This window comes from Pelecanus crispus, chromosome Z (assembly GCF_030463565.1).
Source record: "Pelecanus crispus isolate bPelCri1 chromosome Z, bPelCri1.pri, whole genome shotgun sequence".
NCBI classification, from domain to species: Eukaryota; Metazoa; Chordata; class Aves; order Pelecaniformes; family Pelecanidae; genus Pelecanus; species Pelecanus crispus.
In genome coordinates this window covers 57,202,976-57,347,154 of record NC_134676.1, presented here as the reverse complement: position 1 = coordinate 57,347,154, position 144,179 = coordinate 57,202,976, and the positions used below count along the sequence as shown (strand labels likewise).

General features: G+C 43.0%; 1 protein-coding gene across 1 annotated transcript; it reads left to right on the top strand.

The window, feature by feature from the left end:
* Positions 1–46,815: 46,815 nt before the first annotated feature.
* Positions 46,816–98,000, top strand: CPLX1 (complexin 1). The gene is made up of 3 exons (XM_075727104.1): positions 46,816–46,834; positions 47,967–48,142; positions 97,803–98,000. Exons 1-3 carry the CDS (start codon positions 46,816–46,818, stop codon positions 97,998–98,000), a joined length of 393 nt encoding a protein of 130 aa, XP_075583219.1.
* Positions 98,001–144,179: the final 46,179 nt, after the last annotated feature.

Below are 144,179 nucleotides of genomic sequence, written 5' to 3'. Positions count from 1 at the left end.
CATAGAGTTTCTTCCTATGAAGGATGAGCAACAGGTGAGAAAACAATCCATCAGATAAAGTGATGCAGAAACAGCTTCCTAGTCATGATAGGAAGTTGGAGGGTGTGATTTCTTTGGGATCGCTCCAGCCCTATTTCCAATGGTTGTTTTTCCCTGATAAAATTCTACTGAATTACTGCTTTAATGAGGAGCAAAGATTCCTCATTTTAGGTTGTGATAAATTATTACAGTATTAATTAAAACTTGCATAGCCAATTTAATTTTTCAGAGGTTTTAAAAAATGTTAATTACTTTATTAGTAATAATTAACATGTTTCTTGGGAATTACGGTACTTCTTTTTTCCAGTTGTTTGTTTGCCAATAATTTTTTTCCTTCAGATGTGTTTCTTGTTCTCACTGTGCAATTTGGATGATGCATTTTAGCCTGGTATGTTCAAGTTACACAGAATCATAGAATCATAGAATTGTTTAGGTTGGAAAAGACCTTTAAGATCATCAAGTCCAACCATTAACCTAACACTGCCAAGTCCATCAATAAACCATGTCCCTAAGCACCACATCTACATGACTTTTAAATACCTCCAGGGATGGTCACTCAACCACTTCCCTGGGCAACCTGTTCCAGTGCTTGACACCCTTTTCTGTGAAGAAGTTTTGCCTAATATGAAGTCTAAATCTTCCCTGGTGCAACTTGAGGCCATTTCCCCTCATCCTACCACTTGTTACTTGGGAAAAGAGACTGACACCCACCTCACTACAATCTCCTGTTACGTAGTTGTAGAGAGCAATAAAGTCTCCCCTCAGCCTCCTCTTCTCCAGACTAAACAACCCCAGTTCCCTCAGCCGCACCTCATAAGACTTGTGCTCCAGACCCTTCACCAGCTTCCTTGCTCTTCTTTGGCCACTCTCCAGCACCTCAACATCTTTCTTGTACTGAGGGCCCAAAACTGGACACAATATTTGAGGTGCAGCCTCACCAGTGCTGAGTACAAGGGGATGATCACTTCCCTAGTCCTGCTGGCCACATTATTCCTGCTACAAACTAGGATGCTATTGGCCTTCTTGGCCACCTGGGCACACTGCTGGCTGATATTCAGCCGGCTGTTGACCAACACCCCCAGGTCTTTTTCTACCAGACAGCTTTCCAGCCACTCTTCCCCGAGCCTGTAGCATTGCATGGGTTTGTTGTGACCCAGGTTCAGGACCTGACACTCAGCCTTGTTGAACCTCATACAATTGGCCTTGGCCCATTGATCCAGCCTGTCCAGATCCCTCTGCAGGGCCATCCTACCCTCGAGCAGATCAACACTCCCACCCAACTTGGTGTCATCTGCAAATTTACTGAGGGCGCACTCAATCCCCTCATCCAGGTCATTGATAAAGAAATTAAACAGAATTGGCCCAAATACCAGACCCTGGGAAACAACACTTGAATTTTGTTTTTTTTCGATCATGGGGAGGTTTACACGGCACCGGGCCTGCTGGCAGCTGATGGAGAATGGCTGTCTCCAAAGGGGACAAGGATTCTCGCCCATGAGTTGGCGGGACTCACTGAGAGGGCTTTAAACTAGGTTCAAAGGGGAAGGGGATCTAAACGGGCTGGCTAGTGAGGAGCCCAGGGGCGGCATGGCAACACTGGGGGCAAAATCGATAACCCATCTCAAGTGTATGTACACCATAGCATGTAGCATGGACAACAAACAGGAGGAGCTGAAAGCCCTTGTGCAGCAGGATAGCTGTGACATAGTTGCCATCACAGAAACATGGTGGGATGACTCTCATGACTGGAGTGCTGCACTGGATGTCTATAAGCTCTTCAGAAGGGATAGGCAGGGAAGGAGAGGCGGTGGGGTGGCTCTGTATGGTAGGGAGTGTTTTGACTGTATAGAGCTTGACAGTGGTGATGATAAGGTCGAGTGCTTATGAGTAAGGATGAGGGGGAAGGCCAACAAGGCAGATGTCCTGTTGGGAGTCTGCTATAGACCACCCAACCAGGATGTAGAGATAGATGAAGCGTTCTACAAGCGGCTGGCAGAAGTCTTGCAATCGCCAGCCCTTGTTCTTGTTGGGGACCTCAGCTTGCCAGACATCTGCTGGAAATACAACACAGCAGAGAGGCAACAGTCCCAAAAATTCTTGGAGTGTGTGGAGGATAACTTTCTGACACAGCTGGTAAGCGAGTCTACCAGGGGAAGTGCCTCACTTGACCTGCTGTTTACAAACAGAGAAGGGCTTGTGGGAGATGTCGTGGTCGGAGGCCGTCTTGGGCTTAGCGACCATGAGATGATAGAGTTCTCGATTCTTGGCAATGTAAAGAGGAGGGGCAGCAAAACTGTTACCATGGACTTCTGGAGGGCAGACTTTGGCCTGTTCAGGATATTAGTTGGGAAAGTCCCTTGGGAGACAGTCCTGAAGGGCAAAGGGGTCCAGGAAGGCTGGGCCTTCTTCAAGAAGGAAGTCTTAATGGCGCAGGAGCGGGCTGTCCCCATGTGCCGTAAGACCAACCAGCGGGGAAGACGACCAGCCTGGCTGAATAGGGAGCTTTTGGTGGGACTCAGGGAAAAAAGGAGAGTCTACCGCCTTTGGAAGAAGGGGTGGGCAACTCAGGAAGAGTACAGGGATCTTGTTAGGTCATGCAGGGAGGAAATTAGAGAAGCAAAAGCCCAGCAAGAACTCAATCTGGCCACTGTTGTAAAAGATAGTAAAAAATGTTTTTACAAGTACATCAGCAACCAAAAGAGAGTCAAGGAGAATCTCCATCCTTTGCTGGATGCAGGGGCGGCGAACATTGTCACCGAGGACAAGGAAAAGGCTGAGGTACTTAACGCCTTTTTGCCTCTGTCTTTAATAGCCAGACCAGTTATCCCCAAGTTACTCAGCCCCCTGAGCTGGAAGACAGGGACAGGGCGCAGAACGGAGCCCTCATAATCCACGAGGAAGCAGTTAACGACCTGCTATGCCACCTGGATGCTCACAAGTCTATGGGGCCAGATGGGATCCACCCGAGAGTACTGAGGGAGCTGGCAGAGGAGCTCACCAAGCCACTCTCCATCATCTATCAGCAGTCCTGGTTAACAGGGGAGGTCCCTGATGACTGGAGGCTTGCCAATGTGATGCCCATCTACAAGAAGGGCCGTAAGGAGGACCCAGGGAACTACAGGCCTGTCAGCCTGACCTCGGTGCCAGGGAAGATTATGGAGAGGTTCATACTGAGTTAACAGGCAAATGCAGATCAGCCAGGGGATCAGGCCCAGCCAGCACAGGTTCATGAAAGGCAGGTCCTGCTTGACCAGCCTGATCTCCTTTTATGACCTGGTGACCTGCCTGGTGGATGAAGGAAAGGCTGTGGACGTCATTTACATGGACTTTAGTAAAGCCTTTGAGACAGTCTCCCATAGCATTCTCCTTAGGAAGCTGGCAGCTCATGGCTTGGATGGGCGTACTCTTCCCTATGTAAAAAACTGCCTGGCTGGCCGAGCCCAGAGAGTAGTGGTGAATGGAGTTAAGTCCAGTTGGCGACCGGTCACAAGCAGTGTTCCCCAGGGCTCTGTTCTGGGGCCAGCCTTGTTTAATATCTTTATCGATGATCTGGATGTGGGGATTGAGTGCACCCTCAGTAAGTTTGCAGATGACACCAAGTTGGGTGGGAGTGTCGATCTGCTGGAGGGTAGGATGGCCCTGCAGAGAGACCTGGACAGGCTGGACCAATGGGCCGAGGCCAGCTGTATGAGGTTTAACAAGGCCAAGTGCCGGGTCCTGCACTTCGGTCACAAGAACCCCATGAAATGCTACCGGCTTGGGGAAGAGTGGCTGGAAAGCTGCGTGGCCAAAAAGGACCTGGAGGTGCTGGTTGACAGCCGGCTGAACATGAGCCAGCAGTGTGCCCAGGTGGCCAAGAAGGCCAACAGCTTCCTGGCTTGTATCAGGAATAGTGTGGCCAGCAGGAGCAGCAGGAGCAGGCAGGTGATTGTGCCCCTGTACTTGGCGATGGTGAGGCCGCACCTGGCATACTGTGTCCAGTTTTGGGCCCCTCAATACAAGAAAGACATTGAGGTGCTGGAGTGTGTTCAGAGAAGGGCAAGGAAGCTGGTGAAGGGTCTGGAGCACAGGTCTTATGAGGAGCGGCTGAGTCAACTGGGATTGTTTAGCCTAGAGAAGAGGAGGCTGAGGGGAGACCTTATTGCTCTCTACAACTACCTGAAAGGAGGTTGTAGCGAGGTGGGTGTTGGTCTCTTCTCCCAAGTAGTTAGCGATAGGATGAGAAGAAATGGGCTCAAGCTGTGCCAGGGGAGGTTTAGATAGGATATTAGGAAAAATTTCTTCATAGAAAGAGTAGTGAAGCATTGGAATGGGCTGCCCAGAGATGTGGTGGAGTCACCATCCCTGGAAGCGTTCAAAAAACGGGTAGATGTGGCACTTTGGGACATGGTTTAGTGGGCATGGTGGTGGTGGTGGAATCTTAAAGTTTCTTAGTATTTACTTTAATTATAAATGATCCAGCCACCAAGCCAGGAGGCATGGGGTTGATACTCTCCCCTTAACTGGTTTAGTGGTGGACTTGGTAATGTTAGGTTAATGGTTGGACTGGATGATCTTAAAGGTCTTTTCCAACCTAAATGATTCTATGATTCTATTCTATGATCCTAATGAATCATAGATATGATGCATATTCTTATGATTCTATGATTCATATTCATATGATTCTATCATTCTATTATTCTATGATTCTATGATTCATATTCATATGATTCTATGGTTCTATGATTCATATTCATATGATTCTATGATTCTATGATTCTATTATTCATATTCATATGATTCTATGATTCATATTTATATGATTCTATGATTCTATGATTCATATTCATATGATTCTATGGTTCTATGATTCATATTCATATGATTCTATGATTCTATGATTCTATTATTCATATTCATATGATTCTATGATTCATATTTATATGATTCTATGATTCTATGATTCATTAGGATCATAGAATAGAATCATAGAATCGTTTAGGTTGGAAAGAGCTTTAAGATCATCCAGTCCAACCATTAACCTAACATTACCAAGTCCACGCTGAACCAATTAAGGGTAGACTAGACTAAACCATGTCCCCAAGTGCCACATCTACCCGTTTTTTGAACGCTTCCAGGGATAGGGACTCCACCACCTCTCTGGGCAGCCTGTTCCAATGCTTGACTACCCTTTCCGAGAATAAATTTTTCCTAATATCCAATCTAAACCTCCCCTGATGCAGCTTGAGCCCATTTCCTATCCTATTCCTATTTCCTATCCATTTCCTAGTCCTATCGCTAACTACATGGATACATGAATATTTATTTCTGCTAGTAATATAAGGGTACAAGCAACATATTTACTCAGGGAAAGCATTGGGGAGATAATATCCCCAAAGCCAAATAGAGCCATTATACAAGTTCACACAATTGTGTTTTCCTTTGGCAATTAACACTTTGTCTTTCTCTGCTACATGAGGAATGTGCTTTTATCAAACTAGGAGCTTTGAAATAACTAGATCACCTAGATATCCAAGTATGCTTCAGGCTTTTGGAGTTCAGTACACAGACTAACACTGCACTTCAGTGTAAAATTGAAGGTCACAATAGAAATTAAAAATGCCATCAAACTTTGCAGCAGGACAAGGATATCCTTCTAATCCCACCATCAAACACTTTCTTTATCCATAAATAGAGACTTTATACTTGAACAGAAAAAGATAAGTTGCTTATTCATTATAAGGTCATTCTTTTCCAAGAACATAAATGTATACTGTTTAATCCCAAGTAGTCCAAAGTTTGAAAACAGTTCAATTTCAAAAAAATATTCTCATAATGTAAGCTTACTCTTTGGATACGCTACATTTTGTTTTGCTTCATCAGTATTTTCCATTAGCAGTTGTCACACTTCAGCTGTGAGGGTTCATCTGTGATGTGCAATGTGCTGTCTTTATGAAATAAAGCAAGCAATAATCTTTCATCTCCCCGTCTGCTCAGCAACAGAATTACAGGGCACCCCACTGGTCATGCATTGTCAGACACTGACACAAGTACTTTTCATTTGAATTGCAAATTTTGTGGAGCTATTTATCTAATACAAATTGTCTTCAAAGAGGCATTTACAGCTAGTGGACTCTTCCTTTGAGAAGGAAGAAGGGAAATATATATACTCAGGAATTTTATATTGTATTTAGCCACCTCCTTAAGTCCCAGGTTCTGTCCTAGTACATGTGTGGAACACTTGACTGCAGATCATGCTGTTGTACTGAATGCACGCACTGCAGTGTAGCTGAGATATATGGATGCAGAAGCACTTGCCGGGGCCTGGTGCCTGGAACCTTCATTCTGTTCTGGGAGCAGGTAAAGAGTCTCTTGTCAGACTAAAAATTTCTGCTATTACTCATCAAATTATACACATCAGCTGAGATTTTGCCCTCCATCAGGGTTGGATTAAGTCTTTCCATCCTCCCACTTCATCCCTCTTACTCTGTCCTCACGCTGTAACCCCAAATGTCCCTGTGCAAATCTTTGCAGGGCTTCTCTGAAAACGGATGGGAACCTATGACAAAAGGAATTGCTATGTTGAGGACTGCCACCATCTACCATTCCTGGAACCACAGCTTGCACTATTTGCTTCACAACATGTGAGGCTGAACATAAAACCAGACCCTTTTTCAAAAGTCTCAGGAATCCCACAGCCAATTAGCCCTTGATATCTTTTCAAAAAGCAAGCCTCTTTGCTGGATACAGACAACATACATGTTGCTAGGACTCATTATGTTCAGCCATTCATTCCTGCTCCTTCTTTTTCCTACCAGAAATTATCTTCCTCAGCTCTTCAATTCCAGCCATGTGGCTGTGATCCAAGGTGAATTTGTGAAACCAAACTGGCCAATTTGGTTGGTCTGGGATGCCCCAAGTGGCAACGAAGCAGCCGGAGCAACACTTTCCTGAACCTTCAATACATTCAGCTGTCCAAGGAATCTCACTATGAAACATACAGTAGTATAAAGGTGTTTCCAATCCACTGTTGCTCACTCCCAGGCCAGGAAAAGACCAGGTTGAAAGAGTATAAGGCACTTTTATACAAAGGCTGATTGTGTCTTTGAGTGTATTCAGAATATCAGCACAACTGTGTAAACATATAATTAGGTAATTATACTGGTATCCTCCCATACTCCTCAACCAATTTTTATTTGACGCCACACTGCCAAGAGTACCCTGCATTGTCAGCTTTCTTTTTCTCCCTCTGTCATACAAGTATGAACTTTTCTTGTGCATAATGTAGAACATGAACAGCATTTCAGAGTGAATTGACAGTAGCTTTATTTACAGTGCAGGTAAGACTTGTATGCAGCCATCAGAGAAATCTGCTCTGAATATTAATCTGATGTTGCTAAAAACTATTGGTACAGCAGCTTTTAAAGCTGTGGTACATATTATGCTTAAAAATCCATGCTATGAACTTGTCAACATTTATTACTGTAAATTAACTGTCAGAATAGTTCTAAATGTAATCCTCTTCCTGGGTTTTAGGCTGCATTCAAGGCATCAATCAATGAACTACAGTGACCTGGCACAGCCTGGTCTACCATTAGCCAGGCTGTAGCTCACTATGTGCAAAGGCCCAACTTCTTTTCACGGAGTCCCTAGCTTCCACCAATATTACTAGCCTTTCTTGTATACTCTTTCCAGTACCTTGAAAAATAGCAGTCAGCAATGCCGGTCTGAGTTTAATGTTGATTGTTATATAAGTATCCAGGATAAGCAAGGAAAGGAGATCCCTTCTTACACACTTGCATGGGCTCTCCCATCTTACTGCTAGCTCCAAGAATAGGAAGCTGCTAATATTTACTGTGATACTGGTCAAGAACATATTTTCATCCTAATGTTACACAGAGGTGAGCAAGGAGGTAGAGAGGGATGCTTACCTGCTGTCATATCCTGAACATGCTGAAAGTACAGTCTAAGTCTAAATGAGGAGGTTCATTAAATTCTTGGCTTAAATCTGAGTACAGAATTCGTTTCCACCACAAAGCACAGGCAGGCCCTTGGCTACAGTTCTAACCTTGGGAAGAATGCTAGGCCTGTTTAAGATGTCATTATCAAGCACATAGAATCATAGAATCATAGAAGCACTTAGGTTGGAAAAGACCTTTAAGATCATCCAGTCCAACCACTAACCTAACACTACCAATTCCACCACTAAACCAGTTAAAGGTAGAGCAGTAATTTCATGTTTCCTGGCTTGGTGGCTGCATAATTTTTTAATGGAAGTAAAAACTAGGAATCATTAAGGTTGGAAAGGACCTCTAAGATCATCAGTCCAACCATCAACCCAACACCACCATGTCCACTAAACCATGTCCCAAATTGCCACGTCTACCCATTTTTTTAACACATAGTCCATCCTGAACCATCCCTAGAGAGTCATCATTTTGCTGCCTTTCCCAAATCTCAAAGCAGCCATTGGGAGGTACAGAACAGGTCCCCCTTCTTTCCTAGGCTGGGCAAACAGTCCACTTCACCAACAGAAATGATGAACACATGAATATGGACACAGAATCTGAGCCTTCTATTATGGACTCCACTATACACCACTCCCAAGCTGTGTGCCTTTGTACCTCCAACACCCTAGCAAAGCTGCACAAACTTTCCTGACTAAATCACTCATTGAAAACGGTGGTTAAAAAACAATTGGGTGTCATGCATGTGGAAAGGATATTGCCCATAACATGGGCAGGGTCTTGGCAAATCTGCATATAAAGCAGCCTTAATTCTCTATGAAAGCTGTTAGTCAGTACCTGGCATCAATGTGCCACCAGAATAATGCAAATTTCCTTGTGGTCTCTGTGGCACTTTGCTGGGCCAGCTGGACACCCAGCAGCACAGTGATCTGTACCACAGTGTCTGCTTCCCATCAGTTCAGCACAGGCTCACCAGCCCTTGCCTTGCTGGCTGCATAACAGTGCACATTGTAAGCCCATGTTTTCTGTTTAAAAGGACATTCAGAGACTGACCTAGGATTCAGCTTTAACCCATTCAGTATGCTGTTTGTTGATATACTAATGTGTCCAATGATAGCATGCAGTGTCTAGCTTCTTTTAAGAAAATGTATATTGACTGGCATCAATTAAATCACACACACTGAAGTATGCACTTACCTTCCTTGTGTCAGACATTGTCTTGATTTTTTCAACATACAGATGAAGTTGGGTCATCCCCTTGCTCTTTCAATGTTGAACTGTTGAAGAAACATCAGCTTTCTTCCAGACTTTCCATGGTATTCAAACAACTTACTGGGAAAACACAGTCTTACTTTTTCAGAGAGTTCCCTGGGCACCAATTTTAAAATTGTGCAAAAGGTCTCATCCTCTTGGGATGGAAAGATTTCACCAGTTTTATACATCATGGCTGTATCATTTGTCCCAGTAGAAATACTTACTGAATGCAACTCTTCCTGTGCAGAACACCGCAAGCTCAGCTGTCGTTAAAGAAACTAGGTCTAAGCCTTTGGCCACTTGCTAATTCTTCATGCCTCCCTTGGCATCTGAGTTGAGTTTTCCTTTCTATGCCAGCTTGCTCCATTTTGCTCATACACCCACATAATTCACCCTAATTTATTGCCAGACAAATATTTCTTCATTGGAAGTTTTTGCTCAAGGATACTGAAAGCACACACATACCATTTTTTAAAGTAAGGGTGAACCGTAATCAGGCTAGAAATGTGAAGCTTACAATAAGATGAGTACTTGTTTTCCAAGATAAAATATTTGCTGAACTGCTTTGCAAGGCTGTTTTTACAGTTTTATAAATATTTAGATAGTTCTTTGCACAGGGAGCACTTTTAAATGCACACACATTATCACACTTCCATCACTAACAAGGACTGGTTCTATTAAAACAAAAAACCAAAAACCCATAGTGGCAAAATTTATTACCTTCATTTTCAACAGCTGATCCTGGTAACAGCCAGGGACAGTTCTTCTTTTAACCACTGGTAAGAATTGTGTGCTAGTATGGTCAACAGTCCTACAAAATGCAACTCACTGTGTGGGATATTTTACCCACAACTTCCTTCAGGTTAAGGGAAATGGAATGTTTCAAGTGGAACATCTTTAAAAAGGAATTAAGCTACTCTGGTCTCCACATCATTCTAGAACAGACATGTCCAGACACACAGATATTCCCAGATGAGCTGTTCTTGAAAAAGGAACATGCAGATAAATCTTAAGAGAAGATGCATTTGATTGTATTTCTTTCTCATAATTTGTATAGTTGCTTTAAGACAGAGTCACCTGAATGCTAACACCTACTGAAAATATTAGTGGAGCTGCAAATCCCAGGTCTAAATGTCCAGAAGTAAAAGCACAACAATTCTAAACAATGCCAGGAGCTGGAAACAAAAAGGACTTGTAGGTCTGCGGTCTTACAAATACAAGCTTAAGATTGCCTGGAAATACAAGGCTATGCCAAGTCTATTCTACAGAAATACTTCATCACAGATTGATAGCGTATGTCCACCTGAACATTTGAATCAAAAATTAAAAGCTTACCCCCAAAAGAAGAAAGACTGGGGCCTTTACAGTCCCTGCTCCTATTGTGACACCCTTGAAAATAAATCAACAGAAAGTCTTCTGGGTGATCTTTTAGAAGTAGACAGGGACCATCACAATACACTGACCAAAAGAAGAATAAGACTTGGGACTGGGTGAGGAGGGCTGACAAGGACAGATGAAAATGAAGCCTGCAAGACTGATGTAAAATATGCATTGAAACAGTGCCAGCCCTTGCTGTTTGAAGATGATTTTTGTCTATTATTTTTCATCTTCCTTCCTTTCTCTCCTTCCTTTTCCCCCATAGACAAGGAGGAAAAGGGCAGCAGGCTACTGGAAAACATCTGACATGAAAGTACGATTTTGGTGACAAGGGTTTTAGTAGTAATTCCAGAACCAGCTTTCCCATGAACACTGCCTGCTCAGGATTCATTTCTGATCTTTCCTACCTTTGCGTTATACTCATAATGTACAGGGTGGGCTGGTAAAGCTCAGGTCTGGATCACTAGCTCAGGGAATTAAGTCTGAAACGCTTAAAGTATTAGTCTAGCATCTTTTGGGTGCGGCTACAGTCTGTTGTGCTGAACATTCGGGAGCTCTAGAGGGGATTATGCTGCATGCATGGCCAGAGTCACACTGCAAAAGGTCTTGATGGGCCCCCAGAACTGCTTTTAATTGCACTGTTTCTCATCTATATCCCAGCTCAACCAGAAATGTGTTTCTTCACACATCTCAAGAACAGACAGAGGCTGAGATCTCACAGTCAATACAGAGCAGGAGGTAATACAGAAGACATTAGCAGAAATCACCATGTCCCAGAACTTTTTAATGCATTAGGGCTTTTGGAAAGCTCAGTTAAAGACTGATACCTCCACTTTATATGTCCAAGCATCCAGCCTCTGACAGATCAGACCATCAAGGTTTTTCAGTTTGGTACTGATAAACCTCTGCAGTCCCTTGACTTTCTGCTGCCTTTTGAGAAGTGAATGTTTCTCAAAATGTAAATCCAAATCCATGTTCTATGTCTCTGCCTTCCTTACCTGGTAACATGTTGATGACAGCTCACTAAATGTAGACCTTTCTTCTCAGACAATCCAGCTTTACTTGTTTGGTGTGAGGTACTCTAGGCACTCTAGACAGCCCATATAACTTTGAATTTTGGGGTTGCAAGGAGGAAAGTGCATGCAGTGTCTCTGCACACTAGATCCACAAGACCGTGTCCCTGGGATCCTCCCCAGGATCATCTAAAAAAGGAAGGTAGTGTCTAGTTTGTAGGATGATATAAGAAGATGGAAATACAACCACATGCAACCAATCTGTGCAGTGAGAGAAACATTTTTGCAAGGAGGAAGGGAAAGTGTAAAATATTTTCAGCCATATAGCAGAAATTGAGTTAGATTGAAACCCAGGCTTGACAGACAACACATCTCAACAGGACAGAGGCAGGGAAAAGGTATTTATAATGGCTTTTATTATCTATTCATTCTAAGTAGTGTTTTTAAAAGTTATTCAAGAGAAGGAAGCCATCTATTCTTAAGTCTTGTAGTCCACATCCGAAATGAAAAAAACACACATGTTTTCCACCCTGTATTCAAAGTCACCATGCCAACCCTGTAGGACTGAAAAATATCCTCCAAAGGAGAATTTAAGCTTCGATCTCCTGCTTTTATGGTTAATAAACCACCTGAGAGTGATCTCAGTTCCTGCTGAATTCAAGACTGTGTTTCCACCAGAATAAAATAGCATCTATCCAGTGTTTACAGTCAGAAGAGTAAATGACTGACAAAATCAGGACTCTAGAAAAATAAAAATAAAAATGTTTCTCGTTCATGTTTTCAACTATAGAGCAATATTCACGACCTACAATATACATAGCTTTTGCTCTCTCCAAAATGCTTTACATTTTAGAAGCCTCCTATGCCCAGTTCATTAAGCAGGAGATAACACTCTAATTTAAAATCATTAGAAGCAATGATTCAACACAATCTGTTTCTCTGACAACCCTGTTTTAGCAGAAGTAAATCACTGATGTGCTTAACAATTTAGTTTTCTGTGTTAGCCTTGTAATTACCTCTGAACATGGACCTTGCTACCCCATACCCTCAGAGCATCAGCTTTCCACCAAAGATAAAGTTATAGTTTGTACAATGAACCCCAGTGTCCTGCAACCTGCTTCTTTTCTCTGTGTTGAATATTTCAGACCAGTTGTGGTGTGAACTGCCCTTCAGTATTCCCCTATTGCACTTTGGTATCTTCGCAACGCATTCTTCTGCAGTCCCAGTGGTTCATTCTTTTTTAAAATTTGAGAAAGATATCCATGAGAAAGCCAGGGGCTTCCAAGCATGGCATATAGGAGTAAGAGACACAGGAAAAAGTCCAGAATACCTTCCAATGGCTCTGACCAACACCCCTCTTAACTGGCTAAATCACGGAATGCTTTAAGCTGGAAGGGATCTCTGGAGGTCTTTAGCAAAACCTTCTTCTCTAAGCAAGGCTAGCTACAAAGTTAAATCAAGCTGCTCAGAGTCTTGTCCACTCACAGTTTGGAAATCTACAAGCAGAGGGATACCACAGCCTCTACATTTAAAGACATTTTCTAACTGAAGAAGAGCAAGAATCATAAAAGACTTCAGAGGGTGCTGGCCCACCCAGAACACCTGGGGGCAAGGACTTTTCCTCATCCAGATGTCTGGTATTCTCCAGCCTCAAGGGATTCCATGACCAAAACACAGAATCACGGCAAGATCCTCAATGTTTTGAGATGCTCAGATCTGCCAGCTATGTATCATGTCCCCTGGAACCTTGCACATCTTTGACTCACTTTGGGGAAGAAGTGTGAAGCTCTGTTTTGAAATTATGACCAGCTGGCTGACTCTTAATCTTGGTTTATTTCCAGGTCTTCACGATTCTGTGGAGCACTGTGCTGGTGCTCTCTCCCATAATTTAATGACATTACCTGCCTCCAGTTTGCTTTCATGCTATTTAGCTGTATATCATACTTAAGAAACTGCTATCATCCAACATGCCCCCCCAACTCTGCCTCTGATGCTGTTGGTTGTTTCTCTTTATGCTTTGTACATAAGTCAAGGACTTCAAAGAGAAAAGCTAAGAAAGGGATGGGTGTCTTTCTTTTCAGTTTTCCCTCCTTTTCCAGTCAGGCCTGGTTTGATGCTGGCACATGTATTCTGCCATCCCCGAAACATAATAAATAACAGCACATCACCAGCAGCACTGTGTTACTCACAAAGTCACTTAACTACTTAATGCCTCATGGGCAATATTTTTTTGGGAACTGACAAAAAGTCTCAGCCCTGCAAGAGAGCTTCCCACTCCTTCTCCAGGATCCTGGCTTCTTTGTAGGCTTTTCCTTTCATCGTTGCATAAGTACTGCTAGTCCACTAATATAAACTCTACCTGACCTCCAATTTCATGTTGAAGTATCATTCTGCCTAAGCAGAAGAGCTTTTATCTCAAGTCATTCATGTTCAGATATTTTCCTTCTGCTACTCTCATTTCTTCTTTATCTTGCACGTTCCTGGGTCATGACATCAGGCTATGCAGACTTTGCTACATAAATAATGACAGAACAACCTTCAGCAGGGAGAAAATGCAATGGTTAAGGCAAAGGTGAGGATATCTGAGGTCCGAGCTTCAGCATCCAGTCTGCAAGCTGGGTCTGTGTCAATGTCTCATATACTTATCCATTAAGTAAGCTGGGTGGATCACTCAGGCCTCCACATGGCTTAAGGTGTAAGTCAGCACAATGGACTTAACCATACTTGCACCACTTAGCCTTCTAAATACATGGAATTTACATCTGAGCTGTGAAATGCAGGGTCAGAATGGACAACAAGCTGCTTTTTTATCAATAGGAGATCTGATGGGAGGTTTGATTCAGAAAAAATCCTTTTTCTAAAGCCTGCCTTTGGAGTGCCCTGTGCTGATCAAAAAGATGGCAAGAGAAGCTGGGCATTGCACTAGCATTTTGCAGCAAGAGCCTATGTGTTCCCTTGGCTGCCAAGCAAGCAGGCTCATAATAGCTCTGTTCTCACTCAGCACACCTCCCTTCAAAATCAGAAGGAAGGCTCCCTGTATTTTCCAAAAGGGTAGGAAATGGTGGGAAGGTATGACTCATTTGAGTCCTCAGCGTTGGCAGAGGTCACCTAGACTCTGGAGAGCAGCATAAGGGAGTGAGAAGAGCAGTGCCCATAGTGGTGTGAGTACAAATGAATGCAGATACACTTCTACCCCACAGAAAAGTCCAGACTGCCAATTCCTTCTAGTTCAAAACAACATAAAGTGACCTGGGTATGACACTGTGTCTGTTTGACTTCAGGTCTTATGGCTCATTGCAGAAACCAGCCTTAAGAGTTTGAGCCAGTGCTGTCTCTGGAGGTTGCAACAAACACATTCTGCAAGTTTTCCCAGCACAGGAGGCTGATAAGGGTTCACAAAGTAAATTGCTATTCTATATATGTAAAGAAATACACATACAAAACAAAGACAGAAGTGGAAGGCAGTCTACTATTTTTGTAGAATCTCGTTTGTTCATTAGTGCAGAAAAAGCAGACTTCAATGCTGTTTTGACATGCAAGTGGATAACCAGGCAGCCTACAGCTCATCTGTTTCCACCCCACCTGGCTTCATACCTGCCAGTCCTGTTCTCTGGTTTATTAGCTGGGCAACAGACCTGACACTTTCTTTTCTTCTGCCTCCACTTGACAGAAGTCACACATGCCTCTCAAATGAGGCATCCATTCTCCCCACCTTCTACACCTCAAGCACAACAGTGTGCTCAAGTGGCTGTTTTTCTAGTGGCTTGTGTTAATCTTCAACAGCAAGCAAGTACATTTTAGGCAGAAGACCTTCTCTTTCCCACCATTAGATAAATGAACTTCAGCCCAGGTCTTCAGAGGATTTGGGAGTAAAACCCATTTCATAGCAGTGGAAGGATTCATCTACCCAAGCGGCTTTTTGTGCCCCTGGAAGGGACCAGGAGGACAAGAGCACAGCATCATGCACAATGACAAATCCAGTCCTCTTTTGGGACCTCATTTTTCCACAGTCATTTTTCTCTTAACTTTTATGTCAAAAAACCAAACCATTGAGAAGATGAACTCTGCAAATTTTATGACTGGCAAAAATTACTCTTTATTTCCCTGACCATGCAGGCTGGGAAGCTGGGCTTTGCATAAAATGTAGTCTGTCTTTGAGCTTTGGAAAGAAAGAAATGATAGCCTGGAATAGTCCTTAAATTTCTCCATGGCAGGAAGGCTAAGATTCAGTGAACCTACTGACCAAGCTTGAATTTTTGAGCAAGCTCTGTTGATTTCCTGGTTAGGCCCTGAGCCTCTGAAGCCTTTTCTTCATTATCTGCCCACTTTGATTTCAGTCTCTACCACTATGGAAATCAGATCTGAGCAGCCCAGAAAAAAAAAAGCTAACTTCATTCAAACTATCAGGGACAGTTAATCTCCGCTTAAACTGAGAAAAAGTTGGAAAGAGAGCAGCAAGGCAAATAAAGAAAACTTTGCAATCGAATCATAAAATATTTCTCCATATCCACATGTTCAAAGAACGGTGGCAAGGGCCATGGTTACCAAAATCCAACAACCCCCTGCAAAAAATAATAATATTTCAATCACTGTTCCTTGACAAGATATTCACAAATCAACGGGTTTATTCACCTAAAGGCTTTTTCCTACATCTTCAAGTGATTACTCACTACAACAGCTACACTTTCTTGGGGAATCCTGAGAAGCATATATTCAGTAAAAATCTCTGGAATAGTTGGAGCATTGCCAAAATTCTCTGAAAGATCTCCCTTGGCAAGGCTGGATAGCACATCTTCATCTCCTTGGAAAAATACCAACTATATTATCTACTGCATCTTTTGTTTTGTTTTGGTTTGGTTTTTTTTTTCCTGATTTTTAAGCTTGCTTCCTTGGAAGATTATTTTTATGCATATATAAATATGCCACACCAACCCTCTCTCTGTTCTCCCACTGACAGGGGGACATGCACAGTTTCATCCCTGCTTTCCAGTTGCAAACAGATTAGATGGAGCAGGCCAGCTTGAAAGCTCTTGACATTTTATATAAAAAGCAGAAGATAGGGAAAGACTGATGAACTGAAATTAGCATGCAGAGAGACAGAGATGATGACCTTCCCTATCCCAAGAAGCAGTGATCAGAAATCAGTCAACATTTCTTCAGCCACAAACACTGGTCAAACAGATGGGCAGTATAGGAAAGAACAAAGAAAACTGTGGAGTGGGAGCAAAGAGGTAGCTGGGGTACCGTTAGAAAGCTAGTGTCCAAGGTGGTGAACCTCAGTTCACCACGGATTGCAAGGGAGCAGAGCTAGGTTAGCTATAAAATGAGAGACAAAAACATGAGTTCACAGGAGGTGAGGCTTTATTCTCCTGATTCCCAAGCCATTTTGATGATCACACACACTCAAAAGGCACTGGACTTTGCATATTGTTTAATTAGTTTTGTATCCCTTCAGAATGACCAACAGGTCTTGGGAACGCCACTGGTTTTCCTGAAGTGGACAGAGGCCCCCCCAAACCTACAAGTAATGATTGATTCTAGCATTGCAGACCTTGCTGGGGTAGGGGTGACAGTATGTGGAGAAAAGTCTTTTCAATATCCAGTCTTCAGTGTTTTGTAAGTGCAAGGAAGGAAAAGAAAATCACTGAAGATGAATTGAAGTCAATTATTCCCCCTAGTAACATTTACATCACACTTATCTGGGGATATTTTTTCACTCCAGCAAGCAAATTGCTTGATTATTGAAATAAGTAGAACATGCTCCCCTTACTTTTTCAGAGAGATAATACAGGTGACCAAGATCCTCTTGTCTCTGCAAGCTCCAGTGTGGCTATCTTTTAGTCTCTGTTATAGCAAGGAGCTGGGGCATAACATAAACCTGAAAACAAGCCAAAGCAGATAGGAAAGTTTTTCCAGGCAAGTCAGACTGCCCAATACCTGGATGCAGTCTTGCTCAGGCAGCCTTTGTGTCCTGGCTATAGCTTTACCTTCCATAGAAAGCCACAGACCTGCTATACACAGTTTTAAGTGCAAGGGAAAGATTTACACCAGAATTTCAGATTGTGCATCCCTAGCAATGCTTTCAAAAGAAGGAACGATCCCTCAATCATTTACCAATCAATACTCCTCCACAATCTGCTTCAAGTAGAAAGTGTTTGCAGCCCAACTCACTCCCTCGCAAATTTCTGCAGGGACCTGAAATATTCTTGAAGATGCAAGTAGTTACACACCCATTGCTTTCCTCAGTGCTCACTGATGGCTCATGCTCCCTTGCAATTGGTTCAGACAGCAAAGATCTGAGGGGTAACTCATGTTACATCTTCTAAACTTAACAATGATATAATTGAGCAGTATTACTATAATACGTGAAGGCCTTGTTTTGAAGAATTTTACTTCATCAGCAACTACTTCTTAAGAATGTCAATGAATTATGTGCCAGGTATTACCTTCCAGTCTGGGCATAAGGCTATGTGAAATCTATACAGCAATGGAGCCAGGAAATACTTCCACTCTCCTCATAATCAGCCGAGCTATGCACCTGGTGCTGACTTCAGTCACTGCCACAGAAACAGCTATGGTAGGAACCAAGCTGCATTCCTAATTACATATCATGACAACTTACCAAACTTCACTGAATAACCCTGGCCATGCATCTATATGCTGGGCACTCAAGAGCCTTGGAGACAACATGACAAATCAATTCACAGAACACCACAACAATTCCAACAGAGTAGCAGCCTACTGGGGAAAGAAACCCCACTACCACTATCCCCACCCCCCCCCAAAACCCTAAACCACTCCTTAAACACATTTAAAGACAATAAAAAACATGCAACATGAGGTGCATAGTATGGCAGGACTCAGAATAACTCTACACTCAAGGTGAGAGGTCTCCTATTCACAAGGCTCTTAAAACAATGTTTGGAAGTCATTCCTCATTTTTACAGTCAGTCCATCATAAATCCTTACTCCTTCTTGCACCCATGACATTTCTTATCAGGAAAAAAAGAGATCAGGGGAAAGAAACTGAGTGTTTCTCAAACAGCTGGTGAGCAAGCCAACTCGGGAAGGCACCCTGTTGGACCTGTTGTCTGTGAACAGAGAAGGTCTTGTGGGTGATGTGATGGTTGGAGGCTGTATTAATAGAATGGAATCATAGAATCGTTTAGGTTGGAAAAGACCTTTAAGATCATCCAGTCCAACCATTAACCTAACATTACCAAGTCTACCACTAAACCAATTAAGGGTAGACTAGACTAAACCATGTCCCAAAGTGCCACATCTACCCGTTTTTTGAACGCTTCCAGGGATGGTGACTCCACCACATCTCTGGGCAGCCCATTCCAATGCTTCACTACTCTTTCTATGAAGAAATTTTTCCTAATATCCTATCTAAACCTCCCCTGGCACAGCTTGAGCCCATTTCTTCTCATCCTATCGCTAACTACTTGGGAGAAGAGACCAACACCCACCTCGCTACAACCTCCTTTCAGGTAGTTGTAGAGAGCAATAAGGTCTCCCCTCAGCCTCCTCTTCTCTAGGCTAAACAATCCCAGTTGACTCAGCCGCTCCTCATAAGACCTGTGCTCCAGACCCTTCACCAGCTTCCTTGCCCTTCTCTGAACACACTCCAGCACCTCAATGTCTTTCTTGTATTGAGGGGCCCAAAACTGGACACAGTATGCCAGGTGCGGCCTCACCATCGCCAAGTACAGGGGCACAATCACCTGCCTGCTCCTGCTGCTCCTGCTGGCCACACTATTCCTGATACAAGCCAGGAAGCTGTTGGCCTTCTTGGCCACCTGGGCACACTGCTGGCTCATGTTCAGCCAGCTGTCAACCAGCACCTCCAGGTCCTTTTTGGCCACGCAGCTTTCCAGCCACTCTTCCCCAAGCCGGTAGCATTTCATGGGGTTCTTGTGACCGAAGTGCAGGACCCGGCACTTGGCCTTGTTAAACCTCATACAGCTGGCCTCGGCCCATTGGTCCAGCCTGTCCAGGTCTCTCTGCAGGGCCATCCTACCCTCCAGCAGATCGACACTCCCACCCAACTTGGTGTCATCTGCAAACTTACTGAGGGTGCACTCAATCCCCACATCCAGATCATCGATAAAGATATTAAACAAGGCTGGCCCCAGAACAGAGCCCTGGGGAACACTGCTTGTGACCGGTCGCCAACTGGACTTAACTCCATTCACCACTACTCTCTGGGCTCGGCCAGCCAGGCAGTTTTTTACATAGGGAAGAGTACGCCCATCCAAGCCATGAGCTGCCAGCTTCCTAAGGAGAATGCTATGGGAGACTGTCTCAAAGGCTTTACTAAAGTCCATGTAAATGACGTCCACAGCCTTTCCTTCATCCACCAGGCAGGTCACCAGGTCATAAAAGGAGATCAGGCTGGTCAAGCAGGACCTGCCTTTCATGAACCTGTGCTGGCTGGGCCTGATCCCCTGGCTGATCTGCATTTGCCTGTTAACTCAGTATGAACCTCTCCATAATCTTCCCTGGCACCGAGGTCAGGCTGACAGGCCTGTAGTTCCCTGGGTCCTCCTTACGGCCCTTCTTGTAGATGGGCATCACATTGGCAAGCCTCCAGTCATCAGGGACCTCCCCTGTTAACCAGGACTGCTGATAGATGATGGAGAGTGGCTTGGTGAGCTCCTCTGCCAGCTCCCTCAGTACTCTCGGGTGGATCCCATCTGGCCCCATAGACTTGTGAGCATCCAGGTGGCATAGCAGGTCGTTAACTGCTTCCTCGTGGATTATGAGGGCTCCGTTCTGCGCCCTGTCCCTGTCTTCCAGCTCAGGGGGCTGAGTACCCTGGGGTGACTGGTCTGGCTATTAAAGACAGAGGCAAAAAGGCGTTAAGTACCTCAGCCTTTTCCTTGTCCTCGGTGACAATGTTCGCCGCCCCTGCATCCAGCAAAGGATGGAGATTCTCCTTGACTCTCTTTTGGTTGCTGATGTACTTGTAAAAACATTTTTTACTATCTTTTACAACAGTGGCCAGATTGAGTTCTTGCTGGGCTTTTGCTTCTCTAATTTCCTCCCTGCATGACCTAACAAGATCCCTGTACTCTTCCTGAGTTGCCCACCCCTTCTTCCAAAGGCGGTAGACTCTCCTTTTTTCCCTGAGTCCCACCAAAAGCTCCCTATTCAGCCAGGCTGGTCATCTTCCCCGCTGGTTGGTCTTACGGCACATGGGGACAGCCCGCTCCTGCGCCATTAAGACTTCCTTCTTGAAGAAGGCCCAGCCTTCCTGGACCCCTTTGCCCTTCAGGACTGTCTCCCAAGGGACTTTCCCAACTAATATCCTGAACAGGCCAAAGTCTGCCCTCCAGAAGTCCATGGTAACAGTTTTGCTGCCCCTCCTCTTTACATTGCCAAGAATCGAGAACTCTATCATCTCATGGTCGCTAAGCCCAAGACGGCCTCCGACCACGACATCTCCCACAAGCCCTTCTCTGTTTGTAAACAGCAGGTCAAGTGAGGCACTTCCCCTGGTAGACTCGCTTACCAGCTGTGTCAGAAAGTTATCCTCCACACACTCCAAGAACTTTCGAGACTGTTGCCTCTGCTCTGGTAGACTCGCTTACCAGCTGTGTCAGAAAGTTATCCTCCACACACTCCAAGAATTTTTGGGACTGTTGCCTCTCTGCTGTGTTGTATTTCCAGCAGATGTCTGGCAAGCTGAGGTCCCCAACAAGAACAAGGGCTGGCGATTGCAAGACTTCTGCCAGCCGCTTGTAGAACGCTTCATCTATCTCTACATCCTGGTTGGGTGGTCTATAGCAGACTCCCAACAGGACATCTGCCTTGTTGGCCTTCCCCCTCATCCTTACTCATAAGCACTCGACCTTATCATCACCACTGTCAAGCTCTATACAGTCAAAACACTCCCTACCATACAGAGCCACCCCACCGCCTCTCCTTCCCTGCCTATCCCTTCTGAAGAGCTTATAGACATCCAGTGCAGCACTCCAGTCATGAGAGTCATCCCACCATGTTTCTGTGATGGCAACTATGTCACAGCTATCCTGCTGCACAAAGGCAGCAAATTAAGCAAATGCTTAATTTGAATGTCTGTAACCAAACAGCTGTTGATGTTGAGCAATATGCTGTATCTTGTAAACTCATAAACCAATACTCAGACATGCTCCACCTGGTAAAGGACAACACTCTTTTCGGTCTAGCTCTGTTTTCTCCTTCACTAACAGTTATATGACTATTACATGGTTTACAGCCCATTTCTCTACTTAGTCTTCCACACATGCTGTCCATTTATGTGACAGAGAAAAAAGAAAGCTGGAAGATTATTCTCATCATGCTGAAATGAGGAAGGTCCATCTCAGCTAAGTAAAGTCAGGCTGTCAATATATCTTCCTCACATTGCATCCTTAGTGCTGGTTTAGTTGCTTCCTGAACAGGAAGCACAAAATAATTCCATTGAAGTGGGTGTATTTGGGAGGGCAAGGAGGGCTAGTTCAACTTTTAGCTAGAGACTTTTGTCACAGCACTCAGTTGTTCTGTGAAAGTGATGTCAGCATGAGCTCAGGCATCCTTCCCTTGACAGAGTCCATTCCTCTGGCTTGAAGGAATTCTTCCCTAGCTAGTCAAGGAATGGAAAGAAGTGCTGTAATTTAGTATGTTATATCTAGTCATATCTCATTCTACTTACTAAAGGATCTTGCTGGTGGACTAGACCTGGTGTGTCTAAATCTTCTAGTCGTAGCAGCCTTTTTTAAACTTCCAAACACCAAAGAATTTATCCACACCATGTAGTAATGTTGTAAAATACACACACAAATACCCACATGCTGCTTTCACTGTGGGGAATAAAAGGCAACAAAGGAAATCATGTCTTGATGGTACATCAGGGAAGATGAAGTGCCTCAGCTTCCAGAAATTGTAACAGAATTTGTAAAGTCACATTTTTTTTTCTTTCTTTAAAGGACTCTTGTACAAAGGCCTCAATTTCCATTCACTCCCCTGCCCCCAGCCTAGTGCTGAAACCTAATAATCTATGGGTATAAAATTCCAATTTTACCTTAATTCTACTCTAGGCTCAACATCATGCACTGCTGGAACAGCAATCCAACAGGGTAAAAGCAAAGGTCACTTGAGCTCCCCATCCTATTGTTGCTCATAGTGAAGGCTATAAGAACAGAGGAAGTTTAGAATCATATTTCCTCAGATATTTGCCCAGCTTCCAGCAATGCTGGTTCAGGAACTTCTTGAACAGAAAGTAATTTCTTTATATTTAGCAACCCTCTTTTTCTTCTTGGTCTTCTCTATTCTCCTCTCCATGCCGTGAAAATTTATAGGATTTGCAATATCCTGTAGTGAAGAGTTTCGCAGGTGTGGTGATTTGACCCTGGCTGGATGCCAAGTACCTACCAAAGCCGCTCTACCACTCCCCTTCTCAACTGGACAGGGGAGAGAAAATATAATGAAAAAGGTCATGGGTCAAGAGAAGGACAGGGAGATCACTCACCAATTACCATCATGGGCAAAACAGACTCAACTTGGGGAAAATTAGTTTAATTTATTACCAAGCAAAACTGAGTAGGAGAGAGGAGTGAGAACACATGCAGGGTAATGAGAAATAAAACCAAATCTTAAAACACCTTCCCCCCACCCCTCCCTTCTTCCTGGGCTTAACTCCACTCCTTATTTTCTCTACCTCCTCCCCCTGAGCAGTGCAGGGGGACAGGGAATGGGGGTTGCAGTCAGTTCATCATGCATTGTCTCTGCTGTTTCTTTCTTCTCAGGGGAGGACTCCTCACACTCTTCCTCTCCTCCAGTGTGGGGTCCCATCCACTGGAGACAGTTCTCCATGAACTTCTCCAACACGGGTCCTTCCCACGGGCTACAGTTCTTCACAAACTGCTCCAGCGTGGGTCCCTTCCATGGGGCGCAGTCCTTCAGGAGCAGGCTGCTCCAGTGTGGGTCCCTCACAGGGTCACAAGTCCTGCCAGCAAACCTGCTCTGGCATGGGCTCCTCTCTCTCCATGGGTCCATGGGTCCTGCCAGGAGTCTGCTCTAGCCAGGGCTTCCCACGGAGTCAAAGCCTCCTTTGGGCACATCCACCTGCTCCAGCGCAGGGTCCTCAATGGGCTGTAGGTGGATATCTGCTCCACTGTTAACCTCCATGGGCTGCAGGGGGACAGCCTGCCTCACCATGGTCTTCATCATGGGCTGCAGGGGAATCTCTGCCCAGGTGCCTGGAGCACCTCCTCCCACTCCTTCTTCACTGACCTTGGTGTCTGCATAGTTGTTCCTCTCACATATTCTCAGTCCTCACTCCAGCTGCAGTTTGTGTCCCAGTGTTTTGGTGTCATCGTGTCCCCCCCCCTTCTTAAATATGTTATCACAGAGATGCTACCACTGTTGTTGATTGGCTCAGCCTTGGCCAGCGGCGGGTCCATCTTGGACCCAGCTGGCATTGGCTCTGTTGGACATAGGGGAAGCTTCTAGCAGCTTCTCACAAAAGCTACCCCTGTAGCCCTCCCGCTACCGAAACATTGCCATGCAAACCCAATACATCAGGTCAGTTACTTGCTTTATGAATAACCACATGCTTCTGTTTCTCTGGAGTTTTCCTCAGACTAACTTTGTTTGAAACTTGCTTCCTTGTTAGTTCCTGCTTAGCTCTTATATTTAAAGAGACAGTGAAGAGTCATTCTTTCTCCCAGTCATTCCTGATTCTGTAGAGCTCCAGCAATGTATATTTTTCCTTGACTGGAAAGTTCCAATCTATTAATAGTTTCTTGGATTGAAGCTGTCCCATACCTATCACCTTTGATGACCTACTTTCATGTTATCTCACTTACCTTGACAAGCTGCACAGACCTTTCCTGCACTGCAAATGGAGTCTAAATTACACATTTGTGTGAATCTACACCAATTCATGACAGATGCTGACTGCATACAACACACCATAAAATGCACTATACTTCTCTGAAGGTTACCTTTTCAGACTATTTCTGTTAGTGGACATTGATAAACTTTGTTTCACTGCTAGAAGATCTTTGTAAACTTTGATCATTGAGTTCCATTTGACTTAATTTAAAAAGTGTTCACTTCCTATAGCTGAGAATATATTATCTTTAAGTCTTTTTCTATCCTTTTTTCCCCTTGCACAGAGTAATGGTGACCTCTCAGCTTTTCACAGGAAAAAATCATAGAATCATAGAATCATAGAATCGTTTAGGTTAGAAAAGACCTTTAAGATCATCCAGTCCAACCATTAACCTACACTACCAAGTCCACACTAAACCAATCAAGGGTAGACTAGACTAACCATGTCCCAAAGTGCCACATCTACCCGTTTTTTGAACGCTTCCAGGGATAGGGACTCCACCACATCTCTGGGCAGCCCATTCCAATGCTTGACCACCCTTTGCGTGAAGAAATATTTCCTAATTTCCAACTTAAACCTCCCCTGGTGCAGCTTAAGCCTATTTCCTCTCGTCGTATCGCTAACTACTTGGGAGAAGAGACTAACACCCACCTCCCTGCCCCCTCGTTTCAGGTAGTTGTAGAGAGCAATAAGGTCTCCCCTCAGCCTCGTCTTCTCTAGGCTAAACAATCCCAGTTGACTCAGCCGCTCCTCATAAGACCTGTGCTCCAGACCCTTCACCAGCTTCCTTGCCCTTCTCTGAACACGCTCCAGCACCTCAATGTCTGTCTTGTATTGAGGGGCCCAAAACTGGACACAGTATGCCAGGTGCGGCCTCACCATCGCCAAGTACAGGGGCACAATCACCTGCCTGCTCCTGCTGCTCCTGCTGGCCACACTATTCCTGATACAAGCCAGGAAGCTGTTGGCCTTCTTGGCCACCTGGGCACACTGCTGGCTCATGTTCAGCCGGCTGTCGACCAACACCCCCAGGTCCTTTTCCGCCACGCAGCTTTCCAGCCACGAATGGGCAGCTTCTCAGTACTGAACAGTATTTGTTTCTCTATGTAAAGCTTTTAACTGTGCTTTTCCCTCCTTTCCCCTCCATATGGTTTATGTGTACAACTACAACATTACAGGTCAGGAAGAACAGGGTCAAGTACAGCAGGCCATACATTGGATTATGTCCGTAACAGCAAGCAAGCAAGCTATAGCCTTGAAAGGAGGCTGTTTGTGCTGTCATGTCAGCCTTGATCCAGTGACTGTTGACTCCAGAGCAAGTACTAGGGGTACAAAAGACTTAGCCTGAAATAGTTTCCCCCATAGCAAATTATCTATGTGCTTGTTAGCACTGGGTTGCACTGCGGAAATGTGTCTTTACTGCACTGGTGACAGTGGAGTTAAAACCAGTCTCTTTCTCCAGTGCTAGCTTATCCCAGTTGAAGCTTGAGGGCTTGGGGTCTCTGTGTATCAGGTTTTCTTGTTTAGTACTGAAAGCCTTATATTTGGTCCTTGAGCTCCCTCGGGTCTCAAGGCTTGTAGGCTTGCAGAATAGCAAAGTGTTGTAATAACAGTAGTCCCTCCAGGGATAAAGGGTTTTTATGAGATGCTACTTCCATATTCTACCCTAGAAAGCAGGTAATAAAAAGCCAGTTATTTTCTCTCTTGGCCTGGGGTAGGGAAAGACAGCACTCTTAATGTAAACACTCTATTTCTGGATCCTGATGACCTTTTGTAAATAGTCATAGATGTGTTGAGATGTGCTTAGGATTTTCCCTTCTCTCTCTTGGATGGCTTGGGTGGCCAGAGGGCTCCCAGCTGGCTTGGAACTTTCTGGGTTCAGCAGCACTGCTAACATCACCAAGAGCTTAGAAAGCAGTGTGGTGGGGGACCTGCCTTGGATACCTCCCAGATGGGTTTATCCAGGTGCATCAGCTACTATTATGAGCACACATCTAGGCAGATATGGGAGCTCTGCTGCCACCAAACATACTGGCCTGGCATCTGACAACAGTATTCTCTGCTCTTACTTACTTCAAATACTGCAGTGCTCGGGTTCATGGCAAAGGGAGGTCAATGTAGCTGATGTGTGTGCGTTCTACTTGAGTCTGTAAGAGAGGAGACAGGAACACCAGGACCAAACTCAGAGATGCAGAATTTTCCATTCCTAGTCAGCTATTGCTGAGGTTTCATGTTGTCTTCCAATTAGTCCATTCTTAAGTCTGCATCAGGCTATTTCTGGTTCCATGTTGGCAGTTATGACATATTGAGTCATATTTGCATTCAGCATAGTCCACAGGGGACAGACTGTGAAAAAAAATGGAATAAGAGAATGTAATAGTCATCTTCCCTCTAGGTGAGAGACTCCATTGTCATGCTTCCATGACAGGATTAAGCTACTTGAACAAGCCATTGAATATTGCACACTTCTAATGTGAAACAATCTGTTAATAATACAGATGCAGAGCTGTGAATACAATGGTCCAATTAAAAGACTGTGCCTGCATAGAATATCTATTTACCACAAGAAAAAGATACAGCTTTTTAGCATGATACTGGAATCTCATATTATGATGTAGTCTTTTTATACACCAAGAGAAAGTGGTAGTCCTTTCTTCATGGCTATGAGGGATACTGCTCCCCCCACCTTAAAATGCTTAAAGAAGAGCAGGATGCAATCCCAGTTGACTGCTGGATTTGCTGCTATTTAGAACCATATGCTATACTCCTTTCCCAGGGCAAACCTGTACCGTAGTGTAGTAATCAAGCTTTTGGGCATGGCTGTCCTCTCAGAGTCTCTTTCAAGCCCTGACTTTTCAGTTGCTTAGATAAGACAACAGATGTGGTTATGGCTCTTAGAGAAAGACTTGTGGAGGGCTGCTTTCTACCCTCCTGCTGTACCTTCCATTCTGCAGGACAAGAAAGAGGGACAAAGTGTCTCTGCAGAACAGGCTTGGTAGACCTGCAACAATAGACAGCAGTTCCAAATGGAAAACATATGTTTCCATGAGGTATCGTTGGTGTCTGAGCAATCCTGACCACCCTTTGCTATACTTGCTCTAGAGCACAAGAGAAGGTAACATTCATACAAGTAACGAATGCAGGGTGAATGAAGCTGTGTTACTTAGATAGTAAGCTGTTCTCATGTAAATCCAGATTAATTCAAGGAGTCAGAGCAACAGCTTTACCCAACCATTTCCTTGTCTTTTTCACTAGATGGGCATTTATAAAAGTATGTTTTGCTTTAGCATTGCATTGTTGGCTCTTTCATTTATGTAATCTTTCTGTGAGTTGAGCTTTATCTAGAGCTGTGAGCCATTAAATTCTTGCTATCCTCATCTTGCATCCCTAAATGAGAATATGAAATCTCAAACTGGTCACCATTTAAAAATCTTCTAAAGAAAAGTTTCCAAGAAAAATTTTCTTCTGGTTCAAAAGTGTTCCATGCCCTTCAATTTTCTTTTGATTCTCCTGCAGTAAAAAGAAAGTACAGAAATGGCATCAATTATTTTTCTTGCCCAATTATCTCCTGATCCCTTGAGTTTTTCTGAGTAATTCTATAGACTGAGGTAATTCCATATCATGCTGAAAAATGCATGGATCAATAGCAGGCATGGCCTATATATTAAAAAGGGTGAGAGAAAGAGCTACTGATGGAAGACTGAAAATAGAATAAGCACAGATTGTACAATCAAGGCTGTAAGGTGACTTGCAAGAGGTCTTTGCTCCCTTGGTGCTTAACAGCACTGTGGGCCTTTTGTCTCCTGAAGTAAGTTACTATAAAATTCTGCAAGAAGCTTTACCTTTCTTCTTTTAAGAACATTTGTGCTGAGATCCACATGTTCTAGAAGGGTTGGGCAGGTTTCACTATGATGGAGCCTGAAGGAGACACCAGGGTATGAAAGAGGCACCAAGAACGAAGCTATTTAGACTCTTCTCATCTGTTCTCCATGTGTGTGGGTTCTCTTCTGAGTGATGCATGAAAAGTGCTGCTGAATCAGGATTTTATATGATTCAGGGTTATGCAGCCTGGCTACATTATACAAAACAGAGTTATGTAGCCTGTTCTTGATGGAAGGCCCACAGAAGTTGATGGCAGGCTGGCCAGCCATTATGGCCTCTCATCCTGATGGCCTTGCCTTGGGATATTTTAGTGAGTCCTTTGACGTTCTGCCTCACAGGAGGGAAATCCTGCATTGTTCTTGCTTTCAGATGAGATAAATTTTTAGATTAAATTATAAATGGAAGTTCTTCTGAATATAGTAATAGTGCTACTTTATTTCCCTTACCTTTCTTGTGCTGTTTGGACAGGAAAGGACTGTCTTTGGTATTGGGTTAGTGTGTGGCCAAGCTCTGGGTGGTACTTCAGGTAGCCATATGGGTCTATCTCATTCAAGCTACATTCATGACTTTTGCTTTGAAAAAGGGAAATGACTTCACTTTGGCATCCTCAGAACAGCCTATGGTACAAACTTCAGTACAGTCAGGTAGCTGGAGCATCTATCAGGAATATATGGCAAAGGTTTTTTGTTGAAGTGTTCAAAGGCCTGAGTCGCAGACTGTGGGATGCAATTCTTGAGAAGTCTTTGCAGACAGTGACAAAAGTGTAAAGTCATCTTACTAGAAGAGAAGATAGTGATGTGGAGTTCAGAGTTGTGTTAATCAACACAAAAGGCTAAACCAGTGTGTGGTGCATCTGAAAAGAGACAATAAACAGGCCAAATGCAGGAGCTGTGTTTACTGAGTAAGGAGGCATAAAGATCCAGATTCTGACATTCTCTAGCTACATGTTTGTGAAGGCAACTTCTTCAGGTCTCTCTTCTATGGATACAGACTTCAAAGGACTTTCAGATCAAACATTTCATACCTAATCTGCTTGTTGCCAGGACAAAGATTTTAAGGTTTCTAACCCAACAATGACAGTTTTGAAAATAACCTCACACATCTTACCTAATCATCAGATTTGAAGCATGAACAACAGTTCAGCGAAGTTTTCCTTCAAGTTACACATTAAGAGAATTATTTCTCTTATTTTTTTATTCTCTAGTTTTTTTTAAAATGTATTTTCAGCCTTCCATTTGCACTTCCAATCTCTTAGAATATGAAACAATGTAATATGTTAGTAACTACCTTGCCATTGTGATTTTTTAAAATTTTTTTACAGATAAAGCCATATGTCTCAGGCTGAAAGAGCCTTCAGTTCTTTGTTTCTCATGACAGAGTTTTGGCATCTCAGATCTCTTGAAAGCTTTGAACTCAACAGGGTCCAACTGCTCCAGCACTGCTTCCTCTCCACCTTTTGGGGAACTTTTTCATTTCTGCAGCTTTCTGAAAATAGTCCATTTAGTGACCTTGCATGGAATCCTTGAAAATGTCAGGCAACCATCATGCTAAGTTCTATAGTAGCAACCAGACCCAAGGCCGTTGGACAAGCAACAGTGTTTAGAAAGCACTGGGCAGAATGTGCTAGTTCTTTCATGAAGTGATTCTGTGTATAGTTGCTAATAGCTCTAAATTATGGCGGCAGGTGGCCAGAAAAGCAAGTTTATCTATTGCATGTCTGTTTCAGCAGTTTGGGATACTCAGTGCTGCATTCTAACTTTGGCTGCACATTGTCAGCACATTGTCAACTTGTTTCAGGAAACCCTTGTCCTAAAGTTTCACTGTTGCCCCAGTGGAAAGGCTACAAGGTGTGTGTGTAAATGGGGTGAGAGGAGACAGTTCATGCTGTTCAACCTTTGTATGAATCAAAGGTGTTGGTACCAAGGGAAGCAGGAGGTGAGAATGGGCTGGGAGCATCTGCAGGGCTTCTTTGCCAGGACAGCATAGGCTAATGGTAGAATGGAGGTAGGGCAAGCCCAGGGATGAGTGGCAAGGAAGGGTCAGACTGGGCACGGCTGCTGGAGGGATGCAGGCAGGACTGCCTCGTCAAGTGACCCCCAGAGGAGTGAATGGCCTAGGGCTCAGCAGCAGGTGACACAGAGAATCCTGGGCGAGGAGTCACTCATTGCAGGTACAAGGCTTTGAAACACCTCTCGTGAAGCTGAAAACACGCTCCTCTGCCTCCATTTCACCAAGGAAGCCCTTGCAGCCTGGGACTCCTCACTTGCACCTCCATGGAAAAGACTTTGCAAATTGCATTGTTCCTGTTCTGCAGGGGTATATGTGTGTACCCCTTTGCTAACTCTGGGCCAGCTTTGGCAGTGCTCTGCAAGGATGGGGATTGTGAAAGGTGCCACACAACTGTCTTTGTCAAGGAAACTTTTCAGTTTCCTGTCACCTCAAATGATGTCTAATCTGTTAATAAGCCTGTTGGGGTTATGACATGGATGATTTCAGAAGGAGTCACATCTCTGAAGTAATTTTTTCTTTTCTTTTTTTTTTTTTTAATTGAGGGAAGGTAATGGCTTTTGATAGCTTCTGTTCTGAAAATCCTGGAGGCACACTTTGCCTTTTACTGTCTGAATTATTCCTTCCAGATAGATTTGTCTGTTTGGGGTTTTATTTATGTTCCAGCAGTGCTGCATCCTAGATGAAACTCCCACATAGAACTGAAATAGCCCAAGCTGCAGAGAGAAGAGCGAGCTAGTCTGGCTAGCAGATACAATGTTTGTGTGTGTGTATGAGTGTATATGATATGCTTCTGTCTGTGGGTGTATGAAGAAACTGCTGACAGCAAACCAAATTAAAGAGTTTCTTTCTGGGCAGGGTGTGTCTGCAATCACTAGTTATTTCTTGACTATGGAAGTTCCACAGCTTCTCATGAAAACTGTCTCCTCTGTTCACAGCCTACCTACTGACCCTCAGGCTTGAGAAAACACCACAAATCGCTGGCAGAAGACATGTTAACATTTCTTCAAGCAGAACTTTATTTTATGCAATAAGCTGAGGTTTACAAGTACCTAATTTGAGTAAATAGCCCATTCTGAAGAATATTTTTCTCTGTCTGGTACAGTACCACGACACTGATACCACTGTAGCTGCCAAGAAGTATCACAGCACCAGTATATTGCTATGTTGCTGCAACCAAGCATGCACATTTCTTGAAGTATATTAAGAAAATAAGTGAAGGTACATTAATTATTTCTAAAAAATAGAAATTTCTACCTTTTCTGATAGGTAAGTAATTTCACCAGTTAGTGTATTACAGCTGTTTAAACATCTCTTGTTGCTATGAAGAGGTTCACAATGATATCTCATCAGAACTCAACTGCGCGGGAAAAGAGCATAATGATTGTTGCAGATTTCACTGCAGTCCCTTTAAAACTTTGCTGTGAGAGGATACTGTTTTTCAGTGATGGTTTAACTCATGGCCAGTCCCAGTGCCCTTATGCAGTGTCATTTCTTCCTGCCAATAGGCTTCTACAGGGGTGTCCTTCAAAGAGACATTGCTTCCCAGGAAATCTGCTGGGCCGGGGGGAACAGTTTGCAATCTCCCACCCAGCCACTGCAGAAGCAACTGAGGCAGCCTGTCCTGCTTTCGGCTGGAATAGAGTTAATTTTCATCCTAGTACCAGGCACAGCACTGTGTTTTAGATTTAGTAGGAGAAGAATGTTGATAACACACTGATGTTTTTAGTTATTGCTAAGTACTGTTTATGCTAGTCAAGGACTTTTCAGCTTCCCGTGCTCTGCCAGGTACACAAGAAACTGGGAGGGGGCACAGACAGAAGAGTTGATCCAAACTGACCAAAGGGCTATTCCATACCATATGATGTCATGCTCAGTATATAAACTGGAGGGAGTTGGCCAGGGAGCAGCGATCGCTGCTCGGGAACTGTCTTGGGTATCGGTCGGCAGGTGGTGAGCCATTGCATTGTGCATCACTTGCTTTGTATATTGTTATCATTCTTATATTGTTATTATTATTGTTACTATTTGACTTTATTTCAATTATTAAACTGTTCTTATCTCAACCCAGGAGTGTTTCTTACTCTTACTCCTCTGAATCTCTCCCCCATCCCATTGGGGTAGGGGGAGTGAGCGAGTGGCTGTGTGGTGCTTAGTTGCTAGCTGGGGCTAAACCATGACACAGCCATAACATCTTGCTAAAATGTCCGGTGTTCTGGTTTTGTTTTGGTTTGGTTTGTTGTTTTTAAGTTAAAATTTTTTTTGTTGTTTTCTTGCTTTAATACTATTAAACAAATTCATCTGACTTTGGTGCTAGCATAATGTTTTGAAGCTAACTAGTATAATCTGAGTACCTTGCAACACAAAAGTCCACATATGGAACAGCATTTAGTGCCCTTCCATGGCAGCAGAGATAGGTGAATTGCCTCCCACCAGAGGGATAAGTCATGTTGTTCTGACTTCTTCGGTCCAACTGCTCTCTTTTGATGCATTTGAGCCTGCTGCCAATTGTGAAACACTGTATGTATATGTATTAAACATGTCACCAAAGTTACTGTTGTATTGTGTTGCTCCAGTATCTGTTAGCTTTTCTTTAAAAAAAACCAGGGAGATTCCAGTCAGCAGCATTGTCTGACAGGCTGATGTTGTCTGGGCTTCCTGGATAAGCTTATCATCCTCATTGGTCAGAAATCACAGGGATGACTGTCATTCTCCAAGGCAACAGCAAAGGTCTGGAATCTCTGACTAGCATGAATTTAGGAAATCTATTAGAGCATCAGGGATTTGCGCAGTTAGCAATTATTTTCTTTGATTCAGTTGTTCTTTCTGTGCCAAAGTGAATAATTTCTGTGAATCAGGGAAACAGGACTGAAACAATTGTAAAACCCAGGCAAATAAATATTGTGGCAAGCAGACCTGCTTTCAACTCCTTTTTTCTGTTGGAACTACAAGCTGCATATGACTAATGCCAGGATGCTGCAGTGCAGGTGGGCTCATGTGAACAAGGTGCCTAGGTCCTCTTCTCCATCAGTAGATATCCAGCCAGCAAGCCCAGAGGAGAATTCCCCTCCTAAAGCAGACGCTTCTACTTAGCCAGAAAAAACTCATCCCAAACTCTGTGACTATCTGGATTAGGAAGGGAACCTGGGCAGCTGGCTTGTGACATCTGGGCTAGCAGAGATTATTTAGCTGCACCCTTGCTGGGTCACAGGAGTCAGCAGGGCAAGACAAGGGGGGACTGCTGGTCAGAACAGGAGCAGAAGCCACTGCATTTATGGTATACAGGAAGTTGTCCCTTCTTTTTGATTGTGGGGTTGCATGGAGTGTCCCCCTGAGAATGAGACTGCACCTTTCCAGGTGTAGTTACAGAGATCTGGCTCAAAAATGCAGGCAGTGAAGGTGAACAAAACTCCTGAGAGGGACAAATGGGGGTACTGTGAAGCTCCCTCCCAAAGGTGCATACAGCAGCTAGGGAACAGAGGTGGCAACAGAACTTCCTGTTATCTTAATCTCTCTTAATTCTGTTAATCTCACCCTGCCTCTTTAACCCCTTGCCTAGCTGTAAAAAGCACTGTCTTTTCTTTTAGGGAAAAGAGTTGTATGATGTAATAGTTTAAAAGAACAGTTCATACAGTGAATGGCTTGTTATTTTTGTGTAATGCAGCTGAAACCATATTAATACAATGTGTCTGAAGGCAAGGCAGAGTGGTTTTTAACGAGGATTGCACACACTTCACAACATAAGTAAAAGTCTGTGGTCTTCCAGGTGTCACGGAGCAATAATGTCTCTCCAAAAGAGCAGTCAGGTTTGCACTTGTCAGCTGGCAGCTCAATCTGGTTACACCAGGATCATACTCCATCATGTCTGCATCATTTTCATTTCTGTTCCTGTGCAACCTGCTTGTACCCAGCAGGGCCACAGTGGTTGAATATCCTCTTAGTGCTGGGTGTTGAAGGCTGATGATTGTTTTCATTTCCAGCTTTTTGTTTTTTCCTCCTGCTGCCTTGCAGCATGATTTATCTGGCAGGAGTTAGGTAAAAGGAGGCTCAGAAACCTACCTGCTCTGTGTGTTGGTATCAGGAGCAAAGATGCCTCCTTCTGACAGCTCCTTGCACAGCTGTAGGACCTTGAAGGCTCATGACCTCGTGGTCTTCAGCAGTGGACACAGGCTTCAGTGTGGGATGGGGAAGGGAGAACGCTCCTGCAAGATATTTGTTTGTGAAAAAGTCTGCTTATAAGTATATGGGAGTGAGAGCTTAACTTTTACCTTTGGAGGGATCTGGGCCAGTAAGATGATGAGCTGAGTTAGTCTGATGGTGTGTCCCCAACCCAAGGCATCTTTTTGGGGCAGGCTGACCAGGACACATTGGCCCTGCTCACACTGAGCTTTGCATGTGCATCATCAGGTGTTCCCCTGTGTGCCAAGGTTGGATTTGCAGGTGTGTTACTTAAACACATACACACACTGCAGTAAAGCCTTTTGTAACAACACTGGAATATAAATTATGTTTGAAATATTACAGAAAAACTCTATTCTTTGAGCTGGTTTTCTGGTCTAATCTTCAATGGGAACTGCTTAGGTGAGCTCACCACTTTTCTGGTCTATTTACAATCAACAGGAGTATTACTTTTACTGGTGACTGAAGTAATAGTCAGCCTTTCCTAAGGGCCTGTGTGTCTACAAAGACAATGGTAGAAGTGTTTCCTTGTGGTTTGAGAGTTGCAGAGTGATGCACTCAGATGAAAACAAAACCAGTCTCCTGCAGAATGTGAGATGTGTGGAAATGAGACTTTTTTAACCTTTCAAAACCAAAGTGCAGAAGACTGTATCAAGACACCTCTACTAGTCTTAGGTTTCTTTCTGCTGCAAAAACTTACCCCCAGCTTAGAGGTAAATGACAACCTTCCCACAGCTTCTGTTTTCCCACAGAGAGTAGTGGGAAATGGAGTTAAGTCCAGTTGGCGGGCGATCACAAGCGGTGTTCCCCAGGGCTCTGTTCTGGGGCCAGCCTTGTTTAATATCTTTATCAATGATCTGGATGAGGGGATTGAGTGCACCCTCAGTAAGTTTGCAGATGACACCAAGTTGGGTGGGAGTGTCGATCTGCTGGAGGGTAGGATGGCCCTGCAGAGAGACCTGGACAGGCTGGACCAAAGGGCCGAGGCCAGCTGTATGAGGTTTAACAAGGCCAAGTGCCGGGTCCTGCACTTCAGTCACAACAACCCCATGCAACGCTACAGGCTTGGGGAACAGTGGCTGGAAAGCTGCGTGGCGGAAAAGGACCTGGGGGTGTTGGTCGACAGCCGGCTGAACATGAGCCAGCAGTGTGCCCAGGTGGCCAAGAAGGCCAACAGCTTCCTGGCTTGTATCAGGAATAGTGTGGCCAGCAGGAGCAGCAGGAGCAGGCAGGTGATTGTGCCCCTGTACTTGGCGATGGTGAGGCCGCACCTGGCATACTGTGTCCAGTTTTGGGCCCCTCAATACAAGACAGACATTGAGGTGCTGGAGCGTGTTCAGAGAAGGGCAAGGAAGCTGGTGAAGGGTCTGGAGCACAGGTCTTATGAGGAGCGGCTGAGTCAACTGGGATTGTTTAGCCTAGAGAAGAGGAGGCTGAGGGGAGACCTTATTGCTCTCTACAACTACCTGAAAGGAGGTTGTAGTGAGGTGGGTGTGGGTCTCTTCTCCCAAGTAGTTAGTGATAGGATGAGAGGAAATAGGCTCAAGCTGCGTCAGGGGAGGTTTAGGTTGGAAATTAGGAAAAATTTCTTTATGGAAAGGGTAGTGAAGCATTGGAATGGGCTGCCCAGAGATGTGGTGGAGTCACCATCCCTGGAAGCGTTCAAAAAACGGGTAGATGTGGCACTTTGGGACATGGTTTAGTCTAGTCTACCCTTAACTGGCTTAGTGTGGACTTGGTAGTGTTAGGTTAATGGTTGGACTGGATGATCTTAAAGGTCTTTTCCAACCTAAACGATTCTAATTTGCATTGTACATTCGTCTCAATCATCTCATCATATACCACCATCTTGGTACTTGCTGTGTATTTGTATTTGCTGACATGAAATGATGTCAACTTATGGTATTGACAGCTGTTTGCCAGAGAATATGCTCATGTATCAGCAAATAATTGTTCATGCTGCCTTGTAGGCTTCATGAGAGGTCACAGACCACAAAAAGAATGAATGAAAGACAATCAGGGAATATAAACTACTTTAACTAGGAAATGTACTTACTTTTTACAGCAGAGGAGGTTTGCAAGCTAATGAATCAACTGAAATGAACATCTCACAGAGATATTAATCAAATGTGCATGGCACAGTAACAGGTAAGAAGAACACTGACTCTGATGCATACAAATGAGATACCACTGACAGGCCATCAACAGTGACATCTTTCACAAACTGATTATAAAAAGCATACCTGCTTCAACCTGGAAAAAGCCCTATTGGGTCACTCTGAATAATAGTTATGTATTAGCCCAGTTGTTTCTAGTTTGTCGTGAAATGGAAATTGTGATTGGCAGTTTAAAATACCCAAACAAAACCAATAACAAACAGCAAGGCTAAGTGCTGGGTTCTGCACTTGGGTCACAACAACCCCATGCAACGCCACAGGCTTGGGGAAAAGTGGCTGGAAAGCTGTCTGGTGGAAAAAGACCTGGGGGTGTTGGTCAACAGCCGGCTGAATATCAGCCAGCAGTGTGCCCAGGTGGCCAAGAAGGCCAATAGCATCCTAGTTTGTAGCAGGAATAATGTGGCCAGCAGGACTAGGGAAGTGATCATCCCCTTGTACTCAGCACTGGTGAGGCTGCACCTCAAATATTGTGTCCAGTTTTGGGCCCTCAGTACAAGAAAGATGTTGAGGTGCTGGAGAGTGGCCAAAGAAGAGCAAGGAAGCTGGTGAAGGGTCTGGAGCACAAGTCTTATGAGGTGCGGCTGAGGGAACTGGGGTTGTTTAGTCTGGAGAAGAGGAGGCTGAGGGGAGACTTTATTGCTCTCTACAACTACGTAACAGGAGATTGTAGTGAGGTGGGTGTCAGTCTCTTTTCCCAAGTAACAAGTGGTAGGATGAGGGGAAATGGCCTCAAGTTGCACCAGGGAAGATTTAGACTTCATATTAGGCAAAACTTCTTCACAGAAAAGGGTGTCAAGCACTGGAACAGGTTGCCCAGGGAAGTGGTTGAGTGACCATCCCTGGAGGTATTTAAAAGTCATGTAGATGTGGTGCTTAGGGACATGGTTTATTGGTGGACTTGGTAATGTTAGGTTTGTCGTCTTTTCCAATGTAAATGATTGTATGATTCTATGATTCTATGAAAAAAGAAGAGAGAGCCCCACATGTCCACTATCCTGGGATAGTGTCAACGTGGGTCTGAGATCAAATCAGACTAATGTCACCTGAAAATGATTTCTCCACATACGCTGCATAGGCAACTGTATTGTTCTAGTTAAAGCAAGTATAAAAAGGACTTAGCACCAGTGCAAAGGAATAAATCATATACGAACTGAAGAATTCACTTAAATACATGAATTGATAGTTGTAAGCTTGAAAGAGAAAATAGAAGAGGGACTTATAACATCCATTTGTTGCACAAATGCACAAGTATCATTGACATCAGATGTTGGTTTCTGTGCAAGTACTGTACTGCTCTACAAAGCTAGAGAGAAACTGCCACTGTTCAGAGATGGAGACTTTGCAGAGGAAAAAACATAGAGACCAAGATTTTAGCCAAAGAAATTATGCTGATGGGGCTGGCAGGGTCTTGCTTTAAAAATAATACTTTCTTTTGTCTGCCAAAGGGGACTCTTCAGCAGCTTCTAAAGTAGGAAAATCATTATATTCTGTTAACATGGCTACCTACCTCATTCGATTTTGAGCTTCAATACCCATCTGCAGAGTGAAACATTGCTCTTGCACATGTTAGAACCTATTGCTATCTCAGAAAAATATGGGAAAAATTATTTCTGGAAAGTTCTATGTGCCTCCACATGGATTTGTACCAAGTTTGAAAAAGGTCCTTCAACCTCAATCTTTAAAGTCTGCCTTAGGGTGCGTAAGTGAAATGAAAACATAGTGGTGAGAAGAGGCATTTGTCTCCAAATAGCTGGAGTTCCAAATACCTCCAAATATCCTTAAATATTTCAAGTCCCTTTACACAGAGTTTGGTCAACATACCATCATTTTCCCAACAGGAAGGCCTCTGAGCAGTACAGTTTGTCTGGTTGGATAGAGAGGGAGAGGGAGACTAAAGTAAAACACCAGAGAAAGCTGAGTCTGGGGCGGGGAAATGATTGAAGCAAAGGTCCCCAGGGACAGCAAAATAAAGGCTTCTCTGTCTAAACATGGACAGTCAGAGCAAATGCTTGCTTGTTCAGGACCCTTTTCTGAAGAAGGTACATAGAATGGCAAGGCTTGAGAGGTTTTTGGTGTTACACTGTGAACACAGACAGAGGTGTGGTAAAACATCCCAGGATCTGGAAGAAGGAAAGCTGGATAATAGATGTTGTACTGATGATCAGCCTAATGTCTTGATCACCCAAATGATCACCTAGGGTCTTTTCACAGTGCTGATTCTGTGAATAACTTCTTAGTATTACCTCTGTCTATTTGTCTTGGTGCCTGTTGCATGGGACAGGTCTCAGTGAAGCCTTTGTTCTACGTGCTGGGTATCCTCAGACCATGTCTTTCCTGGTTAGCTGATGGTAGGGAATATTTTGGATCCCAGCAGGAGCACTCAGAGAACAGAAAGGACTGAGTCAGTCAATTCCACTAGGCTGAGGAATGTGAATTACCACAGATGATAAGAAAATGACAAGCAGACCAACAATCTGGAAAATGGAGGTAGAGAAAAAATGAAAAGACTAAAAGCAGACCAAGTCTGTATTTTGGTGTGGTGAGCACTGCAGTGAACAGCTAGCTGTTGACCACAGCCTTATTCACTGCTTTGACTTCAACTAGGCAGTCTTTTGAGAGCAGGTCAAAGGGCTGGCAGGAATAACATAAGGCTGATCCCTGGGGCAAGGGATAGACCAGACTGGTGTCTTGCATTCTCATTTGTTTGGAAGGTAATATAACCACTTTGTGTGTGGGGAAAAGGGACAAAATAAAAAAAACCAAATTCATACCTTCCTGTGTAGCTTTTTCTCAATAGTGTTCATTTATAAACACAGTAAACTGAAGCTTTGAGTGCTCCTTTTCTACTCCTTCCTCATGCCCATTTATGTTCTGCCACTATGAAACTTGCACAGTACCCATGATCCATGGCTCACCACTTGACATGTTCAGATAGACCTCACTGGGATCCTTCCAACCTATTTTTTCCGTGATATCTCAGAAAACTTAATTCTGAAATGTATAGGCATCTCATTGACCTGGAAATAAGCCTAAAACCATAGACTGGCCCAGGGAACAGAAATGCATATAAACAAGCTCCTTCTCAGTTGTGTAAGACACTTGTGCTGAGTGGATCTGGAAAAGTAAACAGAGAAAGAGTTCCATGTCTGCTTTGAGCGTTGAATTTCATTAAGAATTTCTTCATTTAGTACAATGTTAATGATCCTTATCCAAGTTCTCCACTGTACCAAAAAGACCAGAAAATGGCATTTTCAAAGATATTATGATTTCTCAAGTGAACTTGGCATCAGTTCTTTGTTTATGAAAGAGGAATCACTAATGCCTTTCAGCAGGTGTATTAGTTATAGTTAACTAATAAATCATGATGGTTCCTTTGGAGCTCTTGGTGCTAATGTATAAACACAGTATTTCGTTCATGGAAGTATCACTTTAGAATATCGTGCAATACCCTCCTGGAGGGTTGTTACATTTTTACTGAAACTTTAACAGGAGGAAGTTAGGTTTTTATTTCAGCTGAGAGAATCAGTGTGGCATTTACTTTCTGATGGAAAATAGTAATCTGGTCGCCAATAAAACTGCAGAAGGAAAAGACCCTGCACCTTTATCTCCCAGCTGAAGGAGTAGGAGGCAGAGAGTAGAGGCGTCTTTGTTCTTATCACTGAAGAAATGTGCAAATATTTGCAGGAAAACAGCTTTCTACAGCAAGCATGGAGCTGTACTCTTTTGTTTCCAAAACACTCCTAAAAGCATGAGGATGGATCCTAATGGATGAAGAGCAGAGGCCAGACTGCTTTTTGTACTTGCAAAGAGCAGCAGGTTTATGGGGACACAGGCAACAAAATCTTTAATGGCTATTGTCTTACTGTACTTATATAAGGAAGACTTTTGCTTCCAAAACAAGTGTGATGACCTCGATCCCTATGTGCCAGGCCCCTCTCTGCCCTTCCCTTTTTTGTCAATGGGACAGAAAGACCAGGAAGAAAACCAGGCTGCCCCTGTGGTGTGGAAAAGTCAGAGGCTTTATTCTGACCAGCTGATAGCATGTACTGGTTCTTTGTGCATGAGTTGTTTTGATGTCATCCTTGACAAGAAAAGAATTGTCCGTGCAGTTAAGGGTTCCTGAACTGGCCTTAGTGTGAATACAGTGATTTTGGATTGTGTAGTTTGTAACATTTTTTGCTCATGTCGAGTCCAATAACTTTCCATTGGGTTGTACCAAACTATGCATTGAAACAGGCATCGCCAGGTGAAAGCTGACTCAAAAAAAGCAAGAAATCAGGAGCTGCCTTACATTGTGTGCCTCTGCAGAACAGAAAGTCTTGGAGAAAGATTCACATCTAGATTCATTGCTGATTTACAGATGGGGAGACTGAAGAAAGGATATGCAGCTGGGTATGTCTGAAAAACTTACAATATTCAGACCATAAGTCTCAGAAGAGAACCCAGAAGGGAGCACAGGAGATATTACTGGGCAGAGATCCTGAAAAGCTCACTTGACTCATTTTTTCCCAGTCTCATTTTCAAAGAAGAGCAAGACAAAAAACTGGGAAACTGCAAGTCATCAAAACCATCTTGTGATATCAAGAACTCTCAGGCTGAAAGACAAAAATGAGGTTGTATATCTGATCCATCATCAACTGCTCTTTATTCCTTCCTGCTTGGCCCATCTGGTTGCTAAAAGTCCCAAGGCTGTTGTTTTGTTTTCATCCAGACCTAAGAGGGAAAATCTACATTCCTGCTGGGTTTAAACAAAGTTGCAGGAGTAATTTGTCTGCAAGGTAATCAGTTATGAGTAGTAAGTTTGGGGCTGTTTCATTTTAGGGAGTCAGAAAAACTCATGGATGATTCAGTTGATTTTGCAAGGCATTGTGGAATGGATGTGTGTTGCAGTAGCACTGAAAAATTCTAAACAACTTCTAGAGATCAGTGGGTTAGGATCTGGCTGTACTTTTTGTTTTATTTTAGACTGAACTTGCTTCTTCGTAAAATGCTGTTTAGTGACCATTTATCTATCACTTTGTTTTAGCTGCAGGGGAGGTTGGTCATATGCTGGAAACAACTCTTTCTTCTTTAAGGCTGAAAGGAAGTGCATTAAAATGGGATTGCTGTCCAAACATAACCCATCTGGGAGCCTGATGTTTCTTGGCTATATTTCATGCTATGGAGAAGCTATGCTCACACCCCACTCCCTATTATTCTCCTCCAGACTGTAGTTTTGGGTTTTCACTCTGTCTCCAGCTAAGATGTGTATATAAATCTGGATCTCAGCGTGCTGCTTAGCTGACTGTTTGCTATATCGGTATAGGTGGAGATGAATTCTTCTGTGTAAGACACATAGGTCAAGGAGTTTGCATGAGGTATTGACAAGGCAAAAAGGTATCTAAACTCGCCAAAGGTGGGAGTGTGCTTTACCTGAAGCTTGATGCAGCTTTGGTCTCCATTTGCTGGGCTGTGATTCAGGATTTGTAGGAAAACTCACTCTTAAGTGGTAGACAGAAGCTACTGAAGGTCACAGTGGGTTTCCATTTACTGTAACAGGAAGCCAGATACTCAGTACATATGGATACATCTCTAAGCAGAAACCCAAATCTAGCCATCGCTGTTAGGAACTGCATTTCACCCTGATGGTGAGAACTGCTCTCTCAGCCAGCCTAGTTCATTCAGGTGTAATCAGCAGATGTAGTGACTTTGCTGGAGGAAGGTAAATGGGTCAGAAATATAGCACCATATTTTGAGGGCAGGGGGGACAGAGGTTCAGTTTGTATTTTTTCTAAAAGAATCTCACCTGCTGGTGTGTATTTTGGCTGCAACAGAAGACAAAGTTTATGTCACAGCAGCCAGGGACAATAATTTGAAAGCATCTCTGTAACATCTAAGGGATTTGGGCAAAACCACTTGGACAAGATCTGATTCCTTTAGATATGATTCATGTTGGGGAAAAATGTGCATATGAAATCCCTTTGTTTAGTGAAGTTTCATATAAATGGCAGCCTAGCCTTTCTGTACAAATTAGTGATTAAGTATCTTGATTTCTGGACAGAGTCCCATAATGATTGCTATTTTTCTTAATGGCAAATTCACCTTCTTCATGAGCCTTAAAATGAGGAAAGGACTTCTTGTATATCAGACATAACCTTTGCCTAATGGCCTTGATGAAAAAGGTGTATCTCTAGTGATATCAATAAAACATTCTTAGTTCTGGTTCTGAAGTGATGCTGCAAATATGAGTGACCCATTCCTGCTCCAGGACAGTACTCGGTGATTAGCTCCAGATGTTTGGATGATGTGATAAAAATTGTGCTGTGATTTAGAAACTCTGAGACATCAGTTGTCCTATCAGTTTGGTCTAAAAATGGCTCAGCCACAAATAGTACTACCAAAAAACAACCTGCAAAATTTCCTCAGGGCATGCCTGTTTCAGGTAAACATCTCACTGCTTCCTCTAACACCTGTGATTGGGGGTGGGGGGGACTTCTGCAACATCCTCTGAGATCTAAGCACACACATACACATCCATCTTGAAAGACAGGTGTGGCTGCTTTTGTCTGCAATATGAAATGAGATTTGTGCAAAAGAAATTCTTCTGATTTCACTTAATTACCTTACCTGAAGCAATGGTGTGTGCAAATTTCCATCATCCTTCGCTTAATTAAGAATTCCCAAGATGTTCCTTCTTATTAATCTCTTTCTCTGTAAGTCATATTTAAAAATCCTAATCCTGTTCCATATAGCTTTTGCAGCAAATAACTTTGCATGTCAATATTTAGGAGAAAATTTTCTTTTTCTTTTTTTTTTTTTTAAACAAGTAACAAATTGAGCACTGTTCATGCAAGTTGAGTTTACTCAACCTGAGTAAACTCTTGTGAGTTTACGTTTTCTGTGTGAAAGCTGGATTGATGTCAGTGAGCTATTGAAGGGTTAGGTCATAGGAGGTGGTGCTCCTGTGACAGAGGTCTGGCAGTTTAAAATTTACTTTCCTTCAGTTCAGATGCAGGATCGGTTTGGGTATGTGCTCTTCATCCTTTCCCTTGCAAAATTCACTTCAGTCACTTTCAGTTGCCATTTAAACCACTTCTGATATCTCACAGGGTCACAGAATATCTGAGGTTGGCAGGGATCTACAGGGGTTGTCTAGTCCGATCCCTTTCTCAAACAGGGTGACCTACCGCAGGTTGCTCAGGGCTGTGGCCTATGAAGTTTTCAATATCTCCACAGATGGAGACCCCACAGCCTCTTTTTGCAAGCCCAAAACTTTTTTCTTATGTTTAAATGGGATTCCCTGTATTTCAGTTTGTACACATTATCTCTTCTCCTGTCACTGGGCACCAGTGAGAAGAGTCTGGCTTCCTCTTCTTCATTCCCTTTCATCAAGTATTTACACATACTACTGAGACCCGCCCTGAACCTTCTCTTGTCCAGACTAAACAGTCCCAGCTCTCTCAGCCTATCCTTGTAGGAGAGTGTCCTAATTGTCTTCTTGGCCCTTCGGTGGCTCACTCCAGTAGCTCCTTATCTCTCTTGTATCTGGGAGGCCAGTACTGGACACATTGCTCCAAGTTTGGTTTCACTGGGGCTGAGTAGAAGGGAAAGATCAGCTCTCTCAACCTGCTGGCAACCCTCCTTCTAATGCAGCCCAGGAGGTCGTTGACCCTCTTTGCTGCAAGAACTCATTGCTGGCTCGCGGTCAGCTTGTTGTCCACTAGGACCCCAAGGCCTTTACTGCAAAACTGCTTTCCAGACAGCTGACCTGCTTTCCAGCTGTTTCACTGGGCAATGTCTCCCACATGAATTACTGTTTTTTGGATGGCTGATGACAACTGAGCCAGCAAATCTCACATGAAAGTGTTTCTGAGAGTGCTCATAGTATTTGGCTTAACACCTGATTGCCTAGTTCTTTAGCCTGTGTGGATCAAGGGAATGACTATTAGTCTGGAATGCCTGCCATGCCACTTGTCTTCTAAACAAAGCACCTCTGAGATGTTTTCACTCATGGAAGTTTTTTATCCTTTGGTGGCATGGCTGTTTCTTATAGCCAGAAAGGTGACAGTTTGCACATGTTGTCCTGGAGCTTTAGCCATTTCTGTGTTCTTCCTGTGGCTTTACCTAGAGATGCTGGAAATAATGTTGATTGAAGCTCTTTACTAATTAGTGATTACTTTGGCATTCTCTGTCTTCTGTTTATTCCTCTCTGTTTCCTTGGAAGCTTCAAAAGGAGGCTTGAGGACAGAACTTCTGCCTTTCCTTCTGCTTGTGCCTGTAACTGCAGCAACTCAGTTGCATGCAAATGAATTCTCTGGAGCCTCCACTGCTGAACTGCTAAAAACAGAAGCTGTTATCCAGGGAATGTTAACAACAAAGCCTAAAGTTTAAGAGGAAGAACAAATGAGACAGAAAAAAGCTTTTCTATACCAAAAGTAACACAAGAGATCAGAATTAAAATGTAGTGTAAAATTTTGCTTCTCATAATAGATTTCTTTCCAATTAGTTAACAGTGATACCACAGCGCAGTATTCTGCACATTTAGAAGGTGACTTTGAAATCAGGGATGACTTAAGAGTCTGTGAGGATCCTGAAACTACATTCTTGTTCTTGTAGGTGTTCTGTGTGCTGAATAGCTGCAAAATCAAATGCCTGAAGTATTCAAAATCTTGTTCTGGTCTAAGAGATAAAAGAAAAAGAAGTCTGTGCAATTTGTTTCCTTACATGATGAGCTAAGAAGACATTATAACTTAATGATAGCCTAGAAGTAGCACTTAGAAGGAAAAAAATAATCTCTATCTGCTGCTGAATTCTGCTTCATAAGTAACTACTGTATTACACTGTCTGGGTAGCTCTAAGTGGAGAGAAGCTAAAATGAGATAAGTTTGATAGATAATTGAACACAAATCAGTTTGCTCATCAGTGGAAATATTTGTTGAGGGGAATCCAGAAATTAAGGGTGTTATTGGCATTGGTCATCAATGATTTATGCACAATAAAGCTGCTTAGGGAGGTCCCTGCAATAAGGATGTGTGACCCAACTAGTCTGCATAGCCTGTCCACTTGTTATGAAATTCTAGTTTGCTTGCAATTTCAGTTAGCCTTCCTTGCATCCCAGGAAAGAAATCACTGCATAGTCTGAGTAAATTTGCCCTCAAAATGCAAGAGTTCCTGTATTACTCTGGCTCTGCAGAAGAGGATGCATAATGACAGTGTAGAAAGGCTGACACTAGCTAGGAAACATGAATATTCCATCTGGGAATTGTTTGGGGTCCCTGGGTGTCTTTCTCTTTTTAGCCAGAGGTTTCCCAATAGGATGGAAATGTCAAGGGGCTTGTGGTTAGCTAGCTGAATGGAGACAGTCACGTTTACTGTTATTATTTCCACCTGGCAAAAAAAGTTCGTAACAACCAGATCTTGCCAGGCTTAGAATGATCAGTTTCCCCATGCTTCTGTATGGGAGGTTCAAAGGTGCTATTTCTCTGTCACATTTTGGGGAACTGGAGGGTTGCTTTTGATTCAAAGCTGCTTTAGATTTAGGGCTCTGGGAAAACACAACCAGGAAAAGAAATGTGGAGGGGAAAAGCTACAGGAACTGCTAACCTCTCAACAAATTCCTGGTGGTTATTAGGGCAGTAGTTAATCCAGTAACTGTCATGTCTGGGGCAATTCAGGAGGAATCATCCTGACACGTTGCAGATGTTTCTCCCTGTAAGAACCAAGGTTCCACCATTGCCATCCCAAGAACTGACATGGAAAGCAAGAGCAAACGGAATCCTCTGGTACTGCTCACACACTGAAGAGGTGATTTGTAAGGGAGAGGTAAGGGGCTATGAAAACCTCTTAGCTTCTAATAATGCCAACAAACAATTATTTGGAAGGAGTTTGATAGTGTCTCCTTCCAGCCTAAGCCTTTGAAAAGGCCAGATAACTTTGCCTTATGCAAGGCAAGAGATGTTAAATATGTATACATGTATGTGCATGTGAGTGCATGTTACAACAAGGCTATCTCAGATTAACTCAGTTAAGTCTCAGCTGGAAAAGAGCCAGTCTGGAGCTGTCCTTACCCAGGAACTAAGGACAGTAACCAGCCACCTACCATGTTCTTCCAGGGTGAAGGTACCTTTTTTAGTAAAAGATGCAGGGTGTGTTCGTGCTTCAGGGCAAGTCCGACACAACTCCAAAAGGATATGTGTCTTCACTTCATCCATGCAACCAGGCTTGATCCTGCTGCAGCCCTCCAGTGCCCTGATGATGAAGTATCACAATAAATACCCTCCCTCTTTCCCCAGCCCCTGCCTTCCTCTGCAGGTGGGTGATTGCCAGTCATTTGCCAATAAAAGTGCCTCTGAAATACAGGGTAAATGGCCTTTATGCAGCCCTGTGGGGACAGAGGGACATGCAAGAAGCCTCCCTATTTGCATGGCTGTGCAAAGACTTTGCACAATAACAAGAGCTGGCTCAGGAGCACACTGGGGCTGAAAATTTGAGACCAATGTGCATGCAGGGGTAGAAAGAGGACCAGGCAGAGCCAGCTTCCCACCTGCATACTAAGCATTAGAAGCAGTGGTGGCCTAGGCTAGATAAGAGACATGCAGAGATGCTGCTTCTTTTCAATCCATGGTAGGAGCCTAGAAACCATCAACAAGTCCGAATGCTTGCTAATGCTGTGTGCTTGTATTTGTCACAGGACATGTAATTTCTGGCAACAATTAAGACTGTGATCATTCCTGTAATCGAGATTTCAAATTCCTTTCCTAGCCCTTGTGTCATTTCTTTCTGGATGTATCACCTGCCTGTTCATTAAAGACCCTCCAAAATAAATTTTCAGTCACTTTACTGAGCTGATGAAGGCAAAACATTGAGTGGGTGGCAGCTTGCCCCCTTCAGGACTGCAAACCAATTGTGTTGCCATCATGCAAGTCTACAGATGTAGTCTCTTGCTGCCGTGCTTCTCCCACCAGTGCCAAGTAATCCACCTGGTTAGGCTGGGTGTTTCACCCACGTCCTGCCTCTGTGGGGAGTGTGCTTCCTCCTCAGTGAAGGAGAAACCTTTCCAGATGCAGAGGGAGTGGAAGTTCTTCCAGGGTGAAGGTACCTTTTTTAGTAAATGATGCAGGGTGTTTTTGTGCTTCAGAGCAAGTCCTTCAAGCCCCTTCAGGGCTTCCTGAGTGTGGGGAAGGAGAGAGCTGGCATCAAGGTAGTTTTCCCACATTCTTACATGGCTGACTTTCTCTTGTGCTTTCTCTAGGGGCTACCAAAGACATGGGGAAGATGCTGGGTGGGGATGAAGAGAAAGACCCAGATGCTGCCAAGAAAGAAGAGGAAAGACAGGAAGCCCTCAGGCAAGAAGAGGAAGAGAGGAAAGCCAAATATGCCAAGATGGAGGCTGAAAGAGAAGTTATGAGACAAGGGATTCGAGACAAGGTAGGGATCCGACTTGGCAACTCATAATGCTCGGTGGAGAACTACTGTTTTCAGCTGATTTGTCACCAGTTCCCTGAACACCTGGATAGAGCGAGGTAATTACTTTGCCTCACTGCACTTTCTAATCTTATGCACTGTCCTTCGAGCTCTGTCCCTTTTTAAAACAACACACCTCCCACATGGAAAAGCCCTGCAAAGTTGAAATAGAGAGTGAAGATGAGGGGAGAAAAAAGTCTATTTTTCTCATCATCTGTTAAATGCTCACATTATTTTAAATGTTAGAGGCTTCTCTGGCCCTGTGTGGGTGCTTTCCAAGCCTGAATTTGTGGTTTGTGAGAAGGGTCATAATTCAGTGTGTTTCTGAGAGATACAGTCTAAGTATCTTCTGTATTGCTTCCAAGGCTTTCTTTGTGTTGATAGGTGAAATGGGACAAATCTACTCTACTTTTCGTATTTAAGCTTCCACTACTTACAGGGGATTAATCTGAAAGAAAGAGAGTTTATTTATCTGTGGGACTTAACCATTGGGAAGCACTCTTTTACACTTAAGTTGATTCTTGTAATGGTACAATTTACCATGAGAATGGAACAAAAGATTCAGAATGAGATTGAAAAGAAATGTATGAAACAAACTTTTACTAGAGAAATGAGCTTAATTTAAGGTAGCTGAACACCATTGTTACTATACATTAGCTTTTAGGGTTTGATATGTGGATGGAGAAGGCAGTTTTGCTGCCTCACCCTCAAGATTGGGTCAAAATTGTCTCTTTGGAATAACTTAGTTTTATAGGAAGAGCTCAGATAACTGGAGCTCAGATAACTTGGAAAGAAATGTGGGTAATAGCTGGAGGATGGGTTTCTGATGATGAAGGCCTGTGTGTTGATTTACATCACATGCCAAAGAACAACAGAAAATACCTGTAGACAGAATGAGGAAGTCCTCTCAGTATAAGAGATGTTCCCTGTGCAGTGCCTACCTCTGTGCAAGTTACAGTGCCCTAAGAACAGGTCTGGGAAAAAGCTTCAAAATCTCATCACAGAGCTGAGAGTGGCTGTCCGTAAACAAAACCATGTCCACACTGGGCCGAACTGGCCCAGTTCTTATGATTCAGGAGGGAAGCACTGATAAGGATGAATTATTCTGGTGTTCCTTTACCTTGTAAAGAGGTATAGATAATTGTTGCAGAAAATAAAGAAATTTGGGATTATGTTTCTAAGAAAAGAAAGTATTTACAGGGAATTGTCTACCTGTGACGCTGCCAGAGAAAAGTATTCATATGATCATTTAAAAGACAGTATTAGTTACCAGACAGACAGATTCAGAATCCCCACCTGGTCAAAATTTGCTGGTTTTATAATGTATTTAATGAATATATATCTAGATAGTGTCATGTATTAATACAAATATGCCAATATGTGCAGTATGTTTAATGTATGTTTATAGGTGGAACTGTTTCTAAGCAATGACATAAGTCTGCATGAGACACAAGGAAAAGAAAGAGTAATGAATTCCTGAGTTGCAGGCAGATGGGCTAATGCCTTGTTTTCACTGATCACTGCCTCTTCTGCTAGACCACTGAAGTGTTCCCAGCAGTAGATGGTGGCTGCATTTTCTTGCTGTTGAGCAAACTGCTGTGAAAGCATTTAAGAAATCTGAGATTCCCTCTGTAACAAATCCAAGGTGATCTAGACTAGGATTCACACGTTCATGAGTAGGATGCATACAGCCTGAGTGTGGATGAAACATCAAGCCAACGGGGACTTCTCTGGGATATGGTCAGCTATTTAGACTTTGCTGAGTCAGGCTGAGTACTGGGTGGTGAAGTATTTTGGAAATGCATTGACTCCTGAGCAATATGGACAAAGGTTGGCTCTGCAGAGAGAGTAAACAGGGATACTTAGAGGAATGTTATTTGACCTCAGTCAAAGCTCTGGACTGCAGCTTTTCTAGTGATGTATCCGGTTACCTTTGAGATTAGCAACAGGAAGTCCTGCGTTGGGGAGTGCACCCTGTTTGTGAACAGGAGCTCAGTTCCCTGTGGTTTTCTTTCTCCAGGGGATAATCCCAGGTAGCATACATTTGAAAGATGAAGCTGTTTTCTGCAGAATCAGAAAAGGTGGATAAAGCTGTAGAAAGGAGCTGGTTTTTTTTTTTTTTTTTTTAAAGTTGGAGAGTTTCATGAAAGAGTGAGATTACTTTGTCCTGACAAAGAGATGGATTTGATGATATACAAGACTTTGTCTCCAAGTATTGTGAATTGGTGTCTGGAAATGTGAAACAAATGTTGAAAGAATAGAAAAAAGGGCTAGATTATTTCCTCCATTACTTCTTTATTTAGAAATTACCTTCATTTCTTCACCAACTCCAGTAAAAGCAGAAAACACAGAAGGAGAAAACTGAAACAGAGATTCTGTCTGGTATGTATACATGCACAAGTTGTTGTTAGCAGGTATGAATTAAATCCAAGAAGTTTTAAGTATTAGAGATCTCCCCAATGATATTTGCATTTATCACATAGAAGAGTGAGAAATGAGCACGTGAGTTGAGTGAGTGAGTAGGAACAGATTATTTATGCAGAATACAAGTTTGAAAGTGTGTGTCCTGGGTCATGAACCCACACTTGCAAAGTTACTCCCTTAGTGCAGCTGCAAGATGCCGGGGAAACAAGCCAGGGAGTAATGGCTTCATCAGTTTCTTAATGTGGCTCTATGTGAGGCCTACAGAAAGGGCACGTTCATCATGCTTGTTGTTTTGGACTTTTTGCCTTGGCTCTTCAATGAATACAACCTCTTGTTTAGGACTTCAGGAAACATGGGAGCTATGGCAGTGCTTGAAAGGAATGATGACAGATACCACAGATACGTTCCAGCCTGTGCTAACTTCAGGTTTTAAATCCAATCTGTTAAACTGAGATACCTATGCCCTCAGCCCAGCATGGCAGCTGGGCACAGAAATGACTTAGGGAAAGGGTAGAATGAATTATGCAGCAATCAAATATATTTTCACAAAAAATATGCAGCATGTTCATTTGGAAATGGATTTTTAAGGATGACATTTGGACATGGCATTTTGAAATAACTGGACCACCAGTTGTCTGTCAGCTCCTACCGAATATTAAAGTCTAGCATCTGATACTGAAAATTGATTGAAAGAATGTAAGGAATGTAACTGGGGTGTACTCCAGCTTCCTTCTACCCCAAGGTGCATGTATGCAGCTTGTTTTCTGACCTGATCTGGGCTTGATCTCACCACCACTGCATCACGGATCTTCTGGTCCCTACCCCACCCGTCTCTGGTGAGAGGTGCCACACCTGACCAACACAGGCAAGACTGCCAAGGGTCCTTCAGTGCCCCTGTGCCAGGTAGGTCAGGGTCCATGGCCAGCACCCTGGTGGTGAGTCTGTGTATAGCTAATATCCCTGTTATCTTGCTAACACCAAGTATGATCAGCTTGCTGTGCTAGAGCAGCCATCTTGTTTCCAGTGATCTTGGGTGGAATACTGCATTCTATAAGCAGATGACCTTATTTGTGTTATATACCTGCATACCTCAGCAGTGAAAGCTAATTACTTCCTTCATATAATGATCCATAACTACTTATTTACATAATTAATTATTTCCACCACTGCGGTAGAACCCAGGCCTGAGAGAGCCCTAATACATGCTCTGCAATTAACACTCTACCTGTCTTGTCTGCTAGTGAGACAATGCTTGCAGCCTGGCTTCCTGCAAATCTTACACGTGCTTTAGAGAGTCAGCATTGCTGAGCCCATGTTGAAAAGTAGCAAGAGCTCAAAGCTGTCTTTGCAATGGCAGGTTTCAAACAAAAAGGAAGTAAGCATGGTCCTCTGTTAAAATGTCTTGGCTTCAAGAGAGAATTTAGGTTTGAATTTAGGCCATGCTTGAGATGGAGTGTGAACTGCTTCAGTAGCTACTATATACTCAGTTCTCAGAGTGGCCCAGCTTGTCTTTGACCAGCCTCATGTGCTGTGGGGAATAAAGCAGAAGTTTAGTTGCATTAATAAGGATTCCTGCCCTCCAAATTGAGCATGAAATCTGCATGAGAAGTATAGAAAGGTGGCAAATGGAAAATTCAAATGCTGGAAGAATGAAGGTTGTCTCTACAGCTGTAATTGAGCCTGCTGGGTGCTCTGTAAAATTGTTGCACAGTGCTTAATTGCATGGTCCTATGTTTATGCTTCTAGGAACCTCAGCTCTCCTATTGCACAAGATGAGGTCAACTGTTTTCTTAATAAACAGATATTCAGTATTTCATCTCTGCCACGCCTTACAATGTGTGTTCTCAAGCTCATTTACTGTGCAGTATCCAAATTCTGATGGCAATATAATGAATTTCCTCATTTGAGGGTTTAATTTTTTGTTATTATTATTATTATATTTTCACTAACATAAACTGATGAGTTTATGCCAAGCGTGGTTTCTTCTGAGATTTATCTAGTTGGGGGACAAAGAGTTTTGTTGAGTTTTTTCTGTTTGCAAAGTACAAAAGCAGAAGGGTCATTATATGATTAAAGCCTTGGTGGCAAAAGAATGTTAACATCTTGTTGCATCAGTGAGCCTCTATGGCACAGTAAAAAATGCTCAAGACTTCCTTGTCCCTTTGCTGGCAACAGGGAAATGATGAAGTCTGAGATTTGATGTTTGTTCCTGCAGGCAGCATATCACACAGCAGGAGAATGTGCTGCCCTTGTTCTGTTCAAGTGTGAGTCCTTCCGTCTCTGGATGTGTGCCATTAATTCTTCCCGTTTTTCTTATTGGGCCATTAAATGCTCTCAGTGGTTAGGCAGTAAGATTCTCTGCAGTATTTGGAATTACCCATGTCCCAGGAAAACCATGAAAACTATTCAGTTCTTTGTAGATATGTAAGACATGAAATTTCCAGGTGTTCCATGATTTAAGGTAGGTGGTATTGGAATTTACTTCTAGAAAAGTGAGAACATTTGGGTTGCTGGCAATGGGAGAAGTCCTAAATTAAAGCCTTTGTTCTCTCCAGTGGGAAAGTGTTCTCATAATGCTGCTTTTTTCCTTTTTTTTAAAAAAAGTCTGATTCCTGAACTCACTTTTGGCACTAAATTACTCAGACAGAAAGGCAATCAGGATTTATAGCTGCAATCCTAGATTCTTATGTGAGATAATCAACATGCATCATCACAAAATTACTTACTTTTAATATTTAATTTGCATATTTCCATATGTAACTCATGCATAGCTGTGAAAATCCTGTCTTAGGACAGGAAAAATACCAGAATGAGAATTGACTCTCTTCTCCAGCAACATCAGACCTTTAAAACTAAGCTCCAAGCTCAGAAGTGTAAACTTGACTTTGGTAAAGGTTTGTTGCTACAAGCCAGCTTCACAGTGTTAGCTAAACTCTTCGGTGTTAGTACATCTATAGGATGTTTCATTCTTGTCTAACTTCAGATGCAGGTATTGCCAAGGGCTTTAAAAATTCCTGTACAAAGGAATGAAATTTCACTGCCTGCAAATGCAATTTTGAAGGTGTGGTCTTCCTTGTGAGGAAGAAACTTACAGTACATTTTTCATTGGAGACTATCAGCAACTGGAAAAAGTGAAGAAATTGTATTCTTTGCATGTCAAAAGGTGAAGGATCTCAAACAAAAAAAAGACTTTCCTCAGCATTGAATTGCGTTCTGTAATTCAAATGATAAAATTAGTATCTCAATGAACAGAAACATTCTGTCTGATCTCTTCCCTTTTAAATCATTGATATTAAACTAGTAATGTGAATTTTTATCCAGCACTTGTGATCTAATGGAGCTGTGGCTACTGTTCAGCACATGGGCCTTGAAATAGATTTTTCAGAGATGTCTATGTATTGCACAGATGGAGCGGTATCATTAACTTGACTCTTCTGTTTTCACAGTGGCTTTTGATAATTCAGGATAAAAAATAAACAAAGAAAAAAATTCCTTGCTTAGTTTAGTTCAGTGCAGATACTCTTTGTGCTATAGACCAAAGAATGTTTACAGCTGGGTCACAGGCCCTCTGGCTATGAGATAGCAATAGGCTGGGCTATGACACTCCCAGCGTAATGTTTTTCAAGAAAGGGATTATATTGCACCTTCCAAGAAGTGGGCTCTGGGGTGGATGGGAACAGTAATAATGCTAGTAATGATGACAACTGAGAAGAACTGCCCTCTTTGTAGCAATTAAGTCACGGGCTGTTCTGGGTAAAGAAGGCTGCAAGAGCAACGTCCTGTGGTGTTTACTGTCCTGTGGTGTTTACTGTGTTCTGGACACATTTGATTCATTGGTTATTGATGACAGTGGAAGCTGGTGTAAGCCCAAGCAAAGTCAGAAGAAGGAAAGGACATTTGCAGGATGATTGAAGAGCACCATAACTCCGCAGATCATTTTCATATTGGCATCCAAGGGGACAAATTGATTTGAACTAGACTAGACTTCTGACCTCCTGCCAGAACTTTTCCCCCAACTAGTTGTATGCAAGGATGTCCTGACTGGCCTGTGTTGCCTCTGAGCCAGATTCTTGAATTTCTGTATCAGTTTTCTCCATAGCTTAGAGTACAGATCTTTAGCATCAAACTTGTTTCTGGACTACAGCCCTTTGCAATTTTACTAAATCACCCAATTCTCTAACACTTTTGACATTTGGAAATTCCAGCCAGGTTTAATTTTCTCCTTTGCATCTTCAAAAAAGTCCCCTTGTCTGTGAGGCAATGACTGTCTTTTGTGAAAAGCTGAAAAAACTGTTCTCATCCAGTAAGAGGAAGTGCAACTAGAAAACCAAAGGTTAACGAAGTTATCTGGGTATGCCTAAGTTCAGCAGTCTCTCCTGAAAGTTGAGAGAACGGTGCCTTCCTAGATGTGCTCTTCAGCACAGAACAGGGATTAATGTACCTGCTAAGGACCTCCAAGGCCATTATTAAATGTAGTCATCTTCAGAGAGGCTTTAGGGAATCTGTTCCTACCTAACTACTGTAGTTTCATCTTTATATTCTCTTGGAAGTCCCAGGATACACAGTGTCTTCATCTTTGTGAATCCAGCCACCTACATGTACAGAATTCTCTAGGTCATCTAAATGAAAGTGTGTGTGCCAGGTATTATCTCTTGGCATTAAACTAACAGAGCTTCCCTGATGGGAAAAGCTGCATGGATTCCTTCTTGCACTGTAACTTCAGGCCATTTTTTAAAATCCAGAAAGGGGAGGCACCTTAGCAAACCATTGGAGCTCGTAAGGAAACTGACATCTTTTTCATCTGTTTCCATAATAGAAGTTCAATTATTTAGCAGAACTCAGCAGGTTCAGTTTGCAGCTGCTGATTCCCCCACTAATAACTTTAGAGGCTCATTAGTCAGCCTCTTGCTGCAGCTCTGCCTTGCTTTAACTTCGTTTCTACGTTTCACGCTAATCCAAAACTATACCAGTAGATGTCACTTTGGATACTTGCTAACGAGATCCCACTGGGTGATGCTTCTGGAGTTACTGACATGTCTCTTGAAATGCAGCCTTTTTTACTGTTATGCATTGACTAGGATGTCTTGTAGAGTCATTCAGCTGAAATCCTCACTTAACAACTTCTGTCTCACTGAGCTGGCTGGCAAAACCTATGCTCATTGCTGGCATGGGGCTGAGCAGATTCATCCACTCAGGACTGGGTACAAAATAAACCCAAGCAGATGACACACAGTGATTAGTGCTAGAATTGAGCTAGGAAGGATGTCTGAATGGTGTCTTAAGCCTTCCTGGCTGTGACTTACTGAAAGTCCAAGTATTTGGCTTACCTACTTGAAAAGACAAGAAATATGGACCCCAACAAATGGCCTTTTGCAAGTTCTCTACCAGTATCATTGCAACTGAGTATCTGTGTCTGAACAGCCAGACATTGCTACTCTGCTGGAGGCGCTCCTCTGCCATCTCACAGTCCAATCTACACTTCTGCCCCTCATACCAGGGTGCCCCATTACCAGAAGATCTGTTTGGAAACAAATATCCAAGAATTGTAATTGAAAAATTATTCTGATTCATAATGGGGAACTCTTCAGTACAGCCCTCCCTCACCACATCAGTTATTTATTTATGTTACCACCCAGAGGACAGGAAAGGTGGGAAGGCAGTGACTATTTGTAATTTATTGTCTGATCACACAGTACAGCCTCCATCTCTTTCTCTTGTGTCTTTTTTATCCTAGTTGAAATGCTGTTTTAGAAGTTTTCACTTTTTTCAGAGCCAGGCTAGGCTGACCACATTGCAGCGCAAGAATGTGTGAACAATGAAGTACTGTTTTATTTCTACAGAGCATCATTATTATAGGGAAACAGTATACACAGCCACTGTATATTACCAAGTTTGGTAATATGTATTCTGTGCATGTACACACAGAAAAATGTATGTAGAGATATAGAGAGTTTGAATAGATTTTCTTTAATCAGAAAGACTTTTTTTCTTTGCATATAGGAGAAGATGAATGCAAAGGGAATATCTGTGCCATGGACAAAGCCTTAATTTATCCCAGTTTCAGTGGCAGTCTGTATTCACTCTTCACCATGTCTAGTCCACAGCTTGAGGAAGTCCATGGCATACCTGCCTTTCTTCAGGGGACTAGCAATAGTTAACAACTGCATAAAGAAGTTATTGAGTTGTAACTTATTGGTAGTAGCATTCACAGTCATCTCTACACTGACAGGTCAAATCCACTACATGAAGTAGGAAGGAAAGCTACCCACATGCATGCTGGACCCAGAGCTCTCTTTTTGCAAAGGCTGCAGACTTGTCTCAGCCTAATTCCCCAGCTGAGCAGGCACAGCCCACTGTGTACCTGAGTTTTCACTCTAGTCATTCATGCTGGCTCTCCAGAACAGGAACTGCCCAAGTCTGTACAATTGGAACTAAGAACCTGTATGATAAAAATGATGGCAGGTCTTTTCAGTGGATTTCTGCCTGGGCTCGCTGTGAGAAATATAAAGGTAACAGTAGGCATTCATCTCTGAAATGCCAGTTAGCCCTGTTTCTGCCCTTTTGATGTTCCTCCGTGATTGTAAGTGTGGCCAAATGATGTTTCTTGTTCATGTCAGCCAGCAAGACCAAACTGCATGAAGGGCTTTTTCCCAAGAGATCTCCAAAATCTCATTTTTAAATTATTATTATTTTTTAATTATATATCTTATATAGGTTATATATTAATTGTATAACTTATATAATGTATAACACATGTTATATATTATATATCATGTATATAATTTAGTTAATTTAATTATTCATAATTCTTACTTAGCATTACTGCTTGTGATTTATAGGTGGAGAAATCAAGTGGCTTGCCCAAAATCATGCAGTGGTTGAGTAGGGAATTGATTTCCTGAGCTGGAGGCCTAGGGATAGTCTGTCCGTTGTGTAAATGGCATTTCTTCTCCTCCTGAAAACCTGGGCACCTCCACGGGCAGCAGTCTGTGACAAAAGCTTAGGACTTACAAGTCAAAACCATCCCAGAGCCTGTATGACCCATATTCCCATTGCTACTGGTCTCTAGAAGAGGCTGCCATGCCCACTCCCTTCCACTTGCAATTTCTTTAGCCAGTAGGGCCAAGATGACATGGAATCATTTCTTGGCTAAATCCCAACAAGGGCATGAATGCATCCCTCTGCATTGAGAAGCAGAACAGCTTATTTGCTGCTCTGCTGCTTTGGGGAATTAAATATTTTTTCCTCCGTGGAAAAGCCCCTTAGTCAGGGTGGTATAAAATTTGGCTAAGTGTCTGTAGGAGTTCTGAGTTTTTTCCAACACACCCTCCCCAAATCTTTTGATTCATCTCATCTTTGAAGGTAGACAGTACTGTCCTGGATCACATTGCTTGTGTCAGCCTCAAAATGTAGAGAATGGCATGAGAGTAATTTGAGCAGAACCATTGCCTGTAATAAATACAGCTACACAATTTTTTTCATGTAGCTTCTTTTTTGTTTTCCTAGCTTACAAATCAGATGCAAGGGGGAGGGCTTGTACAGTGCTTTTTTATGTGAAGGCAATTCAAGGACTGTGAAGGTCACCAAACAGGATTTAAGGGTCTGTTCCCTTTTTGCTGCAGCCAAAGAGCTCCCATTACTGCTTAAAATCAGACATTAGCCGCATTATGTCTCTTATATTGGCAGTTTGTTATCTGAGTCTTGAACGATTAGATAACTCACCAGGACTTAATGAGACCAATAGCGTTACACCTGCTTGAGAATGCAGCCTGATGCCTTCATGGCTCAGCTAACGGACGCATAATTCTTCCTTATTAAAAGCCATCAGAGCCAGGCTCAGCCTTTGAAATGCTGCTGCTTCCTTAGAGCAAGATGTGGCCTTGTGCTGGCCTCACCATGAAGCTCTGCCTCTGTTCTGACATTGCTTTCAGTTTCATCAGCCTGGGATTTAAGACTGTCAGGGAAGATTAGCCACCTCACATGCCTGAAAGAAGAAGGGTTGATACAAGGCCAGATCTGAGTTCATGCATGGGACGGTGATAAAGTTTGGAGCATGCTTTTCTTGTGGCAGTTGTGTAGCCTGCTGTGTGTCTTCATTCTCTGTGGATGCTTGTTGCTTATGGTTAAGCTGGGAAAAAGAAGGGAGGGTTTGCATGCCCCATTCCTAGTGAGTGCCAATTCATATGGCCTTTCTGAGGGTCTGAGACAGGCCTCAGGAGTTCTCTTCCCTTCCTTACTGGCCAGCTTTGAGGCAGTCATGAGTAGATGTCGTGGTTTAGTCCCAGCCAGCAACTCAGTACCACGCAGCCGCTCGCTCACTCCCCCTACCCCGATGGGATGGGGGAGAGAATCGGAGGAGTAAGAGTGAGAAACACTCCTGGGTTGAGATAAGAATAGTTTAATAATTAAAATAAAATAAAGTAAAATAATAATAACAACAATATAATAATAATAACAGTAATAATAATATACAAAGCAAGTGATGCACAATGCAATTGCTCACCACCCGACAACCGATACCCAGACAGTTCCCGAGCAGCGGTCGCTGCTCCCCGGCCAACCCCCCCCAGTTTATATACTGAGCATGACGTCATATGGTATGGAATAGCCCTTTGGTCAGTTTGGATCAACTATTCTGGCTGTGCCCCCTCCCAGTTTCTTGTGCGCCTGGCAGAGCATGGGAAGCTGAAGAAGTCCTTGACTAGCATAAGCAGTACTCAGCAACAACTAAAAACATCAGCATGTTATCAACATTCTTCTCCTACTAAATCCAAAACACAGCACTATGCCTGCTGCTAGGAAGAAAATTAACTCTATCCCAGCCGAAACCAGGACAGTATCCACCCCTTATTCTATACCATCTAAGTCATGCACAGGCCCTCCCCTTTCCAATGTGTTCCAATTAATCACCACCACTTTCCCTATCTTGATATACACACAGATGTCATTCCCTTCGTCTATGGCCCATCCCTCTAAAATGTCCATTGAGTTCATTTAGTCCATGACTTTGGGTTCCATCTGTCATCACAGTCTTTCAGAGCAGGAGAGGTGGTGTGCAGTGTTGGACTGTTGCATGCTGAAGTCAGTTCTCATTCCAAAATGGTTTCATCAAAGTTCATTTTCATTAAGCTGGGCAATTCTTACTGCAATACCATTGATGTGGCATATAGCAATCATAATATACAGTATTATATACTTAATATTAACCTACTATATTATTATATTAACATGCAGTTAAGAGATAACATATAGTTAAGAGATAACATACAGTATTATAAAGCAATTAATATTATACAATTCAGTTCATTAGCTATTTTCACCCAAAATCAAATTCCCTTGAGGTACACATTGGGCTTCCCCATCCTTTCGCATCACCCACCAAGTGCACCCAGGTCCTTGAGCAAAAGCAATCCCACGAATGGGTTTGCCTTTGCCAGAGGGGGACGTAATCCAGACTGTCTTCCCCAGCATATTTTTCATGTGCACTACAGGAACTTTATCTCCTTCTACAGTACGTAAAAGTTTTGATTGGGCAGGGCCAGCTCGACTGGCAGATCCCCTGGTGTTGACTAACCAGGTGGCTTTTGCTAAATGCGTATCCCAATGTTTAAACGTCCCACCACCCATTGCTCTCAGGGTAGTCTTTAACAATCCATTGTATCGCTCAATTTTCCCGGAGGCTGGTGCATGGTAAGGGATGTGATATACCCACTCAATGCCGTGCTCTTTGGCCCAGGTGTCTATGAGGTTGTTTCGGAAATGAGTCCCGTTGTCTGACTCAATTCTTTCTGGGGTGCCATGTCGCCACAGGACTTGCTTTTCAAGGCCCAGGATGGTGTTCCGGGCAGTGGCATGGGGCACGGGATATGTTTCCAACCACCCAGTGGTTGCTTCCACCATGGTGAGCACATAGCGCTTGCCTTGGCGGGTCTGTGGGAGCGTGATGTAATCAATCTGCCAGGCCTCCCCATATTTATATTTCAGCCATCGTTCACTATACCCAAGGGGCTTGAACTGCTTGGCTTGCTTGATTGCAGCGCATGTTTCACACTCATGAATAACCTGTGCAATACTGTCCATAGTTAAGTCCACCCCTCGATCACGAGCCCATTTATACGTTGCATCCCTTCCTTGATGGCCTGAGGCGTCATGGGCCCACCGAGCTATAAATAATTCACCCTTATGTTGCCAGTCCAAATCCACCTGAGCCACTTCAATCTTAGCAGCCTGATCTACTTGCTGGTTGTTTTGATGTTCTTCAGTGGCCCGACTCTTAGGTACATGAGCATCTACATGACGAACTTTTACAACCAGGTTCTCTACCCGGGCAGCAATATCTTGCCACAATGCGGCAGCCCAGATTGGTTTGCCTCTGCGCTGCCAGTTGCTCTGCTTCCATTGCTGCAGCCACCCCCACAGGGCATTTGCCACCATCCATGAGTCAGTATAGAGATAAAGGACTGGCCACTTTTCTCTTTCAGCAATATCTAAAGCCAGCTGAATGGCTTTCACCTCTGCAAACTGACTCGACTCCCCTTCTCCTTCAGCAGTTTCTGCGACTTGTCGTATAGGACTCCATACAGCAGCTTTCCACCTCCGATGCTTTCCCACAAGACGACAGGACCCATCAGTGAACAGGGCATATTGCTTTTCATTTTCTGGCAATTTATTATACAGTGGGGCCTCTTCAGCACGTGTCACCTCCTCCTCTGGTGATATTCTAAGGTTTTTTCCTTCTGGCCAGTCCATGATCACTTCCAAGATTCCTGGGCGACTGGGGTTTCCTATTCGAGCCCGTTGTGTGATCAATGCAACCCACTTACTCCATGTAGCATCAGTTGCATGATGTGTAGAGGGGACCCTCCCTTTGAACATCCAGCCCAACACCGGCAGTCGGGGTGCCAGCAGGAGCTGTGCTTCAGTACCAACCACTTCTGAAGCAGCTCGAACCCCTTCATATGCTGCCAGTATCTCTTTCTCAGTTGGAGTATAGCGGGCTTCGGATCCTCTGTATCCCCGACTCCAAAACCCTAGGGGTCGACCTCGAGTCTCCCCTGGTGCTTTCTGCCAGAGGCTCCAGGTAGGGCCATTCTCCCCGGCTGCAGTGTAGAGCACATTTTTAATATCCTGCCCTGCCCGGACTGGCCCAAGGGCTACTGCATGAACTATCTCACGTTTAATTTGTTCAAAGGCTTGTTGTTGCTCAGGGCCCCATTTGAATTCGTTCTTCTTCCGGGTCACTTGATAGAGAGGGCTTACGATCTGGCTGTAATTTGGAATATGCATTCTCCAAAAACCCACAACGCCTAAGAAAGCTTGTGTTTCCTTTTTGCTAGTTGGTGGGGACATAGCTGTTATTTTGTTGATCACATCCATTGGGATCTGACGACGTCCATCTTGCCATTTTATTCCTAAAAACTGGATCTCCTGTGCAGGCCCCTTGACCTTACTCTGTTTTATGGCAAAACCAGCCTTCAGAAGGATTTGGACTATTTTCTTTCCCTTCTCAAAAACGTCTTCTGCTGTGTTGCCCCACACAATGATGTCATCAATGTACTGCAGATGTTCTGGAGCTTCACCCTGTTCCAGTGCTGTCTGGATCAGTCCATGGCAAATGGTGGGGCTGTGCTTCCACCCCTGGGGCAGTCGGTTCCAGGTGTACTGAACACCCCTCCAGGTAAAAGCAAACTGGGGTCTGCACTCTGCTGCCAAAGGGATGGAGAAAAATGCATTAGCAATATCAATTGTGGCATACCACTTAGCTGCCTTTGACTCCAGTTCATATTGAAGTTCTAGCATGTCTGGCACGGCAGCACTCAGCGGCGGTGTAACTTCGTTCAGGCCACGATAGTCCACTGTTAGTCTCCACTCCCCATTAGACTTTCGCACTGGCCATATGGGACTGTTAAAGGGTGAGCGAGTCTTGCTGATCACTCCCTGGCTCTCCAGTCGACGAATCAGGTTATGGATGGGAATCAGGGAGTCTCGGTTGGTGCGATATTGCCGCCTGTGCACAGTTGTGGTAGCAATTGGCACCTGTTGTTCCTCAACCTTCAGCAACCCTACAATCGAAGGGTCCTCTGAGAGACCGGGCAAGGTGGACAACTGTTTAATCTCCTCTGTCTCCAAAGCAGCTATACCAAAAGCCCACCGGTACCCTTTTGGGTCCTTGAAATACCCTCTCCTGAGGTAGTCTATGCCAAGGATGCACGGAGCATCTGGGCCAGTCACAATGGGGTGCTTTTGCCACTCATTCCCAGTTAGGCTCACTTCAGATTCCAGTACAGTTAGCTGTTGGGATCCCCCTGTCACTCCAGAAATACAAATGGGTTCTGCCCCTCTATAGTTTGATGGCATTAGCGTGCACTGTGCACCAGTGTCCACTAGAGCCTTATACTCCTGGGGGTCTGACGTTCCAGGCCATCGAATCCACACAGTCCAGTAAACCCGGTTGTCCCTTTCCTCCACCTGGCTGGAGGCAGGGCCCCTCTAACACTGGTCACAGTATTCGCTGTTCACTTCCTGTAAATGTGAATCAAAAGTCCCCTGATCAAGGTCGGAAGTAAAATTAGCCCTCTTACTCTGTCTCGGGAACTGCTCACTGGAAACTGGAGCTGCAATCTTCCTGGGAGAACCGCCTTTCCTAATAGTTTTTCCTTGCAACTCACGCACCCGTGCCTCTAAGGTTGAGGTGGGTTTTCCATCCCACTTTCTCATGTCCTCTCCATAATCACGCAGGTAAAACCACAGGGTGCCCCATGGTGTGTATCCTCTATATCCTCTCTCTTGAGCATAGGGACGTTGACTCCTAATGGCTGAGACACTGGTCCGTGCAGGTGGGGAGTAGGACAGATCCTCTCTGAGTTGTTGGAACTCTTGGCATATTTTTTCAGACAGTTTTTCCACAGCCGAGACACAGGCCCGTAGGGAGGAAGAGAGCTTTTCTTCGTAGTCCCGGAGTTGTCTAGCCACTTCATCCACCGTTGGTGCCTCGTCGTCTTTCCAGGCTAGTATTGCCAACGAGTTGGAATACGATGCTGGTGCGCTCCGTACCACCTTCTGCCACATGGATTGTGTGCACCTGACTTCATCTGGGTCTTTGGTTAACTGCTCATCATTCAGGTCACTGTAAATCACCTCCAGCACGCCTAATTCCCTCAGGTACTGGATACCTTTCTCTACGGTGGTCCATTTGCTTGGGCGGTATAAAACATCCTCCTTGAAGGGATACCTTTCCTTCACGCTTGACAGAAGTCGCCTCCAGAGGCTGAGCGGTTTTGCCCCTTTTCCAATTGCTTTGTCAATGCCCCCTTCCCTGGAAAGGGATCCCAGCTGCTTGGCTTCCCTACCCTCTAAATCCAGGCTACTGGCCCCGTTATCCCAGCATCGGAGCAGCCAGGTGATGATGTGCTCGCCTGGATGACGACCAAAATCTTTTCGCATATCTCGCAGCTCACTCAGGGATAGGGATCGGGTGGTCACCATCTCATTTATGGGTTCTTCCTCCTCTGGTTCTCGTGATGGCCCTGGTTCATCTTCATCCCTTACTAAACGAACTGATTTCCTTGTGTATTTTTTCTTCTGTATAGGGGCAACTGATACCGGCGCAGGTTGGTTCTCTGGTTTAGCCGCAGTGCCTGCCACTGGGGTTGGAGTAGCCGCAGTGCCTGTGGTGGGTGTTGGAGTAGCTGCAGTGCTTGTGGTGGGTGTTGGAGTAGCTGCAGTGCTTGTGGCTGTGGTTGGAGTAGCCACAGTGCTCATGGCTGTGGTTGGAGTAGCCACAGTGCCTGTTGTTTTGTCATCAGATCCAGAGACCCTCTCTTTCCCTTGAGGGTACTGAATAGTGTTGAACAGGGCTCTATAAGCATGGGCCAGTCCCCAGCATGTTGCAATGAGTTGTGTCTCTTTGGAGTTGCCAGGGTGAGAACATACTTCTTCCAAATACTTTACTAGTTCTTCAGGATTCTGCACTTGTTCAGGGGTGAAGTTCCAAAACACTGGAGGTCCCCACTGCCCTAGGTACTTGCGCATACGATCCCACACACCCTGCCACTCATAACTCTCCAGCCTTGGGGCAGATCTCTGGATGATATTCTTAAATTGCTTACTAACCTTTGTCAAAACCAAAACAATATTCCCAAGAAGTATCAATAGAAGTATCTTAACTGCCCAGGGATGTTCAAAATACTGAAAACTTTCTGTAATGAGGGAGGAAGCATTATAGAATAAGGTAATGAAGGTGCCATTCTGTAGTTCCTCCACAACAGACGTCTCCGAGGGAAAGGTATAATTGCTAACTCTCTCCATGAGGTGGTACCCGAAGTACAGTAATGACTTGTGTATAAAACCCAGATACAAAACCATGCTCAAGGTCAGGATTTTGATAAGGAACCTCCCAATCAAAACATCCTTAATCACTACAGAGCATAGCGCAATGCACAGACCAACACCAAGCTTTAACATGCACAGCCAAGAAAAGAACATGGTACAGATCAGATGAACTAATATCATGACCGGCAACTGTTAACAGACTCCTTAATACACTCTAGTTAATCTGTTCTTATCTCAAACCCTTCGTGCCCCACGTTGGGCGCCAAAAAGGACTGTCGTGGTTTAGTCCCAGCCAGCAACTCAGTACCACGCAGCCGCTCGCTCACTCCCCCTACCCCGATGGGATGGGGGAGAGAATCGGAGGAGTAAGAGTGAGAAACACTCCTGGGTTGAGATAAGAATAGTTTAATAATTAAAATAAAATAAAGTAAAATAATAATAACAACAATATAATAATAATAACAGTAATAATAATATACAAAGCAAGTGATGCACAATGCAATTGCTCACCACCCGACAACCGATACCCAGACAGTTCCCGAGCAGCGGTCGCTGCTCCCCGGCCAACCCCCCCCAGTTTATATACTGAGCATGACGTCATATGGTATGGAATAGCCCTTTGGTCAGTTTGGATCAACTATTCTGGCTGTGCCCCCTCCCAGTTTCTTGTGCGCCTGGCAGAGCATGGGAAGCTGAAGAAGTCCTTGACTAGCATAAGCAGTACTCAGCAACAACTAAAAACATCAGCATGTTATCAACATTCTTCTCCTACTAAATCCAAAACACAGCACTATGCCTGCTGCTAGGAAGAAAATTAACTCTATCCCAGCCGAAACCAGGACAGTAGAGCTCACCATATTATCAGACATCAGTGCAAGGTGCCCTGTCTGGGGGTCCCAGCCAGGGCAGCCCAGTTGCTGATGCAGGAGAAGGGCTGTGGCCTTCCTTTGATCATGTCAGAGTTTGGGGAAGACAGACTGGCTGCTGCTGGGGGCGAAACAGGTTATCTGGGAAAACATTTGCCTTTCATCATTTCCATCAGATGTGGCTTTCCAGGGTTCCCTCCTTTTGCTTTTAGCATAGCCTTGAGTCCTGTCTCTGTTGTAGGCCTCCTCCTTTGCCAAAACAGCATATAAGTATGCCTACTCCTACTGGGAAGCACAGACTCAGGTTATTCAGTATCTGCTGAGAGGGGGACTTCATGGAGGAATTGCTTTTCCTCAGTTAGGAAGGAGAGGAAGAATGCATCCTGTCAGCTCCAGGCCACCACATTCAAATTATCCAGAGTTTCCTGGAACTGTTGGCACGGTCTTCACAAGACCATCAACCTAAACCAAGTACTGTGGAGCAGGTACAGTGCTTTATGGTCTTGGTCCCAGCCAGACCTCCAAGCAGCCCATTAGAAAGTTAGGGTCATATTAGAGCTGAGATGACTGTTAAAACTGGCACCATATAGGTCAGTAGGATCTCACTAGTCATTTTACAGCTGCTGGATTATTTCTGTCATGCTCAGTAATAGAGATGTAAATTCTGTCTCCTTGTTAAACAGGCTGACCCTGAATTAGAGGAAGGATTCTTCAGCCAGAGATCAAAACAGACAGTTCAGGCAAAGGCCTGGTGTGGGAAAGGCAGCTGCCAAATTGCCCCTTGAATAGAACTCTTCATCCACTCAAAAGCAGAAAGCACAATGGGGCTTGTAGGTGTTTTTTTGTTAGGGACTTGTACACCTGATTTCCTTCTTGGAAGTTTGTTCCAGCTGTTGGCAAGGAGTTTTGGGGATGGAGACATCCCATTGTACCTCTCTTGAAAATCCCTAGGATGTTTTCTACAGATTCTGATGTTTCTGATGAATCCCTGGTTGTTGTCTAGTGGGTGGGTGCTAAAAGTATTTCTTTCCTCTGTCTGAGTGGCTTGTACCACTGAAGATGCTATAGGCAGAACCTACCAGTTTAAACTGTAAACCTGGCCAGCAAAGGCAAAAGTAGCAAAACAGTATTGCAGAGAAGCAGAGGATCAGCTTCATCATGTCTGTTTGCTTGGTCCAGCTGCATATCTGGATAGAAAATTCTCACTTGCTATCTTCACATTTCCTGTGCTCTGATCTTGTAATCATGGATTTCCATGCACTGCAATTTGCAGCAGGTTATTAGGTTTGTTTAGAAGGGAAGAAGCTAGTAAACCGCCTTCAGTGAGATGAAGAACAGCAACTCCACTTTCTGAAGTCAATCTCTAGCTGAATGACAAGAAAGACTTTTCTGTCCCTGACCACTTTGAGTTAGTTTCATATAACATGGGTTTTTAGCTCAAGGTGGGAATTCAAACCTATGGCTTGAATTTAGCTGAATTTTGATCTGGAATTGAAGCTGGGAGTTTTAGGAGAGCAAGGCTTCTGGGATATTCTCCATCCATACATCATTGCTACTACTACAACTCTTCTCTACAGTGTTTTTGCTCCTGACCGGCTCTCACAGGAGAGGTGAATGAGAAGATTTAAAGTAGAAACAGAGAAAGATGTGTTTTGAGGCATGCTCAGATGTCCACAAAGCCTTGGACATGATACAGAGCCTTCTGGAAATCTGTGAGAACAGTTCCCTGACTTCACACAGGGCCTTGTCAGTCTGATGCTGTTTAACAGAAGCAGGTTTACTTTAGTTAATTCCTAAAAGTTTGACAGTGCTTTATAATTCAGGAAGTACAACACCAATGCCTTCTACCCATGTGCCAGCCGGTCTTCCAGCCTTTGCAAATCTGTCCTTTCTAATTTAGAGACCCAGTTCTCAATCCTAACTATGCTGTCTCCTTCAATAAAAGAAGCAATAACCTGTATGTGTTCTTGAAACAGTCTCTCAGCCTTGATGTGTGCTTTTACTCTTTATTTGTCTTTCTCCCATGTCTTGAGAAAGGAGGCAGATTCCAGAGGAAGAGCTGAGAACCACAGATCAAGCTGAGAGCACCGAGGGAAGGTTTTTGTTGAATTCTTGCTGGGGAATTCTGACTTGGACAGTGAGAGGGCTATGGAATCATCTTTCTACAGGCATCTGCTTCTGGATGAATGGCCACTCTTCTGTCATTCCGACTGGCTGTTTGGCAAGTGGTTTAAGCTGATTTTGTGCTGCCACATGCTTTAGGTGTGGATTTGGAGGTGGAGTGGGGTAGGGGGTGCTTCAGGGCTTCACTTTTGACAGGTAGTGGGAGAATCTCAAACAAGAAACTGCCAAGCTATGCCCAGAGATAGGGATAGCCCTGCTTCTGCAGGTCATCTGACGCTGTGAGGGAAGGAGCAGAAATCTATCTGGCTCAGAACTGCTCTGGAGGCTCTTTCCATTGACAGGTGTGTGTGGTCCCTTGTTTAAGCTTTCATTTTCTAGGAGATTCAGCACTCAACCTCATTTAACAGGCTGAATGAGTGTCAAGGAGAAAGGCCTGTCACTTACACTATTTGTAATCTGCCTTTCACTCTGATATGTCACATTAGAGGCTGTGTAAAAAGGCACCCTGCACCCTGCAGGCCCTTCCGGAGGCTGGAGTCACAGGTCTATTCACCGACATTTTTGGCAAGAATCTCTGAATTAATTTGGTTGGCAAAAGCAATCACAGATTATGGGAGAACTCAACACACCAACATTTGTATTGATTTTTCTCTTCCACCTTCTGGCTGTTCACTTGTGGTTTTTTACATCAAATGGTCAATTCATATTCCCATCACTGTTTTTTATCTCTGCTTGCCTCACAGATGCAAAATCAGATTTTAAAACAAACAAACAAGACTGTGTTCTTCTCCTTCCACTGACTGTCTCTGAGTTTCCAAAAGGCAGCTTGTCCCTGCAAAATACAGCTACTTCTCTAGAGCAAACCTGGGATTTTTGAATACTGAGAGCACTTACAGAGGCATCAGACAGAGGACAGAAGGCAGGGTGTTTTGCCTTAGATTCAGCACTTCCACACTGTGTCAGAACTTGGAACTGACCTGCCTAAAACCTTTTTGTCTCTTATTTTTAATTTAATGCACACATGAATGTTAGAAGTACCACATGACAGGTAACAAGAGGAAATATGCAACAGAAACATAGAGCTTGAACCCATTAAAATAATTAAAATCTGCTTAACACAGTTATGAAACCATACCCTTCATAAAACTTCTTTGATGAAAGATTTTAGACTCAGTGACATATTTTTTAAGAAGTCTCACCACTTGGACAGTTTTGAGACACCTTTGTTTCCAGTCCCAGTGATGTGGCACTCCTTGGGTTTTTCCTGTATTGTTTGTATATATTATTAAGGCAGGCAGAGACAATATTTGAAATCCTGGCAGGAGATGGTAGTTCAAAGCTCCTTCCTGCCTATTTCTACAGCATATATCTTGGCAAGTATCTTAACCACAGAGCAGTGTGAATAAGAGCACCAGCATAACCACAGCAGCTCTATGAAAGATCATCTGTGGTTTGTCATCTGCTTCTAGTAAGGATCCCCAGAAATGAAAAAAGTATACTTCAGGCTTAGTGAAATTATGTATTTGACTGACATGGACTGTTTTCCTCTAGTGGTCTGAAGTAGTTTGGAAAGAAGTTTGAATTTTTGGTTCAAAAACTAAATGTAAAATTAATTAATTTATCCCAATTCTGATGTGAAATGGAGTTGAGGAACCAGCTATTGATTTACTGAGGGCGGGAGTAATTCAGGTGCAGAGAGACCACTAAAGGCGCTTTGTCTGTCCTGGTAGCACCAAACAGCATGAAATCCATTCCCATATCTCACACATACACCCTGCAAGCTTTCAACACAAAATATAACTCTGCTTTTTTAGGAGAATTTGTTGACATTTGCTCAGTGATGACTCAGAAGCAATGTGGTAAGCCCTGCACTGTTCTGCACCTATAAGTTTGTACACGATTCTGACAAAGAAGCCTGAAATAAAAGGTTCAAAGCTTCAACACTAGGTAAGCACAGCTTTGAAGGAGTTTGGTAAGAACCCCACAGGACAAAACTATGGCTCTTCCTAGTGCAGCTGTCTTGCAACAACATTGCACAGTTCCTGTTCCCCCAGTCTTTTGTAGTCAGAGCTTCATGGTTGTGAAGTAAGGCCATTGCTTAAAAGATACTAAAAATGTCACAGCTCCTCTAATTAAAATCAAACCTGAAAGCTCTGAAGTGTTGACTAAGTGGAGTAATACTTATTAAAGCACCTGGGTCTTGCTAGGAGATGCCAGGTCTCTCTGGCTTTACTGTACTCAAGGACATACTGAACAACTTCACAATATGAATGAAAAATCAAGCTGGAAGCTGCATAATGGGATGCCTGTGGAAACAGACTAATTTATAAGTTGGTGCAGAGCTAACAAAAGGCTACATGGGATTGACTTATCATGATTTTGATTAATAAAACACAACACTGTCTTCACAAGTCTGATTAAATCAGATAATCTATGCATTTTCAAGTGATCATGCTCTTAAATACAGCTCCCCTCCTGTAAAAACCTCTAGTCTTGCATGCAATATAGTCCTGATCACAGTGGCTAAAACTTCTGATGGTTCCTGGTTTACAAAAGTAGATTTCAAAGGCAAGAACCTCATTTGTAGTTATGGGTAGTGCTTGGGAAAATTCAAGAGTTGCAGTGGTTTTGTAATCTGCAAAATACAGTAAATACCACCCCAGTAAGCAGCCTCATGCTTTCTAAAACAGAAATTATGGCTGTGTTTTTGTGACAGGGTGAAAGGTGAAATAACACATAAGAATAGGGATAAATTCACCTCCAGTGCAGCCTGGAGAAGAGAATCTCAGTCTCAAGAAGCAGCCTGGTTTCTGTTTCCAGGAATTGTCTGAGTTAGGGCTATAGGGTGGTTCATTTGGTCTCCACAGTCCTGCATGGGAAGGACAGCATGCACTTAATGTCAGCAATAACCCTGTCCTGAGGACACTGCTAGATAGATATGCTAAAGTGAGAGGAAAAACAAATGCAGAGACAGGGTGTGGTGGGGGCTAGGTCCCCCATGTAACAGGGCGTGGGTCACAGACTGGTGGGTGGTTTCCTCCATCCTGCTTGAAAAATTGTTTTATAATACTGCAGGTCCTTTTCTGGCTCCTTTACTCAGCCAGTTGCCTTTAGCTGGGAGGCAGAACATTTTAGGAAGGTAATACCACAGCTAAGAGAAAAATACCTTGTGGTAGAGAAGTGTTTTTAATGATTCTGCTATACATTGCTATCCTAATGATGACAGAGAACTTAAATTTGTCATGCTTCCTATCACCTGTGCTACACTGTTCATTTAAGGAGCAACCCCACTGTGAAGACCATCACAGAGCATAGCAAGAACAGGTACAAGCTTCTTTTGAGCCTGTGTCTCATATCAAATTTGGATTCCACACCACCCTCTGCCTCCCACCCTAGAGAAAAAAAAAAAAAAAGTCACAGTAGGTTGCTGATTATAAGCTTAAGCAAGATAATACATGCATGGATTCTTTTTTCCACCTAAAAAACAACCGAAATATTAGCTACAAATTAAAGCAACTGACAATTTTATTTAAAAATCTTAAACTGCAGAGAAATGCCCTACAGTATTTAACTTGTTTAAATGCAAACTTGCAGATTAATACAGGGACAATGATATTTTTATGCTCATCACAACATTTTTCATCTTTTCCACTAAAGGCTGATTTTCCCTTTCTTTTGCTTCTGTAAAAGCTGGTGTGCTCTGATTCTTTGTTCTGAACCAATGAAAGTATTCTTTGGGAAAAATGCAGGGTTGTTTTGCCATGGATATTGCACCTGCTGTAAAGGAGGAAGCTTTGCAATGCTTTCTGTGTGGATAGTTAAACTTGTTTTCTTTGTGTATATGTGCATGGGATGGTTGTTTATGATTGATCTGTCCCAAGCCTTTCTTTCATACAGCCTGTAGGTGGTATTTCTTTCTTGAAATAATATCACTAAGTGTCAGCTGATAAGAAGATATCAGAACCTGATATTGTACGTAATATCTTCTTACATGATTAGAAACATTCACTGTGTATGAAATGGAGTTGACAGTATTTTCTCTGTCCTTTGACTCTTTAAGTCATAACCTAAATTTTGCTTAACTTATGTCATTAACTTATAGAAGTTAAAGGAGCAAAATGCAAAAGTCAAGCCAAAATTTAAAGGCATTCCCTCCATAAAAAAGGAACTTAAATGTGCATGCAAATGGTTGTAGATCTCTGCCACACAACAAAGACTCTGGTGGTACCTCTCAGCCTTACAATCTTGGGATGTAAAGTATCCTATAGTTGTACTTCAGACCATGGGCATGATACCATGGTCTCCTTTACTGCATGTAAAGTTAGGAACATGAGCTGCTTCCACGTCACAGCAGTCTCCTGCCTGCTAGTGAGCAGCTCCTGGTTCTCCTTTCTGCTCTATATAGAAACAGTAATAGTGCTTATAAACTAATGTAAAAACAGTGCTCAGCCAAACAGCTTTACCCCTAAATTAGCCAGAGTATTTCCACACTGCTTGCCCCCTGTCTGGGGCTCTGTACATACAGATGTCCACACCACTCTGGTGCAAGTAACAAGCTTGGACAACATGCCACCAACTTGCTGTGCCTGTTGTCTTGACTGTCTAGGAATAGAAATGTTCTCTGCTAGTGGGTGGAAAGCCGGTAAGGTTAAACCCTGGTCAGCCCTTCCCTAGCAGCATATGCTGAATTCCCCACCCTTCCTCTGACATGGTGAGTTGCCTGTGCTTTCTGAGGCAGCTCTGAGGCAAAAGATCCCAAATACTTCTGAACTGATACTCTCATGCTTGATGTACAAGATGGGCTATAAATTGGTGTCTGCTATGACTATGTTGCAACACAGAACTGCACAGCCAGCTCTTCAAGGATCTAAAATACTTACCTAGAAAGTGTAGAAAAGTGTAGAAAAAAAATCTTTTCTATCATGGGAGTCTTCAACTGAAATGAGGTATGCTGCATAGCTGCTACTGCCAGCACTAAAAGCATCTGTGGAAATATTTTTCCTAGGTCAAGAGGTGTTGCTTTCACAAGGGAATTCTATATTGGACCTCATCTTGACAGATAAGTAGGAATCAATTTCAATACATAAGGGTGGATGATTCTCAGATTTAACTGATCATGGCCTGAATATATTTGCAAAGCTAAGTTTAAATAAGCATATAACAAGTATTTGGTACTTCTGATGGGTGGCTTTAGAAAGTTCAAACTAATGATGGGCTAAAGATCATTTTTAACAAGAAAAACATATTTAATAGAATCATAGAATCATAGAATTGTTTAGGTTGGAAAAGACCTTTAAGATCATCCAGTCCAACCATTAACCCACACTACCAAGTCTACTCTAAGGCAATCAAGGGTAGACTAGACTAAACCATGTCCCAAAGTGCCACGTCTACCCATTTTTTGAATGCTTCCAGGGATGGTGACTCCACCACCTCTCTGGGCAGCCTGTTCCAATTCTTGACTACCCTTTCCGTAAAGAAATTTTTCCTAATTTCCAACCTAAACCTCCCCTGATGCAGCTTAAGCCCATTTCCTCTTGTCCTATCGCTAACTACTTGGGAGAAGAGACCAACACCCACCTCACTACAACCTCCTTTCAGGTAGTTGTAGAGAGCGGTAAGGTCACCCCTCAACCTCCTTTTCTCTAGGCTAAACAACCCCAGTTGACTCAGCCGCTCCTCATAAGACCTGTGCTCCAGACCCTTCACCAGCTTCCTTGCCCTTCTCTGAACACGCTCCAGCACCTCAATGTCCTTCTTGTATTGAGGGACCCAAAACTGGACACAGTATGCCAGGTGTGGCCTCACCATCGCTGAGTACAGGGGCACAATCACCTCCCTGCTACTGCTGGCCACGCTGTTCCTGATACAAACCAGGAAGCTGTTGGCCTTCTTGGCCACCTGGGCACACTGCTGGCTCGTGTTCAGCCGGCCATCTACCAACACCCCCAGGTCATTTTTGGCCACGCATCTTTCCAGCCACTGTTCCCCAAGCCTGTAGCGTTGCATGGGGTTGTTGTGACTGAAGTGTAGGACCCGACACTTGGCCTTGTTAAACCTCATACAGCTGGCCTCCGCCCATCGATCCAGCCTGTCCAGGTCCCTCTGCAGGGCCATCCTACCCTCCATCGTATCGACACTCCCACCCAGCTTGGTGTCATCTTCAAACTTACTGAGGGCACACTCAATCCCCGCACCCAGGTCATTGATAAAGATATTAAACAAGACTGGTCCCAAAACTGAGCCCTGGGGAACACCGCTTGTGACTTGCCACCAACTGGATTTAACTCCATTCACCACTACTCTCTGGGCTCAGCCACCCAACCAGTTTTTTACCCAGCGAAGACTACTCCCGTCCAAGCCATGAGCTGCGAGCTTCCCAAGGAGAATATTGTGGGAGATGGCGTCAAAAGCTTTGCTAAAGTCCAGGTAAATGACATCCACAGCCTTTCCATCATCTACCAGGCAGGTCACCAGGTCATAAAAGGAGATCAGGTTGGTCAAGCAGGACCTGCATTTCATGAACCCATGCTGGCTGGGCCTGATCCCCTGGTTGACCTGCATTTGCCTGTTGAGTTCACTCAAGATGAACCTCTCCATAATCTTCCCTGGCACCGAGGTCAGGCTGACAGGCCTGTAGTTCCCCGGGTCCTCCTTCCAGCCCTTCTTGTAGATGGGCATCACGTTGGCAAGCCTCCAGTCATCAGGGATCTCTCCTGTTAACCAGGACTGCTGATAGATGATGGAAAGTGGCTTGGCGAGCTCCTCTGCCAGCTCCCTCAATACTTTGAAACTGTTGAAGAAATTTTATTAGGTGCATGCCCACATTAGAGAAAAAATCCTGGTAGCCTTGGGGGGAACAAAAATCAGCATTAAAAATAGAAAATACACTGGAATGAAGAAATTGTGGAAGAATAATACAATCAAGATGGTAAAAAATACCAGAATTTATAAAGGAAGAAGAAGAGAAGAAGAAGAACTTTAGAACTGGCAGAAGTAAAGGCAATAATTTTTTTTTTTTTTAATGCATCAAGAAAGAATACTTCCAATAATATTGATCTGCTATTAAATGAATTCTGCACAACTGTTAATAATGCTGAAAATTTTTTTTGGTGTACAGGAGACACAAAAAATGTGTATAAGATGAAAATTTTAAAAAGTCATTCACAGCCAAAGGTGATGCTAAGTAACAGGTCTGATGTGAAAAGAGCAAACTTAGGTGACTTATACTGTATATACTAGAGATCAGGCCAGTTAGGTGGATATATCAGAAAAAGAAACACAGATAAGACAATACCTGTGAGCCTCCATTTGACAATCTGAGGTTGGAAGACAGAACGGATTCTTGTGTGCAGTTAGAAATTTGGTTCATAATATAACATAAAATATCACTTCTGAATTGTTAGCCTTAAATACATATTAAATGGGCAAATGTTTTGCGAACAGAATCCTTGTCAAATAGGTGGCTTCTAAGTCTTGCGAATCATTAGTCCTTGGCCCTATGCCTAGTGAATGTTTGCATTAAGGAGATAAAGAACAGAAAATCCATTTATTTTTCTGCAGGCCAGATTAAGAGCAAGAAATAACATCCCATGAAAAACTCATGACTCATCATGTGACAGTAACAATGCTGTGGGCAAAGTTCATTTCAGCCATCAAGCCTGTGGTTCAGTGATGGAAATAAAGGCAGATACAATTCTTTCTAAAATTACAGCTTTACTCAGACCATTGTAGAAACTTATTAAAATAATAAATTAAAAAAAATGGGGGGAGGGGGAAGGCATTTGAAGATAAAAGTATGCTTCCTACAGTTAGAAATTGCTTTGCATTCTCTCAGACAATTAAAGACAAGAATGAAATACTTAATTGTGCTTTGGATGATGTTAAGGTAGGAGCACAGCTCTGCTTGCTAATGAGTCCACCTCACTTATCTACCCATAAGCCATTGATGCTGCCAGAATTGAATCACCAAGTTAATCTGAAATCTGAACGGATTTCAGGTTGTTTTCTTTCCCCTTTCCTGGCAGGAGTGAGGAGAGGGAGGGGAGTAAAATCTTGCAACCTCACTGGACCAAATTCTTCCCCTCTCCCAGAGGAACTGAGAGCTGCAGGATGAATAGCTCTGAAAGTCCCATCAACCAATTGTCAGAGAAGAAAATGTTGCTGAAAACACTGATGTTGAAGACCTTTGAAGAAAATATGTTCATTTGAAAGAGATTTCATCTAGTAACAGAAGAACTGAATGTTTCTGGCATGATGAAACAGCCCTATCTCAGGAAATATTTTTCTTTAATATTGACATAGCTCTTCAAATAAGGGCTCACTGTTAAGAGCAAGTGAAAAGACCAGTGTAAGTGGAATGCCTTAATTTTAGTAAAACAGATCATTCAGCCTGTGTTTGGAACTCATTTTTATGTAGTACAGCTTCTTTTTTTTTTTTTTTTTTTAAAGAACAATTTCAGGGAAGGAAGAAAAAATCAAACATGGAGAGTTTCTTCCAAAACAGCAAAAGTATTATGCCCTTTGAGTTTTTGTTAAAGCCAATAGCAAAACTACCATTGACTTCTATGGTGCAAGATAAGGTCTAAATAGCTGGTCATAAAGAGCTCAGGACAGCAGAGAAAAGACAAAGAACAAGGAGGCAAAATGGGTTAAGTCACATCATCAAGATGACAGAGTAATTTAGTGGCAAAGCTGAAAAAACCCCATGTTCCTTGAACTTCTGTATCTGCTTAACTGTATAGCTTTTCAGCATGAGAAGGTAATCCCTCTGATTTCCAATACCATAAGAAGAAATCTGATTGAGACACTATTCATGTGGTGTGGAGAAAAGCAAAGTACTCATGTACTTTAGACCCTGGCAGACTAGGCAAAACAGACTCCCTTGTGCAAATGCTCTGAAGTGATTAGCAGAGTAATATTTATAAAATTTATTCAACTTAATAGAGACGAGGAGAAGAAATAAGAGTCTGAAGCCTGATTCCGTGCTCAGAGAAATCAGTGAGAGACTTTCATTACTGTTAATTTGGATTATTTGATCATTTTAGGAGCATTAAGTTAGCTTGAAATCACAGTTGAAAACGCAATCTTATATTAAGAAATGTAAGTTTGTATTATGACACAAACTAATAAATAAAATATAACCCCAGTGCCTTTAAGCTTTGTAAAATGTAAATTGGTAAAGGGCATTGATGTGGTTAACTCAGAAAGGGGTAAGCATAGCAATTACAAATAAATACTTTTGATACCTTTACAGAATGGAAGATTAGAAAGTCAGCTCTGACCGGTATCTTTAGACCACTGTAAGTAAGCTCAGTAAAAGTCTTGTTATGACAACAACATTTAACTCAATCATAAAGACCAGCATGTAAAATGTATGATATATTTTATGTTTATCTGGTATGTATTTCATGAAGTGTCAAGATTTTTTTTTTTTTTAATTCTCTAATTATACACTTCCAAAACACAACAAACAGCTGACACGTTTCTGAGCTTTTGGTTTGCCAATTTTAAATTACCAGTAGTCATGATATGCACACACTGGAAAAGAATTCATAGGACATTTCAGTTTTGCCTAGAAAAGAGACACAGAAGCCAAATGAAGGATTGTAAAGAACAGATTTCACTAAATATTGAAGACTCACTTGATTTTTTAAAAAACCTTGAAAATTGAAAACACACAGAATGGGAAGACTGTGCACAAAAGTGTTGCTCTAAGGGTATATTGTCCCAACTCTCCACTACGGCTTTGAATGAGAGAAGCCTGTTAGCAGGCATGTCCTCCAGGACTCAGGCTTATTTGCTGAGTCTGAATAAAGGCAGACCTCTGATTTCCATGTGGTTGTAGAGTTAGCTGTACGCGTAAGTCTTTAAATACAATGAACAATTAGCAGAGTATCTAACTGTGCCACATTTGGTTGAAAAATAACTTTTTTAGTGAACAAGTGCTGATCTAAGAATGGTCACTTCCACCCACAACACTCAGTCCCTCTTCCATGCTCTCTGGAATTTAACCTTAACGCAGTAGTTCAGTCTCTAGCTGTAACAGAAAGAGCAGCCAAGGTGTGATGCTGGAACATGGAAGCTCAGAAGAATGTATAACACTTGCATCCATCTCAACAAATTCTCACAGAGATGCCCAGTAGGGGTGGGATTTGGCAAGCCACCCTAGCAACTCATCAGAGAAGGAGGAAGGATGTATGTTTTGCAAGCATTATGAAATCTTTGTCACAGTTTCAGGTGTGTTGCAGTGCTCTATGTGCAGGTTGCATCCATTTTCAAGCACCGTCTGAAGTCTTTCAAGATTGGAAATGCAAAAATATAACAGGATTAAAAAAGAAGATATGCCTAAACTGCTGATGATTGAAAGTAGTTGATGCCAGAGGCAGGATCACTTAATACTACTCTAACTCTTACAATCCTTCTCAAAGCAACTTCTGGCTGGCTAACTGGACCCTTGATCCAACACAATATTACTGTTTTGCTGTGCTAATTGCACTCCTGCTACTCATTTTGCTCTGGGATTTTTTTTTTCTTTCTTTCTTCTCCTTATAAGCCCAGACTGTGACTTATCTCTACTACAGAGGTAAGTCTGTACAGAGCTGGCAGATCTTTAATGACACCTTCCATAGAGTGCAAGAGCTCTCAGTCCCCAGGCGTAAGAAATCAGGCAAGGAAAGGAAGAGACTAGCATGGCTGAGTTGAGACATGCTGGTCAAACTAAAGTATAAGAGGGAACTGCACAGGCAGCAGAAGCAGGGACAGGTGTCCTGGGAAGAGTACAGGGAAGCTGCCCGGTTGTGTAGGGATGGGGTCAGGAAGGTCAAGGTGCAGCTGGAGCTGAATTTGGCAAGGGATGTAAAGAATAAGAAGAAGGGCTTCTACAGGTATGTCAACCAGAAAAGGAAGGTTAAAGAAAGCATACCTCTCTGATGAACAAGAATGGTGACCTTGTATCAACAGATGAGGAGAAGGCGGAGGTCCTCAACAACTTCTTTGTCTCAGTCTTCCCCGGCACCCTCTCTCCTCACCCCTTCCAAGTCGATGGACTGCAAGATGGGGACCAGGGGGGTAAAGCCCCTCCCACTGTAAGGGAAGATCAGGTTTGAGACCACCTGAGGAACCTGAATGTATACAAGCCTATGGGACCTGATGAGATGTGTCCCAAAGTCCTGAGGGAATTGTCTGTTGTAGTTGCCAAGCCACTCTCCATGATATTTGAAAAGTCATGGCAGTCAGGTGAAGTCCCTGGGGACTGGAAGAAGGGAAAAGTTGTGCCCATTTTTAAAAAGAGAAGAAAGGAGGACCCTGGGAACTACCGACCTGTCAGGCTCACCTGTGTGTCTGGGAAGATCATGGAACAGGTCCTCCTAGACGCTATGCTCAAGCACATGGAAGACAGGGAGTTGACTCGAGACAGCCAGCCCGTGCTGATTCACCAAGTGCAAGTCCTGCCTGACCAACCTAGTGGCTTTCTATGAAGCAGTGACTGCATCAGTGGACAAGAGAAAAGCAACAGATGTCATCTGTCTGGACTTCTGTAAAGCCTTTGACATGGTCCCCCACAACATCCTTCTCTCTAAATTGGTGAGATATGGATTTAATGGGTGGATAAGGAATTGGCTGGAAGGTTGCATCCAGAGGGTTGTGGTCAATGGCTTGATGTCCACATGGAGATTGGTGGCCAGCAGGTCGAGGGAGGAGAATCTGCTGCTCTACTCTGTTCTGTTGAGACCTCACCTGGAGTACCGCATCCAGCTCTGGAGCCCTCAGCACAAGAAGGACATGGACCTGTTGGAGCAAGTCCAGAGGAGGCCCACCAAAATGATCCGAGGGCTGGAGCACCTCTCCTACGAGGACAGGCTGAGAGAGTTGAGGTTGTTCAGCCTAGAGAAGAGAAGGCTGTGAGGAGACCTTACTGCACCCTTTCAGTACTTAAAGGATTGTATAGGAAAGATGGCGACAATCTTTTTAGCAAGGCCTGTTGTGACAGGACAAGGAGTACTGTTTTTAAACTAAAGGAGGGTAGATTCAGACTGGATATAAGGAAGAAATGTTTTACAATGAGGGTGGTGAGGCACAGGAATGGGTTGCCCAGAGAGGTAGGGGAGGTCCCATCCCTAGAAATATTCAAGGTCAGGTTGGATGGGGCTCTGAGGGGCTGAGGGTCTGATGGGCTTCTGAGTTGAAGATTTCCCTGCTCATTGCAAGAGGGTTGGCCTAGATGACCTGTAAAGGTCCCTTCCAACCCAAAGCATTCTGTGATTCTATGATACATATAAAGAAGAGAGCAATTCTGCGTTGTTAGCACTGGTGACTGTCTTTCACCTCACCTCACCGTGCCTCACCTCACCTCCCCTCCCCCCTGCTTAGTCCTGGCTCATACTAAGCGTGACACATTCTTAGTCTGGGATGAGGACTCCTATCATTTTTCATCATCCTCATTGGAAGTTTTGCCCAAAATCTGTTTGAGTTTTTTAGGAGCAAACTGAAAGACAAAACCAGTTCCACTTTCGGTGGGCACAGAAATGACTCTACAACAAATCCGTATTTTCTACTTCAAAATTCATCCTGATTCATCCTGACTCTAGGTGGTATGCCTGGGCCTTGTGTCATATTGGAAGGCAGAAAGGACAGAGCCTGAATAATGTCCATTGTTCAAACCACAGCACAACTATTCTGCTCATGCCCAGCAGAAGACTATGTTATGATTTTGATATTCTGCAGTGAAAAAAGCTGTTGCCAGGGGAGTGCCAGGGCTCAAAGAACTTAGGACACTGGGATAGGGCTGTGGAAAGTTGAAAATATTGGCTGGAGGACAAAAAAAGTCATTATAGTTTTCTAGATGCTTCATACCAAGAAAATACTATGGGGATGAGACTTTTACACGGCATTGTGCTCTATCATTCTGCACTTGAGTCCACCAATGATGGACCTCCACACACTCTGCCCAAGGCTCCTTTCTCTTCCTGTCTTGTCCCCCTACTTGCTATTTTCCCATCTCTACTGTAAGAAACATACTGTGTTCAATCAAACAGATTGTCTCAACACACAACTACTGGCATAACTTCTTCAGACTGTCATAAAGTGATACCTGATGAAACCTCATTCTTGCAGCAAAATCTTAATTCTCCCCAGAAACTGAAAATGTTCTCCAGAACTTTGGCCACCAATGAGATTTAAGTACCCTGCAATCATTCAAAGCTTAAGACCTCCTAGCTCCCTTCAAGGAGTCAGTCTAGGAGGGCCTCAGATTGTAGGAGAGTAGTGGTGGCAAAGCAGTACCCAATGAAGAGAGCTGCTGGGAGATGACCCTACTGGACTGTGGCTCAGGATGTGCAGAGAAAAACAGCTAAAGCTTGTTTCCTGAACTTTTCCCTGCAGGAACTCTCCAGCTTAGCAGCATCACTGAAAAAAGTCCACAGGTCACTGAATGAAACAAAGATAGTTAGTAAGGTGGGGCATCTCAAGAGCTCATCTATTCCTGTTGCACATTCCCCAGCTGAAATGATCATTTTGTGCATGATCTGTCAATTGAGAGGCAGGTAGCAAGTAGTATCATCCTGATTGGAAAGCCGTTAACTCTGTAGAATGTCTTTCATATTAGTCGGGGGGGTGCTAATAATGCCAAGGTCACGGGTTCAATCCCTGCTCACTGCAGGGGGGTTGGGCTAGATGATCTCTCAAGGTCCCTTCCAACCCAAAGCATTCTATGATTCTATGACATATCTTCCTTTTCCCAAAGAGGGCAAGAACATGATCTAGTGAAGCTGATCTTTGGTTCCTCAGAGGGATAGGTCCCACACTTAGAAAGAGCTAAGATCTGCCATGGAACAAAAAGTCTTGTTAAGGAAATGAGAATCGCAAGAAAACTGTCCTGAAACTACATCTAAATTGAATCCATGTGTGAGTAACCTAAGAAATATATTCAATCAGCACTAAATGAAGGTAGTGTGGACTTCATTTTAAGACTCTTTCTTTTTCTTTGTGCTAGCTGTTAGCTGTGAAATGGTAGTTTGTGACATAATATACATTGGAACTAGTCGGAATATGCTACAGTGAATCTCACAGCTATTGCCAGCTTTCATTAGCAGAACTCAAATGTATTCCCAGGCTGTTTCCATTTCTGCAGAAGGAATTGATTACACCTAAGGGAAGGGAAGTTGAGAGAGAGAAACAGGGAGAGGGAGAAAAAGGAAAAAGAACCTTGCTGCTTTCTAATTTTAGTAAATTGGTCAGAATAAGAACAGGTAATTAAGTATCTATTTTTAAAAATTTAAAGAACTTCACAATGGTCACCTACAGAGTTCAGAGTGAGAGGAAAATTAATTCAGCTGAGGAGGGAACCCTAGGAATATTTGGCTATCATTTTAGCAATAACCAGGTTCATGAAGTAGATTTGCCTTATCAACCTTCAGCTATCAAACTGTTCATTGTCTCTGCCTGAGCTGGTGGTTCATTTTTCCTCAGTACTCAAAAGGGAGAAATGCGTACCTGAAAGGATGATGTCCTAGGTGCCTGGCTTGGGACAAGATGTATGGCTGTCCACAGTGTATGTCTCTCCCCAGTGACTAGAAGAGCTCAGAACAGATGCTTAACTCACAGCTATCAAACTGAGCAAGGTGCTCATGGGGAGCCTCTTCTTTTATTAGCAGATTCATTGCAAAGCCTTTGTGGGGATGAGTGCCCCAAATGGGATAACATCTTGCTAAATAATAAGCTTAGTTCCTCTTAATCATTGCCTTAAACCAACTACCAGTTTGCAGTCTGTGTCTCTCTCTGGAGCTGGAACTGGCTGTGCCTGGCACAGGGCAGCCCCTGGCCTCTTCTCGCAGAGGCCAACCCTGTAGACCCCTGCTGCCAGCACCTGGACATGTAAACCCAATACAGTGTGGCTTCTCATGCTTTGTCCTTTGTGCTGTAGAAATGCCCTGCTTTTTAAAGTATGGTGCAGAAGGAAATTGCTCTAGTTTCTGGAGGTTTTGCTTTTTGTTTTGAATATACTTTCCAGAAGATCTATCAGCAGGAAAAGCCACAGGGCAGAGTGGCAAAACCATTGTTAATGTCTTCTAATTAAATTCATTGAAACAAAGCAGCTTCCTGCTTCCTGTGTTCTTCATTGTCTGCAGTGTTGCTGTCCCTCTTCCAGCACAAGCTGGCACCTTTTTCTCTTGGGAGCCCCACACCTGCTTTGATAAAGGCTGATGAGGTTAGCACCCCAGAAAAGTCATTTTCCAAACACAAGCCTGAACAGCCAGGCAAGTAACATTTCCACACAGCATTACTGAACAATAACACAGTGTCCTCAGGCTTGCTCTGCTGCACTGGGAAGCAGGTGTGTGATGGAATATTGTTGGTTAATCTAGAGACCAAGAGGGTGCTTTTAGAGCCAGCTACGATCATCCTGTCAGTGAGTTGTCCTGTCTTCAGACAATCAGAGACTGTGTGTCCCTAAGGCTCCTTTGCTTTTTTCCTCATAACACACCTGTGGGAGGGGCTGGTTTCTTTCTGGGGAGAGAACCAAGTCAAAGAAGAACAGGAACTGGGGCTGAGGAACCTGCCGCATTGGGGAAGTGACAGGCAAGATGTTACCAGTAAGGATGCTCAGAATGAAATAAGAGGGAAATTTTCTACCATCAGCAAGAAAATGCACACCATGTTTCCCACTCGCCTTGAAAGAACTCCAGAATCAGAAGCTTGTGCCCAGCTTAAAAATCTGCATACAAGTTTTTTTGCCAACATGCAAACTTCCTATCCTCCCGCAGTCTACAAGACACTTTGGCAGAAATCCTGCAGATAGGGGATTTCCACCCTCAAAGCACATCAGGTCAAGTGTCAGAACTCAAACACACACCTCAGCATCTGCTAAGAAAGATCTGAAAGGTAATTACAGGGTAATATACCTGCTTCACCTGTTGACATGGTGTCAGGAGCTGCCCATCAGTGGGCATGATACAACACCTCCTTTCAGTCCTGCAACTCAGCCAGCTCAGACACAGAGCACCATTTCTACTTGTCCTTTTTGCTTGTCCTGCCCTGGCTGTAGGTTGGGCTGAACTGGTTGCTGGGTTCTCTGTTTTGCACACAGCCCTTTCTTTGTAGTGCTTCTCAGAGGCAACAATATTCCTTCTGCCAATATCAGAGCTTCTGTTTTCCTCACTGCTTTTGTGCTAGCTGCTTCTGTGTGTACTTGCATGGTAGTAACTTTTTAAGTACTCTAGTACAAGCAAAGGAGACAGTTCCACTAACACAGGACTTCTTTTGTGGCAGCAAACACTGAGAATTAAAAGGGGTTTTCTCCCTGCTTCTCAGCAAAAGCTACTACATGAAAAGATTCCAGGTTTTAGCAGCATTTTGGATAATCAGGGCCTTTACCCAAACTTGCTGAGGCTTTGGTCAAAAGAAAAAATCCCAGCTGATCCAAACAAAGCTCATGTGTATTTCAGTGAGATGCATTCTTAGTTGGTTTTTTAATTACTCTTTTTACATTTGAAGAATAATTGTTCATTAATAGCCTGAGGAGATGGAAATTTCTGAAGTGATACCATTCCCATTGGTTTGTGGCTCTGTTAGGCATGTTAGATATTTTATGAAGGGAAAATTATGGGAAAGTACTAAATACTGGTCACGGGCATGTAACAGCATGATCAGCTGAGCATGCTTTTCATGTGCATGGTCACATGCACGTGCAGGCTCAATTACTGATGTATTTCCTTCCAATGTGCCCTGCCATTTCACATCATCCAAGGCTCAATTTTGGTGTGATTTAAGGTCACTCCCCCCCCCCCCCCCCCCAAAGTACTGGAAGTCTCATTAGTGATGCCGAAGTGCTCAGCCAACATAAAAAAGAGAGCCAGCCTTCATTTGAAGGATAACGTGAGCATGGCTGGGCATCACTTATCCCATAAGTGAATACAGAGCTGCTGCTTTTTGAAATGGACATAACAAAATGCCAACATGCCACTGCAAAAAATCTCATTCATTGCTGTGTCAGAAAAAAACACCCAATCAGACTGAGAAAGAGGAAGAAAATGGGCTTGTGACTGTCATCCTGACTCACTATCTGGGGGAAGAATGCCTTCACCCAGCAAGAGGTTAACATATATGCACATTAGTCCTGCATATATGGAGAGGGCAAGAAAAACTGCAGGTCACAACCAAAAGCTCAAGAACTTTTAAAAATGGTTCTGTTCTCCCGTGAAAAGGCTCCTTTTCTTACTTTAGTAAATAGAAGCTGGTAGGAGTGAGATGAAATTACTTTGTCTTGTTGCCATAAAACAAAGGCATGCCTACAGGAAATGTACAGTAGAGTCAGCAAGCTCTTCCACACGAGGTTTGTCTCTCCCTTTTAGCTGTACAGCTCTTAGCTCAATGTGGTTTGTGAGCTTCATTGCATCTGCCTCTGCTCACATATCACTGACAAGGCTAAACATCTGTTCTCTGGCCACATCCAGTCAACAGTAACAATGAGAAAAGGTCAGCAGTGGATTCTACCTGGAAGAAATGTGAAACGTGCTCCTTATCTCTAGTGTGGCTTTTGATCTATCAATCAGCCTAAGCTGGTTGCAGGCTCTTGCAATGGTGGGAGCTTTATTATTCTGTGGCAGCAGTTCTTCAAATTTGTAACAGCAACCCAGCCTTGCAGCACTACAGACCCTGGGTGGGTCCCCCTAGCACTGTAACATTATTAATGCTATTCAGTTGGATTGTTAAGATGCACCAGATATTCTCCCTTACCAACTTTCATTCACTACAAACATGACTTCCACAGCCTCTTTGGGGAGCAAGAAAACTACCTTGAATTACAAAAGGGAGAAGCAAGTGTGCCAGATCAAAAAGGGCTAGAGAAAGATAAGTGACTTGCCCTTCATTTATTCATGTCCCTGTGAAGGGCTACAGAATGTGAATAAACACTCGTACCTTCTCACTTGCTCTTTTTGGGTGTCAAAATTGTTCTTCCCATTTTTAAAGCATTTTGGTGTCAGAGTTCTCCTCTCTGTTGCTGGCTAATGGGATTGAGAAGTACATTTTGTACATCAGAGGGAAGTGTATGTCAAAGGTTTGAAACTGATTGATTAACTACCTTTGATTTTACTGAGTCTTGGTTCTGAGCTTGTGGCAATGCCTTGGTCTCCACAGATGTACTGTCAGGGTGGGTGTGCTAATTAGATCCTAGCCACAATGAGGTATGGCAGGATTTATTCCACACAGAAGAATCCCCAAGGAGTTCATAACAAAAATTAAATAGTCTCACAGCAAGGACTAAAGATAATCACCTAACTAATCTTTCCTGAGCTCTTACTATTGCAGAATTACATTGTTCTTGTGCTGTCAGCAAAGTTGGCATTGAAAGCATTGGTGTAGGTTAGTGAAGGAAAAAAATGTTTAGTGAAAAGTTTGAGGGAGCATAATTTCCTGTCAAACTCATCCTATCAATCCAGGGAAGTTACTGAGGGCAGAATAACCTCATGAGAATGGCATGGAAACAACTTGTTATATTTCAGTGTGGCATCATTATAAGCAATGACTGTGTTTCAGAGCAGACTCTATCACTGCAGCTGCTTTGGAAGGGTAAATCTTACTTAAGTTCTCTGTCCACCAAGAAAAGATGAATTCTCTCCCATGCAGGTCACACAGAAAGCTGGGGAAAAAATGCAGATGCGTACCTAACAGTCAGTTTAGGGGTCTATTTTCCTTCCAGGTTAGTCCCCAGGATTCTCAGCAGTGGTGATATGAGTGCTCCTTTTACATCTGGGACTGTTAGCTGGCTCTCTTCTAATATTTTGGATTTTTTTGTTTTTGTTTTTGCATGTGTAACAATACAGCTATCTTTATGATCTGTTGTCTTTGTTTAGACAGAATTTCATCTTTTTCATTTCCCTCAAATCTGCTATCTAATAGAAGAGTACAGATGAATGCAACTGTCCCTCACAGTGCTGAACTACAGTAGGGAACATAAATTTAGCTGGACCACTCTTTCAATCATGTACAACAATATCACTTCCAGAATGCTTTCTAAGTTTCTTCTTGATCTGCCATAATGAGCTCTGTTACCTGCCACTTCTCTTTGCTCGTAGCACACTCCTACATATTCAAGAGCACTTTTTAGTGTACTACAAAATGCCAAGGATAACCTAAAGTTCATAATAGCAAGGGCTGACGTGCACAGAGAAATTAATGCAACATGCTAGAAACAAAACTGGCACTCAGAAACTGTTTCTTAAAAATGTACTTTTAGTGGCCTCCCAGAGATTTGCAAAAAGATCAGATGCAGAGAGCTTACATAGTTTATCTGCTGAGAGCTGAACTTGAAATTAATCAGCCTTTTAGGGTTCAGCCTCTGAATTTCAGCTGGCTTCAACCTCCAGTCTGCCAAAGTGCTTGTGATCAATAAGGCAATGAAATGATAAACCCTAGCAAGCACAAACATAGCAATGCAGGATGATAATAATTTCTAAGCCTCATGAGCAGTCAATGAGTTCCCTATCCCCCTGGAGAGGACAAACAATATTTCTTTTGGAAGTTATCTGCATCTTCACAGTGCTTTGCACCATAAAAAGCATGCACAAAGCTGACTCCTCATTGTGCAGTGAACCACTCCTCATCCACTGGAGCACTTGTATTTGGTTCTTGTAGAAACACAAGCCCAGACTACACTGACTGGACTAGAGCTTTCAAAATAAGATGAAATAATACAAAAATAAAAATTAAAAAAAAAAAAAGGAAGAAATAAAGAGCTTTTCACTTATGGTAAACAGAAGCTATGGAAAATAAATAGCTATATCTAATCTAAATTACTGCAGCATCCTGGGGAATTAATTTTACCAGCCTTGTACTAAAAGGAAGACTTTCATTTGACAAAGCAAAAAACTGCAGGAGGAAGGAAGAAGGAGGAGCAGCTTATACTCCATGTTCTGATCTTGCAAAGTACACACATGAACACAGATATTATCCTATGGATTTATTTATGCTGTCAGATACATAGCCGTAACATAAATTCTTCTAAACTTATACAAGTGACTGCATTCGTGCATTTCCAGGGTCTCTGCCACTAGCTTCTAGGAAGTTTTTCTTGTAAAAAACTAAATACAGACATTGGAAACACAAGAAATCATATCACACTTTGTCTAGGAGCACACCTGCTCTGCATTACTGGAAAATGTCTCTGTTCTCATGGGAACCTTCTGCAGCTTGACTCTATCCTGGTGATCATGGAGCAAAACTGAATTTTCACTGTAACCTGTAAGCAATTAAACTGTAATTGTTAGTGTAGAATATGTAACTTTTCTTTCTTCTTATCCTGTCTCAACTGCTTTGAAGAATAGAATTGACCCAGATTTTTCTCATTGAAGCTACAAGTCGGGTTCTGGGGGAGAGATTTTCCAAAGGACCCAACAGGCTTTGGAGTTCAGTATGTACAGTACTTATCTTGGGCCCTGTGGACATGAGTCAGTGTGATGATTTCAATCAGCCCTCCAGGTACCTAAAATCAATATTTTGGAGCTTCTCATCCTATGCTCTTCTTCATGAGCCAGATACTCTCTGGTTCCTCTAGAGATTTCTTCTCTGATTACAAGACGGAAGTCTGCTATTCAGCAGTAATTTAATTACCTTCACTCCTGAAACTTTCTAAACCTCTCACTGAGGCTGACCATTATGCAGTAAGGCATTGTTTTAATACAGATGCTACGTACACAAGAGGAAACAAATTAACATATTTGCAAACACAGAGAAAAAGAAAATATGTTTTCTGCTGAGTATTCTGAAAAATTCATGATATGTGATACCTATACCTGTTCTTTCTCTTTGCTTCCCAAAGAGGAGTAAATTTGCTCACAAACTGCAGTTCACACCATCTGAAGGTAGTAATGGTAAAGAAACATTTTAACTGTCACAACCTAGCATAGTCCAGGCAGCTGAGCAGTAAGCAGAATGGCCAATTTGCTTCAGCACAGAGTCAGCATCCATAGTGGATCAAACCAAAACATGTTTCCCATCTCTCTCTTTTAACCATTTACATCTGGTTCCATTAAGACCAATGGAAATATTCCCCTTGATCTGAGTTTGCAGCAAATTCACAGTGTCCTCTGCAAACAGGAAACAGATGCAACTCTGTTTTTCACTTACAGTTATGCAAACAGCAAGCATTGGACAGATGTGTTGTTGCCTCCAATCAAGGTAAAGCAGCAAGGCTTGTTGAGTACAGATCAGATCTGCTCAGGAGAGCAGTGCTTTATCTTCCACTGTCTCCATTGTGGGGCAGCAGAAAAGCAACTTTCAAATCTATTGATTTGGGCAGCACCACTCTTGGATGCTGGGGGCAATGGGTATGCCCATAGGAATGTGTTGCAATCCTGCAGCTAATCAGAATGAAAAACAAGTGTGTGGTTCTCAGGCAGAGATGCTACTGTGGGGGAGAACAAAGTGACTGTCAGATTCCCCCAGTGTCACCAGAAGATACTGATGGGAGGCAGATGAAGACCAGATGAGATCTTTGAAATCTACATCTGCATCTGATCTGTGCATGTAGTGCAAGCTGAAAACTGCAGGCCTCTGTGTACCTGCCATGGGAGCCTCCTGGGAGAAAGGGAGGTTAAGACTGAAATGCAAACTGGAAGACCTGAACCAAGATAGGTGATGAATGAAGAGCTGTTGTGATTCTGCCAGAGCTGAAAGCCTGAGCTAGCAGAGAGGAGCAAGGTACATGCAGCCACAGGGTACTTGTGGGGAGATGGAGCCTTGGGTATGGTAGGGGACTCAAAGGACAGAAACCATGTCTACAAATAACTTCTGCAGGAAAGCTAGCTGAAAAACTCTGAGAGCCCCAAGGAGATGGCTTGGGAAGGTCTGTTCCATGAGAGATGAGGCATGAAGCAGAAACTCTTCATATATCCATAGTTCTGCCTTTGCATCTTAAGTGCCCCCTTCCCAAAGTTTTATTGCTCTCCTTTTTCTCTGCCACCTGTCTCCTGAGTTGTGCTCACGGGCACTTGAACAATGTAATTTAGGACTGTAGTTTCCAGACTTTGCCTTGTTCTTTTCCATTATTAAACTGCCCTCTTCCACTAACACAGTGAGGGGGTCCTGGTCAGCAGAGCTATGCAGCAGCATGTGGTGATGAGAACACTCAGACACACACACACCCCCCCCCCACACACACACACCCCCACCAGGGAGTGGTAGGGACTTAGACACCCAGCACTGTCTCTCTTACCTTGCATTCTCTACAATAGCTGGAAAGTTGCACGGTTCCCCATGTGGCAAGCTGTGATACTTTATTACTCCTCATAAAGCACAGACATTATCCACGGTCAGCATGGCTGAGTTGCCTGAGGCACTCTGAGTAATTCTAACAGTGCATGGCAGAGCTTAGACTTAAAAGGATAAATTAAGGTGCAAAGATAGTGTCCTTCCTTTCAAATGCACTAAAAGGCTTCCTCAGAATTTTTCTGGGGACTAATCCTCTCCCCCTGTCCATAGCAACTCCTTGGACATCAAGCCAGTGATAAATGAACTGATCAGGAGGACAAATAGACCAATAAAACCAACCAAGCAAGCAAAAAAGAGCCAAAGTTCACACACAAATGAAATCAAAAGATCCCTAATTTGAGGTGGACCAGATCCATATCAAAGTATGCTCTGTGTGCTCAGAACAGAAATCTCAGGGCTCTGTGTTTCAGTACTGCAATTTCCTGTAGGAAAACCTTCTCTCATTCTGCAATCCCCAACTCAGGGGCTGGGAGGGAACAGAGTAGGGGAAGAAAAATATGCTGTTTCCATTGCCACATAAACACACAGCAGCACTCTCACCACTGCATCTGTAAAGAGACAAAACCAGACCATAGTCCATCAGAATGGCAGATACTTTCCTAAGCCTCTGACTGAAAAATGCCTCATCTTAACCTGAAAATTAAAGCCAAAGATATGTTTAGCAGCCTGTTCACTCACAGAGAAGCCAAAGAAATCTTGTAGAAAGACTTCAGGCTTGTATAAATAAAATATGCATGGAGTCTTTTTCTGTACCCCAGACTCTCACAGCTGTGGAGTTAAAGGTCAGTGCTAAACCCTACCTTTTGCTCTCAATTTGTTTCAGTCCTACATATAGTCCTGGCAGAAGGTTCCATGAGGTAATGATGGGAAGATCATAATGGGGTGGTGTTCTCTTTGGTAACAGAAGAGGGATACCCCCCCCCCCCAAAACTTAGCACACATAATAAATGAAGCCCAAAAGGACAGATGAAAGATGGTTTTTTTTTTTGCAATTGTTGCGTCGTTTCAGTTTTCCAGATTTATTTTAAATGGCATTTCAGAAAGAATCAGATTAGACATATGGAGACATATTTTAATTGTAAAGTGTACGTAAGTTCCAGAGCAGGTGAGAGTTCTTTACCAGCTGTGGTCTCTAAGAAAAAAATTGGTTCAGGTCAAGTTAACCCTTGAGGTGGAAGGGTGGGCAAGCTGTGTCTTCTCTAAAAATATGCTTTTAAGTCTGGCTGATAATTTTGTACTTTTTTTATTGTTGTGGGTTGGAATGTGAATGAAATTTAATAGACAGGGCTGTGTAAGAAAAACCAAGGTCTCCCCTAATTTGTATATGAAGCAAGATAAGGAACAGGCATTGAAATCTCTTGTTAGCTTTTAAAAGCTCAGCTGGTAAATAAAATAGTAATTCCAGAGATGGCTGTATCTATCACAGCTGTTCAGAAACTATATTCAGTATCACCTGCAGCTACACAGAACCTCTGAGGAGAAAAATTCCCTGAAGAGAAATGTAGCTACTATCATTCATATGCCAGCCTTTCCCCAGAAACTAAAACTCAGTGTTAGCTGAAATGCAGTATTATTTCCTGGGATGCAGACTGAAGACCAACTTCAGGCTCTCAGAGCACCTTGGGAGGAAGACGTGTTTTCTGAGTGAAAGAAGAACAATGTTACCAGTTGTCCACAGTGAAAACAACCAGCCATGAATTGTTATTCCTAGCACCATGGGTGGTGCACAGCTGTGTTGCGGGGTGCCTTGTATGCATACCTCCAGATGCCAATCACCCAGATGCAGCCACAGTGGAGGAGACTTGGTTGACAGCTGCTACAAGCCACAAGAAGTGCTGGCCAGACAGGTCCCTTGAGGACATGCTTTTCCATTACAAAATTCTTGCTATCCAGATGTGCATGTGTTTATCTTAGCAAGACATTACAACATTTACTTGCATCCCACTGCCTGCTGTAGGATTCACACGCACAACCTATGTCAGCTGAACCTTGTGTTAGTCAGACTTGTGAACATGTCACGCTAGCTAAGGGAACATTGTTCCTTCCTCTGGTCCAAGGACTGAAAAATGCCTTTGTTTATCTTCTTTACATTCCCAGCAGGTGATGCTGCAAGTCTGGGCTGCAGGATAGGTGTGTAGTACCAAGAGCACCAGTCCTCATTTCCTGCTTATCCAAGTATTAGGAGGGAAGAAAAGTGCAGTGAAAATATCCAATGACGAAAGAAGATGTGACTATACAAAGCATATACATAGTGATATTTAATAGTTTATAAAGACTGTAAAATATGATAGTTCAACCATGGCAATAGCAGATACAATTATGTAAGTAACTATAATAATCATAATGTTTAACTATAATAATCTTTGCAGCATACAATCATGGTAAATATTAGTAGGATAATGTTATGGTTATTGAGTTATGATTAACAGAACCTGCTATGGTCAGAAAGACCACCCTGTTGGGTCTTTTGAATCCCCATCCAAAGTATGGGAGTCCCGGGGGCATTCTGCCTGGCATGTCAATGGGAACGATGTTCATCTTGGCTGCAGTTTATTCTTAGACTCCAGGATCCTCTGCACTGATAATCTTCTGCTGGTCCCACCAGGCAGTCTTTGAGTTGTCTTTGTATCCCCCACAAAACTCCTTCTGCATTTCCTTAGCTTTTCCAGATAATTCACTTGTTGTTCCTAAGGAGTCAGCTCCAAATCTGATCCAAAGATAACCACTCACTTGCACCTTCATTGCAGCTGTCTTCCTGGAGAGTCAGTTCCACAACTGACCCAGAGATAAGCAGTTACTTCTACAAGTGTCTTAACTGTGATGTTACTGCTTTATTCATTCTGTGGCCTAGATATTTGCTAGATAGATATGTTCATTTTTAGTTAGCAATGGTTAGCTTGTCATAAGAAATGGTAACTAACTATATTTGTGGTGTGTTGACCTTTTAGCTGCAGGCTCACCTTGTCTCAACAGCCCCTTTTCCTTGACACCTGTACTGCCATTGAAGTTAGATCAAATTTCCAGCATGTCTTTGGTTCACACACTTACTTTGACTTCCTGTGGAAAGCAGAAGGAATAGGGAAAGGAAAGAGATGGCGAGGAAGTTGATGGCAGCATTGTTAGTCTGGTCTTTTCCTGACATGCAGTCAGTGAGTGTGGGGTAAACCAAGGGCTGTGGTGTTTTTCACCTACACTTTCCACCTGATGACTGAGGACTCCAGCCCACTAGGTTTTCATCAACATGTGACCTAGTGAAAACAATCCTCATGTGACAGCATAGTAATGACTTTAGAAGCAGCAAGGTGGTTCACATACTTAAAATGTTTCAGTATCTTGCTGGGTTAGGTCCATAATTCTACATTATTAACTATATGGTGGCATGAGTGACGGTCAAGTAGATAATGGTACAAATACAACCTCTGATATTAAATTTTATGGGTTTGGACCTTGAAAAAATTATTATTAAGACTTTCTAGAATATGATTTCCTCAAACCTGAAAAACACCATTTTATTCACTTATGAATCATCACAGAATTACATTTTGATTAATGTAAAGCATTACAAAGTACCACCAAGTTTAAATGTTAACACTGAATACTCAAAACTGATCCTGTCTTATAAAAATAGCTTTTGATGCAACGTCATCTTTCTCCAAAAAAAGAATACTTTTGTCCAAAATAAATTTGTATTTCTGTGTTACATATGTATTAGGAGCAAATGGCTTGTTTCTACATGTTGTAACATCACTACAGGCAGAAACCAAGAAAAATGAATTTCTGTACTTGGCATTTGTGCCAGTAAGCTGGAACAATAGAATCTGGTTTTCCTTAATGCTCTTTTACCACAAAAAAAACTCTTTCCAGGCCATGTATTGCCCCATTCTGCAACTGCCCCATCAGACTGGCCATATCTTGTAAGAGCTAAGGTCTGTCTGGCACTGTGTAATTCTCTGAAGGCAATCAGTAGACACTTTCTAAGGAAACATGCCAGCACACGCTGATAAGTACAGTGCTAATTCCTTCATACAATCTTTGAGCTTCCTTCTGTCCTAGGAAGGACAGTAGTGCTTGAGTGATTGTTTTTGTTTCAGTTGCCTGTGGCCTGGATGTTTGTTCAAAATCATAAGTCGTTGTTCAAAAATCATAAGTTCATGAGCTAGAGGATCAACCTGCCATGCGCTGATACTTGTTTTGAGATGGAGGATTTGAAAGCATGCAGGGGACCTGTGTGTTGCTATGATTTGTGTTGTCTTCACTACTGTTCTTCTCCTCTAGCTGCAAAGGAAGATAAAGTCTGTAGATTAATTATTCTAGGAATCACCTAGAGACATCTACCTGTGACATGAAAGGGAGAGTGAGTATCAGCCAGCCATACAGGCTGTCCACAGCCTAGCAGTGTATGTCATTCCCCCTGCAGTGGTTGCTGGTCCTATGTTGGATCATCTTTGTTGAACACTATGAGGTGTTCAGCCTCATAACTATAAGCTGATCAAATGCTTCCTTTGCCTCATGAATGGAGACATCATTTGTCTTGAACAGCTCTCCCATGAAATCTGGTGTGACTGGCATCCACTCAGTATAAAAAGCATAAGACGAATGTCCTTAATGAACATTTTGGCTTGGAAGAATTGATTTAGAGAAATAAGGGGGTTTGAATTTACTGGTTTCAACTTTGCAGGCTGTCATCCTAAACCTTAATGATGATGGAGAAAAGAAGCAAAAATACTGCTTTTGCTCAGAATGTTTAGGAGTTTCTTGTCAAATCCAAGAGTCTTTTGAAATCAGAAAGTCATGACAGAAGCAATATATATTTTGCTTTACGGGTAAACAATTTGGTCTATGCTTAATGGAAAAAATGAAGAGAGAAAATCATGAAAAGAGCATCTACTTTGTGTATATTCAGCAGTACCATACTATTGATACTAGAAAATATTGAGTACTTTGTACCAACATAGTTTTTTTTTTTTTTTAAATAATATCTAATTTTCTTTTGAAAGTTCTTTTCAAGCTCATTCATGCAAAATGTTTTGCTGGCCTTTGCATGGGTTTAGGTTAGTAACCTTATGGTTCTGATGTATTGAGAACAATCTTAATTCCATTTGGTACTTTAATTAAAATTAGGCATAAATAAGTGAATGGCTTTTACAGAGCAATAATTTTGAAACTGATAGCTGCTACAGCAAATGTGAATGCATTTCCTCTTCCTCACAAAGGTGAAATGCAGCTAATGTGAGCAGCTGAAGTGAGCTAATGTGAGCAGCTGAAGTGAAATTACTGTAGGTAGTAAATAGGGTAGCTTGCAGGTATCCTTGTTGTTGTAGATTTGCATGGGACAGTTTGAGTCAATTTTTTTTGTCATGTATCACCATAATCTCCAAAATTTCTGTGCAAATACTTATGGAAATAGCAACAAAACCTGCGAAATACTGAAATGTCTGAAGGCTGAGCAGTGATGAACGTTGGTGGTGCAGAAATTGTTGCAGGCTCGAGAGCATCTAAGGAACCTCAATATACACAAGTCTATGGGACCTGATGAGATGCGTCCCAGAGTCCTGAGGATATTGGCTGTTGTAGTTGCCAAGCCACTCTCCATGATATTTGAAAAGTCATGGCAGTCAGGTGAAGTCCCTGGGGACTGGAAGAAGGGAAAAGTTGTGCCCATTTTTAAAAAGAGAAGAAAGGAGGACCCTGGGAACTACCGACCTGTCAGGCTCACCTGTGTGTCTGGGAAGATCATGGAACAGGTCCTCCTAGAAGCTATGCTCAAGCACATGGAAGACAGGGAGTTGACTTGAGACAGCCAGCCCGTGCTGATTCACCAAGTGCAAGTCCTGCCTGACCAACCTAGTGGCTTTCTATGAAGCAGTGACTGCATCAGTGGACAAGAGAAAAGCAACAGATGTCATCTGTCTGGACTTCTGTGAAGCCTTCGACACAGTCCCACCACAGCATCCTTCTCTAAATTGGGAAGATACGGATTTGATGGGTGGACAAGGAATTTGATTCGGTGGATAAGGAATTGGCTGGATGGCCGCATCCAGAGGGTTTTGGTGAATGGCTCGATGTCCACATGGAGAGAAGTGAAGTCCCTCAGGGGTCCGTACTAGGATCGCTGCTGTTTAACATCTTCATCAATGACAGCGGGATTGAGTGCACCCTCAGGAAGTCTGCAGATGACACCAAGCTGAGTGGTGCAGTTGACATGCCAGAAGGACGAGATGTCATCCAAAGGGACCTGGACAAGCTGGAGAGCTGGGCCTGTGTGAACCTCATGAGGTTCAACAAGGCCAAGTGCAAGGTTTTGCACCTGGGACGAGGCAACCCCCGATATCAGTACAGGCTGGGGGACAAAGGGATTGAGAGCATCCCTGTGGAGAAGGACTTGGAGGTACTGGTGGATGAAAAGCTGGACATGAGCTGGCAATGTGCACCTGCAGCCCAGAAAGCCAACTGTATCCTGGGCTGCATCAAAGAAAGCATGGCCAGCAGGTCGAAGGAGGTGATTCTGCCCCTGTATTCTGCTCTGGTGAGACCTCACCTGGAGTACTTCATCCAGCTCTGGAGCCCTCAGCACAAGAAGGACATGGAACTGTTGGAGCAAGTCCAGAGGAGGCCCACCAAAATGATCCGAGGGCTGGAGCACCTCTCCTACGAGGACAGGCTGAGAGAGTTGGGGTTGTTCAGCCTAGAGAAGAGAAGGCTGTGAGGAGACCTTACTGCACCCTTTCAGTACTTAAAGGATTGTATAGGAAAGATGGCGACAATCTTTTTAGCAAGGCCTGTTGTGACAGGACAAGGAGTACTGTTTTTAAACTAAAGGAGGGTAGATTCAGACTGGATATAAGGAAGAAATATTTCACAATGAGGGTGGTGAGGCACAGGAATGGGTTGCCCAGAGAGGTAGTGGAGGCCCCATCCCTAGAAACATTGAAGGTCAGGTTGGATGGGGCTCTGAGCAACCTGATCTAGTTGAAGATGTCCCTCCTCACTGCAGGGGGGTTGGGCTAGATGACCTCTAAAGGTCCCTTCCAACCCAAAGTATTCTGTGATTCTATGATTCTGTGATATCTCCTGCATGAGAATATCTAAAACTGTGTCATTTTCACTGCAGTCTGCCTGTCTGTACTTCTGTACTGTCCTGTTTGCTTTCTTTTGTTGGTGATTTTTTTTTTTCTGAAGTTTTGCCACATTCATAAACCTTTACTATAAATTGCTGCAGATGGAATTTCAAAGTCGTTGCAGATGATGGACTTGAGCATCAAAATTATTTACAGAAAAGAGTAGGATCAGCACCAGTAAAATACCACCCCAAAACTTTAGTGACACAGAACTTGTATTGTATTTGCTAGGCCCATGGCTGTATAGTCACAAATTCTCTCCCATGCTTGTTTCTGAGTGATCTGAGCATCTGACTATCTTGTCTTGTTAAAGCTGCCCATCCACAGGGCTGAACTTAGAGGGGAATTGTTAGGGTGTCTGTGTAAAAAGGCAAAAGCAGAATATTAACAGTAGGTTCATATTGTAGAATATGAGGCACCAGGTGTGATGGTTGGCTTCATCAGTTGTCCTGTTCAGTGGTTGACTGACAATGTGTTCTCTTTCCCCTGCAGTATGGGATAAAGAAGAAGGAAGAAAAGGAAGCAGAGGCCCAGGCTGCACTGGAAGGTAATGCTGAAGGGAGTCTGACACGCCCAAAGAAGGCAATCCCTCCTGGCTGTGGGGATGAAGAAGAGGAGGAAGAAGAGAGCATTTTAGACACAGTCATCAAATACCTACCAGGGCCCCTGCAGGACATGTTCAAGAAGTAATAACTGCATACTGTTAGATGGGCATAAACAGTACTGCAAAGGATTTCTCTTTTGCCCAATGGGGATTTACAATCTTGCCATCCATCCCGCAGCCCTCCCCACCTCTGCCCTCTACTGCTCGCTAGGAGTCCCTTTGCTTCCCATTCCCTTCTGACTGCCTCTTTTCCTTCCCTTCACCTCAAGACTCAGCATTCCTTTTTTGTACATAGTCACATCCAGTAGATGCCTCTGAATGGATGTAAAGATTAAAAAGCTGCAGACTACACAACTTTTATTATAAGCCATAGTACTATATGTTAAATAAAGCAACTGTACATTAAGCATAGAAAAGGAACAACCTCACATGCATTTCCATCCAAAGCAGGAAGGAACGTTCACTAAGTGTGAACAGTGGCCTCTTTAATTTTCTTTAATTCTCTTTTTATTATTATTGATAATAATTACTAGTCATTATTATTAATGTTCTCATTGATTGGCTCACACTAGCCATTTGTTGCTAAGCACATCTGTCCTTGGAAAGGATATCTCAATTCTCACATGGAAGCAGAGCTTTTCTGTTTTAATTCCATTGCTGGCATAAATAAGAGACCATTTGAAAGTTAAATCATGCATGACTTACACAGCTGACATCACTCAGAACTGTGGAAGAAGTGAGTCATCTGCCCTCAGATGCTGGTAGAAATTAAATGCCTCAGAATCTAAGCAAGAGTCATGTTACTTTGGGAATTAGCCATACACTTAACTTGAAAGAACAGATTTGGTCAGACAGTTGCCATACAGAGAGCTGAAACCACAGGAGAGTGCATGGTGCTCTGGTAGAGGACCTCCCCAACCCCTTTGAAGGCAATGACCAAGTACATAGGCTGCCCTGATTAACTAACCTTCCTCTTTCCACCCAGTACTATATTCAATTGTTCCATTCCCAGCAGTGCTTGCAGGATGAATATTTGGTTTCCAGTATTGTTGCAGCTGTGTCCTGGCCACCCCTTCCTGCAGTATGTGGGAGAGTGTGGCAGCCTGAATGTTAACCATGGCCCTGGAGATCCAGAAATCCTGAGTGTGCCTGCTATTTATCATGCTAAATTACTGTGTTGCCTTGGGGAGGTCACTCATTTTTCTTCCCCACCTAGCTTCTCCACATGTAAAATGTAGGTTTCAGTTTCTACCTATTACAAAGGCATAAAGTGAGGATGCTTCTCCAGTGCTGTGTGGGAGCTAATTAATATTGTAACAGTGTGTGGCATCCCTTGATGCTAGTAGGGTGGGAGGAAATCTCTCTTACCATTATCTTTGTTGCCTTTCCCAGACACAGATACAGAGGGCTTCTCAATACAGTGCTGTAGGTATTGAGTAACTGTGTAAGATAAGACAGATGCTACTGGAGATGTTGACTTGCTAGTTCGTACACAGACTTACATACATAGACTTATTTTGAACACAGACACTTGTGATCAGGTATCTGGCTTGTCATCTGAAGGACTGATCCTGGAGTTTTTGCATTTGGCTAGATCTCTGTAGTTGCTGCTGTGAGAGCATCATGCCACCTCAGTCTCACAATCTTGTAAAAGAATCAGGTTTGCCTGGCAGAACTAGCATTGCTTGTCCTTGTCACGGGAACAACAAAAGTTTCCTAAGTATATGGAAGAGATTTGGAAGCAAATACATGCTTTCTACTGACAACAAAAAGGAAAGCAGTCTGAAACACTTCATTATGTACCTAAATTAAGCATTTTACTTCAATGGAACTTCTTTTATGTACTTGTTCAGTGGAACTGAGTTTAGGCAAATATCTTAGTACTTTCCTCAATAAGAAATTTTAAAAGATATTCATCATCTTTTCAGGTAAGCAGAAGAAATCTGCACCATGGTTAAGGCAGTGAGCTTGTAAACTCTGTGCCTTTTAGCAGCATCTATCATAATAGGGAAAAATATTATGAAAGAGAAGAAATATATTTATTTTGCCCTCCTCACCCAATTCTTATTGAGGTATGCTAGTCCTTGCTTCTTCATAAATAACTTCAACCACAAGTTTCTACCAAATCCAAGGTGGAGAATGAGGAAGTTTGACTGATCTACAAGTCAGAACCAGCTGATAAAGATTCAACTTATTTCAGGCTGGATCTACAAACAAGACATGTTCATTCAAGTACAAGCTGCCAAGGGCTTCCCAGAGGAAAGAAAAGGCAGGTTTTACTGTTTTGGATAATGTCAGTGGTTTTTTGCCCTTTCATTTAAAGCAAGATGAGTGTCTCCCCCCTAAGACTTTAATGACCAAGAGCACTCTTTATCTCTGAATCAATGCCCGGGTACAGCATAGCAGTGCTCATAGCAATTTACCATTTTCTAGGGAGAGTGTCCTACTCACCTGATGCAAATTCAGCAACTAGTAATTTCAGCCTATTTAAGTAAACCTCAAAGAATTGAAAGCTCTCTTTCTGTCACAAAGGCAGCAGCTGGTTTTGATGCTCTACCACAGAATGAACTAAATCCAGCACCCCTGAAAGCTAAAAGGCAGAGGCTGGCTCTTTGCTTCAGCCACTCATTGGTAGTGCAATTTTCTACCCCAGATCACACCGACACATTGACATGAATACTTTTGAAATGCTCTGACTAATCTCTGTGGCCTGCATCCTCTAATACATAAGTAGAACCAGAAGAAATGTGCCCCTGCTAGAAAGAATGCATCCATTCATATTTTCCTCTGGCCTTGTGCTGGAGAACTCTGCAAACAAACAAACAAACAAACAAAGAAGAAGAGCTCATTCCACTTTGCTTTGGCCTTTCTCTACAACTTGCTTTTTGACCTTTCCCTGGCCCCCATCACGGACTCACTTCCTCATCCAGCCAAATACTGTTCCTGGTGTAGAATCAGAATTTTCTGCCTGGTGTCCTCCTTGCAGGCACTCTTCCCTCCCTTCTGCCCATCCATTTCCCTTTCCACTCTGAGCTGGCAACATGGGACACAGACACCTTTGGTTCATGTATGGATGTGAGAAGCATTGTCTCAGACACTTTCCCCCTCAACACTCAAGCAGGTGTTGAAGCACTTAAGACCAAAGAGAAGCATGGTTCATTGTTTGGATTCTGAATATCTCTTTGTCTTTCCATGCCATTGTTTTATTTGCATCACTGGTCTGTTCAATCTCAGGTAAATGAGGTCTTTTGGTTTTTTTAACTAGTTTTTATTTACACAGAAAGGTTGGTGGCTAGACACTGCAGCCATTTTCCTTCACAGTTCCAAGACCTTACTGGTTAGTAAAAAAAAAGTCAAAGGGCCTCCACATTTGGAGGGTAAATTTAGTTTGCCATTGACCTTGTGAACTCACATTTATCTTTAGAGAAAGCCATATGAAATCAGACTGCAATATTAATTATGAATGCTACTCTTGTGTTTAAAATAAATAAAACAAAATATAATATCCTGTGCTAAATCACTTTGGAGTTCCTCTGTCTATGTTTCTAGTACCATACATTGGCTTAGGTCCTTCCCAGCCCCTCTCCTTTGTCAAGAAAGACCATATGAATACTGCAGAATACATCTTTTTGGCAAGCTTACTGTGCTAGAATAAGCATTGTTAGAAATTAGTTATTGTGACCTCAATGTAATGTCTTATATATCTGAAAGTCTGTATCTGTTCTGAATATATGTTATCAAGATAACTGTTTCTTCATGTGCTGAGTTAGTAAAATGTTTCAGTACTGTCATTAAAAAATGGCTTGTTTTCTCTCTTTCTCTCTCTTTCACACACAGAGAGCAAAATTCAACTTAGCCATGCATTTTCTAGTAGAAATGCTCCCCAGCTTTCTTTCAGATGCATGCAGTACTCTCCAAGCAGCTAGAAGATGATTTGAAGTAGAGACTTCGTGAATGTGAATTTCACTTGTTATTTGCCTGCTACTTTTTCCTGCATGATGTGGGTAGATGGTATGCTGTTCTTTTAAAATGGAATCACAGCCAATAAAAACCCAGTGATTTCATAAATTTTTTGCATTGCTTTCCTGTGAAATTCCTACCAGGCTACACTTGGAAATCAAAGTGTGGATGCTGATATACAAATAGAATGGTAACAGAATCAAGGAGAAACATGGATATTATTTGAATGTATGTGTTAATTTTTTCATTTGTCAAAAACATTGATGAGGTGTGACATCTACAGATGATTATCAAATTTTAAGTAAGTTTTGCTATTAGGAATTAGTTTTCCTTAGGAAGAGCAAAACAACATTCCTTTGAAAGAAACACAGGCATCTAACTATGGTTTAGTGAGAAATGTTTGGATCTTAAAAACAAAAAGGTAAAAAGCTGATTTGCTATGATATCAAATACACCTCTTGATCCAGAATTTGTGATATACACAAAACTCACAGCTAAGCCTCGTTTTACTCGCTTAGGGTTAAATCAGTAGTTGTTTTGTTCAGCATAAAAGCATTGCATCATGTTAGAAAAAGAAAGAGAAATAACCATCAATCTCACAGGAAATTATGATATCCTTTCCCCTAGGAAAGCTCTTCCTTAGGACCATTGCATGACGATGTAGGGGGTTTTTTGGGGTTTGGTTTTTTTTTTTACTAACAGAAGCAGCCACAGGACTGTCACAGAGAATCAACACATATTATTTACATCCCATAACACCTAGTCAGACTTTGAGCCCAGCACTGCTAAGGCCAACACATGCTAATGCTACTGCAGCCTATGAGTTCAAGGGCAGGCTCTTAATTTACTCTGAGTTCCAGGTGAGCTCTGTGTTTGAGGAAGGTGACAGGGCAAGAAAGTATTTTTCATTGGTTCCCCTGAGAAACAGCCAGCTCAAGGTAACCAGAATAATCATATCAGACCACTGTGGTCAGAGGAGAGTGTTCAGATACCAAAGAAGGAAAGCAGGTGATTTTGACAGGCTTCATTTTGCAATGGAGGTAAATTATTCTTTGGAACCAGCTTCTGCCTTCTTATTAAAAAGATACAGAAGGATAATTCCAGTGGTTAAGCTAGCACAATCTACATTTTCCCATTTTAAATGTACACTTTGTCAGGTAAAACATTCTCCAGAGGAGAACAAGGCAAAAAGAAATCAGCAAGCACATCACGAGTGGTTCTGGTAAAAAATCACTTCAGTTACAAAGGTGCATTAGTTGACCTGCTTCTCAGACACTGGTCCTGGGATGCAATGATTTGCCCTACTGCAAGCTTTCAACCTTCACTGACAGCAATGAAGGCACCGACTACATACTTGGGGCAGATATTAAACTTCTAAATGAAAAGCTGGGTGCAATGATACTCACCACTGGTTGTTCTCAGTAAGTCCATTTTAATGGCTTAATTTAATTTTCTTCCTAAAGTACCATGGATGATCTAGGCCTCATAAAGCTCACTTTGAAAATGAGACGTGAATGAAGGCTACTGCACAATGCCGGCCCAATGCTGTGCTGTGTATTGGCATCCTAGGAGATTTGTGGCAAGCATCAATAGCCCCAGTGAAAAAATCTCAACCAAGATTTTTAATCCTCCCTTTCCAACTGTCCCTCCTCTCTTCAGAAAAAACAAGGTTACAACTGCATTGGGATATTGCTTGTTGAAGATAGCTCTGCTACAGCCTGTCTCTGGTGAGTTTACAGACAGTTTGAGATAGGTGCTGAAAGGACAACTGAGAAAGACAAATGGCTGCAGCATGTGATGCCAAACACCCATGCTTTCTTGAGCCTTCAGTGTTTAGAGGGAAGCAGAGTTCTTCTAGCGCTGTGGGATGGAAACAATTTTTTCATCTGAGATTTGCTTTCCTCCAAACCCCTTTTTTTTTATACTAGAGGGTCAGATATAGCAGTATATTTGGTAAGGTCCAACTACAGCAATAGAGGGTGTTTTGAGTCAGAAAAGGACTTCTTTAAAACTTACATGGTAAACATTTCAGCTCGGCTATGAGAGGTTTAGAGCATAGCAAGCAAAAATTGCCTGACTGAAAATGTAATTCAGTTCTAACTAATTTTTAATAAAAAATTATTTTAAAATTTACACAGAATGGAACATCATCTTTCCAATTTGTCAACTACTGGTCAAAGGAGAAGTCAGACCCAAGCAAATGCCAGTCTGCATGAGAAGGGAGAATGTGTACTGAAATGGAATTAACGTATTAAGGCTTTATATTCTGCTTCAATTTTCACTTTATTGGTGCTCAAAATAGCCAAAGTATGTGTACAATCACTTCAAATTTGGTTATATAAGCCATCATCCTGAAGCCCACGCATAGTTGAGATGGGACTCTTTACTATTCCAGTTTCATAGCCTGATAAGCTGTGAATTTTCCGTGTACATGACCCCAATATCTAGCAGGTGGCTTTTAAACTGTTGAAAATGAGGCACCTTTCCAGGTTTCCCTGTCTTATCAACAGCTGCACAAATGCTCATCAGATATTCACCCATCAGCCACAAAGAATCCTCTTTTTTTGTGAAGACTGAGCATGGCAAATGTCAGACCAAATGTGAGCATTTTAAGGTGAACGCATTTACAAATAAATAGATTAATAGAGATTGACTCTCTGAAAAAAGAACTTGGTACTGAAAATCATCTGGGAGACTCGGGGACAAAATCCACAATTATTTTTTCTTTCTGAGTAATATTTGAAGAAATTCCAGCACATACATTGACAACCGTCAGTAAACAATCAGGTTACAGATTGAAAGCCCTTCTTATTTAGATGATTAAATGAAGAATTGGGTTTCACAGTACTAAATGGTGATGAGATGCAAGGCATTTGGAGGTTTTTCAAATCATGTTAAAATATAGCATTAGGAAGCTCCTAGTGATCTCTTGTTTTTACCTAAAAAAAAACCCAAAAAAACCAACCTTCATCCTCTGTGGGATTGCAGCCATTTTTAGTGTGGAGATGAGCCAGACTAACTTAATAGGCTACAACAAAGAGAGGAAAAAGAAAATGTCCACTACTCAAGTTAAAATCATGGGCTGGCAGATGACAATTGCTCATGGGTTTTTTAGGTCAGCCCAACACAGCTCTGCACTACATTCAGGGGGAGAAAAATGAGAATAAAACATTTCAGTGGAAATTTCCTAGGCAGTCTACAGAAGTTCTGTTATTCATTGAGGGTGTGAGGGATAGCTCAGCAGGACCACTACAGTCATGCACAAGAACAGGCTGTGGAGAGCCATCCCTGTGCAAAGCACAAGGGAGAACACTGCCCAGTTATTAGAGTCTAGTTCGCTTGTCTGAGAAGAAGCTAGAGCTACAGAGCACCTCATCTTCCCCCACTGGTGAAGTGAGGATAGTGATACTGACCTGTCTTTGAGATGTCCCAGTGAGAGGTCACTGTCCTTTACATAAGCAGCCTTCTCTGAGGACTCTTGCAACTCAGATGTCAACAATATCCGAGGAATATAAGTCAGAAAAACTCTTGGGAATGATGAAATGAAACAAATGAAAAAGATCTGACTTACCAAATGTTAATGTAGGCTATGATACCAACTAAAAACAGTTAGCCCAGCCTAGGTGATAGTCAGATACTTAAATGTATTTATTTTTCAGATGGAAATTTATTTACCTGCTGCAAAGTCCACTACATACTTATATAAATAGAGCACATGGAGTACCCCCTTAAGCAACTAACTGTGCTTCATAAGCAGTTTAGCAAGCGGAAGAGAGACAAAGTAGATTTACTACAATTAAATGTTCAGCGAGGATAAAATTTACCTTCTGTTGATTTTTTTTTCCCCTGCATGAATTGATCTAAGCCTCTTTAAACCTGAGCTTAGAGTGGCTGTTTTTCACTTAATGTTATTTTTTGTTTCTCAGAGCCTGGAATTGTTTTGCACTCAAAAAGTTCCTTTCTGCCCTCATTTCCTTTCTCAAATGCTGATACAAGACAGTCCTGCCTCACTCAAGGCATTGAGTGGATCTTTCATGCGTGTTAAATTAACCCTCAGCAGAAGTGGAATGTCGAGCATCTCGCCATGAGCTTTTCTTCCAAGTCAGGAAGTTCTCTAAACTAAGAGCATTTACTCTAGTATTTTACTTACTAATGATTAATGTAGTCTCCCCAGACCAAGGATCCTCTGGGAAAAGCAATGAAAACAAAATTCTTGGCTTGTTTAAAAAAAACAGATAAAGAATAAAACTTCTTATGACGTTACATATTAATAAGTAATGTAAGAGATTAATGAAGAGCAAAACTTATGCAAGTCCTCTTCCTGCCTCTCTCCTGCTACTAGCTCTGAGTGAGGGCTCAGGAGAGGTTGTAGTCAGCATAGAAAGCAATACTTAGGGCTGAACAAATGCAGAGCTCATTGTGAGTGATGTCCCATAGTCCTGTGGCTGGTAGTAGTCACTGTCAGTCAGGTGACTGGAAGTCTCCAATTAAGACCAGATTCCCCACTGAAGCAGGCTGGGCTACATTAGGGTCTCAGATATGGTACCAGCTGCTGGCAGGGAAGAAGCACAGGCCTGCCAGTAGGGGCCTGCTTCCCAGCAGATCTCCTGTGCCAGAATGTTATTGTCTGGCCAAGAGACCAGAAAGGAGAGAGGGAGGATTACACTGAGGAAGTGAGTTACTGTGCTAAAACACACTTCTCACTGATGACTGTAAAAGGCTTCTTAAACCCTGTCTGTCCTGGCTTGTAAATCCCTGGCTTGGTTCTATCTAAAGAGAGTACCCAGATTTTATGACTAAAGTAAAAAGAAAGGGTGAGAGGAAGGGCCCAAACACACACTGATGGCACATGATGGAATGGCTGCTCAGCAAGCCTAAGGGACCCTTGAGGTGCTCTGGAGAGGCAAGGCTAGGGTAAATATGCATCCCTCTTTCTACAGTTTGTGAGTATCTCTGCACAGTCACTCTTGACAGTGCTCCAGTTTGCTAGGCAGTGAGGACTGGCAGTCATCAGGGGGTTTCATAAGCCTGGGAAGCTCAGGGCTTGACTGTGGGCATATCAGAAGTGCTGATCAGAGCTGAGGCATTATGTGTTCATTTCTCCTGTCAACTAAACTCTGCCAGAAAACCCATTTGCCTTCTTTGACCAGCACAGAAGGCCCATTCCCAGCTCTGCCTAGTGACTGCAAAGCAACACATGGCCTTCTCTAAAGCACAGATGCCTAAAGCCCACATATTTCCCATTTCAAACCTCTCTCCTTTTTATCTGGAAAGTAAAAGGATGGGACATTTCCAGGTGAAAACATTTTTAACCAGCTCCATCTTGCATTAAATGGCTTATATTTCTATTGCCACATTTTTGGCAGGGTTCATTTCTTCTGTGTCTCTCTGATGATAGAGAGCTGGGACCCCTACCATCACTGCAACTAGTTCATGAGATTAGTATCTTCTTTGTTGCCTTATGCCAGCCATCTCAGGCACATTGAGAAGCTTTTCCCAGGCAGAGAAGAAGCTGGTGAGGAATAAGTTTCAGGCAGTGGAGTAGACAGAGCTGCTTGGCCTTCACTGGCAGCTTTGCAAGCTGATGTCCAAATTTGTTCTGAGAGACTACCCCAGAAACTGCACACTGCACCAGCAGGTTCCTCAAATATCACTGGAACGGAGAAGATCAGTGACAGCAATGCAGGACCTTCATACTTTTCTTTCTGCTTCCATACCTCCTTCCCTACTATCCTTCCACACCCCCTTCAATGGTCTACCTAACAGCATCCTGACTCTTTGGTTACCAATGTGTTTGGTGAGAACCTGGGACCTTCTCCAACTTTTGGGGATCAGAGGGCCAGGAAGGCAGATTTGAAAACATTGCTCACAGATATGACACCTGAGCTCTCACTGAGCTTCTATGCTGTTGGGCAAAAATGGCAGGGAATTCCTTGTGCCTAGGGGCCTAGCACTTCCTTCTCCTGAGTGGTAGGCTTAAGAAACGTATTTGCCAGCCAGGTTGCTCCAGTTCTTTCCCAAGAGTGAGTGCCTCACCCAGGCTCATACAGCATTTTTATGTGCAGTCACCACAGAGTGTTCAGGTAAGAAAAATAACAGCAACATCTGTCAGCTTATATTTGGAGATAATGCACAACAACTTTCCCTCAATGTGTTGTTTGGCAGAGAACATCTGGCTCTGGTCCACCCTAAGTCTCTGCAGACATTTAATGCTGCTCTGGTTCATTAATTGGTGGAGACTTAAGCTTGCCTCTTTCACAGACCTCCTTGCTATTGCCAATAGACTTTGGCAGGTGACAGTGAAGAAATTCTATTCGTGCTTCTCTGAGGAAGACCTCCATGATCTAGGGAGGGAAAAAAAGCAACAACTCTCTTCTTTGAGAGAATTAATTATACCTAAGCTTTCCATGATATTGGGAGTGTATAATAAAAATGTGATGAAAAATGACAGACTGACAAGAAATTTACTGGTACTAATGTGCCTGAAGTTGGCTTGCCTGTTAGGAAATTAATTTTAATTGATTTATCAAAGAATGGTTACTCCCTACCATTTCCCAGTGGGTTCAAAGAGATACTGATCTAATAGAACCCTCCAATGCTTAGAACTTTGATTTGTCTAATCAAAAAATGTACTAGATCCAAAGCCGGCTCTTTAAGTTCAAAGCATCTCTGAGCAGTGTTGGGGTCATGCGAGCAGGCATCATCTCAACATGACTATGTTAGTCTCTCACCTCTCAGGTGAGCCTTCCTTCAGCAGGGTTTAATTAAAACATGTTACACATTCCCTTAAAGCCCTCCCCTACTATGGCCTCAGTGGAGGCCACATTGTCTCCCTGTACTCGGCACTGGTGAGGCCGCACCTGGAATACTGTGTCCAGTTTTGGGCCCCTCACTACAAGAAAGATGTTGAGGTGCTGGAGTGTGTTCAGAGAAGAGCAAGGAAGCTGGTGAAGGGTCTAGAGCACAAGTTTTATGAGGAGTGGCTGAGGGAGCTGGGATTGTTTAGCCTAGAGAAAAGGAGGCTGAGGGGTGACCTTACTGCTCTTGACCACTACCTGCAAGGAGGTTGTAGTGAGGTGGGTGTCAGTCTCTTTTCCCATGTAACAAGTGATAGGATGAGAGGAAATGGCCTCAAGTTGCTCCAGGGGAGGTTTAGATTGGATATTAGGAAAAATTTCTTCATGGAAAGGGTTGTCAAGCACTGGAACAAGTTGCCCAGGGAAGTGGTTGAGTCACCATCCCCAGAGGTACTTAAAAGTCATGTAGATGTGGTGCTTAGGGACATGGTTTATTGGTGGACTTGGCAGTGCTAGGTTTACAGTTGGACCTGATGATCTTAAAGGTCTTTTCCAACCTGAACGATTCTATGATTCTATGTCCTTATGACTGATCATGGAAGAAAACTCTCCCTCTCATCATGACTTGCAATGTCTGCTCTGAGACCGCCCTGCCCAATTTCTGCAGGAGCATGTTTTGTTACTGTTGGAGCAATGGTGATGCCATCTCATGAACACTTTTAAGACCTAGCAGTACTGTTAGATGTCAGTGTGATGTAAGATGTCATACCTTTGGCTGACAAATAGGTTGGTGTAAGACAGTCCTGGAAAATCTCCCTTATCTTCTCTGGGACTGACAGTCTCTGCTGGGTGCTTAACATAACTTCAAATTGCATACACAACAGTTCCCCTGCAAGTGGTAGCCATCACACCAGATGTCTACATGAGCAGAACAGAAGTACTTGTGTGAGGATCAATGTGATTCTCAAAAGCTTCCCACCTTCACTGACTCCTTGTGTTTATGGAGAAACCCATTGCTGCAGGACCAGGGGTGTTATGTTACAAATTGTGCCAAATGTAAACTGTAATCTAACCAAGACCTGTGGCTGAACATCTGCCATCCTGTTGCAGGAGGTGCATGGAGCAGAATGTGGTACAAATGACACTCTAACTAGACAAGAAAAGGGAGGACCAGAGAGCACTGGAAGACTACTAGCTTTTGCAGGCTGACCGCTAAGGACAAATTGCCTTCTGAGGACATGTTGCCAGTGAATGTGCTCCAGCTGTGTCACATCAATGTGCAGCAGGATGAGCTTGTGTGAAAGGGTAAGGCAGAAGATGAATGGCTATTGTACATCATTGAGACTTGACTCCACACAGTAGGGTTCCCTCCATAGCTCCATGCTCTTAATCTCCCCTTGTGGTCAGGCTTGCTGTGGCAATGTCTTTTTAGGAAGAGAATACACTATTACATGTCTCTGTGAGTCACCAGATGCAGCCTGGGTCTTTGGCACAAGGAGCCTGAGGAAGCAGAGAAACCAAACCTCTTTGTTTGGAGTAGCAAATATCTTCCAAAGGAATATGAGATGGGATAGAGCAGATGAGGACATTCAAGAGAGGACGGTTACTTCTGTCCCTAGAGTCCTGCACATTTTCTGTGAACACATCCTCTAAAGCTAAGAAGAAGTGACAAACTGAAGCGCCGGTTACTAATGCTTCCCCTGTCACCTCCCCAAAGACAAGATCTAACAATCTACTTGGCCATTAGTTACCAACTTTCTCTTAAATTCAGGCTTAACTAAATGCACAGGCTGCTTTCTAATAACATTACATGTCAAACTGTAAAAATTGAACTAATAACCTTTTTTTAAGAACCTTGCCTTAGATCTCTCCCACATACAAACTCTACAGTAAAAAGCCAATGTTTACTTACAGTGAGACTGTTGGGTAATAAATAATACCAAACTGTGTCCACTCTACTTTAAAATAACTTGCAAATGCAATAGCCATTGCCAAGCACTGATATTTTAATTGCAATTACCACAGAAAAGGGTCCAGTGGGGCCACAATATTTGAGGTAAGCATTACTTTGAAGTGCGGCATTACAGCTCATCAGGACTTTTGAAAAAAAAAACCCAAAACAACCCACAACAAAACAGCTGTTTCTGAGACTGGGCAAAAGTTAAGCTGTTCAAGGGGAGGGGGTGGGGGGTTGGGAAGCAGCACAGATCAGCAAACCAGGTCTGGTGTTAATCATAATCACAGCTTTGTAGGTGAAAACCTGTAGGCACGCATGTGTTTGTCACTGTCAAATGACTGCATGAAACTAACAATTACAGCTGATGGGAGCAGTGGAGGAACTAATCCCACAGCAATAAACACAGCCTTCAAAACCTCCCTCCCTTGCTGAGGACAAGACTGCCTGAATGCTGGAGGGCTAACAGGAAGCTGCAGATGAGAGCAATTGTCAGAGCTGTCTATGAGTGAGTTTGACCTATTAAAATTGCCCAACAAGTCCACAAGGCATATGGAGTTCTGGCAGAAAAGGCTGCTATAGGATGTGCAATCAGTTAAACACAGAGAGACACACACAGACACAGACACACACACAGAGAAATGCCAGGCACATTATCCCAGCCCACAACAACTCCATAAAGTTACATCACAAACACTGCGTTCTTGGCTTGCAGAAGTCTCCTTCCACAGTAGCAAACTTGAGATGAGTGCTTACTTTCCCACTAACATTTTCTTGGCTTTGAGACTTGGCTGGTAAAAGGTATGATTAGAATAAGGCAAAGATTCAGCATTTCCTGTCTCATCCAGCTCTCAGAATACTATACGGCTGAGAACAAAACTAACCAAATGAGCACAGGAGTGAAAGATGAACAATGCTCTCTTCTTCATGCCCTAGGGAAGAACTGGCTTGTTCCAGTGGTGGTGAACTGGATCCCAGAGGAAAGATGCTGGAGTGTCACTGGCTTGGAGAGAAACAAGTGGATTGGGAGCTAGGTCACCAGGCTAGGGTTTAGGGTTGCTTTTCTCTGCCTCTTCTTTTTGTTACCTTCCACCTGGAAGCTAGAAATTTCACACTGATGTTTTGTTCAAGTGCTAGGTGCCACTGTGGCTTCAGAGGCCTAAGAGCATGAGATGCTCCCAGAATATAAATCATTATATAGTTGTATATTTACTTTGAAGACGCAAACTACCAAGACAGAGTTGAACTTGAGTTAAAAACAAAACAAATTAAAATCCATAGAAATTGGATGTTTAAATCCTATGGCATGCATTAATTATTAGATACCTCTTGCAAGAAAAAAACAACCATCTGACACTCCAAGGAGTTTTCCTTCCACAGGAACTATCAGAAAGAGGCTGATTATAGATTTCAGTCTCAAATATGAAATTTGCATTAATTACAAATGCAAAATAAATGAGGGTTTAAAACTTTTAGAGCTAGTAAAATGTTCAAGGGAATGCTTCCAGATCTAGAGAAATGTTGTTCTCTCATCTTTATGTTACATGCTGGAAGACAGGATTTGTACAAAAGAATAAGAGCAAGGAATTTAGGTCTTCAATCAATAACACTAAGAATATTTTAAAAAGACATTCACAGTCAGTAAAAAACTCTGCTGATAAAACTTAGGCAGTACTGAGCTTTAATCATATGCTTATAGTGCATTACAATGTGATGCATATTGAGAAATGGCAGTGCTATTTTAATTTGATGACAATACCAGGATAAAGAGTTACACAGCTGAAGTGCAGCAGAGCAAAGGCAGGATCATGAGTTAACAGGCTGTAGAGTATGGGGTGGGAAACAGAAATAGAAAAGCTCTTGCATTTCTAATGGTGCAGATAGACAGTAACTTACTGAAATTTCCCTCTTACTAATCCATTTCTATTTAATTTTTGTGTTAATATTAATTCCAGAGGTGTCAAATAATTTACAAAGTTATGCATATGGTACTAAAGTAAAATTACAAAAAACTGAAACCATCTCCAAAATTTGTAATCCTTGGATAAGTTCACTTCTACAGCTTTTCTAAACTTGACCTATGGTATTAACAGATTCCATGGAGGAGTTTCGTAGAAGAGTATTTTTCCATGTCTCTCTCCAAGTGTTAACTGAATTAAAAATACAAACAAGTTTACAGGGGTTAAGAATAGTATTACTGTCTGCTGCTGGTAAGTGCTTGCTGTAAGCTTCTAATCAATTAAATAATTATAATTGTTCATTGCTTTTCAGAGCTTCCTTTCTGTGAGAAAATTTGGTGGAGGTTCATGTGATACCAATCTTACATGTCTTGTCTTGGCTGCACTGCTCTGAGCTGTCAGTCACACTACTTACAGCAGACAACTGGGCATCCCATCTCCTGCCTCAACAGATCTCACCCTTCTGCCTTCATGTCCACTATGTGCTCTTTCTGAATCCCTTTTCAGCCCTGCTTCCTCACGGGATAAATCCTGATGGCTTATTAAAGTCCAGTTTCTGTCTTTGCTGGTCTTCCCCTCCTCCAATCCTAGTTTCCCAGGGATTTAACTTTGCTTTGGGATCATGCTGTGCTCAGTAGTGGAGACTAAGCAAGTTCTGTCTCAAACAGTACCTGTGCTCAGTTATCATCCCACAACAGAAGGAAGAAGAGGAAGCTCTTGTAAAGCAAAGCAACACAGCATGCTGCCAAAGTCAGATCAGCATCATGCCCAAGCTAATCTCACCTATCTCAGACAACATTCTGAGGATACAATGAATCACTACACTCTAAGCATGTGAAAAGTATTTCAGGCTGGGGCATTTACCTCTTAGAAAGCTGAATGGGTTTCTGCAGTGGCAGTCCCACAATGAGGCAGCATCAATCCTCTGGTACTCTAAAAACTAAAAGGTTTAAATTGGAGTTTAAAGTGTTTTGTTTCAGCACAGATGAGAACATTTTCTGCAGGTCCTGAGCTATCTTTAGAGGGGCCTTTTTTCTAATTGTACTTCTCAAAAAAATGGTTAGCAAAAGCTGACATCATTTAATTCTATAATGGCTGCAAGACACTTCATTTAGGAATGACATTGGTTTAATCTGTCTTTTTTTCTTTTTTAATTAAATTTGTCACAGTGATGTATACACATTATTAAATCATCTGAAATTTGCACAAAGATTTTAAAAACAATATATTTTTAGAACGACTCATTTTCAATCAATCATCTGAATGGGCCTGCCAGAAGAAAGCAGGCTGCAGAAGGCACAGCAAGGATAGTATTCTCCCAGGAGACGGATGGAGGCTTATATGATTTTCTGCAGTGTGCACTGTATTAATCCTCCACCTGAGCTATAGTAAGGGCAAAAGTTAAAGGTAAAAAACAACTTAAAGTCTCTTAACACCATCAAAGGGAAGGATATATTCATTGTCTGATAAAAGTAATGATTTTTTATTTTAGAAAAGCATAGTGAAGGCGTTGATTAGCACTGACAAGGAGCCTATGCCCAAAGAGGTGTGCATGATCTGCTCTAGCTTAAGTTTATAACTAGCCCCTAGCTATGGACAAACTTTATGCTTGGAAAAATCAGAGCTGAAGCCATGTCCTGTGCTTTGGAACTGAGGCAAACAGGATAGACTGTAGCAGATACTTGCTTTCTTCACTGCTTGACAAAGTCCCCACTCTTGGCTTATCTATCCTGCCTCTCCCACTCCTTTCCTGACAATTTTACAGAAACCAAAACAATGCTCAAGAAGAGCCTGGCTCCCATAGCTGTGCTCCAAAAGCCACTGAATCTACATAGTTCTCAGAACAATGGACAGATCCCTTCGTTTTTCACTGTCTTGGTCTCAGACTCTTGCAGCCAGAAAGTGAAAAGCGATCCAAGATGAGTTTTGGAAGGAAACGTACCTAGTACTGAGTGGCTTGCCCGACAACTCTGAAAAACTGCTGTTTTTTCGAACTAACCCATGGTTGGTCACTTGCCTTCTGAAAAGTGGAGATCACTGCATATTTTATAACTGTTAACTCATCCTCCCTGGACTGCATGTAAAAAAACTGGTCTAGCTACTACTTTCTGAAAAAGATTTTTCTTGCCTTGAATTTCTTCGAGTCACCGAGGCGAAGGGCTCCGGAGCGGACGCTTGTGCCGGGGCACCCCTGCTAAGGCGCCAAAAGCGCAAGGAGAGAGCGGGCAGCCCAGCCCCCCGCCTAGAGCGGGGAAGAGCGGGAAAGGGCGAGGTGCTGACGTGCAGCAGCTCTGACACAGCGTGGGCGGGGACAGGAGTGACGGCGGCCAAACTCCCCCACCTATTAAAGCAGCCCCCAGGCAGCGCGAGCGAACAGGGCTGGCAAACAGGGCGTGGCACATCAGGTGGGTGTGGCACATCAGTTTGCGTGGCACTGCGCGCAGGCAGGACATGTGGGTAAGGCCAAGTCACCCCCCTCCTAAGCTCTGAAGGGAAACTCAGGCAGTGGTCATCATCCTCCCAGGAGAATACCTGGCATCTGTGGTTACCACTCGCCCGAAAGCTGCCGCCAGAAGGAATGTGGTGACCCAGACGGAGCTCCCACACAAACATGCAGCTGTCCAGGTCTCTGGCTGCAGGGAGTGCCTGAGCCTGTCACTTGTACTGGAGGGCAGCGGAGACAGCAGATGTCTTTTCTGTGATCAGGTAGATGATCTCCTCAGCCTGGTGGCAGAGCTGAAGGAGGAAGGTAAGGCTAAGAAGTATCAGGGAGTGTGAGAGGGAGCTAGACTGGTGGAGCCGCACCCTACTGCTCCTGGGGCCAAGGCAGCAGACGAGGCCCCACAAGGAGTGGAGGATCCCCTACCCTCTTGCCAGCAAGCAGAAGGAGGGGACCTAAAAGACGGGGGGGAATGGAAACAGGTCCCCGCCTGGGGAGACAGGCGAATCCCCTCCCGGCCTCCCTTACCTTCCCAGTTGCCCTCACACAACAAATATGGGGCTCTGGAAGTTGAGGGCCAGGCAAGTGGGGAGGTAGGTGAAGGCGAAGGTCCAGCCAGGGGGTTGCCGCGGGTGAGTCAGTCAGCCCCACAGATTACAACTGCCTCTGTTAAGAAAAAAAGGAGGGTAATTGTGGTAGGTGATTCCCTCCTGCGGGGAACTGAGGGCTCAATCTGCCATCCAGACCCATCCCACAGGGAAGTCTGCTGCCTCCCAGGGGCCCAGGTTAGGGATGTTACTAAGAAACGCCCTGATCTGGTATGGCCCTCTGGTTATTAACCACTCCTGGTTGTACAGGTTGACAGTGATGAGGTTGCAGAGAGAAGTCCTAAAACGATCAAAAGGGACTTCAGAGCACTGGGGCGATTGGTTGCAGGATCGGGAGCACAGGTAGTGTTTTCCTCTGTCCCATCAGTGGCAAGGAAGAATGCTAAATGCATTGGGAAAACTCATCTGATTAACAAGTGGCTCAGAGGCTGGTGCCATCAGTTCAATTTTGGTTTTCTGATCATGGGGACACTTACACAGCACAGGGCCTGCTAGCAGCAGATGGAGATTGGCTGTCTCCAAAGCAGAAAAGGATTCTCGCTCATGAGTTGGTGGGACTCAGTGAGAGGGCTTTAAACTAGGTTCAAAGGGGAAGGGGATAAAACCAGGCTCGCTAGAGAGGAGCCCAGGGGTGGCATGGCAGTGTTGGGGGTGAAATTGATAGCTCAGCTCAAGTGCATCTACACCAATGCATGTAGCATGGACAACAAACAGGAGGAGCTGAAAGCCCTTGTGCAGCAGGATAGCTGTGACGTAGTCACCATCACAGAAACATGGTGGGATGACTCTCATGACTGGAGTGCTGCACTGGATGTCTATAAGCTCTTCAGAAGAGATAGGCATGGAAGAAGAGGCGGTGGGGTGGCTCTGTATGTTAGGGAGTGTTTTGACTGTATAGAGCTCGACAGTTTTTATAATAAGGTCAAGTGCTTATGGGTAAGGATGAAGGGGAAGGCCAACAAGGCAGATGTCCCGTTGGGAGTCTGCTATAGACCACCCAACCAGGATGTAGAGATAGATGAAGCATTCTACAAGTGGCTGGCAGAAGTCTCGCAATCACTAGCCCTTGGTATCGTGGGGGACTTCACCTTGCCAGACATCTGCTGGAAATACAACACAGCAGAGAGGCAACAGTCTTGGAAGTTCTTGGAGTGTGTGGAGGATAACTTCCTGACGCAGCTGGTAAGTGAGCATACCAGGGGAGCTGCCTCTCTTGACCTGCTGTTTACAAACAGAGAAGGACTCATGGGAGATGTCATGGTCAGTGGCCATCTTGGGCTTAGCGACCATGATATGATAGAGTTTTCAGTTCTTGGTGACGTAAGGAGGAGGGGCAGCAATACCATTACCATGGACTTCTGGAGGGCAGACTGCCCTGTTCAGGATGCTAGTTGGGAAAGTCCCTTGGGAGGCAGTCCTGAAGGGCAAAGGGGTCCAGGAAGGTTTCTTCAAGAAGGAAGTCTTAAGGGCGCAGGAGCGGGCTGTCCCCGTGTGCCGTAAGACCAACCAGTGGGGAAGACGACCAGCCTGGCTGAATAGGGAGCTTTTGGTGGGACTCAGGGAAAAAAAGGAGAGTCTACCGCCTTTGGAAGAAGGGGTGGGCACTCAGGAAGAGTACAGGGATCTTGTTAGGTCATGCAGGGAGGAAATTAGAGAAGCAAAAGCCCAGCAAGAACTCAGTCTGGCCACTGTTGTAAAAGATAGTAAAAAATGTTTTTACAAGTACATCAGCAACCAAAAGAGAGTCAAGGAGAACCTCCATCCTTCACTGGATGTGGGGCGGAACATTGTCACTAGGATGAGGAAAAGGCTGAGGTACTTAACACCTTTTTGCCTCTGTCTTTAATAGCCAGACCCATTATCCCCAGAGTTTTCAGCCCCCTGAGCTGGAAGACAGGGATGGAGAACAGAATGGAGCCCCCGTAATCCAGGAGGCATCAGTTAATGACCTGCTACGCCACCTGGATGCTCACAAGTCTATGGGGGCCGGATGGGATCCACCCAAGACTACTGAGGGAGCTGGCAGAGGAGCTTGCCACTCTCCATCATCTATCAGCAGTCCTGGTTAACAGGGAAGGTCCCTGATGACTGGAGGCTTGCCAATGTGATGCCCATCTACAAGAAGGGCCGTAAGGAGGACCCAGGGAACTACAGGCCTGTCAGCCTGACCTCGGTGCCGGGGAAGATTATGGAGAGGTTCATACTGAGTTAACAGGCAAATGCAGATCAACCAGGGGATCAGGCCCAGCCAGCACAGGTTCATGAAAGGCAGGTCCTGCTTGACCAGCCTGATCTCCTTTTATGACCTGGTGACCTGCCTGGTGGATGAAGGAAAGGCTGTGGACGTCATTTACATGGACTTTAGTAAAGCCTTTGAGACAGTTTCCCATAGCATTCTCCTTAGGAAGCTGGCAGCTCATGGCTTGGATGAGCGTACTCTTCACTATGTAAAAAACTGCCTGGCTGGCCGAGCCCAGAGAGTAGTGGTGAATGGAGTTAAGTCCAGTTGGTGGCAAGTCACAAGCGGTGTTCCCCAGGGCTCAGTTTTGGGACCAGTCTTGTTTAATATCTTTATCAATGACCTGGGTGCGGGGATTGAGTGTGCCCTCAGTAAGTTTGAAGATGACACCAAGCTGGGTGGGAGTGTCGATACGATGGAGGGTAGGATGGCCCTGCAGAGGGACCTGGACAGGCTGGATCGATGGGCGGAGGCCAGCTGTATGAGGTTTAACAAGGCCAAGTGTCGGGTCCTGCACTTCAGTCACAACAACCCCATGCAACACTACAGGCTTGGGGAAGAGTGGCTGGAAAGCTGCCTGGCGGAAAAGGACCTGGGGGTGTTAGTTAACAGCCAGCTGAACATGAGCCAGCAGTGTGCCCAGGTGGCCAAGAAGGCCAACAGCATCCTGGCTTGTATCAGGAATGGTGTGGCCAGCAGGAGAAAGGAAGTGATTGTCCCCCTGTACTTAGCACTGGTGAGGCCACACCTGGCATACTGTGTCCAGTTTTGGGTCCCTCAATACAAGAAAGACAATGAGGTGCTGGAGCATGTCCAGAGAAGAGCAAGGAAGCTGGTGAAGGGTCTGGAGCACAGGTCTTATGAGGAGTGGCTGAGGGAATTGGGGTTGTTTAGTCTGTAGAAGAGGAGGCTGAGGGGAGACGTTATGGCTCTCTACAACTACCTGAAAGGAGGTTGTAGTGAGGTGGGTGTTGGTCTCTTCTCCCAAGTAGTTAGCGATAGGCCGAGAGGAAATGGGCTCAAGCTGTGTCAGGGGAGGTTTAGATTGGATATGAGGAAAAATTTCTTCACGGAAAGGGTAGTGATGCATTGGGACAGGCTGCCCAGAGAGGTGGTGGAGTCCCCATCCCTAGAAGTGTTCAAAAAATGGGTAGGCGTGGCACTTTGGGAGATGGCTTTGTGGGCATAGTGGTGTTGGGTTGATGATTGGACCGATGATCTTAGAAGTCCTTTCCAATCTTAATGATTCCTAGTTTTTACTTTCATCAAAAGATAATCCAGCCACCAAGCCAGGAAACATGAAATTATTGCTCTACCCTGAACTGGTTTAGTGGTGGACTTGGTGGTGTTAGGTTAATGGTTGGACCGGATGATCTTAAAGGTCTTTTCCAACTTAAACAATTCTATGATTGTATGATTCTGTGAATCTTTGTTCTACATTCTTTCCATAACCAGAAAAAAATTTGTATTTGTCCTCTCACACTTTCATATGGCAAACACTTTACTTCATAATTACAGATGTGGAGAAAGAGTGACAATCCACCTGTATCTTACAGTGGTGTTCAGCTTCATTTTCACCTTATTTCACACCTTTTCTCTGAATGACAGCACTGAGATTTTGAATAAAGCTTAACAGATTTTCCTGGCCAAGTAATCAGGAAAAAAGCTTCAGCATTTCTTAGATAGCTTTGATAATCAGTTTTGAAATGCCATTCTGAATGGGTTTTACAGCCTCCAGGTATTTTTATAGTTAGTAACATGAAGTTACCATTTCACATTAGTGCTTTCTTTATAATTGGTAGGTATCTGTGGCCTTTGTAGGTAAGGTGAAACAATGAGTAATGTATTTCTAACAGAATGAGTGCATTTTCCTTGAAGACATGAAGTATTGAAAGAACTAGTAAGTTTTGCAGGAGAGAAGAAAACTCAGCTTTGACAAAATAATCTTGTAAAATAAACCTGCTGTCCATCACAGTCCTCATTTGACCTTGTGTGTTACTCTTGCTGAATTAAATCCTCCATTGTAGAACTCTGTGATTCTTTTCCTTGTTGAGTCCTTTTTAATACCTCCAAGCATCACATAGCCTTGCGAATGGATATGAATGGATAGCTGAATCTGATGATTTTTCACAGAAAGACTTTGCAATGACAGAAACACTACACCACCTATGCCAAATACTCCTCAGTCATTTGCACTGTTTAACAGCGCTCTAAATTACAGGTAAAGTTTCCAGAAGGCACAGGAAATTAGCTGAGCCAATGCTGGAATCTAGTCCTAGATTTTATGTACCCTAGCCTCAGTAAATTTAAAATTCAGAACGTAACAAGACCAGCATCAGGAAAATATTTTCTACTCTCTGTGATCTACTACTAGCAATGATTCTACTACTGTACTGTCATGGCTAAAGATACATTCGATTCTGTGCTTCAGGAAGTTAATTTTTGTGTTTATTTTATTGTAAGGAGGGAACATAAACCTTGCCATATTTCCAGCCCATTATCTGTGAATAAAACTTGAATTGTCTGAGGAGTTTCAAGAAAAATCAATTAATTGCTTTCCATGGGTTGACCAATTAAAATCTGTCACCAAGAAATGTTCCTATGCTGAACTTTGTGTTTTACTAAGCCTGAGTTGCTTAAAAACATCTACTGCAAAAAATAATATCCTGTGAGAATTAGCTGAAGTGTCAGTTTAAAATGTCTTCATTCATTAACAAAAAAAAAAAAAAAAGTAGGAATTTGCTTTACTTGGCTTATGTCATAGTCTGCCAGCACAGTCATAGTGAGTTGAGAGTTTGAAGATTAATTATCCCCAAGATCTCCAGTAAATCACTAGCTGATCATCTGTTATATTTCAGCTGTATGATACAGAATAGTGAGTTCAGGAGTGTTTCTCACCCATCTGGCTCCAGGCAAAGCAAATTCTGCCTTCAGAAAGCCGAGGAACGATTTGAGATGGATCAACTGGCTGAAGGTCTATCAGTCATATTTCTGAACCTGACAGCTTATCCCCCTCCCAGCTTCTTTCACTTGTCTTCCACCCCAGCCATTTCTCCACCTCCTGCTGCTCCCTTTGGCACAGCTTAGGTATTTTCCTGATATGGGTGCTCATTAGTGCTATCTCTGTAAGTCAGTGCCAATTAGTGGAGCTGACTCCTGCCACCTTCAAGCTTCTGTGATAATCATTTTGCTTGGTATTCTCACAGATGGTATTCTTTCCAGCACCTCGGAGTACCAGCCGAATTAATGGAAATTACGTTCCTGCAACACAAGGAACTCTTGGCACTCAAAGGACAAGTGCATTCAACAGGAGCTTGCAAACAACTAATAGCTTTAAGGATTCAGGACCACTTCATGCTGTTTGCCATTCCTTCAGCCTCTTCGCAGGTCTTTGGCTTTTTCCTGATCTCTGCTTCCCCTCAAAAGGCTTAGGCATAAAAGATACTTGTTCCTTGTGGAATAAAGGTAGGGTTTGCCTCATTGCATGCTGCCTAATTTTTTGAGCATCTTTCTTTTTCTTCCCCAGGGAAGTCTCCAGTCACCTTTCAGAAGGGTCATAGTGAACAGATTCAGAAGGTTCTGAACTCCAATCCTAGCATGGCTGAGCAGCACAACAGAGAATCAAGTCAGGAACTCTCGCCTACTGCACAAGATTGACGCATGTGGTTTAACCTCCGTAGGCAGATAAGCACCACACAGCCGCTCGCTCACTCCCTGCCCAGTGGGATGGGGGAGAGAATTCAGAAAAAGAAGTTCATGAGCAAGGCTAGACAACGCTGCCTGCAAATGGTTTGTACGTGGAACATGGACAATAGGCCTTACTGCTGTCCAAGAGCTACAGCATCTCTAGACACCAGGGAGCCCAAAATTAATGGTCACATTTGAGTCACAACAGGCTCTTCAGTAGTCCTGAACTTTTAGGCTCTCCAAGAGCTACAGCATATCTAGACAGTAAGATAGTAAGGTCTGGCCTGAACCTATGTCCTTTCAAGCACAGACAATGACTATCTTTTTTAGCACTGAAATCTGTTTTCAAGAAGACCATGAAAAGCTTCTGAGGAGAAAATTCTGCTAAGGAAATCATTCTGTAATGACAGGTGTTGAGACACAGATAGTGTTATCTTTCCAAGATGGGAAGAAGCTCTGGCAAGCTGCTGACAAGGGACAAGCCCTCTGTGAGTATCGAAGGCGGCCAAGAAGGCCAACAGCATCCTGGCTTGTATCAGGAATAGTGTGGCCTGCAGGAGCAGGGACATGATTGTCCCCCTGTACTCGGCGCTGGTGAGGCCACACCTGGAATACTGTGTCCAGTTTTGGGCCCCTCACTACAAGAAAGACATTGAGGTGCTGGAGCATGTCCAGAGAAGGGCAAGGAAGCTGGTGAAGGGTCTGGAGCACAAGTCTTATGAGGAGCGGCTGAGTCAACTGGGATTGTTTAGCCTGGAGAAGAGGAGGCTGAGGGGAGACGTTATTGCTCTCTACAACTACCTGAAAGGAGGTTGTAGTGAGGTGGGTGTTGGTCTCTTCTCCCAAGTAGTTAGCGATAGGACAAGAGGAAATGGGCTTAAGCTGCGTCAGGGGAGGTTTAGGTTGGAAATTAGGAAAAATTTCTTTATGGAAAGGGTAGTCAAGAATCGGACCAGGCTGCCCAGAGAGGTGGTGGAGTCACCATCCCTAGAAGTGTTTAAAAAATGGGTAGACGTGGCACTTTGGGACATGGTTTAGTCTAGTCTACCCTTGATTGCCTTAGAGTAGACTTGGTAGTGTGGGTTAATGGTTGGACTGGATGATCTTAAAGGTCTTTTCCAACCTAAACGATACTATGATTCTATGAATGTCACAGGCCCTCCTTTTGGGACAGCCAAAATGATGACCACAGTGCATTTCTATGTTGGCTATGAACTGTCTCTCTTCCTGCTAACATGGATGGTTGTATTCCTGTGAGACTGGGAGCTTCTTAGGAGAGACATGATTTGACCCATCAGCAGCTTAAGTTAAACCACAAACAGGCAGGCTGCAAGAAGGTTGTGACCAAAAGCTGACTGTACTGCACAGAGGCTGAAGGTGAACTGTCTTCACAGGTAAGTGAAGCCACAGAGACTACAGGAAAAAAAGAAACTCACATAATCCCTAGGCCAGCATGCTGCTTGGAAATATTATGTATGTGGATGATAAAATCATAAAATTCTTGGCCATGTGATGCAGATCTAGACAAAGACAAGGGTCCTTGTGATGTGGCCTGAAAATCAGGGCATTCCTTCTGATTTATATGACCTTTGCCAAATTCCTCCTGGCACCATTTTGAAAGCAACCCTTCTCATAGTACAGGTGCTAATCAAGGGATGTCTTGGATCTTCCCTACCCCCTCCCTCCCCTTCCCCCACCCCCTGTCTTCTTCATAATATAAACAATACACCTAGCTATAGAAGCGAAAGGTACGCCAGTCTGTCCACTGGGACGACATCACTCCAGATTTAAGCAGGACATCAGAAGCAATTGTGACTGGTGACAGATCCCGTAACCACAAACTGGGGGTGAGGACCTTGGTCTGCATACAGGCAGAGCACAGCCTATTGTAATATTGCTGCTGTCTAAGATGCAGCACTCAGTATGTTCTTTGATACCAGGGCAAAGCCCTTTGGATATTTTGAAATTGCAACTGTCAAGTGAATCTCTTTGTTTTGCCAATTTCATGCAAAACACGAGCTTTCACAATTTCCCTGATGAACTCCACTGAAGAATGTCAACATTGATTTTTCTAGATGTGTGCAGGCCTCTTCCGAGTCACAATACCATACTCAGAAGCAAAACCTGAATGAGAACAAAGGGTTTGTATTCTCCTGTAAGATAAAGGCACTGGGGTCAAAGATCCCCTGGTGAGAAACTTAAGATAATTTGGTCAGGCAGTCTTGGAAACCCTGAATGGGACACTACATATCCAGTATACCACAACCTGTTTATATATTCTGTGTTCGGAGAACTTTGGGAGATTCAGAAAACTTTCCTGTCCAGTCACTGGAATGATAATAATTTCTGCACCATGAGGAGAGAAAAAGCTACTTTATTTTGAGTGAACCTACTGAATGGAAAGAAGGAAGGGAAGAGAAATGTAAGGAATAGTTGCTTTTGGAATAAAGGTTGTGAATGATGCACCAGAACATTGGGAAGAGAAGAGGAAAAAATGAAAGAGCGTGTTTCATGGTTTAGCCCCAGCCAGCAACTAAACACCACACAGCCGCTCGCTCACTCCCCCTACCCCAATGGGATGGGGGAGAGATTCAGAGGAGTAAGAGTAAGAAACACTCCTGGGTTGAGATAAGAACAGTTTAATAATTGAAATAAAGTAAAATAGTAACAATAATAATAACAATATACAAAGCAAGTGATGCACAATGCAATTGCTCACCACCCGCCAACCGATACCCAGATAGTTGCCGAGCAGTGATCTCTGCTCCCCGGCCAATGCCCCCCAGTTTATATACTGAGCATGACGCCACATGGTATGGAATAGCCCTTTGGTCAGTTTGGATCAACTCTTCTGGCTGTGCCCCCTCCCAGTTTCTTGTATACCTGGCAGAGCACGGGAAGCTGAAAAGTCCTTGACTGGCATAAGCAGTACTTAGCAACAACAAAAATCATCAGTGTGTTATCAACATTCTTCTCCTACTAAATCCAAAACACAGCACTATGCCAGCTACTAGGAAGAAAATTAACTCTATCCCAGCCGAAACCAGGACAGCGTGCAAGATTAGCAGTGGATGTGTGAGCAAGAACAGGATACTGGTAAGGGTAGAAGAAAATCATGAGGAATTTTCTTGGGAGACAGGAAGGGAAGAGTAGGTGCTACAGATGGCATGGAGAACTCTGAGGTGTATTCAGAGCTTGCAGAGAGGCTGAGGGTGCACAGCACAGGGGAGAAGAAATTGTAGATGAAAGCAAAACTTCAGGAATAAAAAACAGACAGGGAAAATAATGACATGTACAGAGATTACATGTTAGAGCTCTGGGGCTCACAGAACATGAAGAGGGACAGCTCAGCCTCTCCACACCTCCTCAGTCTGCCTTTTACTTTCAGGGCAGGATTACTCTGTTGCTGTAACCACTACCAGGGCTCTGAGGAGTGGGTAAGACACCAGAATTGGGCTTGCTCCGTGTTTTCAACACAGGGGTTGCCACAAATCCTTCTTTTTCTTCAAGTCATATATTTTTCCCTAGTTAATTTTCTCCAGTATAGTGATTTAACCCACACAGAATAATGCTGTGGGCAGGATTACAGAGCATGGACCTTCCTAGCTGACAGCTAGGGAAAACAGTTTCATTAGTCTTAGTTTAGGACTGGCCTATAACCAGGCCAGTTTCTTCAGGCAGCTGATGTTTCTTCCTTTTCATGTGGAGGTCTCTGGTACTTCTGTTCTATTCTTTATTCCTATTCCTTAATTTGGTCCTTTTTTGACTAACAAGGATGAACAACATCGCAACCAAATCCTGATGCAAGAGTGCATTTTTTGCACTTATTTTAATAGTGGTATAGAGCAGGCAGATTAATCACTGCACAGGAAAAAAAATTGCAAAAATAATTTTAATATACCAGCTTTTATAATAATTGGTACTTAGAAAACACTCATGGGAAATCCATTGCTTAGTTCACCTTGTACAATATATAATTAATTCTTTGACCCTTACAGAATTACATGTACCAGGGACAGATCCAACAGAGGCACTGAAGTGTCAGTCTATACTCAGTAGTGAGCTTACCTGCTGACAGCACTTTTTTCACATCTATATCATTGTGGCTTGCCCTCATCTTTCAATACAGGGAAGCAGAGTTGCAGCAGAAGGCAGACCCCTTTCTTGAGCAAACATTAACTGCTTTGTTCTCTGGAAACATTAAGGTGGAGTCCTTGATAAATTAAGGAAAACAGACTGTTTTGATAAAATTGCAACCAAACCAAACCAAACCAGTTGGTATAAGGCATTGCTGAGTTTATCTGCTCAAAAGGGGAGCTTGAAACAGGCTTGTGCAGACATTGTTTGTTTGTGGTGACCAGTTAGCCCAACCTGTTAAACTGACTGAAAGTTGTCAGTGACACAGAAAAATCACTGACTTTGGTCTGAAATTGGTTTAGCCCCATGTGAACTGAACTGGGGGCTGCATCTATGATTAATTGGGAGCCTAGTCACACAGCAGAAGTAAGAAGAAAATACTTTGGGTACAGACAGTCCCACAGCTCCTTTCCACAGTGCCTGCTAAAGCACAGACCTCCTTGAGCTGTGTAGGAAGGACATTCAGCACAAAGAGCTCCTAGTCAACTTCTCATCAGTCTTTCAGGAGCAGGGAATCCAGTCATGTTGCTGCTGACGCCCACACTGACTTTTCCCCAGCACTGGGCTGACAGCAAAATGTGACCACAGTACCAGACATTTTGGGTTCTAGAGTCAGTGTTCTGACAGGCTTTAGGACTTTAATAATTTCCATGTCAGCTTGGGAAGTCTGACACCTTCCTGTTTGCAATACTGTTGTTTCCAAGGGTATGCACAGGTGTCAGTCTGTCACCATACACCAAGGCTGTGACAATAATCTAAATAGGTATTTTTTTCTTTAAACCCAAGTATTTTCTTCACTTTCAATTTCAGAAATGAAACTATATGAGGCTTCTTAAAGCACTCACCAGATTAAGCTTGCCATATATTTCTTAAAATTAATAGACAAAAAGAAACAACCTGCTAGAGCAAAGTAATGTTAAACAAAAATATTCTGAAAGCACAGCTGAAAGTAAGAAACTGCTGTCCCCACCTGTTCCTGCTAGGTTCCCCAGCAATTCACAATCACAGAATTTCACAGGAAAGACCTCTCTAAGACATTGGTCTCAGAGGGTCTGTGCCAGGTTTAACAGGGAGCCAAATGAATTAATGATATTAGCTCGCACAGAAAGACACCATCAGATATTCATCCTTGTAAATCCCAGCTGCACTGGATAATAAACCATCTCAGGGATGCTGCAATTCTCAACAGGGACACTGCAGGTCAAGTGCTCCCCAGTTCTGCTCCCCAATTCAAAGTTATGCCACATGTCCCACTGTTTCAGTTCAGGCTTCCTGCTTAGAGAGGCTTCTGCTTAAAACAGATCTGTGAGCAAGGAGAGGTGGCTTGGAGAAAAAACTCCTTCACTCCTGGGTAGTCTGTTTTCATTTTCCAGTTCCAGAGTGGAAGAAGATGGATTTGGTGAGCCCATGTTGAATGACATCAACCTAGGCATTAATTTTCATGCAGGCAAGAAGAAGCAACAGGGAATTATCCCCTGATTCCTGCATGAGATACTCCTGGACCTTATAAACCTGAAATATCAAAGGCATCTGGATAGGCCGTCTCCCAGACTCCAGTTATAAGGTCATGTGCCATGCGCAATACCAAGCATAAGAAACAAGGCGTTGGAGAATTCTCACCAGACATGGAAACACTGTACAATCATGTATGCCTTCCTAAGTGAAACATGAACTTGGGGACAAGAGAAGTCACCTTGTGGCAAAAGCATATTGATCTAAATACCTTTCAGGTCTCCTTCAACAAGCCTCTATGAGGTTGGGGCAAGTCAAAGAACTACATACATGATGAGCTGTAGGTGCCCAGAGATTATTTCCTGAAGTCTCCTGTGGCATCTACAGGTGCGGCCATCTTTTCAAAAGATAGATATTCTCCTCAGAACTCATTCTGCTGAAATAAACTGGGCATTGCACACTTTTAAAAAATCAGATGCAAGACTGTTGAGTACATGCATTATTGGTTGGTTTAACACCACAGGTAGTTTGGTTTAGCTCAAGAAAGTAAACCCAGTGCAGGTCCTTTCACTTTGGCAGATTTATCCCTGAAATAACAGTATCTTTGGAATTCTCTGAACTCATTAAAAATGCTGACTTTAGAATGAAAGAATCTTCTGGATTTTAGGGTAAGTAGAAAAGGGCTTATCAGAGGCTGTGAGAATTCTTTCACAATCCTTCTCATTCCCTTCTGAGTTTTCTGACAAGATGAAAGAATATAAAAAGGGAATGTGCTTGTTGCAGTATTTCAGTAACAACATCAGAAGTGTTCTTGTTCTTTTGGTAAATATTTCATGCCATTTGAGAGTTTTCTGTGTCCTTTTTAGTGAGGAAACTTGCCAGTCAGAAGTTTCTTTTTCCCATAAGCTGTAGCAAAATTAAATTCCTCTGTGGAAACTGACAGGGAAAAAAAAAAAAAAAAACCAAACCACTAATTTCATCAAGACATTATTAAAAAACCCCACAGTATTAAATCTGTTACTGTTGAAAAGAAAATACTCTTCTTCTTCCAGGCAGCTCCATTAACAGGGAAAGTTAACAGCAGAACTCCGTAACACCAAAGCTAGAACAGAAATGGCCATCACAATGTCTCATAAGGCAAATGATCCAAAGATCAGAGGCTGCTTTCTCCCATGTAGGAGAAGACACCAGTAGTGATGTGAGAGAAAGGAAAACAATTTCTCATTTTTTGCAAAGCTTTCCGGCTGTTCTGATACACAATATATCAACTAATACTGTGTTTCACAGCACACTTTACAGAGGGGTCAGCCTGCTCCAAGTTAATTTTCATATCTATTCACTTCTAGAAAATAAGATACTGGTTGCAGAGCTGCTATCAGTTATTTTGTACTCTTTCCACCATCTTAAAATTGGTGATTTATGGCTGTTTAATTGACGCAATGGTTATCCATTATTATCACAATCAGATAGCAAGATTTAACTGAGTTTCCAATACATGGATATACCCTCAGAGTCCTGAGGGAATTTGCTGACATAGTTACCAAGCCACTCTCCATGAAATTTGAAAAGTCATGGCAGTCAGGTGAAGTCCCTGGGGACTGGAAGAAGGAAAACGTTGTGCCCATTTTTAAAAAGAAAAGAAAGGAGAATCCTGGGAACCACTGACTGTCAGCCTCATCTCTGTGCCTGGGAAGATCATGGAACAGATCTTCCTAGAAGCTATGCTAAAGCACATGGAGGACAGGGAGGTGATTTGAGACAGCCAGCATGGCTTCACCCAAGTGCAAGTCCTGCCTGACCAACCTAGTGGCTTTCTATGAAGCAGTGACTGCATCAGTGGACAAGGGAAAAGTAACAGATGTCATCTATCTGGACTTCCGTAAAGCCTTCAACACAGTCCCCCCACAACATCCTTCTCTCTAAATTGGGGAGGTATGGATTTGATGGGTGAACTGTTCGGTGGACAAGGAATTGGCTGGATGGTCCCATCCAGAGGGTAGTGGTCAACAGCTTGATGTCCACATGGAGACAAGTGGTATCCCTCAGGGGGACAGTACTGGGACCAGTGATGTTTAATACTTTCATCAATGACATAGACAGTGGGATCACGTGCACCCTCAGGAAGTTTGCAGATGACACCAAGCTGAGTGGTGCAGCTGACATGCCAGAAGGACGAGATGTCATCCAAAGGGACCTGGACAAGCTGGAGAGCTGGGCCTGTGTGAACCTCATGAGGTTCAACAAGGCCAAGTGCAAGGTTTTGCACCTGGGACGAGGCAACCCCCGATATCAGTACAGGCTGGGGGACAAAGGGATTGAGAGCATCCCTGTGGAGAAGGACTTGGAGGTACTGGTGGATGAAAAGCTGGACATGAGCTGGCAATGTGCACCTGCAGCCCAGAAAGGCAACTGTATCCTGGGCTGCATCAAAGAAAGCATGGCCAGCAGGTCGAAGGAGGTGATTCTGCCCCTGTATTCTGCTCTGGTGAGACCTCACCTGGAGTACTTCATCCAGCTCTGGAGCCCTCAGCACAAGAAGGACATGGACCTGTCCAGAAGAGGCCCACCAAAATGATCCGAGGGCTGGAGCACCTCTCCTACGAGGACAGGCTGAGAGAGTTGAGGTTGTTCAGCCTAGAGAAGAGAAGGCTGCGAGGAGACCTTACTGCACCCTTTCAGTACTTAAAGGGAGTGTATAGGAAAGATGGCGACAATCTTTTTAGCAAGGCCTGTTGTGACAGGACAAGGAGTACTGTTTTTAAACTAAAGGAGGGTAGATTCAGACTGGATATAAGGAAGAAATGTTTTACAATGAGGGTGGTGAGGCACAGGAATGGGTTGCCCAGAGAGGTAGTGGAGGCCCCATCCCTAGAAACATTGAAGGTCAGGTTGGATGGGGCTCTGAGCAACCTGATCTAGTTGAAGATGTCCCTCCTCGCTGCAGGGGGGTTGGGCTAGATGACCTCTAAAGGTCCCTTCCAACCCAAAGCATTCCATGATTCTTCATCCCAACCTCTTTATATAGCTTGGGTTGTGCATTGTTTCCCGTTTAAAAGTGTGTCAATTCTTTGCTCTCTTGGATCAACTGTTTTGACTGGACAACAGGCCTCTTTGTTATGTCTTGATGTGATGATACTAAAGTGCTGCCTGGTTGACCTCTGATTTTCACTGTTTCTGCACCTTTGGGAGATATGGGAATGCTGTCAGTAGGAGGAGCACAATGTTCAAAAGACGCAGTTACATGAATAACTCTTTAACTTAATATTATGCAAGAGAAGAAGAAATCAATCTCACTGTTTTTTAACTATGCCTGGTCAGGAATTTTTTGATTACTTATTTCTTCCTCAAGCAAAGGCAGAAAAAATTTCTGATCTGTCAAAAGAAAATGTTTGCCATAAAAAGAAACCTGTTTTTCATACAAAACCAATTTGCATTAGGAAGTATAACCACTGCTGCTGCAAAATGGAATTCCTAAAATGTCTGAAGTTCTAATTCTTCCATCTCAAAAATACTGATACTTCATTCCATTTCATGGCAAAGATGTGAAGCCATTTATTTTCTATGTGTTAGCTGAAGCACAACATTGAGTTAGAGATGGTTTAATTACCTTCTTGTTAATATCTTCCTAAGGATATCTTCAAACTCCCTTTTAATTTTACTTATTTATGGATGCATTTCGTTAGTGCTAATAAATGAACAGCTGTAAATTAATGAAGTTCGCATGACTAGGTCAACACATTCCCTAGGAAATGCTGATTCTTCTAGCCCTGTCCTCTTCAGAACTTGGTATTTCAGGACCTTCCTCAGCTCTTTACCCCTGTGACTTCCGTCATCACTCTCCAAAGCTGTCCCCAGAGTCCTGCTGTTTCACCTTCTTTCCTAGAAAGTAGCTGCAGCATGGTGTCTCTACTCACCGTGCATTAGTATCGCTCCCTAACCACATCAGTGCTCTGAAGTGCCTTCCTAATGCTAAACATAAGCAGCGCAGTATAATCTGAACTCTGTGCCAAACTGTGTACGAAGAGGCAACATCTTTTGTGAGGTTTGTTGTGAAAGGTAAAGCATAGACAAGCAAGAAGTTCTGAACTGCTGCATATGTTGGTGCAATGCGCTCAGAGATGTGCAAACGTCCCTTCTCATTGTGTTAGTTCAGTTGCAAATAGGGTACAGCTGCATGACTATTCCACTCCCCTTAATTCTTCTACACTTTATGACAAAAGATAGCTGAGGTTTTGGTGCATGGTGAGCCTAACAATGAAATAAACAAATTTAATGCTTTCTTTTATTTTGCAACCTTTTGACATTAAAGTTAAACTTCAAAAAAACCCCAAAGCTTAAAAATACTGTTTGAAGTCTTATACCCTTTCCTTTTTTTTTTTTTTTTTTTTTTTCCTAAATGATGATATTTGTCAATTAAGCACAAATTCATGAAGATGTTTTTCATCCTTGGAAACTGCACTTTTCTTCCAATAGGACTTATTGTTCACCAGTCATAACACCACCTCACCTCTAGTTTGATGCTAAAGATATTCAAATAGCCCCACATAGACCTAATTTGCAAGGCAGTACTCTCTGTAATTCCAAAATTCACTTCTCAATTTCTTCTCTTCCTGTTGAGGCATACTTGGTAAATTTGTCCTTGCAGAACCTGGAATGAAGATTGTCTTCACAGATATTATGAAGAAACACAATGAAAGGAACAATATTCTGGAACATTTCCAGAATAACTTATTTTTTCTTCTGTTATTATATCGTCATCAAGAACTGGTTTTGCTTCTTGACACTTTCCCATCCAATTGCTCTGGAGCGAATGGGACTGCAGTTCCTCTGCATAAATTCTCAGTGATAACCAAGGGCTTGCTTCAGGGCTGTAGACTGGAGAGTTCTATTGGCAGCAAACATGAAAAAAAAAGTTTTCCTTTCTTCACTCTGTCCTTGGTCTCACCTGAACAACTGCAGAAAAATCATGACGACTGCCCAAAGACAAAAGTCAGGACCTGAGACTCAGGTTGCCCATTTCTTTGACAGAAGGGACAAAAGAAGGTGCCTATCCACTGAGCAGGAGGAGTCAGAAGTGACAGGCTGTAATTCTTCATCGTACCCTCCAAACTAAAACCAGATAGTCTGAAACTTGTTGAAAGCAGATGCACTATCTGTCAGAGGTGAGACATGCTGGAGGAAATAGAGGGATTCCCCAGGACTGCAGAGTGCCTGAATAATGGACAGAAACTTCTAGGAGAGGAGACATGAAGCTTTACACAGAAACCTGAAGCAAGGCTGAGTGGGTTCCCATCTTGTCTCTAGCTTCACATTCCTGTGAGCACAATCCAGATCCCATTAAACAAACAGGAGCTGGCTTCGTGTTCAAAACAATTGTCTAAATGGTGACAGGACTCTTCTAATTCGTACTTAAGAGTATTTTTAACAAGCAAACATGTTGTATATGCCTAACAAATTACAATGACAACAAAAGATATCCCATGCATAATATTACTTCACAGTAAGGAACATTGTAGGAAAACATAAAATTTAATGGTCTCTATAGTAATGTAAATCAATTACACTTACTTCTGAACTAATTCCTGACTGTTACTGAGTGTCAGTTATGACTAGTTTCTCATCTTGTCTACAAAGAAATTAATTATTCAAAGAAGTAGTTTATTACAATAAAAACAAATAATATCTCCAACGTGCTTAAACCAAGTACACCACACCACAACAGGTAGCCAAGTATATACACACATCTGCTGCCTACTGCCTACTCAACACAGATGTCTGATGCCCATAATCTCAATAAAAATCCACAAAGGAGCCATCTGGACTAATCTTCATAGTTACTCCCAAGAAATGAAAGGGCTAGCTTATCAACTCTGAAGACAAGAAGACATGACCCTGCTGAATATGACCACAACTGCCTCTGTATTCTTATTCACATGAGCAGAAATTGACCTGATTAAAGAAGCCTTCTCACATGACATCATTCCCACTCAACGCTGTGGTATGTGCTGAGCAAGGCCATTAGGTCAGCATTCCCAAATAGGGAAGCACATGGAACAGGAAGCTGTGCCAGTCACCTGCATTAAGAAAAAACTAGTTTTGTAGTGTTTGATGGACCTGTAGCATCTGCAGACCTGATGACAACTGGAAAATGCAATTAGCACTGTAGTGGTCAAGTAGCATCGCTCGTACCTCTGCCCATTGGGTACAAAGCCAATGGAAATTTATTTCATATCCAGTAACATGTGTAATCAATAAGTGTGCAGTAAGAAACTCCTGCAGAACAGTAGGCATCTTAGACTGTTTCTCCAGCTCAGTCTTGCAATTAATGCCAGTACTCTCATACAAGACTTGCAAGCCATCTGTGCTTTCACTGTGTAGGTGTTTACTTTCTAACACTGGGCCACAAACAAGAATGGTCTTTCATTTGCTTAAATTCATCCCACAAACTGCAGATATCACTTCTCCATCAATGTCATAGTCCTAAACTACTTCCAGTTACTCTGCTTAACAACTTATGCTTGAAGTTCCAAAGTCTGCAGTATGTGTTAGCCTCAAGCATTGTTCAGAGAGACATAGAAAACACTGCTGCCGTCAAGCCATTTATGATACTCAGCTGTCCTTAGAGAGCAATAATGTGTGATTATTCCTAGTGAACTGGCTGGACTTGAGTTTGCAGCCTAGAAACAAAATGCTGGAAGAGGAGCAGCATCAAAAAAGTAAGTGTCCTGTCCAAATTCCCCAAGTTCTTTTATTTTCCCATCTACTCCCTGATTATACAAGCCCACATCCTAATCAGGGGGAAGGAAATAATAGAGCAACAGGAGTGAATTCAAAATGGTGAGGGTATGTTCTAGTCTTACTTCACAGAGATCTGTCCTATTAGTCCACAGGACACTCCATTATGACCTTACCAACCATACTTAACATTTACCTCATCAGTTCCTCACAGTTTGGCATTATATGGCATCACATCTGCATTTTTATTAGTTGCCCATCTTCAGGAGTAGTGTAGTTTTCATAGAATTTTCTTTCCACAGATGGAAATCCTCACAGCTGTGGAGAAAAGTGCAAACATATATTCCAAATATTACCTGGAGGCTCAAAAGCTACAATACCAGGACATAAAAAAGGAGGAATAGGTATGAGACACCTGAAAAAGCAATGAAAAAACATTCTTCAAGTACAACAGAACAGTAAAGCAAAGTATAGGGAAAAGAGAGCAAACAATGGGTGATATAAACAAATATTCTACTTTTTTTTTCTCTCTCTCTCTAATCTTCACAAAACTGTGACCAGACAATTTTACAAGGCAAGAAAAACACTGGCTGCAGGAAAGAAAAGAACAAGATAAAATATTGGGAAAGTTGGCCAAGTATGAAGAAACTCATCCTTGAGTGCTGAAGAAAACAGCCAACATAATCTTGAAGATTACTGTTTCTGAGAACTAGTAGAGGAAAGGTGAAGCCCCATGAAAGTGCAGGGCAAATATACACTCACTACTGTAAAAGGGAAAAAGAGACCATAGAGAGCTCTAAGGTGATCTCCCTAACTTCAGGCCCAGGAACCAAAGAATTTAGGACTGAATGAACTCATTGTGGAGGAAAAGAAGGCAAGGACAGGGAGCAGGCATTTGTCAAGGATTGAGTAGCTGGCCTTGCTCATAAAGGTACACACTGGGTGCAATATGTATCAGTTTCAGTAAACATGCACATAACTTCCTTGTTAGCAAACAATGAACCTATGGCTCTGATGAGCTATGTGGGGAACAGACAGCTGGCTGGGGGTATAGTCTGTTTTTTAGCAGACAGTCAAAATAGTTATTGATGATTCACTGTCATTTGTGAGATGCAAATTGGTTCCCATGGGGATCTGGCCTGTGCCTTGTGTTATTCAATTGTTTCATTAATGACCAGGAAGATGGAGAGTAAAGTGCACTTACAGCATTTGCAGATGACACAGAACTGAAAGGGACACTCAGGAAGGCTGGATCAGAATTCAAAATGCTCTTTACAAATTGGAAAATTGGCCTGAGGTCAACAACATGAAATGCCACAGAGACAAGTGATACAATTTGAGGGGAAAAAACAAATGTATAATTACAAAAAAGGTAGCCAGAGGGCTAGTACATTATTAGGGGTTTTGAGGGTGAAACTAGTTCACAAACAGCAGCAGGATGCTGTTGCACCTCTCTTGGTATGTGTTAATAAGAATATTCGATGTACACTCAAGGGGAGAGGAAAAGGTTTCAGCTGCAGTACTGTGTCCAGCATGCAGCACTATACTTTGAGAAAAATTTATTATTCTCTGGATTATTTCCTGTCTGCAAATAGAAATTAAGCAAAGTTAGAAGACATTGTGGCCCCCCACTTGCCTCCAGCTGAAGTCATGTAGCTATCCGGTGGCAGAAGACAAGACACAAGAAAGCTTCTTACCTGGATTGTACCGCTTCGGACACTTTTTTAATATCATTGATCATTTTAGTCTTGCAGCTAACACAGGGGTGACTTTAGGTTCCAAGTTTCATAAACCAAGAAATTTTTCCGTACCCTAGAACATGTATGTCTACCTTCTGGATGCCTTACTCCCTCCCTCAGAGTATTGCCTTGTCCTGTGAAGACCACTGCAACACACTACTCCTTGCTTGCCACATGACCAGCAATATGGATTTTTTGTCCACCTAAGACAAATATATCTTTTCCTTCTAACAAACTCAAGTGGCTAAGCCCTTCTCCCCTCCACATGGATGCACAAACAGCTCTTGAGCAAGAGCTACTGGGTGCTTTTTGTGACTTCCTTTTAAAAAACATTTCCACTGCTCCACTTTCTTTCATTTCATTTCCAGTATAGGGTTGCCTTCTTTGTAGAAGCACAAATTTCAATGGCAGCCCAAAGCCACTCATCCTGTTGGTCAGGGACACTGCTTGCCTTTGTCCTTGCTAGACAAAGAGAGTTGTCATTTCTTTCTGGGATTATTTTTTCCCCTTAATAGCACATCATAATTTTGTTTTGTTGTTATTTCCCAGGAGTTGAGCATGCTCACAGACAAAGTTTTCCTGGGGAAGAAGAACTGGATTCTCAGAAAGTGTCTACCTTTTTTTTTTTTATTCTTCCCCCACCCCATGCCCGATCACAGAAAGCAAAAATCTTATATTGCCACCAAGAACTCTGATTGAGGTTTTTTAACAACTTTGGAGATTTTGCCAGAAAGTCCAGAGTAAGACAGCTTTTGTTACCCAGATAAGCTGCACTTTGGATAGAGTTTAATGTTTGTGCACCTGTTTCCTACTGTGCTTGATTTTCAGAAATCTGATTAATCTGAAACACCATGCAGAATTTATGCAGTTACAGTTAATGCTAGAGACACACTCAGGTACCAAATGTAACCACTGAAATATAGTCTTCTCCAATGCTGAGAATGAGCATGGGAAAAGGCTCCAAGCAGTTAAGTCTCAGTTCAGTTTTTCAGAACTGTAGGAATTGCTGGTAATGGAGCACCTTTCTGCTTGGCAGTTATTAGATCAAGTCTGCAAATTTTCACATGTCCCTTCTTTATTTCTTTTTCACTAACACAGAAGACTTTAGTCCTAGGGATTTTTCTGTCCAAGACAAATTTTGTTTCATGTATTCATAACCATACATTCTACTGGTGTATTGATGACTTCGCAAAAAGTCCAGTAATGGCTGGAATTCAGATGGATGTGTATTATAATTTCTTGCTATCATGATTTCTAGCTAGGTCTTCATAAGAATAGTAATAAAACACTTTGCATATCTGACCTAATTTTGTTCTTATGTGATGTATGCTGCAGAAAAACATGGCTTAGGTACCGGTATTACAGCATCCTGCATACCAGATACACCTCTAACTGAAGTGTAATGTTTGGATAAAGGCAGTAAAACAGAACATTTGGTGCAAAGAAAAGAAAAAAGCCGGTGGCAAATTTTGCCTACTCCCCACTTCAAAGGAGTTTCAGGACTTGCCATCAGTAATATTGCCTCTTCTTCAAGAAGCTTGATTGGCCACCCATCCTTGGGCTACTGAGGGGTAGGAGAAAAATGGTACTGGCATGAGTGCTTATCATGAAACTTAACCTGGTCCATGCTGCTGCACTGAGCTAATTGTGCCTACTGATTCCTGCTCCAACTTGTTTGGGGTAGTTCTTCACAGTGGAGCCATGCCATGACAAGAAAGGTAGCAAGTGCTAGATACATCTTCATTCATAGCCACCAATATGGAAGAGGAATGTGCCTCCCAGCTGCCAGGACAAGTAAGGTCCTCAACTAGAGGTAACATGTAGCCAATGGTCTTCAGCACCCCTTGGCAACAGTCACTATTGCAAATACCACTGTGCACAGGATTGATGTTCCCAAGTTATTTTAGTTCATTTGTATTTCCAGCTGCCATGGAATTGTGATACATTCTGGTATGTCTCTTATTAATAATCCTTCATAACTCTGGGAAGTCTTCAGAAACTGTGTGCTCCTTGTGAAGATAATTATAGAAGCCAGTCATCCTTTTCAAACAACTTGGAACCACAGCTTATTCCTGTATCAGTTGCCTTAAGTGGGTCAAATATGTCTTACAGATGGACCTGAAGATCCTGGCTTATGTTGATTTTTTTTTTTCTTTTTGCAGATGCAGAGAACATCTGTAAGCAATTACTCCTTTGACTCAGCAATTAACAGTAGGGAATGGGGATATAAGCTATATTATTCTGTGACAGCACCATGGCAAGGTGTAGAGGCAGTCAGTCATTTTAGATGAGTCAGTGTTCAACCTATTCCATGAATCAGAGAGAGAGATACTGATGCTCTTTGCACAGTATCTGGCTATAGAACTTGTAAGGTAAAGATTCTATTGGTTCAAATGCAGCTGTCTGAAAGTCAGGTGTCTGCTGCAAATCACCCACTGAAGCTCCCTTTGTAGATAGACAGAATCTCAACACAGGAGTCTGAGAGAGGTGAGATCAGATCACCTCTGGATACCTGTGGGCAAGCACATATACCTGGGAGATTCACATCACTGGTACTGAGTTGGAGCCAAGCTCTTTCAGGGACACTGAGGTTGCAAGGAAGGCTTTAAATATCTCACTGAAGGGCCTGTTGGACCACAGTAGTAATCATTTTCTGCAAAGAACAGAGGAATCTGCCTGCCAGTGATAGGAGAAGAACCCCCCAGTCACCAGACAGTGGTGAATACTTTTAATGGGAGGATGGAAATGGCCTGCCTGCTAGCATTCTTTCCAGGCCTTTCACTGCCCTGTGACTTGAAGAATTCATATTAACAATTGCAAGCCAAGTCACTGCAGGTGGACCTTGGACTGCAGTAGCCTCTTTCCGTATCAAACAGGCCACTTCTGTGAGGACTGTTAGCAGGCAGTGTTGTCACCTATGAGGTTGTACACAGGTATTCCCTTCCAGACCCAGGTCTGCCAGTGAAGGAGCTACCATGCCCAGGAAATTGGTTTTGCCTCTCCCACAGAACTATGCTATCACGACTGATGTGGGTTACACGTTCAGGCAAGCAGCTCTCCTGAGAATTGTGGGAGGGGGAGGAAGAGAGACAACTGCTGCTTGTAAGTCATCCCTCCCTACACAGTCACTCTAGCACTTGGTTTTCTAGGAAAACTGAAGGCTGATGAGAACCATACTAAAAAGGATGGGAAGGAAGTGAGCATTTTCATGATCAGCTTTCTGTGAGATACTACATTGGCAAGTATTTGTTAGGAATGAAGTTCCTGAGACACACCTAGCACTAAAGGGAATAAAATGGCATTGGGATTATTTGAAAAAAAGTAGACATAATTCTTTGCTGTTACTTCCATCTGGAACATCTCAACCCTAGACACAGTAGGCTCTTTTGTCATTTTCAGTCTTTTTTCTGCCTAGATGTGAATTTGTGTAGTTCTCTTTTCATGTCTTCTCATCCCCAGACATTCCTTCTGATATTGAAAAGCCATTCTTTTTATCTCCTTTGCTTTACCACATCATAGTAACTCTCTGGGTTGCCTTTACTGTGACCAGAAAAGATTTTCATTTCCAAATGTAATTGTCTACAGTAAGATTTCTAAAACAGTGTGATGAGGAAGCCAAAAAGCCTTCATTAAAAGAGAAAAAAAAAAAAAAGTGTGTGTGTGTGTGTGTGTGTGTGTGTTATAGACTAATTACTGACATGGACTGACCTGGTTCTAACAGATAAAAAGAGGATTTTGATGTTCTTTGTTAAAGGAAAGGAAAAACATTTAATTTCTGATTGGTTGTATGTAATATTTAAAAATAATAGAGAAAAGACAAATTCCTGCAACATGGGTTTGTATTAAAAGGATAATTATAAACCAAATACCAGAGCAAACAAAAGAAAAAACACATTTGTGTCTCAGGACATTGCTAATTGAACCTGTCTGTGTAGGAATTAAATATTGTTAATTTTCTTGAGCAACACACATGGCTGATTTCACCCATTTTCCCTGTTGCATGACATGAAGCCTTTGTCCCAGGATGCAATGTGAGAACTACCCATTGATCTTTGATGCAGGCGTGGAAGTCTAATGGTCCCACATAGACTGGCTCCTCATACCATTTCAGAATATCCATTTTCTGACCCACCTCTTCCTGAAATCCAGTCTAAGCCCACCTAAAGACCTGGCCCAGCCCACACAGCTGAGAGGGTCCCTAGCACTGCTCACCAGGAACTGATACCTCAGATCCTTTGCTCAGTGCAATTTTCTAGCTTTCTCCTCCCTTGAGAAGTCATCATTGACTGGAGTCTCCCCAACAGCTTTACTCCCTTGTCTCAGACCTTGTGTTTTACCAAGCTCATCTCACAACACTTTATTCCCTTGATGGAGGGCTCTAGCTCTGGCTGGACAACCATGTCCCTCAGTCCCTCTCGACTCAGGATAAGTGCATGAAACCAGCTCAGTGCTCTTCATCAATTTCACTGTGCTGCAATGCTCCAAGAATGGCTCTCTAACTTACTGGCTACTGCAAGTCTGTGAAAAACTGTGGGGGAAAACACACTGCATAGGGTAGACGTAGAAAAGCACCTTGATATGAGTAATGAATACTTTGTGAATCTGCACATGCCAGCAGAAAGATACCAGTGCATATGAGAAATGGATACAGGACAGAATGTAACTAGAGCTAGGCAAGCATAACAATGAACCGAGTGTGTGATTAGAAAAAAGGGACATAAAGCAAGTCAATTTTAAAAAATGCTTTTGTCAAACATAAAGAACTTTTTTTAATGTATCAAACTATCTCTGTTGCTGTCTTCTAAGTTAGCCTTTGCTTTCAGTAAATGAAATTGTTCTGGGTGGTTTTTATGTAAATAAAAGATACCTTTCATTTGCAAATGGCATTTTTGAGTTATCTTCAATTAATAGGAGAAATACTGCTTTAGAGGCTTACAGAATTTACATTTTTTATGAAATATCAAAAATCTGTACAAAACAGGCTGAAGTTAAATGGATCTGTGTTCCCATTTAGAAAAGAAAACACCTGTTCAATTAGACTCATTCTGGATTTTTCCTCCATTTTTTTGAATGAACCACAGAATGATAAATCTGTTAATTTTCCCCAGGTCAGCTGGCTAACCTTTAGAGAAAAATGTTAAAAAGTATCCCAAAGCAGTAAAAAAAAAAAAAAAAAAAAAAAAAAAAAAAATTAATCTCTTCAGGGAGAAACTGAGCAATAAAAGCCAATTGAAGAAAAGACAGTAATTTGCATAAAGGAAATCCCTAAGGACACTAAGTGCTCACAAATATAGAGCACAATGACACCAGGTCCTGTTATTTTCATTAGTCCATTAAAATGAAAGGCAGAACAGTTGGAATACCTAGAAAAAGAATTAGCCTTAAAACCAAAACTAGATGTCATTAAAAAGGCAGAAATCTAATATGGAGGGATGTTCTGGGTAAGCTGACAGAAGCTGTTCTGGAAACACCAGCACCAGAGAGATTCCACACAGGGCTTCAAGTCAGCATGATTTGGGAATCTAAATAAGCTTCTCTATATCGGTTGCATTTTAATAAAACCAGCTCAAAAGCTGATTGAATTGGTCTAGTGCCAGTCAACTACCAGAAAGCATAATGATGTCCACATCACATGGCACAAAGATAGTGCTCCATAGGTCAGTGGCTGGAGGCAAAAACGCAGATGGATTTGGAAGGTCTAAACATGCTTTGGATGAAAAATACAGGAAGAAAAACACTTCTACATGTAAATAGGAGGGACAGAGAGAAAACAAGAATGGGGACCACCCGAAGAGTGTCAGGTGTGCAGAGGACCTTTTATGTGGTGTGCTGTACAAAGATTCCTGCCTGCCTGTCACTGCTCCTTCTGTACTGAAAGCCCTATGGCAGCTGTGAACAATTTCTTCAGTGAAGTATTTCAGAAAATTCACTAATATTTTGTCTGGTGCTTTGAGCAGCAGTGGCATTTTTCTTTTTCAGGAATTTTGTTGCTGCTTTCTTCAGTTTTCATTCTGTTACTCAGAAAAGAAGAAAAATGAAAAAATAAAGGAAAAGCTCAGAGACAATAATATTTGGGGAAAGAAGAAGCCATTTTTTGATTGGTGAAATGCTGTTCAGATCCATTCTGAAGGTCTGCACTGTTTTGGGATAAACAGAGGGAGACAAATGAGAATGCAGAGACCAAGAGACAAAATTTTTATTGCACTGGTCATTGTAGCTATGACTGAAGAAGACAAATCAGAATAAAAGGATCATTCAAAATACAGAAGCCTTGTGCTGAAGAAAAGTCTCTGCTGGCATTTATTTTTAAAGACTGTATTTTCCACAAGCTACCTATTAAACTCTGAGGGCTGGACAGAAGCAGTTTGACTCTACTGTGGGACGGAACACCTAGTTCCTGATGTTTAGAAGCTGACTTCTGCCCTAAGGCTTTGGTTGATTTGAAGTGTTTGGATATAGAGCTCCTGTGATTTCCCAAACTAAAGCCTTGTCATTTGAGTCCTCATTGCTCTCTGTGAGTCCACATGGCAATTGTGCACAATGAATGACCACATCACCACCCTTGCTCCTAGGAGAAGCCAGGTTTTATATTTGCACCTCCGTATACAGAGATGGGCTTGGTAGAGGGGTCACAAGATGTGTTCTAAATATTGCCCCAAAAGTCCTTGAAGAAATGCAGTGTGGAGAGCCAGGTGCTATGTTCAAATCTTCATTCCACCTGGGTATCCCTGTCACTCTAGATCTACAGCAGCCAGTAGCCAAGGGCACAGGGACCCCAGTCATGTTCTCTTCAATCCTGCAGGTCAGGGGAGAGGGTGAGAGGAGGAGGACACTGATAATGTAGGTCAATAACCAGCTGCAGAGCTGGTGTTGGTGACGGGTTTTTAGTTCTACAACCATGGGACACTGTCCACAGATCAGCATCTGCCTGGGAAATGGGATCCACCTCCCTAAGCGGAGCAAAGGTATCTTTGCCAGGAGGGTGGCTGACTGGTCAAGGAGGGCTTTAAACTAGGAATGACAGAGGAGGGAGAGAGCAATCAGCAGCTCTGCGAAGGAGTAACGGACAGGGTTTGTTATCCCAAATACTGCTCGTTTACCTGGTGTGCAATAAGGCAATTGTCACACACTGAGGTGAGATACTGTTTTATTCTCAAAGTTGCGCAAGTTTGGGTGCTAGGTGGTAATTCAACAAAGCTAGCATGCTTACCAAACTTTTCTGTGACTTTTATACATTACAATTAACACACCACACCTATCTACTACATAATCATTGAATTTGCTAAGCCTACACGTCTCTTACTGACTCATATCTTCTTTGCTTGAATTTAAAGGTACAATATGATTTTAACTTACTACGCATGCTCAAGGAGAGTGAGGGGGTAGTCTTTCTAGTTTTTAATTGTGTCAGTGGTCACAATCTTCCCCTGCCAAAACTATCGTTCCCCTACTTTCCTTCTCAGCAGATCCTTAGTAACTCTTCATGGTTTAGTAGTCAAGACAATAATACATCACCTTGTGTCCTGTTCCTGGACAATTTGTCATTAGCAATCTACCAACCAAACAAAAGCATAGTTAGGGTAGGGCTTTACAAGGGACATTCTATAGTGGCATCAGTTTTGGATAACAGGTTGACAAGGAAAAGTCATGAGGTAATATGACAGAAAGGGATCAGCAAATCAGCAAAACGGGGCTTAAGCAAGGTCACCTCCAACATTTCCATGTAAACAAGGTAGTGCTTACAGGGCACCATTATGGGGAAGTCCCCCAGACACTTCTAGGAAGTCAGCATAGATTCTCTAAGGGCAGTTCGTGCTTGACCAACTTGACAAGCTTCTATGATGAAAGACTTGCTTGGTAGATGAGGGGAGAACAGTGGATATTGTCTATCTTGACATTTGACACTATCTCCCATGAGATCCTCATAGAGAAGCTGATGAAGCATAGGCTGGATGAACAAAGAATGAAGTGGACTGAAAACTGACAGAATGGACAGACCTACAGGGTGATGACTGGTGGAACAAGGTGTAGTTGTTGGCTAGCCACTAACAATGTACCCCAGGTGTCAATATGGGATCCAATCCTATTTAAAATTATTAATGATTTGGATGATTGGGCAGAGTATACCTCCAGCAAGCTTGCTGATGACACAAAACTGTGAGGAGTGATTGATTTGTCAGAGGGTTGTTCTAGCATCTAGAAGGACATCAACAGGATGGACAAATGGGTTGACAGGAACCTCATGCAGTTCAAAAAGGAGAAATGCAAATTCCTGCATCAAGGGGAAGAAAAACCCTATATACCAGTAAATGCTGGGGAGTGCCCAGCTGCAAAGCAGCTTGGCAGAAAAATACCTGGGGGTCCTGGTGGACACCAAGTAGAACATGAGCCAGCAATGTGCCCTTGCCACAAAGAAGGCTAAGGGTGTACTGGGCTGCATTAGGGGGACTGTTTCCTGCAGGTTGAGGGAGGGGATTCTTCCCCTCTCCTCAACACTGGTGAGGCCACATCTGGGATGCTGGGTCCAGTTCTGGCCTTCTCAGTGCAAGGGAGATACAG

What these genes read in the sequence shown, in the direction of transcription:
- CPLX1 (XM_075727104.1), top strand. An exon ending in GACAAGGGATTCGAGACAAG is followed by an intron (nt 48,143 to 97,802) that starts GTAGGGATCCGA and finishes TTTCCCCTGCAG; the next exon opens with TATGGGATAAAGAAGAAGGA.